The 138,743-nt window shown below is 46.3% G+C and overlaps 5 protein-coding genes across 14 annotated transcripts in view; 1 reads left to right on the top strand and 4 right to left on the bottom strand.

The window, feature by feature from the left end:
- The window catches only part of slc35f3b (solute carrier family 35 member F3b), a 201,723-nt gene extending 187,439 nt beyond the window's left edge, over positions 1-14,284 (top strand). For 2 of the 4 annotated variants that reach the window (XR_010464811.1, XR_010464813.1), the window contains 5 exons: positions 456-581; positions 5,098-5,290; positions 8,217-8,306; positions 8,835-9,985; positions 11,388-14,284. Coding sequence is in view for 1 of the 4 variants with exons in the window: in XM_065023052.1 (XP_064879124.1) it covers positions 456-581; positions 5,098-5,290; positions 8,217-8,306; positions 8,835-9,073 (648 nt within the window). In the remaining 3 variants the exon portion in view is untranslated. Of the gene's footprint in view, positions 1-455; positions 582-5,097; positions 5,291-8,216; positions 8,307-8,834; positions 10,929-11,387 lie in introns of those variants that run through there. The other 2 variants (XR_010464812.1, XM_065023052.1) reach the window with 2 other exon arrangements.
- A 2,958-nt stretch (positions 14,285-17,242) lies between these two features.
- LOC135573553 (octopamine receptor 1) lies at positions 17,243-29,910 on the bottom strand. The gene is made up of 5 exons (XM_065022813.1): positions 29,569-29,910; positions 26,534-26,694; positions 24,593-24,708; positions 19,811-19,933; positions 17,243-19,348 (listed from the first exon to the last, which is right to left on the bottom strand). The coding sequence occupies exons 1-5, from the start codon at positions 29,738-29,740 to the stop codon at positions 18,112-18,114; spliced, it is 1,809 nt and encodes a 602-aa protein (XP_064878885.1). The 5' UTR covers positions 29,741-29,910; the 3' UTR covers positions 17,243-18,111.
- A 1,791-nt stretch (positions 29,911-31,701) lies between these two features.
- tarbp1 (TAR (HIV-1) RNA binding protein 1) lies at positions 31,702-68,703 on the bottom strand. 2 transcript variants are annotated; one of them, XM_065023051.1, is made up of 29 exons: positions 67,622-68,703; positions 67,370-67,473; positions 67,196-67,265; positions 66,955-67,103; positions 65,623-65,675; positions 65,379-65,476; positions 64,248-64,383; positions 62,624-62,720; positions 62,389-62,478; positions 60,873-61,029; positions 60,087-60,413; positions 59,727-59,824; positions 58,503-58,655; positions 58,048-58,277; positions 55,201-55,426; positions 54,679-54,867; positions 53,529-53,734; positions 53,303-53,374; positions 50,658-50,778; positions 50,214-50,324; positions 49,931-50,080; positions 49,537-49,623; positions 48,917-49,137; positions 47,463-47,544; positions 47,095-47,266; positions 46,623-46,808; positions 36,539-36,663; positions 36,010-36,146; positions 31,702-32,883 (listed from the first exon to the last, which is right to left on the bottom strand). In XM_065023051.1, the coding sequence occupies exons 1-29, from the start codon at positions 68,631-68,633 to the stop codon at positions 32,715-32,717; spliced, it is 5,028 nt and encodes a 1,675-aa protein (XP_064879123.1). In that variant the 5' UTR covers positions 68,634-68,703; the 3' UTR covers positions 31,702-32,714. The 2 variants fall into 2 exon arrangements, 1 of the variants encoding a protein (XP_064879123.1); XR_010464810.1 differs by lacking the exon at positions 31,702-32,883 and adding an exon at positions 36,310-36,383 and having other exon boundaries at positions 36,060-36,146.
- A 1,953-nt stretch (positions 68,704-70,656) lies between these two features.
- zgc:172136 (uncharacterized protein LOC566376 homolog) lies at positions 70,657-103,625 on the bottom strand. 2 transcript variants are annotated; one of them, XM_065023049.1, is made up of 15 exons: positions 103,439-103,625; positions 94,954-95,178; positions 93,768-93,858; positions 87,994-88,073; positions 82,266-82,342; positions 81,971-82,049; positions 81,745-81,861; positions 80,211-80,366; positions 78,118-78,183; positions 75,990-76,058; positions 74,529-74,703; positions 74,006-74,314; positions 72,626-72,760; positions 72,204-72,274; positions 70,657-72,093 (listed from the first exon to the last, which is right to left on the bottom strand). In XM_065023049.1, the coding sequence occupies exons 2-15, from the start codon at positions 95,032-95,034 to the stop codon at positions 71,791-71,793; spliced, it is 1,809 nt and encodes a 602-aa protein (XP_064879121.1). In that variant the 5' UTR covers positions 95,035-95,178; positions 103,439-103,625; the 3' UTR covers positions 70,657-71,790. The 2 variants fall into 2 exon arrangements, with proteins under 2 accessions (XP_064879121.1, XP_064879122.1); XM_065023050.1 differs by lacking the exon at positions 103,439-103,625 and adding an exon at positions 95,792-95,995.
- A 3,063-nt stretch (positions 103,626-106,688) lies between these two features.
- fam135a (family with sequence similarity 135 member A) overlaps positions 106,689-138,743 on the bottom strand; it is a 64,854-nt gene continuing 32,799 nt past the window's right edge. The window contains exons 5-22 of one of the 5 annotated variants that reach the window (XM_065023047.1): positions 136,970-137,040; positions 136,313-136,486; positions 135,270-135,396; positions 131,773-131,926; positions 128,044-128,121; positions 126,786-126,835; positions 126,316-126,474; positions 125,391-125,464; positions 124,071-124,225; positions 123,374-123,565; positions 118,036-120,184; positions 115,562-115,722; positions 115,158-115,249; positions 114,040-114,137; positions 111,571-111,722; positions 109,430-109,540; positions 109,166-109,279; positions 106,689-108,714 (exon numbers count right to left, since the gene is read on the bottom strand). In XM_065023047.1, coding sequence (XP_064879119.1) covers positions 108,509-108,714; positions 109,166-109,279; positions 109,430-109,540; positions 111,571-111,722; positions 114,040-114,137; positions 115,158-115,249; positions 115,562-115,722; positions 118,036-120,184; positions 123,374-123,565; positions 124,071-124,225; positions 125,391-125,464; positions 126,316-126,474; positions 126,786-126,835; positions 128,044-128,121; positions 131,773-131,926; positions 135,270-135,396; positions 136,313-136,486; positions 136,970-137,040 — 4,317 coding nt within the window. In that variant the 3' untranslated portion in view covers positions 106,689-108,508. The other 4 variants (XM_065023043.1, XM_065023044.1, XM_065023045.1 and 1 more) reach the window with 4 other exon arrangements.

Genomic DNA, 138,743 nt, shown 5'->3' with positions numbered 1-138,743 from the left:
TAGGCTGTGTCCCAAATTACACCATATTCCCTTTATAGTGCACTACTTGTGACCAGGGCCCAGAGGAATAGGGTGCCATTTGGGACACATTCAGTACTTACTGTTTGATGATCTGATCTCAGACCAGTGTAAAAGTGCATCAGAAGTGGATCCTGGTGTGTCAAGTCAACAGTGACTCTTCTTTCTAAGCAGTAAAATGTATTTATGGTAGATTGAACTGCAGTTGAGATACTTGTACTTTCACACTATGAATAAATCCAGCTTGAATTCAAAGTGAAAGAATTCAACCTTTACCCTGACCATACAGTAGCTTCATGTCCACATCCCGGTTCAACCCTCCCCTTCCTCCTTCTACACTATCCTATCCAATAAAATGTAAGCAGTGCCCCACTCCTTAAAAAAACCTGCTAAGTGGTATATATTGTAATATGTCCTCTCCACCTTTCCCTGTGCAGATCGTGGCGGCCATCTTTGCCATCGCTGGCATCGTGATGATGACCTACGCTGACGGTTTCCACAGCCACTCTGTCATGGGGATCACCTTCGTTGTGGCCTCCGCTTCTATGTCTGCACTTTACAAGGTACTTCTCTACTCTATGAACAAACACACAAACACACACACATTCTCACACACAGGACACATTTGTTTGCTTAACTGTGAGACATGGTACAGTCTTCTCTAAAAAGACAGAATCAAAGGAACACCTCATTCTTTGTGGTTGAAAGGAATGAATACATGGTTATTCTTTGTGATTGAAAGGAATGAATAAATGGTTATTCTTTGTGATTGAAAGGAATGAATACATGGTTATTTTAGTGATTGAAAGGAATGAATACATGGTTATTCTTTGTGGTTGAAATGAATAAATACATGGTTATTCTTTGTGATTGAAATGAATGAATACATGGTTATTCTTTGTGGTTGAAAGGAATGAATACATGGTTATTCTTTGTGATTGAAAGGAATGAATACATGGTTATTCTAGTGATTGAAAGGAATGAATACATGGTTATTCTAGTGATTGAAAGGAATGAATACATGGTTATTCTTTGTGATTGAAAGGAATGAATACATGGTTATTCTAGTGATTGAAAGGAATGAATACATGGTTATTCTAGTGATTGAAAGGAATGAATACATGGTTATTCTTTGTGATTGAAAGGAATGAATACATGGTTATTCTTTGTGATTGAAAGGAATGAATACATGGTTATTCTTTGTGATTGAAAGGAATGAATACATGGTTATTCTTTGTGATTGAAAGGAATGAATACATGGTTATTCTAGTGATTGAAAGGAATGAATACATGGTTATTCTTTGTGATTGAAAGGAATGAATACATGGTTATTCTAGTGATTGAAAGGAATGAATACATGGTTATTCTTTGTGATTGAAAGGAATGAATACATGGTTATTCTTTGTGATTGAAAGGAATGAATACATGGTTATTCTAGTGATTGAAAGGAATGAATACATGGTTATTCTTTGTGATTGAAAGGAATGAATACATGGTTATTCTTTGTGGTTGAAAGGAATGAATACATGGTTATTCTTTGTGGTTGAAAGGAATGAATACATGGTTATTCTTTGTGGTTGAAAGGAATGAATACATGGTTATTCTTTGTGATTGAAAGGAATGAATACATGGTTATTCTTTGTGGTTGAAAGGAATGAATACATGGTTATTCTTTGTGGTTGAAAGGAATGAATACATGGTTATTCTTTGTGATTGAAAGGAATGAATACATGGTTATTCTTTGTGATTGAAAGGAATGAATACATGGTTATTCTTTGTGATTGAAAGGGGGTGTGTCATCTGAGACCTTTTATGTGTCTCCATTTTTCTTTCCTCCTTCGGTGAGATGAAGATGTCCTCAAAACGTTTCAAAGAAAAAATCATGCCAACATCCTCCTTTATGAAATACAGATTAGGAGCAATGTTATGTCTCATGTAAGGAGTTTTTGTGCATACAGGGACACGCTCGTGAGTCTCCTTAGATGTGTTCCTTATATAATCAGGTAACAGGAGACTAGATTAGATATTATGAAATACTATGAAGCATTCTAAAACATCTGGGCTGGGCTAAACAGGCCGTAATTTGGTGTTTCATTTGATAGACCTTTTGTTTTTACCTTTATTTAACTAGGCAAGTCAGTTAAGAACAAATTCTTATTTTCAATGATGGCCTAGGAACAGTGGGTTAACTGCCTGTTCAGGGGCAGAACGACAGATTTGTACTTCGTCGGCTCGGGGATTTGAACTTGCAGCCTTTCAGTTACTAGTCCAACGCTCTAACCACTAGGCTACCCTGCCGCCCCCTGCAGATGTTCAGACTGTGACAGGCAGATCCTTATAGATTCTGAATGGACAGATGGATGGATGTGTGGGGTATGTAGTTTGGTGTTTGTGCATTGATAGGCCTCCAGAACCTGACGTTCAGTGTCAGTATGATGCCCAAATATATAGCCAAGTTGGACAGACAGACATACATACAGACAGACAGACAGACGTGCACCCCTTAGGGTCCCCAGTACCCAGTTTAGGAAACACTGGTGACTGCCCGTGGAGGCCAGACAGACACAAAGAGGGGTTGATGGGTATATAATATGGCTGTTCTGTGGTGTCTCCTGTTCTATAATATAGCTGTTCTGTGGTGTCTTCTGTTCTATAATATGGCTGCTCTGTGGTGTCTTCTGTTCTATAATATGGCTGTTCTGTGGTGTCTCCTGTTCTATAATATAGCTGTTCTGTGGTGTCTTCTGTTCTATAATATGGCTGCTCTGTGGTGTCTTCTGTTCTATAATATGGCTGTTCTGTGGTCATCTCCTGTTCTATAATATGGCTGTTCTGTGGTGTCTCCTGTTCTATAATATGGCTGCTCTGTGGTGTCTTCTGTTCTATAATATGGCTGTTCTGTGGTGTCTCCTGTTCTATAATATGCTGTTCTGTTCTGTGCTGTTCTGTCTCCTGTTCTATAATATGGCTGTTCTGTGGTGTCTTCTGTTCTATAATATGGCTGTTCTGTGGTGTCTCCTGTTCTATATTATGGCTGTTCTGTGGTGTCTCCTGTTCTATAATATAGCTGTTCTGTGGTTCTATATTATGGCTGTTCTGTGGTGTCTCCTGTTCTATAATATAGCTGTTCTGTGGTGTCTTCTGTTCTATAATATGGCTGTTCTGTGGTGTCTCCTGTTCTATAATATAGCTGTTCTGTGGTGTCTCCTGTTCTATAATATGGTTCTGTGTCATCTCCTGTTCTATAATATCTGTGGTGTCTCCTGTTCTATAATATAGCTGTGCTGTTCTGTGGTGTCTCCTGTTCTATAATATGGCTGTTCTGTGGTGTCTCCTGTTCTATAATATGGCTGTTCTGTGGTGTCTCCTGTTCTATAATATGGCTGTTCTGTGGTGTCTCCTGTTCTATATTATGGCTGTTCTGTGGTGTCTCCTGTTCTATAATATAGCTGTTCTGTTGTGTCTCCTGTTCTATAATATGGCTGCTCTGTGGTGTCTCCTGTTCTATATTATGGCTGTTCTGTGGTGTCTCCTGTTCTATAATATGGCTGTTCTGTGGTGTCTCCTGTTCTATAATATGGCTGTTCTGTGGTGTCTCCTGTTCTATAATATGGCTGTTCTGTGGTGTCTCCTGTTCTATATTATGGCTGTTCTGTGGTGTCTCCTGTTCTATAATATAGCTGTTCTGTGGCATCCCCTGTTCTATAATATAGCTGTTCTGTGGTGTCTCTGTTCTATAATATGGCTGTTCTGTGGTGTCTCCTGTTCTATATTATGGCTGTTCTGTGGTGTCTCCTGTTCTATAATATAGCTGTTCTGTGGCATCCCCTGTTCTATAATATAGCTGTTCTGTGGTGTCTCCTGTTCTATAATATAGCTGTTCTGTGTCATCTCCTGTTCTATAATATAGCTGTTCTGTGGCATCCCCTGTTCTATAATATAGCTGTTCTGTGGTGTCCCCTGTTCTATAATATAGCTGTTCTGTGGTGTCTCCTGTTCTATAATATAGCTGTTCTGTGGTGTCTCCTGTTCTATAATATAGCTGTTCTGTGGTGTCTCCTGTTCTATAATATAGCTGTTCTGTGGTGTCTCCTGTTCTATAATATGGCTGTTCTGTGGTGTCTCCTGTTCTATAATATAGCTGTTCTGTGGTGTCTCCTGTTCTATATTATGGCTGTTCTGTGGTGTCTCCTGTTCTATAATATGGCTGTTCTGTGGTGTCTCCTGTTCTATAAAATAGCTGTTCTGTGGTGTCTCCTGTTCTATAATATGGCTGCTCTGTGGTGTCTCCTGTTCTATAATATAGCTGTTCTGTGGTGTCTCCTGTTCTATAATATGGCTGTTCTGTGGTGTCTCCTGTTCTATAATATAGCTGTTCTGTGGTGTCTCCTGTTCTATAATATAGCTATTCTGTGGTGTCTCCTGTTCTATAATATAGCTGTTCTGTGGTGTCTCCTGTTCTATAATATAGCTGTTCTGTGGTGTCTCCTGTTCTATAATATAGCTGCTCTGGCATCTCCTGCCCCTCTGTCACAATGGCCTAATGTGGTCAACAGACAGCGGTGGCAGAGTGCCAGGCCAGGGAGACGGTTGGCAGGTACTCCCTCTCTCTTTGGTCTGCCCGCATGTTCTCGTTAAGGGGGCGGAAAAGGGGGTGAATGTATGAGGTACCTACAATACCTGATAAATCAACTCCCTCTCTCCTATCACTTTCCTCTATCCCTTTCCCTCTCCCCCTGGATCACGATCCTCTCTTTGTTTTTACACTGCTGCTACTCGCTGTTTATTATCTATGCATAGTCACTTTACAAATGACCTCGACTAACCTGTACCCCCTGTATATACCTTCCTTGTTGTTATGTAATTTTCTTGTGTTACTTTTTGATTTAATATTTTTTTTTAACTTTAGTTTATTTAGTAAATGTTTTCGTAACTCTATTTCTTCAACTGCATTGTTGGTTAAGGGCTTGTAAGTAAGCATTTAACGGTAGGTTCTACACCTGTTGTAATTGGCGCATGTGACAAATACAATTTGATTTGATCCTATTTGTCTCTCTCTTTCTCTCTCTCTCTCCACAGGTGCTCTTTAAAATGGTCCTGGGCAGTGCCAAGTTTGGGGAGGCAGCGCTCTTTCTGACCATCGTCGGCGGGGCTAATTTTGTGTTCATCAGCTTTGTGCCAGTCATCCTGTACTTCACCCATGTGGAATACTTTGGTTCTCTTGAGGACATCCCCTGGTTATACCTCTGTGGGGTAGCAGGCCTGCTCTTTGGTAAGCACTGACTTCTGGAGATTACTTTCAGTGTGGAGGCTGATGCAAACCTCAACCAGTGTGGAGACTGATGCAAACCTCAACCAGTGTAGAAACTGATGCAAACTTGCAACCAATGTAGAGACTGATGCAAACCTCAACCAGTGTGGAGGATGATGCAAACCTCAACCAGTGTGGAGGCTGATGCAAACCTCAACCAGTGTGGAGACTGATGCAAACCTCAACCAGTGTAGAAACTGATGCAAACTTGCAACCAGTGTAGAGACTGATACAAACCTCAACCAGTGTGGAGGCTGATGCAAACCTCAACCAGTGTGGAGGCTGATGCAAACCTCAACCAGTGTGGAGGCTGATGCAAACCTCAACCAGTGTGGAGGCTGATGCAAACCTGCAACCAGTGTAGAGACTGATACAACCCTCAACCAGTGTAGAGACTGATGCAAACCAAAACCAGTGTGGAGACTGATGCAAACCTCAACCAGTGTAGAGACTGATACAAACCTCTACCAGTGTAGAGACTAATGCAAACCTCAACCAGTGTAGAGACTGATGATAACCTCAACCAGTGTGGAGACTGATACAAACCTCAACCAGTGTGGAGACTGATGCAAACCTGCAACCAGTGTAGAGACTGATACCATCCTCAACCAGTGTAGAGACTGATACAAACCTCAACCAGTGTGGAGACTGATGCAAACCTGCAACCAGTATAGAGACGGATACAAACCTCAACCAGTGTAGAGACTGATGCAAACCTCAACCAGTATAGAGACTGATACAAACCTCAACCAGTGTGGAGACTGATGCAAACCTGCAACCAGTGTAGAGACTGATGCAAACCTGCAACCAGTGTAGAGACTGATACAAACCTCAACCAGTGTAGAGACTGATACAAACCTCAACCAGTGTGGAGGCTGATGCAAACCTGCAACCAGTATAGAGACGGATACAAACCTCAACCAGTGTAGAGACTGATGCAAACCTCAACCAGTATAGAGACTGATACAAACCTCAACCAGTGTGGAGACTGATGCAAACCTGCAACCAGTGTAGAGACTGATGCAAACCTGCAACCAGTGTAGAGACTGATGCAAACCTCAACCAGTATAGAGACTGATGCAAACCTGCAACCAGTGTAGAGACTGATACCATCCTCAACCAGTGTAGAGACTGATACAAACTTGCAACCAGTGTGGAGACTAATGCAAACATGCAACCAGTGTGGAGACTAATGCAAACATGCAACCAGTGTGGAGACTGATGCAAACCTCAACCAGTGTGGAGACTGATGCAAACCTCAACCAGTGTAGAGACTAATGCAAACCTCAACCAGTGTGGAGGCTGATGCAAACCTGTAACCAGTGTAGAGACTGATGCAAACCTCAACCAGTGTAGAGACTGATGCAAACCTCAACCAGTGTAGAGACTGATACAACCCTCAACCAGTGTAGAGACTGATGCAAACCTCAACCAGTGTGGAGACTGATGCAAACCTCAACCAGTGTAGAGACTGATACAAACCTCTACCAGTGTAGAGACTGATGCAAACCTCAACCAGTGTAGAGACTGATGCAAACCTCAACCAGTGTAGAGACTGATACAAACCTCAACCAACCAGTGTAGAGACATGCAAACCTGTAGAGACTGATGCAAACCTCAACCAGTGTGATGCAAAGCAACCTAGAGACTGATGCAAACCTGCAACCAGTGTAGAGACTGATGCAAACCTCAACCAGTGTGGAGACTGATGCAAACCTGCAACCAGTGTAGAGACTGATGCAAACCTGCAACCAGTGTAGAGACTGATGCAAACTTGCAACCAGTGTGGAGACTAATGCAAACATGCAACCAATGCAAACATGCAACCAGTGTGGAGACTGATGCAAACATGCAACCAGTGTGGAGACTGCAAACCTCAACCAGTGTGGAGACTGATGCAAACCTCAAAACCTAGAGACTGATGCAAACCTCAACCAACCAGTGTAGAGACTGTAGAGACTGATGCAAACCTCAACCAGTGTAGAGACTGATGCAAACCTCAACCAGTGTAGAGACTGATACAAACCTCTACCAGTGTAGAGACTGATACAAACCTCAACCAGTGTGGAGACTGATGCAAACCTGCAACCAGTATAGAGACTGATACAAACCTCAACCAGTGTGGAGGCTGATGCAAACCTGCAACCAGTATAGAGACTGATACAAACCTCAACCAGTGTGGAGACTGATGCGAACCTGCAACCAGTGTAGAGACTGATGCAAACCTGCAACCAGTGTAGAGACTGATGCAAACCTGCAACCAGTGTAGAGACTGATGCAAACCTGCAACCAGTGTAGAGACTGATACCATCCTCAACCAGTGTAGAGACTGATACAAACCTCAACCAGTGTAGAGACTGATGCAAACCTGCAACCAGTGTGGAGACTAATGCAAACATGCAACCAGTGTGGAGACTAATGCAAACCTGCAACCAGTGTAGAGACTGATGCAAACCTGCAACCAGTGTGGAGACTGATGCAAACCTCAACCAGTGTAGAGACTGATGCAAACCTGCAACCAGTGTAGAGACTGATGCAAACCTGCAACCAGTGTAGAGACTGATGCAAAATGCAACCAGTGTGTAGACTGATGCAAACCTCAACCAGTGTAGAGACTGATGCAAACCTGCAACCAGTGTAGAGACTGATGCAAAATGCAACCAGTGTGGAGACTGATGCAAACCTCAACCCGTGTGGAGACTGATACAAACCTCAACCAGTGTAGAGACTGATACAACCCTCTACCAGTGTGGAGACTGATACAAACCCCCTCCCGCCCACCCAATGAATTGAGCTCTATTGAAAAGTTGCTGACTAGTTTGTCTTTTTGACTGTGAGTGAAATAGTTGTAGTAAATAAGTAAAGTTTAACTTTTTCTCCTCCACAGCTTTCAATATCCTGGTGAACTTTGGCATTGCCATCACATACCCCACATTAATCTCTCTGGGCATCGTCCTGAGTGTCCCTGTCAATGCCAGTAAGTCTCTGCTCCTTCTCCTCCAACTCTACTGTGTCCTTGTCCTTTTCTCCAGATATTTATCCCATCCAATGGAACAACCTTAACTCAGGCCGGGATTCAATTCTAGGAGTTGTGGTTTTTAAAGGTAATGTTACCGCATTCACAGAGATCCCATTCACGGTAAACGCTGCCGGTTCAATCGGGAAATTGCTTTTAAAAGCCACAATGCCTATAATCCGCGATGAAATTGAATCCCGGCCTTCCTGGTTAACTTTCCTATTTCTCTGGAAAAACATTACAGTTTTGAAAACATAGCTTGTCCATCTCTTGGCACAACTCACCCCGAGTGAAACAAGGGTGTCTCAACTTCCCCCTTTGACTCCCTTTGACTCAACTTCCCCCCTCTCCCCTAGTGTTGATTCAGATTGATGTGTTGTGTTGGGGACCTGTTTGTGTTAATGTTATGCCACTTCTGTCAGCGTTACGTTATGAAGACCTGATCATTAAGTTCTAGGTAATATAAGCCCTTGTTATGTTGTGTTCCAGTGGTTGACCTGTACACATGTGAGATCCACTTCAACGCAGTGCGTCTGATCGCCGTGTTGATCATCTGCCTGGGCTTCCTGATGTTGCTGCTTCCAGAGGACTGGGACCAGTGCTTCATCCAGCTCCATGCTAAGCTGCAGAGTAAACGGGAGGAACCAGCCGAGGAGGAGGCAGGGCCCGGCTCCAGCCTCAACTGGAGCAGGAGAGCAAGGCCCTCCATGTCTACCTTTACACACTGACCACCGTTTAATGTGGAGGGACGGACGGACACACTGAAACAGACAGGCAGAGGCAAACACGCACACGAATGGATGAATGGACAGATACAGACACACATACAGTGTACAGAAACACATACCGATACACACACACACACACCTTGGACACTTGATTGCCATGATGACCTGTATGGTCGACCTCTGCCCTCCGCCCTCCCTCTCTCTTTCCCCTTCCCTCTCACTAGTTTCTGCCTGGAAACCTTTCTGTTGGTCTGTCAGTCCGTCTGGGTCTGTTCAAGACCTTTTCATTTCACTGCAAAAAGCATTTCACAATCAACAAACAATTATTTCCTACTTGACCTCCACCATTTTAGAAGTCATCAGAGTTGGTGCATGGGCTCACGTCATTTAGCAATACCTCAAGGTCATTCCATTGGACTGATACATGTATTTACATCATGCCTGGGAAGACTTGCGAACTTGCCTTTGCTTTTCAAAAGACAAGGATAGATTGACAGACTAATAATAGTTACATGTTTTTGTCAGTTTTTGTCAGACTGATGATGGACTTTCTGGCTTTAACATCATGATCCCATCAACCTCCAAGGTCCAGAGAAGAAGAGAACCAGGAGAGACAGAGTTCGGGTGGGCATGTCCCTGTTGTCCCTCAGGTGTCAACATCATGTTCCCATCAACCTCCAAGATCCAGAGAAGAAGAGAACCAGGAGAGACAGAGTTATGATGGGCATGTCCCTGTTGTCCCTCAGGTGTCAACATCATGTTCCCATCAACCTCCAAGGTCCAGAGAAGAAGAGAACCAGGAGAGACGGAGTTCTGGTGGGCATGTCCCTGTTGTCCCTCAGGTGTCAACATCATGTTCCCATCAACCTCCAAGATCCAGAGAAGAAGAGAACCAGGAGAGACAGAGTTCTGGTGGGCATGTCCCTGTTGTCCCTCAGGTGTCAACATCATGGCAAAGACCTGCCTTTAGTGCACTATAGATCTCCACAGCCCAATTCCAAACAGACGCTAGCCCCTAAACCCTAGCCCCTAAACCGTAGCCCCTACTACTTTGGCAGTTCATGTAGATCTGAAAAGATTAGGTAGGTATAATCAGTAAGGTAATGAGTCCATATTGTCCTCTATTAGATAGGTATAATCAGTAAGATAATGGGTCCATATTGTCCTCTATTAGATAGGTATAATCAGTAAGGTAATGGGTCCATATTGTCCTCTATTAGATAGGTATAATCAGTAAGGTAATGAGTCCATATTGTCCTCTATTAGATAGGTATAATCAGTAAGGTAATGAGTCCATATTGTCCTCTATTAGATAGGTATAATCAGTAAGGTAATGAGTCCATATTGTCCTCTATTAGATAGGTATAATCAGTAAGGTAATGGGTCCATATTGTCCTCTATTAGATAGGTATAATCAGTAAGGTAATGAGTCCATATTGTCCTCTATTAGATAGGTATAATCAGTAAGGTAATGAGTCCATATTGTCCTCTATTAGATAGGTATAATCAGTAAGGTAATGAGTCCATATTGTCCTCTATTAGATAGGTATAATCAGTAAGGTAATGAGTCCATATTGTCCTCTATTAGATAGGTATAATCAGTAAGGTAATGGGTCCATATTGTCCTCTATTAGATAGGTATAATCAGTAAGGTAATGAGTCCATATTGTCCTCTATTAGATAGGTATAATCAGTAAGGTAATGAGTCCATATTGTCCTCTATTAGATAGGTATAATCAGTAAGGTAATGAGTCCATATTGTCCTCTATTAGATAGGTATAATCAGTAAGGTAATGAGTCCATATTGTCCTCTATTAGATAGGTATAATCAGTAAGGTAATGAGTCCATATTGTCCTCTATTAGATAGGTATAATCAATGTAATGGGTCCATATTGTCCTCTATTAGATAGGTATAATCAGTAAGGTAATGAGTCCATATTGTCCTCTATTAGATAGGTATAATCAGTAAGGTAATGAGTCCATATTGTCCTCTATTAGATAGGTATAATCAGTAAGGTAATGAGTCCATATTGTCCTCTATTAGATAGGTATAATCAGTAAGGTAATGAGTCCATATTGTCCTCTATTAGATAGGTATAATCAGTATGGTAATGGGTCCATATTGTCCTCAGAATTTCCACCGTATTAGATCTTCACAACTGCATAGGGGGTAGGGGGCGATTTGGGATTTGACGTTAATTCACATTTTGGTTGCCCTCCACCTTAGGAGCCTATAGATGTTAGGGTGTGAAGGAATCTGTCTGGGCGTTTCACTATCAATCTGAGCCATGGAATGTCTCACTGTGCCTCTAGCAAATGAGAAGAGCCAGAGCCATCTACAGCCACACTGATTGGCCACCTGCTGTGATACACTTCCCCCTTAGATCAGATCCAGAGCTCCAGCTGGTTCCAGGCTGACACCCTCAGATCCAGAGCTCCAGCTGGTTCCAGGCTGACACCCTCAGATCCAGAGCTCCTACTGGTTCCAGGCTGACACCCTCAGATCCAGAGCTCCAGCTGGTTCCAGGCTGACACCCTCAGATCCAGAGCTCCAGCTGGTTCCAGGCTGACACCCTCAGATCCAGAGCTCCAGCTGGTTCCAGGCTGACACCCTCAGATCCAGAGCTCCAGCTGGTTCCAGGCTGACACCCTCAGATCCAGAGCTCCAGCTGGTTCCAGGCTGACACCCTCAGATCCAGAGCTCCAGCTGGTTCCAGGCTGACACCCTCAGATCCAGAGCTCCAGCTGGTTCCAGGCTGACACCCTCAGATCCAGAGCTCCTGCTGGTTCCAGGCTGATACCCTCAGATCCAGAGCTCCAGCTGGTTCCAGGCTGACACCCTCAGATCCAGAGCTCCAGCTGGTTCCAGGCTGACACCCTCAGATCCAGAGCTCCTGCTGGTTCCAGGCTGATACCCTCAGATCCAGAGCTCCTGCTGGTTCCAGGCTGACACCCTCAGATCCAGAGCTCCTGCTGGTTCCAGGCTGACACCCTCAGATCCAGAGCTCCAGCTGGTTCCAGGCTGACACCCTCAGATCCAGAGCTCCAGCTGGTTCCAGGCTGACACCCTCAGATCCAGAGCTCCATCTGGTTCCAGGCTGACACCCTCAGATCCAGAGCTCCAGCTGGTTCCAGGCTGACACCCTCAGATCCAGAGCTCCTACTGGTTCCAGGCTGACACCCTCAGATCCAGAGCTCCAGCTGGTTCCAGGCTGACACCCTCAGATCCAGAGCTCCAGCTGGTTCCAGGCTGACACCCTCAGATCCAGAGCTCCAGCTGGTTCCAGGCTGACACCCTCAGATCCAGAGCTCCAGCTGGTTCCAGGCTGACACCCTCAGATCCAGAGCTCCAGCTGGTTCCAGGCTGACACCCTCAGATCCAGAGCTCCAGCTGGTTCCAGGCTGACACCCTCAGATCCAGAGCTCCTGCTGGTTCCAGGGCGAAACCCGCTGCTCAGTCCCATGGCTTCAATCACAACACTCCAGACCAGCCAAACTTAACCAAGCAGCTACATTTGCATTATTTCAACATCATTTCAACCTCCTTAGCTACCACTCAGCTTCTGCTTTGATACCTGTCGGTAGATTTCCCACCTTTAAAGTCACCTTATCATGAGGCAGACGTACTATAGTGGTGTACTCTGTCAGTTAGCCAGTGATGCAGCAACACTAGCCTAGGTTCCAGTCTGTTTATGCCCTCTTACCAACTCCTTATAGAATTGTCATGGCTTGGGAGTTGGAAAGAGCACAACCAGATCTGCGATCAGGCTAATGACACACAGGGACAAATCTAACTACAAGTGATGATCTGTAAGGGTGTTGTCTCCTGTGCAAACCGTATCCCAAGATGCACAGCCAGGGGTGGGTAGAAATGATTACTCTGTCTGTGGCATTTTGGTGGAGGAGCCATTAAGGAAGTCCCATTGAAGTCATAGTGAGATCGGCTACGTCATGTTCTGGCTGTGGTGGGATCCAGCTTTGTCTTTAAGATACTGTTTTTATTTATTCCATTGATTATGATTCTAAGGCAAGTTAACCACTGTGAGGACTCTTCAGGGTTACTGATGAGGTAACAAACCGAGCAAAACACAGACCACAATGTAGGCGCGGCTTCAAACAGGAAGTGGGCAGAACCTCTGCCTTGTTGTGAATGTATACATGACCACTGCTCAACACTCACCATGTGCTATCTATCTTTTCTATTTCTTCAGAGGGAGGCACCATTAGACTGGTTATGCCACAGCCTCACACTACAACCATTCTTATTGCACTCATCCATCTTGAATGAACTCTGAGATGCATCTTAGTAAATGGACATGTTTTTCTATTTCTGCATTTAGTTTGACCACTGATGTGAAGGGACAGCGAGTGACTGACATGACATCTACAGAACAAGCATGCAGAGATGACCAGATATAACTGAGCAGTCATTCACTTCACTGCCTATTCTTTTTGTTCTGCAATAGAGTACAGGGTTGGGCTCAGTTCCATTTCAATTCAGGCAATTCTGGAAATAAACTGAAATTCCAATTCTCCTCATTGAAAAGTATTGAGGAACATTTGAATTGAAGTTTGGAATTGGTATTTCAGTCCTAAATTGTCTGAATTGTAATTGTACTGAGCCCAACCCTGAATAGAAGTACTACATCAGCACTGTAATCTCTCATTGTCATTCTTCGTAATGACAATATAATCATGATATTGTATTCCTCTGGAATTATTGCTAGACATAACTGTAAACCTTTGTAAGGAATGAAGCTGACTTTTACACTGAAATAATAAATGCAACATATGATTATCACATCTGAAGAAGAACACAGTGTGGTTGGATTACATGATGACACCGTGTGTTAGATCAGTTAGTTCTTCAACATATGATTATCACATCTGAAGAAGAACACAGAGTGGTAGTTCTTCAACAAGTGTAATCACATGTACTATTTCAAAATATTATTTATTAGTTTACTGGATTAGTATAAAATATATAGCTCACACTGAAGTTTAAAAAAAAATGTTTATGGGATTTGCAATGTGCGTTTTAGAATGTGTTGAATTGTCCCTATATGTCGAACATGTGAAAAGGAAATAACTAAACAAAGGAACTAGACAATATAACAGATTTAATTTACAAAGGAACTAGACAGTATAACAGATGTAATTTACAAAGGAACTAGACAGTATAACAGATGTAATTTACAAAGGAACTAGACAGTATAACAGATGTAATTTACAAAGGAACTAGACAGTATAACATATGTAATTTACAAAGGAACTAGACAGTATAACAGATGTAATTTACAAAGGAACTAGACAGTATAACAGATGTAATTTACAAAGGAACTAGACAGTATAACAGATGTAATTTACAAAGGAACTAGACAGTATAACAGATGTAATTTACAAAGGAACTAGACAATATAACAGATTTAATTTACAAAGGAACTAGACAGTATAACAGATGTAATTTACAAAGGAACTAGACAGTATAACAGATGTAATTTACAAAGGAACTAGACAGTATAACAGATGTAATTTACAAAGGAACTAGACAGTATAACAGATGTAATTTACAAAGGAACTAGACAGTATAACAGATGTAATTTACAAAGGAACTAGACAGTATAACAGATGTAATTTACAAAGGAACTAGACAGTATAACAGATGTCATTTACAAAGGAACTAGACAGTAGTAGGCGAGAGCCAAATCGGCATATTCAGAGGGGATGCGCATGGTGGAGACCTGGTCTGGACTTTCCACCGTAGTAGCACCGATGGAAACCCCTAAACACCTCCCCGAGCACTTTCATGACCACCCCGTGAGAGCCCTCTGTTGCCACAAAATAGTGGGGTCATGACAGGCCAACCAGGGTAGACCCAGCACCACGGGAAGCACAGGAGAATCAATAAGGAAGAGGCTGATTCTCTCCTTGTGACCCTCCTGCATAACCATGTCAAGGGGAGCGGTGGCCTCCCTAATCAGCCCTGACCCTAGTGGTCGACTATCTAGCGAAGGGCATGTCCACAGGAACAATGGGAATCCCTAAACTATGGGCAAATGATCTGTCAATAAAATTCCCAGCTGCGCCTGAATCTACGAGTGCCTTATGCTTGGAATGCGGGGGGGGGGGATCAGGAAAATGAATCAACAAAAACATGCGAGCAACAGGGGGCTCTGGGTGAGCAGGGTACCGACTCACCTGGGGTGACACGATAGTGCCCTGCCTGCTGCCTCGACTCCTAGAGGAACCTCCCCAGCACCGACCGGCAGTGTGCCCTCTGCGGCCACAGATGGTGCTTGGAACGGCCCCTCCTCCGGTCTTCACAAGGTAGAAGGGCCCTGCCGTTCCATCCCGTGCTGGCGGCCAGGGTCAGAAAGTCCAACGCAAACTCCTGTGCGCTCCTTGTCTCCTGCCTAAGGAGAAAAAGCCGTTCACCCTCCGCTTCACAAGGTTTTCACACACTGTTGCTGGTATTTTGGCCCATTCCTCCATGCAGATCTCCTCTAGAGCAGTGATGTTTTGGGGCTGTTGCTGGGCAACACAGACTTTCAACCCCCTCCAAAGATTTTCTATGGGGTTGAGATCTGGATACTGGCTAGGCCACTCCAGGACCTTGAAATGCTTCTTACGAAGCCACTCCTTCGTTGCCCGGGCGGTGTGTTTGGGATCATTGTCATGCTGAAAGACCCAGCCACGTTTCATCTTCAATGCCCTTGCTGATGGAAGGAGGTTTTCACTCAAAATCTCACGATACATGACCCCATTCATTCTTTCCTTTACACGGATCAGTCGTCCTGGTCCCTTTGCAGAAAAACAGCCCTAAAGCATGATGTTTCCACCCCCATGCTTCACAGTAGGTATGGTGTTCTTTGGATGCAACTCAGCATTCTTTATCCTCCAAACACGACGAGTTGAGTTTTTACCAAAAAGTTATATTTTGGTTTCATCTGACCATATGACATTCTCCCAATCTTCTTCTGGATCATCCAAATGCTCTCTAGCAAACTTCAGACGGGCCTGGACATGTACTGGCTTAAGCAGGGGGACACGTCTGGCACTGCAGGATTTGAGTCCCTGGCGGCGTAGTGTGTTACTGATGGTAGGCTTTGTTACTTTGGTCCCAGCTCTCTGCAGGTCATTCTCTAGGTCCCCCCGTGTGGTTCTGGGATTTTTGCTCACCGTTCTTGTGATAATTTTGACCCCACGGGTGAGATCTTGCACGGAGCCCCAGATCGAGGGAAATTATCAGTGGTCTAGTATGTCTTCCATTTCCTTATAATTGCTCCCACAGATGATTTCTTCAAACCAAGCTGCTTACCTATTGCAGATTCAGTCTTCCCAGCCTGGTACAGGTCTACAATTTTGTTTCTGGTGTCCTTTGACAGCTCTTTGGTCTTGGCCATAGTGGAGTTTGGAGTGTGACTGTTTGAGGTTGTGGACAAGTGTCTTTTATACTGATAACAAGTTCAAACAGGTGCCATTAATACAGGTAACGAGTGGAGGACAGAGGAGCCTCTTAAAGAAGTTACAGGTCTGTAAGAGCCAGAAATCTTGCTTGTTTGTAGGTGACCAAATACTTATTTTCCACCATAATTTGCAAATAAATTCATAAAAAATCCTACAATGTGATTTTCTGGATTTTTTTTCTCATTTTGTCTGTCATAGTTGAAGTGTACCTATGATGAAAATTACAGGCCTCTTTCATCTTTTTAAGTGGGAGAACTTGCACAATTGGTGGCTGACTAAATACTTTTTTGCCCCACTGTACATGAACAATAATTAGGGGAATGAAAAACAGGTGTGTAGAAACAAAGACAAAACAAACGGAAAATGAAAAGTGGATCGGCGATGGCTAGTAGACCGGCGACGCCTACCGAACAAGGAGAGGAACCCACTTCGGCTGAAGACGTGCGACGCCTACCTCCGAGCACCGCCCGAACAAGGAGAGGAACCCACTTTGGATGAAGTCGTGACATAGACAGTATAACAGATGTAATTTACAAAGGAACTAGACAGTATAACAGATGTCATTTACAAAGGAACTAGACAGTATAACGGATTTAATTTACAAAGGAACTAGACAGTATAACAGATGTAATTTACAAAGGAACTAGACAGTATAACAGATGTAATTTACAAAGGAACTAGACAGTATAACAGATGTAATTTACAAAGGAACTAGACAGTATAACAGATGTAATTTACAAAGGAACTAGACAGTATAACAGATGTAATTTACAAAGGAACTAGACAGTATAACAGATGTAATTTACAAAGGGGAGCGCAGCTGCTTGTCAAGAAGCCACACTCATGTTAGAAGTTCAGCTCCCTGAAACAATTATTTTCAAATAAAAAACTAATTTAACCAAAAAAAGGGGAATTTCTATCATCCTAATGGAGGTGTAGATTACATCTCACATTCCAGTGTTCCTAATGGAGGTGTAGATTACATCTCACATTCCAGTGTTTCTAATGGAGGTGTAGATTACATCTCACATTCCAGTGTTTCTAATGGAGGTGTAGATTACATCTCACATTCCAGTGTTTCTAATGGAGGTGTAGAATACATCTCACATTCCAGTGTTTCTAATGGAGGTGTAGATTACATCTCACATTCCAGTGTTCCTAATGGAGGTGTAGATTACATCTCACATTCCAGTGTTTCTAATGGAGGTGTAGATTACATCTCACATTCCACTATTCAAACTTGTAAACAAGACTGTATAGGATTTCTGTTAATCAGACTCTGTGCAGCCAATCGCAATGTCTGCTATAGGTATAATGTCGGGAGCCACTTGTGGATTTGACAGCTCTAACGCAGTTCTGCCTCTGACACCATCAAAACAACTGCTATGCTGATGTCGGCTAAAGCGGATCTGATTGGATAGAGCCGTTAGTCTTCTGTTTTACCCCACTTCCACTTAGGTTGGAGCGCAGGGTAAGTCATAGTACAGCACTCCTGGAGACGTTTCATTCGGGGTTAAGTGCCTTGATCAATGACAGATGGATGGTTCATAAAGATCTTAATCCGCTCCGACTAGCATACATCATGCTCTACCCTCACTGTGATCTGTCCATAGAAGAAGGTTGCCTGTCTGTCTCTGGTGGCTGCAGAGAACGGCAGACTGCTGCCCTCTGCTGTCCTGGTGGGGACCTGCAGGCACTCCAACCTCCTGTTTGAACTCCTCTCCCCACCTCCTCCAACTGAGTCCTGCCACAGGGGGCAGGAGGAGGTGGAGGAAGAGGCGGAGCTACCGGGGCCGAACACACCACACACACGCTCCCTGGAGCTGTCCGAGAAGTTTGAGTCGACTGTGAAGATGGAAGAGCAGTAGGCCCGTCTCAGCCCCTCTCCTACAGGTGGGTTGAGGATGTTAGACCCAGGTCCAGAACATACTAGGCCAGGATGGGGGCGGGGCCACTGGGGGCGGGGATGGACGGAAGTCAGAGTACATGGGTCACATGGTTCACTGCTCCTCCCCTCCTCCCTGGTCTCACCTCCCCCACTCCCCACCACGTTCCCCCCAAGACGCACTCTGATCTTCTGCTTCAGGCACCGCAGAGCCCCCTGGAACCTCTGACTGAGCAGAGCATACAGCAGAGGATTGATATCTGAGTTCAACAGAACCAACCAATAAGAGAAGGTAACCGCTGAGGGCGGGACTAAGGAGGACTTACACGATAGGGCTGTCTCCGTGGCCTGGACTAGTGCAACGCCTATATATGGAGTCCAACACAGGAAGAAGGCGGCGATAACCAGGAAGAGACGTACAACCCCGTGGTGGTGGAGGTGATTGGAGTTGGAGTTCTGGTGGGGCGGATGGGGGTGGCCATGGGGGGCGTGTTGGGCCAGGAAGGAGAACAGTCTCCGGGATGCAGCATTGGAGCTGGAGGTAGAGTCTGGGTGGTTGGAGGTCTGTGGAGCTCCAGCAGTATGATCTGACCCTGAAGGAACCTCGTCCCCAACCTCTCCATGGGTCTCCGATACAAACCGCCCACTCAGATGATACACCAGCCTGGAGGTGGAAGGACCGTGGGCACCTAGACACCTCGGACTAGTCCGCTCAGAAGTACTCTCGGTCGGGAAGGAGGAGCTCGGCATTCCAGTGTTTCTCTGGAGCTGGTCCTCCAGGTTGTGGATCCTCCTGGCGTGGCTCCGGGCTACACGGACGATGATGACGTAACAGAAGAGGATTACTGCAGCAGGCATGAGGAAGGACAGGGCAGCCATGAAGGCTGTGTAGCTGGGACTGCTCTTCCAGTTCACCGCACAGCTGAAATAATAGTACATGGTGATAGTTTACATTAGGGACCTTATTACTGTAACATTTCCTGGAAGTACTGCACAGTGTAACAAGTATTGGAAGTACTGCACAGTGTAACAAGTATTGGAAGTACTGCACAGTGTAACAAGTATTGGAAGTACTGCACAGTGTAACAAGTATTGGAAGTACTGCACAGTGTAACAAGTATTGGAAGTACTGCACAGTGTAACAAGTATTGGAAGTACTGCACAGTGTAACAAGTATTGGAAATGATCACTGTTACGCAACACTGTAAGAATGAGTAATAGCAATTATTGATACATTGTACTCACGGAAAATATTACACATTAATAAGGGCAATGCAGGCTTTTATCTAAAGCAAACGTACATTTTAGTGCTGACATTCCATACATTTTGAGATCATACATTGTTAGTATATTTGACCCCAGTGGGAATGGAACCTACACCAACCTGTACATGGGAGCCATGTAGGACACAGTGCTCCAGCCCAGCAGAGGAGGACAGCTGGTGACCAGGGCCTGGAGCCAGATCCACAGCACCACAGCACACTTCCTCCATAGGGTACAGTGGGAACTGGAATAATAATCAAAATAACTAGAAAAGTTCCATTTTCTGAAGGAAATGTCTGTGCTTGATTTAACTGTTTCTAATCTAGATCTATAGTCTAATGAGATGTCCTAGGTTTAGATCTGATTGGTCTATAGTCTAATGAGATGTCCTAGGTTTAGATAGGATTGGTCTATAGTCTAATGAGATGTCCTAGGTTTGGATCAGATTGGTCTATAGTCTAATGAGATGTCCTAGGTTTAGATCGGATTGGTCTTTAGAATGAGATGTCCTAGGTTTAGATCCTAGGTTTAGATTGGTCTATAGTCTAATGAGATGTCCTAGGTTTAGATCTGATTGGTCTATGGTCTAATGAGATGTCCTAGGTTTAGATCTGATTGGTCTATAGTCTAATGAGATGTCCTAGGTTTAGATCGGATTGGTCTATAGTCTAATGAGATGTCCTAGGTTTGAGATTGGTCCTAATGGATTCCTAGATCGGATTGGTCTATAGTCTAATGAGATGTCCTAGGTTTAGATCGGATTGGTCTATAGTCTAATGAGATGTCCTAGGTTTAGATCGGATTGGTCTATAGTCTAATGAGATGTCCTAGGTTTGGATCGGATTGGTCTATAGTCTAATGAGATGTCCTAGGTTTAGATCGGATTGGTCTATAGTCTAATGAGATGTCCTAGGTTTGGATCGGATTGGTCTATAGTCTAATGAGATGTCCTAGGTTTAGATCGGATTGGTCTATAGTCTAATGAGATGTCCTAGGTTTAGATCGGATTGGTCTATAGTCTAATGAGATGTCCTAGGTTTTAGATCTAATGAGATTGGTCTATAGTCTAATGAGATGTCCTAGGTTTGGATCGGATTGGTCTATAGTCTAATGAGATGTCCTAGGTTTAGATCGGATTGGTCTATAGTCTAATGAGATGTCCTAGGTTTAGATCTAGGTTTGGGATTGGTCTATAGTCTAATGAGATGTCCTAGGTTTGGATCGGATTGGTCTATAGTCTAATGAGATGTCCTAGGTTTGGATCGGATTGGTCTATAGTCTAATGAGATGTCCTAGGTTTAGATCGGATTGGTCTATAGTCTAATGAGATGTCCTAGGTTTAGATCGGATTGGTCTATAGTCTAATGAGATGTCCTAGGTTTAGATCGGATTGGTCTATAGTCTAATGAGATGTCCTAGGTTTAGATCGGATTGGTCTATAGTCTAATGAGATGTCCTAGGTTTGGATCGGATTGGTCTATAGTCTAATGAGATGTCCTAGGTTTAGATCGGATTGGTCTATAGTCTAATGAGATGTCGGATTGGTCTAGGTTTAGATGTCCTAGGTTTAGGATTGGTCTATAGTCTAATGAGATGTCCTAGGTTTAGATCGGATTGGTCTATAGTCTAATGAGATGTCCTAGGTTTGGATCGGATTGGTCTATAGTCTAATGAGATGTCCTAGGTTTAGATCTGATTGGTCTATGGTCTAATGAGATGTCCTAGGTTTAGATCGGATTGGTCTATAGTCTAATGAGATGTCCTAGGTTTAGATCGGATTGGTCTATAGTCTAATGAGATGTCCTAGGTTTAGATCGGATTGGTCTATAGTCTAATGAGATGTCCTAGGTTTAGATCGGATTGGTCTATAGTCTAATGAGATGTCCTAGGTTTAGATCGGATTGGTCTATAGTCTAATGAGATGTCCTAGGTTTAGATCGGATTGGTCTATAGTCTAATGAGATGTCCTAGGTTTAGATCGGATTGGTCTATAGTCTAATGAGATGTCCTAGGTTTGGATCGGATTGGTCTATAGTCTAATGAGATGTCCTAGGTTTAGATCTAGGGATTGGTCTATAGTCTAATGAGATGTCCTAGGTTTAGATCGGATTGGTCTATAGTCTAATGAGATGTCCTAGGTTTAGATCGGATTGGTCTATAGTCTAATGAGATGTCCTAGGTTTAGATCGGATTGGTCTATAGTCTAATGAGATGTCCTAGGTTTAGATCGGATTGGTCTATAGTCTAATGAGATGTCCTAGGTTTAGATTGGATTGGTCTATAGTCTAATGAGATGTCCTAGGTTTAGATCGGATTGGTCTATAGTCTAATGAGATGTCCTAGGTTTGGATCGGATTGGTCTATAGTCTAATGAGATGTCCTAGGTTTAGATCGGATTGGTCTATAGTCTAATGAGATGTCCTAGGTTTAGATCGGATTGGTCTATAGTCTAATGAGATGTCCTAGGTTTAGATCGGATTGGTCTATAGTCTAATGAGATGTCCTAGGTTTAGATCGGATTGGTCTATAGTCTAATGAGATGTCCTAGGTTTAGATCGGATTGGTCTATAGTCTAATGAGATGTCCTAGGTTTAGATCGGATTGGTCTATAGTCTAATGAGATGTCCTAGGTTTAGATCGGATTGGTCTATAGTCTAATGAGATGTCCTAGGTTTAGATCGGATTGGTCTATAGTCTAATGAGATGTCCTAGGTTTGGATCGGATTGGTCTATAGTCTAATGAGATGTCCTAGGTTTAGATCGGATTGGTCTATAGTCTAATGAGATGTCCTAGGTTTAGATCGGATTGGTCTATAGTCTAATGAGATGTCCTAGGTTAATGAGATGATCGGATTGGTCTATAGTCTAATGAGATGTCCTAGGTTTAGATCGGATTGGTCTATAGTCTAATGAGATGTCCTAGGTTTAGATCGGATTGGTCTATAGTCTAATGAGATGTCCTAGGTTTAGATCTGATTGGTCTATGGTCTAATGAGATGTCCTAGGTTTAGATCTGATTGGTCTATAGTCTAATGAGATGTCCTAGGTTTAGATCGGATTGGTCTATAGTCTAATGAGATGTCCTAGGTTTAGATCGGATTGGTCTATAGTCTAATGAGATGTCCTAGGTTTAGATCGGATTGGTCTATAGTCTAATGAGATGTCCTAGGTTTAGATCGGATTGGTCTATAGTCTAATGAGATGTCCTAGGTTTAGATCGGATTGGTCTATAGTCTAATGAGATGTCCTAGGTTTAGATCGGATTGGTCTATGGTCTAATGAGATGTCCTAGGTTTAGATCGGATTGGTCTATGGTCTAATGAGATGTCCTAGGTTTAGATCGGATTGGTCTATGGTCTAATGAGATGTCCTAGGTTTGGATCGGATTGGTCTATAGTCTAATGAGATGTCCTAGGTTTAGATCTGATTGGTCTATAGTCTAATGAGATGTCCTAGGTTTAGATCGGATTGGTCTATAGTCTAATGAGATGTCCTAGGTTTAGATCGGATTGGTCTATAGTCTAATGAGATGTCCTAGGTTTAGATCGGATTGGTCTATAGTCTAATGAGATGTCCTAGGTTTAGATCGGATTGGTCTATGAGAGTCTAATGAGATGTCCTAGGTTTAGATCGGATTGGTCTATAGTCTAATGAGATGTCCTAGGTTTAGATTGGATTGGTCTATAGTCTAATGAGATGTCCTAGGTTTGGATCGGATTGGTCTATAGTCTAATGAGATGTCCTAGGTTTGGATCGGATTGGTCTATAGTCTAATGAGATGTCCTAGGTTTAGATCGGATTGGTCTATAGTCTAATGAGATGTCCTAGGTTTAGATCGGATTGGTCTATAGTCTAATGAGATGTCCTAGGTTTAGATCTGATTGGTCTATGGTCTAATGAGATGTCCTAGGTTTAGATCGGATTGGTCTATAGTCTAATGAGATGTCCTAGGTTTAGATCGGATTGGTCTATGGTCTAATGAGATGTCCTAGGTTTGGATCGGATTGGTCTATAGTCTAATGAGATGTCCTAGGTTTGGATCGGATTGGTCTATAGTCTAATGAGATGTCCTAGGTTTAGATCGGATTGGTCTATAGTCTAATGAGATGTCCTAGGTTTGGATCGGATTGGTCTATAGTCTAATGAGATGTCCTAGGTTTAGATCGGATTGGTCTATAGTCTAATGAGATGTCCTAGGTTTAGATCGGATTGGTCTATGGTCTAATGAGATGTCCTAGGTTTAGATCGGATTGGTCTATGGTCTAATGAGAGGTCCTAGGTTTGGATCGGATTGGTCTATGGTCTAATGAGATGTCCTAGGTTTGGATCGGATTGGTCTATAGTCTAATGAGATGTCCTAGGTTTAGATCGAATTGGTCTATGGTCTAATGAGATGTCCTAGGTTTAGATCGGATTGGTCTATGGTCTAATGAGATGTCCTAGGTTTGGATCGGATTGGTCTATAGTCTAATGAGATGTCCTAGGTTTAGATCTGATTGGTCTATAGTCTAATGAGATGTTCTAGGTTTAGATCGGATTGGTCTATGGTCTAATGAGATGTCCTAGGTTTAAATCTGATTGGTCTAGATCTATAGTCTAATGAGATGTCCTAGGTTAAAATCTGATTGGTCTAGATCTATAGTCTAATGAGATGTCCTAGGTTAAAAACTGATTGGTCTTGATGTATAGTCTAATGAGATGTCCTAGGTTAAAAACTGATTGGTCTTGATGTATAGTCTAATGAGATGTCCTAGGTTAAAAATCCTAAGATAGTAGTACAGTGCCTTCAGAAAGTATTCACACCCCCTGGGAATACTTTCTGAAGGCACTATATAATTTGTCTAGATCTATTTTAGTTGGTTCGAATGTATAGTCTTGTAGTTGGTCAGGATCATTGAATTACCTGTAGCGCAGACAGTCCATGATAGAGTGGTAGCGGTCCAGGGCGATGGCTGCCAGGGTCAGGACTGAGGCTGTACAGTAGACTGAGGAGGTGTACCCCACATACAGACACAGGTCCTAGCAGACAGAAGGTAGGGAGAAACAGATGAACCAGTCCAGTCACTGTTATGGGGCACATTTCTCACACACAGACGATCAAATAAACTTTTGAAAGACTCACTAGTGTTATGGAAGGGGCTGCTACTGACAACCCTACTCCAGGAGAGCGACCCGCCTGACAACCCTGCTTCTGGAGAGTTACCTGCCTGACAACCCTGCTCCAGGAGAGTTACCCGCCTGACAACCCTGCTCCAGGAGAGTTACCTGCCTGACAACCCTGCTCCAGGAGAGTTACCTGCCTGACAACCCTGCTCCAGGAGAGTTACCCGCCTGACAACCCTGCTTCTGGAGAGTTACCTGCCTGACAACCCTGCTCCAGGAGAGTTACCCGCCTGACAACCCTGCTCCAGGAGAGTTACCCGCCTGACAACCCTGCTCCAGGAGAGTTACCTGCCTGACAACCCTGCTTCTGGAGAGTTACCCACCTGACAACCCTGCTCCAGGAGAGTTACCCACCTGACAACCCTGCTCCAGGAGAGTTTACCCGCCTGACAACCCTGCTCCAGGAGAGTTACCCGCCTGACAACCCTGCTCCAGGAGAGTTACCTGCCTGACAACCCTGCTTCTGGAGAGTTACCCACCTGACAACCCTGCTCCAGGAGAGTTACCCACCTGACAACCCTGCTCCAGGAGAGTTACCCGCCTGACAACCCCTGACAACCCTGCTCCAGGAGAGTTACCTGCCTGACAACCCTGCTCCAGGAGAGTTACCCGCCTGACAACCCTGCTCCAGGAGAGTTACCCGCCTGACAACCCTGCTCCAGGAGAGTTACCCGCCTGACAACCCTGCTCCAGGAGAGTTACCCGCCTGACAACCCTGCTCCAGGAGAGTTACCCGCCTGACAACCCTGCTCCAGGAGAGTTACCCGCCTGACAACCCTGCTCCAGGAGAGTTACCTGACAACCCTGCTCCAGGAGAGTTGACAACCCTGCTCCAGGAGAGTTACCCGCCTGACAACCCTGCTCCAGGAGAGTTACCCGCCTGACAACCCTGCTCCAGGAGAGTTACCCGCCTGACAACCCTGCTCCAGGAGAGTTACCCGCCTGACAACCCTGCTCCAGGAGAGTTACCCGCCTGACAACCCTGCTCCAGGAGTGTTACCCGCCTGACAACCCAGTAGCTCTCCATTAGGAGGGTTGGCCTCCCCTGGGTTATGGTACACCCCTGGGTTATGGTCCACACCTGGGTTTTGGTACACTCCTGGGTTATGGTACACTCCTGGGTTATGGTACACCCCTGGGTTATGGTACACCCCTGGGTTATGGTACACTCCTGGGTTATGGTCCACCCCTGGGTTGTGGTACACCCCTGGGTTGTGGTCCACCCCTGGGTTATGGTACACCCCTGGGTTATGATACACCCTGGGTTATGGTCCACCCCTGGGTTATGGTCCACCCCTGGGTTATGGTACACCCCTGGGTTATGGTACACCCCTGGGTTATGGTACACTCCTGGATTGTGGTACACCCCTGGGTTATGGTACACTCCTGGGTTATGGTACACCCTGGGTTATGGTATACTCCTGGGTTATGGTCCACCCCTGGGTTATGGTACACTCCTGGGTTATGGTACACCCCTGGGTTATGGTACACCCCTGGGTTATGATACACCCCTGGGTTAAGGTACACCCCTGGGTTATGGTACACTCCTGGGTTATGGTACACCCCTGGGTTATGGTACCTACAGATGAACTATATGACTGCTTAGAGGCACTATAACATCAATAACACTCACACACACTCTCACACACACAGATGAATAGAAGCCCCAGATCAGCCTTACAGTACAGTCGACCCATCCGTTGTTCATGATGGAGAGAGCTATGAAGGGCATGACTCCAACCCCGACCAACAGGTCACTGATGGCCAGGTTCATAATGAGCACTGATGTCACGCAGTGGAAGGTCTTGGTGGCCGCCACTATCACAATCACCAGGATGTTACCTACAGACACACACACATAATATGACAGCATTAGAGTCACATGGATCTTTACCTTCCATTAAAGGGGCCTATCTGCAGTTGCTATAGTCATTTTTGGATGATGCTATGTTGATATTATCTATATACAGCTCAGAAATCTGTTAGAGAGGATCTTTGCCAGAACAACAGGCTACCAGGCAATTTCATTCGAACATTTTCATATTTCAGTGAGGCCTAGTTTGGGTGAGTTAATTAGGCTACAGTACCTCAGTTCTACGTATTGGCTATATGTCATAAGATAGCTGTAACATCACACTGCCTTCAATACTTATGGGATGAAGATGTTTGTGAGGAAGAGAAGGGCTACAGACAGACCCTGCTTTCCGACCTCCACTGCCTACAGCGAATGCTGAACCTCCGCTGCATACAGTAGAGTGGCTTCCAGCCCTGTAACGCTTAGAACACACCCACAGACAGATTGTATTTTGGAACACCAGAATTACATCCATTTCCAATGAAACGCTGCGTTTGCTTTGCAGCATTGCGTTGCCGATGTAGTTGCAGTGCGTTCGGTGTAGTGCATAAATTGGATTTTTCGAACATATGTGTCAAAATGTATGCGTTAATTGCTCGACAGAAATGGTAGCAGAAGGTGAATGTTGAACTGCTGTTGCCTACATATCCAGATGAGGCCTCATGCCATTTGCGCCAAAACACTGTCGGTGTGTTCGAAGCGTTATGATGCTGCTTGCTCTGGACTCTAGAGAAGTGACACGATATCCCTAATTGATATTGACATGAATGACTTTCAGTTCAAAATGCAGATGGAAAACGCAGTTTATTTCTGTATCTTGTGTTTTGTAAATACATAACCGTTTATGGCTGTATGAATTCTTATTTCTATGGCAATGACAGGCTACATCTGCTCAGATTGTGTTCGCGTGTGCATGTGCGTGCGCGGGAGTTCGCGAGCGTTGAACACTCCGGTCAAAACGTTTAGGAAACAATGATCTAGCGAACAGATGGTTGATTTGCTGTACAACTATAGGATCGGGTGCCGGCAAACGTCAAATTGTAGAGCGAGAGGATTAACATAAATACATATTTACAGCTCCAAAATAATATTAACTGTTTACTTTACAAGCTCCCCAGCAAAATGGGCATCAAGCAACACAATCACTAGCATAAGCCTGCTGGTCTTTTGCTATGTCGAAATGGATTCAAATGGATCATTTACTTATGAAGCTTGCATTTAGAATATGTTGTTCAAATTCATTATTACATCATCAAAAATGTGTTGTAGACAAAATAATGAAAAGAGCTGTCAGGTAGCCTCAATAAATAGACACATATTTGTAGTTGAAGTCATTGTATCGATGTTTTATTTTACTTGACTTGAGACTTGACTTGCTCTTACAATGCACGACTTGGACTTGACTCCAGACTCGACCAGTTCTATTTGTGACTGGACTTGAGACATGGACCTCATGACTTGAGACTTGCTTGTGACTCGAATAATAGTGATTCAGTCCCACCTCTGTAAATGAAAGATACCGGTAACTGCCAAAATAAAGGAAACCAACATAAAGCATCTTCATAGGGCGCTGGGCCACCACGCGCCGTCAGAACAGCTTGACATACATTCTACAATTGTTTGGAACTTTATTGAAGGGTTGAAACACCACTCTTCCACGAGAAATGCCATAATGTGGTGTTTTGTTGTTGATGATGGTGGAAAACTCCAGAATCTCACATAATTGTTCAGTTGGGTTGGGATTTGGTGACTGACTGGCTGACTGACTGACACACCCACAACTGAGATCTCTTCTAGCCATGGTAGCCCAAAAATTGGGCAACTGGGCATTTTATATACATGACCCTAAGCATGATGGGATGATAATTGCTTAATGAACTCAGGAACCACTGGGTTGAAGCACCTGCATTCAATATACACTTTGTATCCCCTCATTTACTTAAGTGTTTCCTTTATTTTGGCAGTTATCTGTATGTATCCATTGATTCTTGAAGAATATAACTTATGCCTCGTGAGCTTAGTTCAACTGTCGTACCTCATCAGAACCCAAAATATAAACTTGTTTTACACCAATGTTTGTAAACAAAGTAAATGTAAAGACACTATATAGCCTCAACATGGTTAAAACTATATTTTTGATCTCCTAGATGGTCAGTCCTTGCATCCATATCTACGTCTATGAATTTTAGAGTGGTTATATTTCTTCAGCCCCAACTGTCAGCTTTGTAGAGGAACGGGGGAAGGGAAAACGCTTGGTTGTTGTTTCAACTGCTGATTGCCGCTTTAATTTATACAGCAAGTTTCAGAGTAGGCCTCCTGTAGAGGTCTCAAAGCATTCTTCTAAGAAAAGCCATTGCTACAAATTCCATTGAAAGAATAAGGCAACATCAAAAACAATATTTCGATGCTTGTGGTGCTTTAATCACAAACATGGCCAGTGTCTTTCTAAAAGAAAGCACATCACACAGAGAGACATCTGCCACCAATGTATAGCAGCACCCAGCGGGGATTGGTACAGCATTCATCACGTCAGCGTTTCCCCTTGATTATTTTACACCGGCATAAAGGGCTCTCCAAATCAGTGTTCAGAGCATCTTTAATCAGTGTTCAGAGTATTTTTAATCAGGGTTTAGGACCTCTTAACCCCCACATTTTAATGAAAACCATTATAGGAGCCCAATGTATTGAAGGAAGAGGGGAACATAGTGGGCGTCTAATGCTACAATGAAGATAACGCATATAAACTGGAAGTCAGTGAAAACTGATTCACTTTTTCGAAATGATTAAGTATATTTTCCTGAGCTTTATGAAAATAAAAGGTTTTCCTTGTAGTTGCGCATCTGCGTTATGATGACACACACCTGTGACTGCGCCGAGACACATCAACACCATCAGGACCTCCAGAATCAGTTTAGTTCGGGGGGACAAGTTGAGCCGAGCCTCCGCCATCGATGTCGCATTCCGGACTGAAATCCGCATCTCATCCGGGAAAGGGGCACTTGTATCCAGCCAAGCGCCACCTAGCTGCTCCATAGCCTACTCTCCTTTTTTGATGCTATTTAGCCTAGTTTAAACTTTTTGTTGTTACTGGTTGGAAATAGTTTTGGCCGCCAAATATCCATAGGCTATTAATTCTACACAGGGTAAACGACATACATTTTAGTCATCTTGTAAATACGTTTCCTTCTCATTATCCATTGTTGCTATCCTCTACCAGTCTAATGTCTCCGCCGCACCGCTCAGTGGTTCGTTCACCTGCACAACGTTATTCTTGGTCAGAGTTGGGCGTGGCGCACGGCACCTTTCCATTAACTACTGTGAGCTTATGTTCTTTCTGCGCTATGAACGGCTCCGTGAGAAATAACATGGTTTGTAAAGAAAAACATAAATCAACCAAATGTGTGTGATAAGAAAAACAGAGTTCTTACGAAATAGTTGTTTTATTTGTTTAAAAAGATGCATTTACTTTCCAACAATTTCTCCACTCCAAAAAAAGCATTGTTCAATATTTAATACCACACAGAAAAAAAACAGAGACTCGGGGAAAATCAAGTGTCTGCTGCTTTACTGGGAAAGCACTTGGAAACATGACCCTGTCCAAACGACAAACGCATTGGAATATTCTAATGTAATATCGAGCCACGGCTAAAGCAGAATAATGGATCTGAGATGGGTTCTAGGTCTAATAACAAGTCACTACTTGTAAGACTAACATCAATTCTCTAGATCTATGGCCCATTGGAGGGTTAAGGCTGCATTTTAAAATGGGTTAAAAAAAATGATCAAATTATTTTTTTAAATATGGAAGAGGTAAGTAATGGTTTCTCCTTTGATGACTGACACCTGCCTGAGGTGGGACTTTGACAATAACAAGAAACTCTCTGGTTTGAACAGCATATCAATAGTATTGAGGTTGATTCCTCTCCTAGTCTCATTGTCTCCTTTCCTTCATGGCAAGATCTCAGAGGGCTGAAGTAGGGTGAGGTTGACACTGTTTATGTTGGGTCAGTGGCACGTTTTCCCCTCCAATGGTTAAGGTTAGGACTTGGGGAGGGCATTCAAGCTGATCTTAGATCTGTGGGGGGGGGTAGCCCCACACCAGCAGGGTTAGGGCGTTACAGAGAGGGGTCAGTCACCACAGCCACAGGGCCAGTAGGGGGGGTAATGGTGGGTGTAGCCCCACACCAGCAGGGTTAGGGCGTTACAGAGAGGGGTCAGTCACCACAGCCACAGGGCCAGTAGGGGGGGTAATGGTGGGTGTAGCCCCACACCAGCAGGGTTAGGTCGTTACAGAGAGGGGTCAGTCACCACAGCCACAGGGCCAGTAGGGGGGGTAATGGTGGGTGTAGCCCCACACCAGCAGGGTTAGGTCGTTACAGAGAGGGGTCAGTCACCACAGCCACAGGGCCAGTAGGGGGGGTAATGGTGGGTGTAGCCCCACACCAGCAGGGTTAGGGCGTTACAAAGAGAGGGGTCAGTCACCACAGCCACAGGGCCAGTAGGGGGTAATGGTGGGTGTAGCCCCACACCAGCAGGGTTAGGTCGTTACAGAGAGGGGTCAGTCACCACAGCCACAGGGCCAGTAGGGGGGGTAATGGTGGGTGTAGCCCCACACCAGCAGGGTTAGGTCGTTACAGAGAGGGGTCAGTCACCACAGCCACAGGGCCAGTAGGGGGGGTAATGGTGGGTGTAGCCCCACACCAGCAGGGTTAGGGCGTTACAAAGAGAGGGGTCAGTCACCACAGCCACAGGGCCAGTAGGGGGGGTAATGGTGGGTGTAGCCCCACACCAGCAGGGTTAGGGCGTTACAGAGAGGGGTCAGTCACCACAGCCACAGGGCCAGTAGGGGGTAATGGTGGGTGTAGCCCCACACCAGCAGGGTTAGGGCGTTACAGAGAGGGGTCAGTCACCACAGCCACAGGGCCAGTAGGGGGTAATGGTGGGTGTAGCCCAACACCAGCAGGGTTAGGGCGTTACAGAGAGGGGTCAGTCACCACAGCCACAGGGCCAGTAGGGGGTAATGGTGGGTGTAGCCCCACACCAGCAGGGTTAGGGCGTTACAGAGAGGGGTCAGTCACCACAGCCACAGGGCCAGTAGGGGGGGTAATGGTGGGTGTAGCCCCACACCAGCAGGGTTAGGGCGTTACAGAGAGGGGTCAGTCACCACAGCCACAGGGCCAGTAGGGGGGGTAATGGTGGGTGTAGCCCCACACCAGCAGGGTTAGGTCGTTACAGAGAGGGGTCAGTCACCACAGCCACAGGGCCAGTAGGGGGGGTAATGGTGGGTGTAGCCCCACACCAGCAGGGTTAGGTCGTTACAGAGAGGGGTCAGTCACCACAGCCACAGGGCCAGTAGGGGGGGTAATGGTGGGTGTAGCCCCACACCAGCAGGGTTAGGGCGTTACAGAGAGGGGTCAGTCACCACAGCCACAGGGCCAGTAGGGGGGGTAATGGTGGGTGTAGCCCCACACCAGCAGGGTTAGGGCGTTACAGAGAGGGGTCAGTCACCACAGCCACAGGGCCAGTAGGGGGGGTAATGGTGGGTGTAGCCCCACACCAGCAGGGTTAGGGCGTTACAGAGAGGGGTCAGTCACCACAGCAGATTCAATAGGTCTGGGGTGGAGTTGTCTGTAGGTCCAGATATAGGATCAGCATCCCCTTCTAACCTTAACCATTAGTGGGGAAAGGCCCCATGTAGCTCAGTTGGTAGAGTGTGGTGCATGCAACACCAGAGTTGTGGGTTTGATTCCCACTGGGGACTAGTATGAACATGCATGTACTCACTACTGTAAGTTTCTCTGATTAAGAGCATCTGCTTAATGACTACAATGTAAAGGGGCAACTTAACCCTACTCTGCAGCGGGGGCAGTAGGGGGTAGGTACTGGTGGGTTTACCCCCACACTAGGGCCATGTTCATTAGTGCACGCAATGGAAAACATTTTAAAAAACGTTTTACAACAGAGTGAAAACGTTTGTTTCTTATCATCCAGGTCATCTCTCCCTATTTCAGTCTGACTTCACTCCAGTAGAGGGCAGGTACTGGCGGGTGTACTCCCACACCAGCAGGGCGGCGCTCACGTGTACGTTGAGGGAACGGATGACACCTTGCTGAGGGATCTCCACACACACATCCAGCAGCTGGAGCAGGTTAGCTGGGATACCCTCACGCTCATTACTAAAGTAGGGAGGAGGGAGGGGGGGGAGAAAGTATGAATAAAAAGGAGAATAACTAGACAGGTGAAATATGGAACACAGTGCTAGGAGACGAGATAGGATGTTGGTCCATAGAAATTTAAAGGACTGGAACACTGGACATTCCCATTCAAGTCAATGTCATTCTATTTCTATAGCGTAAGGTCAAAGTTCATTTAGATCCGTGTTAGATCCAGATATATATAGATCCACACGACTGAAATTTAAAGGTAATTTCCAATTGAGCCGACAATGTGGTCTCCGCAAATGCGGGAGCAATGCCTTTAATAGGTGCATAGCCGAAAAGGGGAGATGGGGTTGAATCCCGGCCTTAGTCACTGATCTACAGAACATTCACCCTGGCCTGATGTGAACAATATGACAGAGACAGGTACAGATATGGTTGTAATGGGTTACATTAGACAAACACCATGCTGTGCTGGAACAGAGCAGACCACAGGTGGAGTGTTCCCTGACTAATGGCTGTGTGTGTGTGTGTGTTGACAGAGTGCGAGATACACTTTGCCTTGTTGTGTTCATTACAAATTGCAGCTCTCCTCGGCCCTCTCAGCTTAAACAAACCCTGTATGTTTGACTGAGCTCAACCATCCCACCCAGGAATGATCAACCTCCAATAACTAACCAATAACAGACGCCGTTTGGAGACGGTACACACAGTAGAGAAAAAAACGTGTATTACTGACCGATGTGTCTATTGATCAAACATCATTCTGTAGCTTGTGTGTGTGTGTGTGTGATTATATATATATATATATATATACACACACACACAGTTGAAGTCGGAAGTTTACAAATACTTATTTTCCACCATAATTTGCAAATAAATTCATTAAAAATCCTACAATGTGATTTTCTGGATCATTTTTTCTCATTTTGTCTGTCATAGTTGAAGTGTACCTATGATGAACATTACAGGCCTCATCTTTTTAAGTGGGAGAACTTGCACAATTGGTGGCTGACTAAATACTTTTTTGCCCCACTGTATGTATGTATGTATGTATGTATATATATACAGACGGGAGAACAAGTATTTGATAACCTGCAAATTTTGCAGTGTTTTCCTACTTACAAAGCATGTAGAGGTCTGTCATTTTTATCATAGGTACACTTCAACTGTGAGAGACGGAATCTAAAACAACAATCCAGAAAATCACATTGTATGATTTTTAAGTAATTAATTTGCATTTTATTGCATGACATAAGTATTTGATACATCAGAAAAGCAGAACTTAATATTTGGTACAGAAACCTTTGTTTGCAATTACAGAGATCATACGTTTCCTGTAGTTCTTGACCAGGTTTGCACACACTGCAGCAGGGATTTTGGCCCACTCCTTCATACAGACCTTCTCCAGATCATTCAGGTTTCGGGGCTGTCGCTGGGCAATACGGACTTTCAGCTCCCTCCAAAGATTTTCTATTGCGTTCAGGTCTGGAGACTGGCTAGGCCACTCCAGGACCTTGAAATGTTTCTTACGGAGCCACTCCTTAGTTGCCCTGGCTGTGTGTTTCGGTTCGTTGTCATGCTGGAAGACCCAGCCACGACCCATCTTCAATGCTCTTACTGAGGGAAGGAGGTTGTTGGCCAAGATATCGCGATATATGGCCCCATACATCCTCCCCTCAATACGGTGCAGTCGTCCTGACCCCTTTGCAGAAAAGCATCCCCAAAGAATGATGATTCCACCTCCATGCTTCACGGTTGGGATGGTGTTCTTGGGGTTGTACTCATCCTTCTTCTTCCTCCAAACACGGCGAGTGGAGTTTAGACCAAAAAGCTCTATTTTTGTCTCATCAGACCACATGACCTTCTCCCATTGCTCCTCTGGATCATCCAGATGGTCATTGGCAAACTTCAGACGGGCCTGGACATGCGCTGGCTTGAGCAGGGGGACCTTGCGTGCGCTGCAGGATTTTAATCCATGACGGCGTAGTGTCTTACTAATGGTTTTCTTTGAGACTGTGGTCCCAGCTCTCTTCAGGTCATTGACCAGGTCCTGCTGTGTAGTTCTGGGCTGATCCCTCACCTTCCTCATGATCATTGATGCCCCACGAGGTGAGATCTTGCATGGAGCCCCAGACCGAGGATGATTGACCGTCATCTTGAACTTCTTCCATTTTCTAATAATTGCGCCAACAGTTGTTGCCGTCTCACCAAGCTACTTGCCTATTGTCCTGTAGCCCATCCCTGCCTTGTTTTGGTCTACAATTTTATCCCTGATGTACTTACACAGCTCTCTGGTATTGGCCATTGTGGAGAGGTTGGAGTCTGTTTGATTGAGTGTGTGGACAGGTGTCTTTTATACAGGTACCGAGTTCAAACAGGTGCAGTTAATACAGGTAATGAGTGGAGAACAGGAGGGCTTCTTAAAGAAAAACTAACAGGTCTGTGAGAGTCGGAATTCTTACTGTTTGGTAGGTGATCAAATACTTATGTAATGCAATAAAATGCAAATTAATTACTTAAAAATCCTACAATGTGATTTTCTGGATTGTTGTTTTAGATTCCGTCTCTCACAGTTGAAGTGTACCTATGATAAAAATTACAGACCTCTACATGCTTTGTAAGTAGGAAAACCTGCAAAATCAGCAGTGTATCAAATACTTGTTCTCCCCACTGTATATACATACATACATACATTTGTGCATGTGATGCATGGCTGGAGCGTGTGTTCCCTGTTCTTCCCTCCACAGAGCACCCATTAGAGACCAGCATGCCTGGGCACGTCTCCTCACTGCAGCAGGAAGCAGGGCTGTGTGTGTGTCTGCCTGATCGGGGCCCAGGGGAACACTCACTCCATTACTGAGATTCCATTAAAGAGCTTTGTCAGCTTCCTCCCTGACCCGTGAGACAGTCCCGGCCATGGCTGTGTATGTACATGTGTGTTTATACAGTCAAGTCAATGAATTGATGTGCAATAATTATGTCATGCATTGATTGTTCATTTGTGTGGTTTGTCTGTTAGTGAATAATTGCATTTCATGTCATGGCTTTTGTTGAAGCAGAAAGTACTTCCAATATGACACAAAGTTATATACAACTGGACATGACAATGTGCTCTGCTGTCCTACAGGAGAGTGGTTTTACCCCAGCAGTAACAGAGTCTTCTCAGGGAACTTGTAGTCCTTTAGACTCTGACTATTGGCTGTCTGCTCCACTCCCACAATGCAGTAGCCTTCCCTCTTCTTCAGCTGCAAGAAGTCAGCTAGTTCTACGGGCTTCACCTGGTAGAGACACAAATATATGATGTTAACATAACCCTTTTTTAACTGGCTAAAAAGTCAGCTGAACACAGTAGAGTGAATGAACTTGGTGAACATCTCAATATCCTAGAGTGTTCAGCTGTCCTCCTTCCTCTACATCTGCACTGAAAAAAGGTGCATTTACCCTCCACTACAGCACTGGAGACTTTAGGTCAATGGTGTCCAAATCATTCCATGGAGGGCCAGGTTTTAGTTTTCCTGTCAATTAAAACAGGGGAGGGGAGTTCCTTACTAATTAGTGATCTTACTTCATCAATCAAGTACAAGGGAGGAGCGAAAACCTGCAGACACTCAACCCTCTGTGGAATGAGCTTGACACCTGTGGTTTAGGCTACTAAAGTGTTGTTACCTACCTCCAGTAGGGGGAGCCATAGCTCAGAGGAGACACTCAGGGCCTGGAAGTGTTTATCACTGACGTGGCGAAGACTGTCCAACACCAGAGCACTGGCCCCAAAGATCTCACACGTCCTACACAGACCTACACACAGACACACACAGACACACAGACAGAGAGATCGAGAGAGACAAAGAGAGAAAGACAATGAGAGAGACAAAGAGAGAGCGCAAGAGAGAGGAGAGAGTGAGACAGAGAGAGAGAGAGGGAGAGCGAAAGTGTTTATCACTGACTTGTCAAAGGCTGTCCAACACATATTACACTGAACAAAATAATAAGTGTTGGTCCCATGTTTCACGAGCTGTAAGATGCCAGACATTTTCCATGCGCACAAATAACTTATTTGTCTCAAATTTTGAGTACAAATATGTTTACATCCCTGTTAGTGAGCATTTCTCCTTTACCAAGATAATCCATCCAACTGACAGGTGTGGTTAAGAAGCTGGTTAAACAGCATGATCATTACACAAGTGCATCTTGTGCTGGGGACAACAAAAGGCCACTCTAAAATGTGCAGTTTTGTCACACAATGCCACAGATGTCTCAAGTTTTGAGAGAGCGTGCAATTGGTATACTGACTGCAGGAATGTCCAGCAGAACTGTTGCCTGATAATTTAATGTGCATTTCACTACCATAAGCCACCTCCAACATAATTTTGGAGAGTTTGGCAGTACATCCAACTGGCCTCACAACCGCAGACCACGTGTAACCAAGCCAACCCAGGACCTCCTATATCCGGCTTCTTCACCTGCGGAATCGTCTGAGAATAGCCACCCGGACAGCTGATGAAACTGTCGGTTTACACAACAAAATAATTGCTGCACAAACTGTCAGAAACCGCCTCAGGGAAGCTCATCTGCATGCTCGTCATCCTCATCATGGTCTTGATCTGATTGCAGTTTGTGATCGAAGCCGTTTTTGGGGTTTTCTTTTCAGGTATTTGTGACCAATAGATGCATATCTATATTCCCAGCCATGTGAAATACATAGAATAGGGCCTAATTCATTTATTTCAATTGACTAATTTCCTTATACGAACTGTAATTCAGTTCAATCTTTGAAATTGTTGCATGTTGCGTTTCTATTTTAGTTCAGTGTTTAATGGTCGACATGGTATATCTACAGGCCACTGGCCCCAAAGAGCTCACATGTCCTACACACACATGTATGTACACATTAACAAACAATTACACGACCACTATTTACATGTTTCAGATATTTGTATGCTACAGGTCTAAGGTGATATTTTCTTCAGACAGAGCATGGAACATGTTTTTATTTTATTTAAAGGCCCAGTGCAGTCACAGTTTTTCCTATGTTTTGTATCACCTGATAAAACTAACACTGTAAAAGTGTGAAAACATTTGCTGTTTGAAAATACAATCTACAAAGGACTTTCTAATCAGCAGGTTTTGCATTGGTCGAGCTTAAGCTTAATTAGTTAATAGACCAATAACAAACCTCTGTCAATAACAACTAGTTTTTAGTTTTCCCCTCCCCATTCCCAGTCCTATAACAATTATTGCTTGAGATTTTTTTGTTGCTAAAAAGCTATTTTTGTCAATTTTAATGGAAAACTATTTTATAAGGTACTTAATTGTTCCCCAGAAATGATTTGACTGATATAAAAATGGCTGCATTAAAGCCTTTAAACTACTACACAGACAGACAGACAGACAGACAGACACACACACAGACAGACAGACAGACACACACACACACAGCCAGACAGACAGACAGACACACACACACACAGCCCGACAGACAGACAGACACACAGCCCGACAGACACACACACACACAGCCAGACAGACAGACACACACACAGCCCGACAGACAGACAGACACACACAGCCCGACAGACAGACACAGCCCGACAGACACACACACGACAGCACGACAGACAGACACACACACGACAGACAGACACACACACAGACAGACAGACACACACACAGCCCGACACACACACAGCCCGACAGACAGACAGACAGACAGACACACACACACAGACAGACACACACACAGCCCGACAGACAGACACACACACAGCCCGACAGACAGACAGACACACAGCCCGACAGACAGACACACACACAGACAGACAGACACACAGCCCGACAGACAGACACACAGACAGACAGACACACACACAGCCCCAGACAGACACACACACAGCCCGACAGACAGACACACACACACACAGACAGACACACACACAGCCCGACAGACAGACACACACACAGCCCGACAGACAGACACACACACAGCCCGACAGACAGACACACACACAGCCCGACAGACAGACACACACACAGCCCGACAGACAGACACACACACAGCCCGACAGACAGACACACAGCCCGACAGACACACACAGCCCAGACAGACAGACACAGCCCGACAGACAGACACACAGCCCACAGACAGACAGACACACACACAGCCCGACAGACAGACACACACAGCCCACAGACACGACAGCCCGACAGACAGACAGACACACAGCCCGACCAGACAGACAGACAGACACACACAGCCCGACAGACAGACAGACAGACAGACAGACACACACACAGCCCGACAGACAGACAGACACACACACACAGCCCCGACAGACAGACAGACACACACACAGACAGACCAGCCCGACACACACACACACAGCCCGACAGACAGACAGACAGACACACACACAGCCCCAGACAGACAGACACACAGCCCGACACACACACAGACAGACAGACACACACACAGCCCGACAGACAGACAGACAGACACACACACAGCCCGACAGACAGACACACACACAGCCCGACAGACAGACAGACACACACACACACAGCCCGACAGACAGACAGACACACACACAGCCCGACAGACAGACAGACAGACAGACACACACACAGCCCACACACACAGACAGACAGACACACAGCCCGACAGACACACACAGACAGACACACACACAGCCCAGACAGACAGACAGACACACACAGCCCGACAGACAGACAGACACACACACAGCCCGACAGACAGACAGACAGACACACACACAGCCCGACAGACAGACACACACACACAGCCCGACAGACAGACACACACACACACAGCCCGACAGACAGACACACACACAGCCCGACAGACAGACAGACACACACACAGCCCGACAGACAGACAGACACACACACAGCCCGACAGACAGACAGACACACACACAGCCCGACAGACAGACAGACACACACACACAGACAGCCCGACAGCCCGACAGACAGACACACACACAGCCCGACAGACAGACAGACACACACACACAGCCCGACAGACAGACAGCCCGACAGACAGACACACACACAGCCCGACAGACAGACAGACACACAGCCCGACAGACAGACAGACAGACACACAGACAGACACACACACAGCCCGACAGACAGACAGACACACAGCCCGACAGACAGACAGACAGACAGACACACAGCCCGACAGACAGACAGACAGACAGACACACAGCCCGACAGACAGACAGACAGACACACACACAGCCCGACAGACAGACAGACACACAGCCCGACAGACAGACAGACAGACAGACACACAGCCCGACAGACAGACAGACATGGACACAGACAGACACACACACAGCCCGACAGACAGACAGACATGCACACACACACACACACACACACACACAGAAATATAAATCAAACAAAAACACAATGATTTACACAATCATTATTTAAATGTTTCAATTATTCTGAATGCTACAGGTATAGAGCGATATTTTCTTTATGCAAAATAGCCCAGATCAGCACATAAAATACTGTAAAAGTCATATTTTGCAGGGTGGTTTAATGATGTGTGTAATAAGGATGTGATTATTTAACCAGATACTAGTCAGCTTTTTGATTCTGTGGGATGCACAAGTTGCAGCCTTAGGAACTCACATTTAAATCTAACACTGTGATAGCCACCCTGTATAAAATATAATATTGTTGAAAATCCACCTTAAAAATATCCACCTTTACTCAAAGACCATGTGACTGCATTAAAGCCAATCACAGTCCACAGATCACACCCATTTTAAGACTGAAAGTAACTCTTACAGCGGGAAAGGCTACTTCACAGCAGTTCTCTCATGTCTTTCTTTTGTTGATTTGGACATCCATTAATTGTCTGTTAGGTGTGGAACTAACTGAGACTGGGAGAGGAACGCAAATTGTCCAAAGGTGACGTTTGGACAATAAAAAGGGAAACTGGCTAGACATTTCCTGTAGTAAATGGATTACACCTGACAACACATACCAGAGGATATTATTTTTTTCACGTTTTGAGGCTATACCGTGTTTTTTTAACAATTACGATGTTAACAAATGTTGCCATAAAGCAAGATTATATTCTGGGTTCTGATGGGGTACGACAGTTGAACTAAGCTCATTAGGTATTTTTCAATTATATTCTTCTAGAATCAATGGCTTAGCAAGAACATTACTGCTTTATAAGTCCAAAAGTGGATGTAGCCACTGCAGATTGCGCCTTTGGAGTGAAAATGGCCACATCAAAAGATCAAGATGTCGATAACTGTGAAACTAGCACTCCTGAACAGTCAAATCCTCTGCTACCCCAGTTGTCACAACTTGATGAGCTCTCAAACGTAATTGAAAGGGCAGAACCTAGTGAACAGGAATTAAAGACTTTAGTTTCACTTCTTCTGTCTCTTGGTGATAATATGGAACGCGATTTAAAACAACAGAACTTAATGATAGATAGGCTTAAAGTCATACATACAAACATCATGGACAAACTCAGTCCTGGTGAAAAGGATGGTAGTAGTTTCTTCACTGGAACAATAAAACAGTTCTACAAAAAGGCACTGGATTCAGTAGGAACAATCATCACTAAACTGGCCAAAGAGATTGGAGTCAACTATTCAGAGTCAAATATGTGTCTCCAAAAAGACTTTGGCCTTAAAACCGATTGTCCAAAGGAATGTTTGAATTGCAACCATATAAAGAGCTCAATGTCCTGGATTCAGGTTGAACCCTCCGTGTCTACAGAGGATGAGACCACCGTCTACACACTCGACTCTTCTGCAGCAGGGCATTACGAGTGCATCTTATCAGGGCTGCGGTGGGTATGTGAGAGCAAAGTCAGTCTGCGATACCAGTTCAGCTCCTGGGAGCCTCACAGGGCCACTCTGAACAACATGCGGTTTGAAGAAGGAGGTCCATTACTGGACATCACAATGATTTCTGGCAAACTAGAGGAAATTAGTCTGCCACACTTTGTCTGTATAGATCCAGACTACCCACAATCCTCCTTGAGAGAAGACATGAAGGTTCTACATGTGAAAGACAACAGAGTGCTTGTGGAAGAAGTGGATGAGGTGACGGGGTTCCACGCCAAACTGCTTCGTCCCTCCTTCTCTGGCAGGGGTTTGGTACTGAGACGTGGGTTGCATTGGAGAGTGCACTGTGACCTTCTGATCTTTAGGTCCACCAGAGCACTCCTCACCTTACACACATATCTGATCCGATGTGATCCTTCTCTAGCACGGGAGGTGGAGGCACAGGAGAAGTCCTATGGATTCTTAAGACTTCCAAAGCCAAAGCCGGAGAAGTCCCTTCGGAAGGGGAGTCGCTTCACCCTCAAGACCTCGTGTCAATCCTCGATTACGCCAGAAAAGATCAAGCTAAGAAGCACCAGGCCAAACTACTTTGAAGTGTACATAAAGGACCCTGCGATGGACTTTGAGATGGAGTTGATAAGTGAGATGGGAGAATCTGCATGGAAAGCTGAAATACGAACAGAGGAATACAGAGATGATTCATCCACAAGAGACATTGAGTTTGTTGATGAATTCAGACCACAGATCATTCAAAGAGTCAATAATGTGTTTGCCATAGCAGATATTCTCTTCACAAAGGGCATGATCGGTGAAGAGATCAGTGCAAATATCAGCGCTGCACCGACCCGCCAGGCCAAGATGAGAGTGATATACGAGGCACTGAATTCAGGTGGACCACACGTCAAAGCTGCATTCTTTACTGCACTCAAAGAAAAGGAACCCTTTCTAGTCAAAGACTTGGCTCAATAATACCTTATCGCTCAATCTCTAACACACCTCTACGAGACCATTATGCCTAGAAACTTTATTGAGCATGTTCTCCTTCAGTCCAGCAGGACAGAGGCAAGAGGAGGAGTGATGAGGAGAACTATGAAAGAAGAGACTTTTCATGTGTCAAGAATAGCAGTCCAAGGCCCAGTTCTCTGTGACATTTTAGTGACAGAGGGCATGGGTAGGAAGGCCCCACCAGCATTTATTAAAGACAATAAGACAATAAGACCCATTTGAAATGAACTGGGACTGGAATTCTTTAAAATAATAATGAAAGGGTATAGATGTGAAAAGGTTGAAAACATTGGGAAATATACAGTGGAAGATATTAAAGGGTGATTAAATAAATGCAGTAAAATGGTAAAGAATGTTATAATGATGGTTGTTTTTAAGGTACAGTATATCTGGAACATGTTTAAGAGTCTTGGAGGAGGTTGATATTGACATGGTGTAATGATGAAATGTTCTGTTTAAATGATGAAATGTTTAAAATTTTGGACATTTAAGATGTAATGGGAGTAATAAAATATGTTGGAGTAAGATTAGAATTGAGTGGAATGAGAAAGGTTCATGTCTAGAAAGGAATGTTTTAAAAGTGAATGATAATGTAGTATCCTAAGGGTGCTAGCTGGACTAGCTCCCCAGGTCAGAACAGCCAGGAGGAGGCAGGAAGAGGTACGTGTGTGGTTGAGGCAGGACATCCTGTCTAGGCAAGAGAAAAAAACCCTTCTGAGAAATGGCCACATTACAGTGTGTGTCATCGGGGCAGATCTATAACCACCGTGAGTTAGCAGAATACGAGGAGTGAAAGAGGCAGGATTTTTGGGAGAGGTACGACTCTCTTTGAGCTTGCTAGAAGAACCTGTTCAGCTGGAGGAAGATTTTGCTTAAAATGTATCGATATTTATTCTTAGTGTTTAAGTAAAAATCTAGGGGGAACACATAAGGTTACCTCATTGATAGGAGTGTTAAAGTAGTTCAAGTAGTTAAACACCGACTGAAGGACTGATCATCCCAAGGGGGGAAGACAAACGGTTTATAAATTGTAAGAGATGTTTTTTCTTGTTATTAAATACTGTGCTTCTCATAAAATTGTAAAAAGGACAAACAATATATTACTGGCACCCTAATAATGGTTTAGTTAAGGGCGCTGGAGGCATCTATAAATCTAATCCAGGATTCATTTTCACTTATGGATTTGTGATATTTATTTGTGATTGATTGATCTGGGATTTTTTATGTATTTTTCTAGAATTTTGAATAAACTTGCTTTATTGTTCTGAAACCCTGTGTTATCAAAGAGTCATACAAATGCATGTCGTTTTACTCTAGGTTTCTGAAATTGACTTGATTAATCAAGGAACTCTAGCAAATCTTCTTGGCTAACTAGTCCATTGGGAACCCGAGACCCGAACTATAGGTACGGAGTGCATTGATAGGAGTCGTAAAATGGGTGTCTGGGCTAAACCAACCCAGAGGAGTGCGTCATAGTGTGCTGAAGTTGAAGCTCTGGCCTGGACGATCCTGAGAAGGCGCCGGGGGTTTATAAATTAGGAGTGAGGGAGCATAGGCACTCGTCTTCTAGGATAGCCCACTTTACTCTAAGGCCTTTACTGTTGAGGAACAGTGCCTAGCTGTATACTAGCTCAGTGGTAAAGCAGAGCGGCATCTATCAGATCTGTAGGGATCAATGAGGAGGAATAATTGACCTGCCATTGGGTAGGCAGGGGCGAGTTGAATTGTTAATCCTGCAGAGGTGGTATTCTAGCTTTGACACAGGGTTAGAAACCTAGAACATAAAACAGTGTTTGTATGGGCCTAAAATGGTTCTCACGTTAAACGTCAACTTTGGCCACGAAAATTCTCAATTTTCAAACAGAAATGGGGTATGCCTTTGGTGGTTCATCGATGACGATGACACATTACTCCCACTCGCCAGAAAAAGTAACTATTGACTCCCGAGTTTAAAAAAATCTTAACTAGACACTGTAGCTAGCCAGTTTGCTAGCATCATTTAATAGCCTAATGGTAGTAGCTAGTAGCTAGGCCATCATTGAAAATAAGAATTTGTTCTTAACTGACTTGCCTAGTTAAATGAAGATAAAAAAAATAGGTCTTCTCCTGTATAAACTCATTTAAATCAACATAAGGCTTACATAAACAGACAGCAGGCAGCGCAGCAATACGGCAGCCCAGTAATACGGCAGCCCAGCGATACGGCAGCCCAGCGATACGGCAGCCCAGCGATACGGCAGCCCAGCGATACGGCAGCCCAGCGATACGGCAGCCCAGTGATACGGCAGCCCAGTGATACGGCAGCCCAGTGATACGGCAGCCCAGTGATACGGCAGCCCAGTGATACGGCAGCCCAGTGATACGGCAGCCCAGCGATACGGCAGCCCAGCGATACGGCAGCCCAGCGATACGGCAGCCCAGCGATACGGCAGCCCAGTAATACGGCAGCCCAGCAATACGGCAGCCCAGCGATACGGCAGCCCCAGTAATACGGCAGCCCAGTGATACGCCCAGCAGCCCAGTGATACGGCAGCCCAGTGATACGGCAGCCCAGTGATACGGCAGCCCAGCGATACGGCAGCCCAGCGATACGGCAGCCCAGCGATACGGCAGCCCAGCGATACGGCAGCCCAGCGATACGGCAGCCCAGTAGCCCAGTAATACGGCAGCCCAGTAATACGGCAGCCCAGTAATACGGCAGCCCAGTGATACGGCAGCCCAGTAATACGGCAGCCCAGTGATACGGCAGCCCAGTAATACGGCAGCCCAGTAGCCCAGTAATACGGCAGCCCAGCAATACGGCAGCCCAGTAATACGGCAGCCCAGTAATACGGCAGCGCAGTAATACGGCAGCCCAGTAAGCGGCAGCCCAGCAATACGGCAGCCCAGCAATACGGCAGCCCAGTAATACGGCAGCAGCCAGCCCAGTAATACGGCAGCCCAGCGATACGGCAGCCCAGCGATACGGCAGCCCAGCGATACGGCAGCCCAGCGATACGGCAGCCCAGCGATACGGCAGCCCAGCGATACGGCAGCCCAGCGATACGGCAGCCCAGCAATACGGCAGCCCAGTAATACGGCAGCCCAGTAATACGGCAGCCCAGTAATACGGCAGCCCAGCAATACGGCAGCCCAGCAATACGGCAGCCCAGTAATACGGCAGCCCAGTAATACGGCAGCCCAGTAATACGGCAGCCCAGTAATACGGCAGCCCAGTAATACGGCAGCCCAGTAATACGGCAGCCCAGCGATACGGCAGCCCAGCGATACGGCAGCCCAGCGATACGGCAGCCCAGCGATACGGCAGCCCAGCGATACGGCAGCCCAGCGATACGGCAGCCCAATACGGCAGCCCAGTAATACGGCAGCCCAGTAATACGGCAGCCCAGTGATACGGCAGCCCAGTAATACGGCAGCCCAGTAATACAACAGCCCAGTAATACAACAGCCCAGTAATACGACAGCCCAGTAATACGGCAGCCCAGTAATACGGAACATGAGTCTGTTATGATGCAGTGCTAGTGCTCCTTAGACAAACTCTGATTAGGACTGATTCGTTTATGTAGTGCTGCCTGCTGCTGTCTGTTTGCATGGCAACGCTTAGCAACACCAAGTATATTGGGTAGCTAATGGAAAATAATACAATACAATATAGCTAGATAGAAATGGCTGTGAGTTCATATGTGACCGATTGGATTCCAACCAGGGTCTCCTGAACACTACATGACTGTGTTAGCTCCTTGAGCTCAAGCCTGGGAGCTAACACAAGTCTTCAGGTCTCAAGCAAGGTTACTCATCATGTGAACAGAGAGATCAGCAGATGAAGGTTAAAACATTCATCCTGTACCAAGTTGTTCAGCATTGACTGACCTGTATAAATAGAGGTTAAATAGAAAATAAATAACTAACCTCCCAGGTTGGTGGGCTTGTCTATGAGCGAGGCAACCACCAGGAGGGCACTGTGCAGCTTGCCCAGGCGTGCTGCTCTCTGCTGGGGCACCAGACCCAGCTCTGGCTCCTGTTCCTGGATCCCCAACCTCCAGGGGGTCATCTTCTTCTGGACCTCGGCCCAGCGCTCCTCACCATCCTGATCCCCTAACAAACAACAACACTGAGGCATCTACACCAGGGTTTTTAAACTGAAGTCCTGGAGGGCCAGAACACTTATAAAGTCAGGGACCTGGCCCATCAATTTCATTAATTGCTCATTTAACTACCAGGTAGAAAGGAGAACCAGCAGTACTTCAGACCAATAGTTGAATAGCTGTGATCTCCACTTTAACCAGAGTAGCTGTCTGTTGAGTACAGTCTCTGCTGCCATCTAGTGGTGATACCCTTTTCAGTTCAATACAACTTCCTTTATCCCCTCAGGGGAATGTACCTTTATCCTGCTGGATCCAGTCTCCAGGCTGAATCTGGCTCAGGTCAGGGACAGAGTTCCTCAACGGGAGAGATGCACTCTGGCAGAAGTCCACCAACTTCTCAAATTTCCAGGGTGGAATCCACTCGTCCTCAAACACCTCTGATAGGCTGGGGAATGTGTAGAATATGGTCTGGTAGGGAGAGACGGGAGGAAAAAGGACAGTTTACACACGTCGTCTCTCCTCAATCAACACTCAGTACATTCCTTTTTAGAGACCCAACACAATTAGGTCAAATTACAATGAATTAAGAGATTTTAAAAGATTCACATTCAAAAACATTTGATACTTCAAATTCACACAATCAATCAACAATACAGTGTCTTACTTCCACACTATAGTCTCTAACAGGATGAAAGACACCAAAGAAGAAGTGGTCCTGAATCCTGGTCCAGTTCTTACTGGCATTTCTGTAAAGAGATATACAGTAGTTATAGGAGTCCAATAATGTATTTATTTAACTAGGCAAGTTAGTTAAGAACAAATTCTTATTTATAATGACGGTCTACACCGGCCAAACCCAGACGACGCTGGGCCAATTGTGCACCGCCCTATGGGACTCCCAATCACAACCGGATGTGATGCAGCCTGGATTCGAACCATGTACTGCAGTGACGCCTCTTGCACTGAGATACAGTGTCTTAGACCACTGCACCTCTCGGGAGCCCTATTTCCACAGTTTCCAATGGAGCTAAGATAACCAAGTGTGGTTCCTCCTTCACTAATAACAACAGGTAGCCTAGTGGTTAGAGCGTTGGACTAGTAACCAAAAGGTTGTTCCTCCTTCACTAATAACAACAGGTAGTCTAGTGGTTAGAGCGTTGGACTAGTAACCAAAAGGTTGTTCCTCCTTCACTAATAACAACAGGTAGCCTAGTAACCAAAAGGTTGTTCCTCCTTCACTAATAACAACAGGTAGCCTAGTGGTTAGAGCGTTGGACTAGTAACCAAAAGGTTGTTCCTCCTTCACTAATTAGAGCGTTGGACTAGTAACCAAAAGGTTGTTCCTCCTTCACTAATAACAACAGGTAGCCTAGTGGTTCCTCCTTCACTAATAACAACAGGTAGTCTAGTGGTTAGAGCGTTGGACTAGTAACCAAAAGGTTGTTCCTCCTTCACTAATAACAACAGGTAGTCTAGTGGTTAGAGCGTTGGACTAGTAACCAAAAGGTTGTTCCTCCTTCACTAATAACAACAGGTAGCCTAGTGGTTAGAGCGTTGGACTAGTAACCAAAAGGTTGTTCCTCCTTCACTAATAACAACAGGTAGCCTAGTGGTTAGAGCGTTGGACTAGTAACCAAAAGGTTGTTCCTCCTTCACTAATAACAACAGGTAGTCTAGTGGTTAGAGCGTTGGACTAGTAACCAAAAGGTTGTTCCTCCTTCACTAATAACAACAGGTAGTCTAGTGGTTAGAGCGTTGGACTAGTAACCAAAAGGTTGCTAGATCGAATCAATGAGTTGACAAGGTAAAAACATGCGGTTCTGCCCCAGAACAAGGCAGTTAACCCACTGTTCCTAGGCTGTCATTGAAAATAAGAATTTGTTCTTAACTGACTTGCCTAGTTAAATAAATAAAAACATAGAAGACACCTTTACACAAAGCGACTTACAGTAATATATGCCATTTAGCAGTTACTTTTATCCAAAGAGACTTACAGTCATGCGTGTATACATGTTATGAATAGTGTACAGATGTACAGTGACTGTATGAATTTTAGAATGTGATTCCTGCGGCAACCTTGGCAACATAATAATCCTAGTTCATATGTAACTCACTCACCCAGTACTCTGCATAGCCTCAGCCTGGTGCAGACAGGCCTTAACGACGGTGGCCAGCCCCCCGAGCCCATCCGCCCCCCCGGCCCCCTCCTCGGCCTCGGCCCTCGCCCCCTCCAGACCCCACACCCTCTTCAGGGCCAGCAGGGCGTACAGACGAACACTGAAGTTATGGCTGAAACACCACTGGAGAATAACATCCAGGGCCTTACGCCACTGTACTGCCTGGTGTGGGGGGGCAGACAGAGAGATGGAGAGAGAGAGAGACGGAGAGAGAGAGAGAGAGAGAGAGAGAGAGAGAGAGAGAGAGAGAGAGAAGGGAGAGACAGAGAGAAGGGAGAGACAGAGAGAAGGGAGAGACAGAGAGAGAGAGACGGAGAGAGAGAGAGAGAGAGAGAGAAAGACGGAGAGAGAGAGATACAGAGAGAAGGGAGAGAAGTGTGAACACTGAAGTTATGGCTGAAACACACTGAAACACAACTGGAGGATCGTGTCCATGGCCTTAAGCCACTGTACTGCCTGGTGGGGAGGGACACAGAGGAGGAGGAGAGGGGCTCAGGAGAGGAGGAAGAGTCCCCTGTGCTTTGAAGGTTTTACTTTATGATGGTGACATGTGGATCTTACCTTCTCCTTGAGTTGAGGCATGATGATGTTGAGGTGGACCAACACAGACAGGAAGGTACAGACACTGGTCTTGGTCTTCTCTTGATCCTGTTCAGACACAAACCACATCAATTAGACACATTGGCTATAGATCAATATTGACTATTACAAGTTCTTTAAGCCAGTGAAAATAGAAGCCACTTTTCATTCAGTGACAATACAATAGATGCCAGTTGTGGTATTATGTGGCACAGTGGGTAAGAGCATGGCACTAGCAAAACCAAGGTTGAGGGTTCAATTCCTGCAGTGGTCACATACACAGCCGAAAAGGGTAAGCACTCACCACCCTGAAGCAGGCCCAGAGTCAGTCTGTATTCAGGGTACTGGACTAAGATTAAAACCATCTGCCACTCACCACACTGAAGCAGGCCCAGAGTCGGTCTATGTGTTCAGGATACTGGACTAGGATTAGAACCATCTTCCACTCTATCAGGTACTTGACTGAGGCCTGGTTACTGACGAAACCTGCCTCAAACACACGACCCAGAACAGTACCTACAAACTCCTGGATGAACACAAACACAGGGTTAATAGAGGTTTCATTCAGGTGTGTTTGTATGTATGTATGTGTGTATGTATGTGTGTGTATGTATGTGTGTGTGTGTATGTGTGTGTGTATGTGTGTGTATGTGTCTCACCCCTCTCAGTTTGGGCAGCAGCATCAGTAGTGTCTGCCACACCCTGTTCTTGACACGATGCTGCAGGGAGTTGCTATAGTAACGCTGTTTTGACTTCGATATGGCCTCATCCTGAAAGAGAAAAAGACTTAAAACTACACATTAACTAATAACTACTGTGTTGGAGCTAAGGGAGATGGACAGTGGTCTTTAATATATTACTGCAGTATGAACTGGTTTAATGTGTGTGATGCTATGAACACACACACTGAATGAGTAGACATCCAGCTGTGTCAGTCTTTCCTTGATTCCTACGATCCTCTCTGGTCACCTCCTCCTCAAAAGGAATTGGAGGATAAGATCTGGGAGGAGGAACCTAGGATGTTCTCCTCTAATGTATTTTGAGAAGGAGGTAAGGAGAGAGGACGTGAGGAAAGACTAATTGAGGAAGAGCCCTGGTCTTACCTTTTTCAGCAAGCAGAGAACCAGTTCTTCCATCAGTCTCTCATGCAGCTGATTGGAGGGCTGGAGGCGGCTGAGGAACGCCACGACACACACACGTGGGAACTGGTCATCCCGGTTATCACTGCCAGAGAGAAAGAGAAAGCTCAGAGATAAATGTATCTCTGCAGAGAAATAGGGACTACATTCACTGTTGACTATAGTACAAAGAAGGTCCACTATTGTCAGTGATGTGGTCGACTCCATGTTTTTATAGCCTGAATACACTACAGTGAGGGGTCAGATAATATGTTCCAGTCCCACTACAGTGAGGGGTCAGGTTATATGTTCCAGTCCCACTACAGTGAGGGGTCAGGTGATATGTTCCAATCCCACTACAGTGAGGGGTCAGATAATATGTTCCAGTCCCACTACAGTGAGGGGTCAGGTTATACGTTCCAGTCCCACTACAGTGAGGGGTCAGGTGATATGTTCCAATCCCACTACAGTGAGGGTCAGGTAATATGTTCCAGTCCCACTACAGTGAGGGGCTAGGTTATAGGTCACAGTCCCACTACAGTGAGGGCAAAGGTGAATGTTTAAATCCCACTACAGTGAGGTGTCAGGTGATATGTTCCAATCCCACTACAGTGAGGGGTTAGGTTATAGGTTCCAGTCCCACTACAGTGAGGGGTCAGGTTATACGTTCCAGTCCCACTACAGTGAGCAGAGAACCAATCCCACTACAGTGAGGGGTTAGGTTATAGGTTCCAGTCCCACTACAGTAATAAATAATACTAATATATACTATTTAACAGACACATTTATCCAAAGCAACGTACAGTCATGGGTGCATACATTTTATGTATGGGTGGTCCCGGGAATCAAACCCACTATCCTGGCATCGCAAGCCCCATGCTCTACCAACTGAGATAAAATGTAGAGTAGAGTAGAGAGTAGACTACATAACAGTACAGTAGACTGCAGAACAGTAAAGTAGACTACAGAACAGTAGAGTAGACGACAGAACAGTAGAGTAGACGACAGAACAGTAGACTACAGAACAGTAGAGTAGACTACAGAACAGTAGAGTAGACGACAGAACAGTAGACTACAGAACAGTAGAGTAGACTACAGAACAGTAGAGTAGACGACAGAACAGTAGACTACAGAACAGTAGCGTAGACGACAGAACAGTAGCGTAGAGTAGACGACAGAACAGTAGCGTAGAGTAGACGACAGAACAGTAGCGTAGACGACAGAACAGTAGCGTAGACGACAGAACAGTAGACGACAGAACAGTAGACGACAGAACAGTAGACGACAGAACAGTAGAGTAGACGCAGAACAGTAGCGTAGACGCAGAACAGTAGAGTAGACGACAGAACAGAACAGTAGACGCAGAACAGTAGAGTAGACGACAGAACAGTAGAGTAGACGACAGAACAGTAGAGTAGACTACAGAACAGTAGACGACAGAACAGTAGAGTAGACGACAGAACAGTAGAGTAGACGACAGAACAGTAGACGACAGAACAGTAGAGTAGACGACAGAACAGTAGCGTAGACGACAGAACAGTAGCGTAGACGACAGAACAGTAGAGTAGACGACAGAACAGTAGACGACAGAACAGTAGAGTAGACGACAGAACAGTAGAGTAGACGACAGAACAGTAGAGTAGACGACAGAACAGTGGTGTAGACTACAGAACAGTAGAGTAGACGACAGAACAGTAGCGTAGACGACAGAACAGTAGACGACAGAACAGTAGAGTAGACGCAGAACATTAGAGTAGACGCAGAACATTAGAGTAGACAGAACAGTAGAGTAGACGACAGAACAGTACAGTAGACGACAGAACAGTAGAGTAGACGACAGAACAGTAGCGTAGACGACAGAACAGTAGATGACAGAACATTAGAGTAGACGACAGAACAGTACAGTAGACGACAGAACAGTACAGTAGACGACAGAACAGTACAGTAGACGCAGAACATTAGAGTAGACGACAGAACAGTAGAGTAGACGACAGAACAGTAGAGTAGACGACAGAACAGTAGAGTAGACGACAGAACAGTAGCGTAGACGACAGAACAGTAGACAACAGAACAGTAGACGACAGAACACTAGAGTAGACGCAGAACATTAGAGTAGACGACAGAACAGTAGAGTAGACGACAGAACAGTAGAGTAGACGACAGAACAGTAGACTACAGAACAGTACAGTAGACGACAGAACAGTAGACGACAGAACAGTACAGTAGACGACAGCACAGTACAGTAGAGTAGACGACAGCACAGTACAGTAGACGACAGAACAGTACAGTCGACGACAGAACAGTAAAGTAGATGACAGAACAGTAGAGTAGACAGAACCGTAGACTACAGAACAGTAGAGTAGACAGAACAGTAGACTACAGAACAGTAGACAGAACAGTAGAGTAGACAACAGAACAGTAGACGACAGAAAAGTAGACGACAGAACAGTAGAGTAGATGACAGAACAGTAGAGTAGACGACAGAACAGTAGAGTAGACAGCAGAACAGTAGAGTAGACAGCAGAACAGTAGACTACAGAACAGTACAGTAGACTACAGAACAGTAGACGACAGAACAGTAGAGTAGACTACAGTATTGTACAGTAGATGAAGTGAGTTCAGCAGCTGACCTGGGGACTGCAGTGTTAGCAGCACACTCCTCTCCAAGCCTCTCCACATAGACCTGAACCTCCTGGATCAGCCTATGGAGAAGACAATCCATTATCCAGACCCTCAGTCCACAACAACCACTCCAATAACACACTCTCTCACATTCTCTGTCTCTCTCTCACACCTCTCACATTGTATCTCACATTCTCATTCTCTCACTCACATTCTCTCACACTCCACACCCACCTCTGGTCCCTCCTGAACACAGGTCCATACACACATGCCTCAGCCAGGATGTCAAGGTGCAGAAGGGCACTGGAGAACATGGCATCTGATTGGCTCTGGCCTTCACTTCCTGGGTCAGAGGGCAGCCAGGTGTGGCAGCAGTGTTGGATCAGAACGTTGAATACACCGGTCTTGGCCTGGGAGAGTTCCATCAACTCAACGGCTATCTAGAGATTGAGAGGAGTCAGTAGTGGATTAATTACACATCAGTTGTGTCCACATCAACACTGTGTTTAAATACTCATAATAACCACAACATATTCTGTTAAACACTTGAAACTAATTGCCAAGCCACATTTCTTCAAGTAGTGAATATGTAGCACGTTGCCTGCCACAACATAGATCTGTCCATACAGACCTGGGTTCAATTAGGATGTATTTTCTTTAAAATACTTTAGCTGCTCTTGATTGAGCTAGCCTGGCGAAATGGAACCAATAGAATAGTCTGTCCATCTGTGAGCTCAGAAAACAGCTCAAAGTAATTGAAAGATTTTAAACACCATTTGAACCCAGGTGTTGATACCCCATGCCTCCCTCTAGTTACCTGTTGTAGAGTAACAGTGAACCCAGGTGTTGATACCCCATGCCTCCCTCTAGTTACCTGTTGTAGAGTAACAGTGAACCCAGGTGTTGATACCCCATGCCTCCCTCTAGTTACCTGTTGTAGAGTACCTGTTGTAGAGTACACAGTGAACCCAGGTGTTGATACCCCATGCCTCCCTCTAGTTACCTGTTGTAGAGTAACAGTGACCCAGGTGTTGATACCCCATGCCCCTCTAGTTACCTGTTGTAGAGTAACAGTGAGCCCAGTACCCCATGCCTCCCTCTAGTTACCAGTAACAGTGAACCCAGGTGTTGATACCCCATGCCTCCCTCTAGTTGCCTGTTGTAGAGTAACAGTGAACCCAGGTGTTGATACCCCATGCCTCCCTCTAGTTACCTGTTGTAGAGTAACAGTGAACCCAGGTGTTGATACCCCATGCCTCCCTCTAGTTACCTGTTGTAGAGTAACAGTGAACCCAGGTGTTGATACCCCATGCCTCCCTCTAGTTACCTGTTGTAGAGTAACAGTGAGCCCAGGTGTTGATACCCCATGCCTCCCTCTAGTTACCTGTTGTAGAGTAACAGTGAGCCCAGGTGTCTGCTCCTCTGTTAATTCCAGCAGGCTGTGGTGAAAGGCCATGGTCACAAAGCCCTGCAGGGTGGGCCAGAAGTCATGAGGGTTACTGCTCAGTCCCAGCACCAGCTTCCAGGAGACAGTCACAGCCTCTACACACAGGGCCTCCTCAGACAGCGCCACCTGGTGGGGGGAGGGGAGAAACACAGGTTCACTATTTCATATTGCCTTATCAGAAGCCATATAAAGCAGGACATAAATGACTTGGCCACATGACCACTGAAACACTGTTGCAGTCTAAATCAGCTGTTAAACAAAACCAAGGCTTGGATTTAACTGTCTTTCCCCATAGACTGCTTACAAGGTAAGGAAACATGTTGTTTTGTAATTTGGGTGAACTATTCCTTTAAACATGGTTATTGGTGTGGACAAGCCTGTAGAGAGCTGGGTGAGATAGAATGTCTCAGCCAGGTAGTGGACATGACAATATCAGCTGTAGTCAATGCTAAGACTCACCTGTGGCAACATGGAGGCCATGAAGTCCAGTACAGGCAGTACCAGGCCACTGGGTAGCAGAGACAGAGCCTCTATAGCAGCCTGGAGGGACCCTGACGCCCTGGGGAGCTCCAGGGGCCCGGGTGGTCCTGCTCTCCTCCCGTATCCCAGGCACGTCCACTGGTCCCGGATGAAATGAGCTGCCATACGGCCCCAGTCCTTGAGGAGAGGACCCTGCTCTGAAACACTGTGACAGATGACAAACTCTTAATATTTCAGAGATATTGGCAAGGCCCACTGATTACTACTATCTCCCAGACAACACATCTACTAGGGACCTCTGATTACTACTATCTCCCAGACAACACATCTACCAGGGACCTCTGATTACTACAATCTCCCAGACAACACATCTACCAGGGACCTCTGATTACTACAATCTCCCAGACAACACATCTACCAGGGACCTCTGATTACTACAATCTCCCAGACAACACATCTACCAGGGACCTCTGATTACTACAATCTCCCAGACAACACATCTACCAGGGACCTCTGATTACTACTATCTCCCAGACAACACATCTACCAGGGACCTCTGATTACTACTATCTCCCAGACAACACATCTACCAGGGACCTCTGATTACTACTATCTCCCAGACAACACATCTACCAGGGACCTCTGATTACTACTATCTCCCAGACAACACATCTACCAGGGACCTCTGATTACTACTATCTCCCAGACAACACATCTACCAGGGACCTCTGATTACTACAATCTCCCAGACAACACATCTACCAGGGACCTCTGATTATCAAAATTAGAGCTGTGCAAAATAGCTTTTAGTTTTAGGGAAAGGAGAAAAAAAAACTAACTTGCCAAATAGTTGTGTTAAGATGTCTTAAAACGACTAGAGTGGGTCTAAGAGGTTTATTGTAATATGTTCTGTTGTATTTAAATTCATATGTGCACGTGAGTTATAGGTCCTGTGGCTCAGTTGTAAAGCATAGCATTTGGAACACCAGGGTTGTGGGTTCTATTCCCACGGGGATCAGTATGAAAATAATAAAACATATGAAAAGGTATGTACTCACTGCTGTAAGTCCCTTTGGAAAAGAGTGTCTGCTAATTCATTTCAAACGTTTTAAAAAACAAGAGGTATGTGGGTGGAGGAGGGTTAGGCTGGGTGGTGTAATATGTATAGGTAACAGGAATGTGGATGTTGTGTTTTTACTTTTCTATGTTTAACATTTCTTAAGGACTCTTGGAAGACTAGCCCTTGGGCTAAAAGAGATCCTAATAAAATCTATGAATTTCTATTGGACACCAAATAATCTGCAACACAACCAAAACAAACAGCAAATACTGGCTTGATGTAGTCATTGTGTGCTGGGAATATGGGACCAAATACTGGCTTGATGTAGTCATTGTGTGCTGGGAATATGGGACCAAATACTGGCTTGATGTAGTCATTGTGTGCTGGGAATATGGGACCAAATACTGGCTTGATGTAGTCATTGTGTGCTGGGAATATGGGACCAAATACTGGCTTGATGTAGTCATTGTGTGCTGGGAATATGGGACCAAATACTGGCTTGATGTAGTCATTGTGTGCTGGGAATATGGGACCAAATACTGGCTTGATGTAGTCATTGTGTGCTGGGAATATGGGACCAAATACTAAACTTGACTACTTTAATACACATAAGTTGATTTGACCTGATACTTTTGGTCCCATTAAAAGGGGGGACTATGTACCTTTCATTTCTATACGGTTCACCCTATATGGAGGACAATACCCTCAAATTAAAGCTGTCAGTCTGAACTTTAACCTCATGGTCATTGTATCAATCCAAAGTGCTGTAGTACAGAGACAAAACAACAACAAATGTGTCACTGTCCCAATACATTAGCAGCTCACTGTATGTAGATGTGCATATCCTTGACACAATCTCCATTTGACCTGTAACCTCTGGGTTTTCTCCCACATGTAAATTCCAGGTTGAACAGCAAATTATTGAAAAGCATGTGACCAAAACAGTCACAATTTAGAGCCGTGACTGGCAGAGAAACGAGGGTCATATAGTGTTTATACTAGTGGTTTACTATACAACACCTTGTCCTGATGATACAGTACATTGACTGGCAGAGAAACGAGGGTCATATAGTGTTTATACTAGTGGTTTACTATACAACACCTTGTCCTGATGATACAGTACATTGACTGGCACCTTGTCCTGATGATACAGTACATTGAGAAACGAGGGTCATATAGTGTTTATACTAGTGGTTTACTATACAACACCTTGTCCTGATGATACAGTACATTGACTGGCAGAGAAACGAGGGTCATATAGTGTTTATACTAGTGGTTTACTATACAACACCTTGTCCTGATGATACAGTACATTGACTGGCAGAGAAACGAGGGTCATATAGTGTTTATACTAGTGGTTTACTATACAACACCTTGTCCTGATGATACAGTACATTGACTGGCAGAGAAACGAGGGTCATATAGTGTTTATACTAGTGGTTTACTATACAACACCTTGTCCTGATGATACAGTACATTGACTGGCAGAGAAACGAGGGTCATATAGTGTTTATACTAGTGGTTTACTATACAACACCTTGTCCTGATGATACAGTACATTGACTGGCAGAGAAACGAGGGTCATATAGTGTTTATACTAGTGGTTTACTATACAACACCTTGTCCTGATGATACAGTACATTGACTTGCAGAGAAACGAGGGTCATATAGTGTTTATACTAGTGGTTTACTATACAACACCTTGTCCTGATGATACAGTACATCTGCATTTCAACAATATACTACACAACGTGTTCTGTACTGACCCTGCTGACTGAGCTGCAGTTGGAGGTTTCAGCAGGGTCTGGTTGAAGTTGACCAGAGAGAGAGGAGGGGCTGGGGGTGGAGCAGGGGAGTAGAAGTAGCTAGACAGATGGACCAGTAGAATCGTGGTCTCTGATTGGAGGTTGAACACTCCCAACGCTGCAACCTCACAAGTCATGGCCAACGACGCCATGGCAACCGCCCTGGACACCTGACCCGCCACAGAGGGGATCTAAGAGAAACACACACAAGTCCCTTCCAGTTTTATAGTGAAAACCATGGTGAATATAAACATGACATGACAAATAGCAGTTCAACTAGTCTTTTTGAAATCAGAGTCTAACTGCTAAAGAAAATATCCCATTATTCAAATTGACACATGAATCCAATGATGTATGAAGTGACTAGCGAAGGAGAGCAGCCTGAGAGAGGGGAGGTCGATCCTGGAATACTGTACCTGGTCAGCTTCTAGGGTCCTCAGGACGTATCTGAGGAGTCTGGGGAAATAGGCCTCCTGTACCTTGGAGTGGTTCCACTCTAACACACTGTACATCAGCACCACCTCCTTCAGCACTGACAGGTAGAGCTCAGCACGCTCTACATCACATAGCTGGAGAGGACAGACAAACAAAACACAGGCGGAGGAGAAATGCAGGTACATGATCAATGTTGTAGGATGTGAGATTGAGTGAGTGACAGTGAGTGAGTGAGAGAGAGAGTGAGTGACTGAGTGACAGTGACAGTGAGAGCGAGTGACAGAAAGCGAGAGAGAGTGACAGTGAGTAAGTGAGTGAGTGAGTAAGTGAGTGAGTGAGTGAGTGAGTGAGTGAGTGAAAACGAGAGTGAGTGACAGTGAGTGAGTGAGTGACAGTGAGTGAGTGACAGTGAGTGAGTGAGTGAGTGTTATTGATTTTATGAATAATGACTAAATGATGTATACATTTAACATAGAACTATAACTAACAGAATTACTACCCTGTCACTGTATGACACTTATTAGAATCATAAAACTAAATCTAATGTGTGTAGTTTTAGTCAAAAATTAGAACAAGGACTTTCTGTTCCTTTTTAGTATGTAAGCAGGGTGTAAGTGAGAAACAAAATGGAGCTATCGTCAGAGAGGCTGGAATACTGTGTTCCTTACAGGACATCCTGTCCCCACCCAGGGAGGGGAGAGACCTGGGGCTTGTAGTAGATGGAATACTGTGTTCCTTACAGGACATTCTGTCCCCACCCAGGGAGGGGAGAGACCTGGGGCTTGTAGTAGATGGAATACTGTGTTCCTTACAGGACATTCTGTCCCTACCCAGGGAGGGGAGAGACCTTGGGCTTGTAGTCGATTGTTTAACAGGTGGCAGACTATTTATGAGTAGAAGAAGACTTGTGAACTATGTTGCCATTGTATCTGAGAGGAGGAGGGACATTTATGACAAAATGTGAGGTATATAGACCAATGTACCGGAAATCATAGGCAGAGCTCTCATAAATAAACATTCCTGACCATTGTAGCTGGGCCTCCGTCTGATTCATTCCAACCAGTTTCCTACAAATTCTGGGTACCAGGCTGAGTAATCAATTCAATTGGGTTTATGAACACTGAGAACATAATTATCTTGACAGTGAGTGAGTGAGTGAGTGAGTGAGTGAGTGAGTGAGTGAGAGAGCGAGAGTGTGTGTTCACCTCCTGTAGTTCTCCACTCAGTCTTCGGAGGATAAACTCCTGAATGGGCTCCACCACGCCCAGAACCAGCGTTTCCATGGAGACCGTCACACTGTCTTCTGTATGAGACAGAAGACAAAAAAACATATTATTTTTAAACAATGAATGACATCTTATTTTGCATGTTTCCAGTGTTATGAATCAATGTGGATCATTACTAAGAATCCATTTGAATCACTGCTATGTATCACTACTTGAGTCAAGTTGAGAAGAGTTGAGTCGAGAAGGGTACAGTAGAGTACAGTAGAACACAGCACAGTAGAGCACAGTAGAGTAGAACACAGTACAGTACATTAGAATACAGTAGAGTGCAGTAGATACCTTGTTCTTTCTCTACTGCAGCAGGGGTTTGTCTGGCTGGTGTGAGCTGCAGTACTGCAGCAGGGGTGTGTCTGGCTGGTGTGAGCTGCAGTAGTCGTAGCAGCAGCTGCAGGCTCTTGTCAGTCTTGCGTAGCGGCAGGTAGACATTAGTGTGGAGCCTGCTCAGTGTGTCCAGTAGGGGGCGTAAGAGCGAGTCCATCCCACCGCTGACACCAGTAGTCTGCTCTCCTCCAGACCTCTGAGTCCTCCCCTCTATGTCAACACACAGTAGGATGGCCTTGGCTAGCAGCTCCGCCTCTCCTGGGTCTGGGACACTGTCTGTCTGGTCTGTTGGACGGCACAACAAAGTTAATCAGTACAGTCATCTATTCTGTATACTAGAGGTGAGTCCATCTACACATACTCGTATCTGTACCTGTTGATATTCTTGATCGGATAATACTCAGAATTGGAAAAACTGATTCACTGGTGCCAGCCGGGACTCACCTGTGCCAGCCGGGACTCACCTGTGCCAGCAGGGACTCACCTGTGCCAGCAGGGACTCACCTGTGCCAGCAGGGACTCACCTGTGCCAGCAGGGACTCACCTGTGCCAGCAGGGACTCACCTGTGCCAGCCGGGACTCACCTGTGCTAGCCGGGACTCACCTGTGCTAGCCGGGACTCACCTGTGCCAGCCGGGACTCACCTGTGCCAGCCGGGACTCACCTGTGCTAGCCGGGACTCACCTGTGCTAGCCGGGACTCACCTGTGCCAGCCGGGACTCACCTGTGCTAGCCGGGACTCACCTGTGCTAGCCGGGACTCTGAGGAAGAGCTCCATCTGGTGTTGGACGTAGCCTCTCACAGTCTCTCTCTCTGGAGAAGTACTGGTACTGGTACCATCTGCTGATTCTCTGACACAGGGCCTGAAGCTGCCTTCACTGTCAGCCAGCCAGTCACACAGCTAGTGAGGAGACACAGAAACACAAAGGACAACTGATGGAAATACAATAAATATTTTAAAAACTGTTTGAAAAGATCAGAGCTCTTCCCTCATTCGACCCCCACACATTACCTGATTCCAGAGAACAGAGCTCTTCCTCATTCCACCCCCACACAGTACCTGATTCCAGAGGACAGAGCTCTTCCTCATTCCACCCCCACACAGTACCTGATTCCAGAGAACAGAGCTCTTCCTCATTCCACCCCCCCCACACATTCCACCCCCACATTCCTGATTCCAGAGGACAGAGCTCTTCCTCATTCCACCCCCACACAGTACCACAGTACCTGATTCCAGTACCTGACAGAGAGCTCTTCCTCATTCCACCCCCACACAGTACCTGATTCCAGAGAACAGAGCTCTTCCTCATTCCACCCCACACAGTACCTGATTCCAGAGGACAGAGCTCTTCCTCATTCCACCCCCACACAGTACCTGATTCCAGAGGACAGAGCTCTTCCTCATTCCACCCCACACAGTACCTGATTCCAGAGAACAGAGCTCTTCCTCATTCCACCCCCACACAGTACCTGATTCCAGAGAACAGAGCTCTTCCTCATTCCACCCCCACACAGTACCTGATTCCAGAGAACAGAGCTCTTCCTCATTCCACCCCCACACAGTACCTGATTCCAGAGAACAGAGCTCTTCCTCATTCCACCCCCACACAGTACCTGATTCCAGAGAACAGAGCTCTTCCTCATTCCACCCCCACACAGTACCTGATTCCAGAGAACAGAGCTCTTCCTCATTCCACCCCCACACAGTACCTGATTCCAGAGAACAGAGCTCTTCCTCATTCCACCCCCACACAGTACCTGATTCCAGAGAACAGAGCTCTTCCTCATTCCACCCCCACACAGTACCTGATTCCACCCCCACACAGTACCTGATTCCAGAGGACAGAGCTCTTCCTCATTCCACCCCCACACAGTACCTGATTCCAGAGGACAGAGCTCTTCCTCATTCCACCCCCACACAGTACCTGATTCCAGAGGACAGAGCTCTTCCTCATTCCACCCCCACACAGTACCTGATTCCAGCTCTTCCTCATTCCACCCCCACACAGGACAGAGCTCTTCCTCATTCCACCCCCACACAGTACCTGATTCCAGAGAACAGAGCTCTTCCTCATTCCACCCCCACACAGTACCTGATTCCAGAGAACAGAGCTCTTCCTCATTCCACCCCCACACAGTACCTGATTCCAGAGGACAGAGCTCTTCATCATTCCACCCCCACACAGTACCTCATTCCACCCCCACACAGTATCTGATTCCAGAGGACAGAGCTCTTCCTCATTCCACCCCCACACAGTACCTGATTCCAGAGCGGTGTTCCTCTACGTAGAGACTCGTCTGCTCTGAAATGCACCAGCAAACTAAACACATCATCCAATGTCACTAAGGTCTGCAAAAGATGGAACAAAGACAATCAAAATGGCAGTTGCTAAACAGATGTTGTCATTTGTACGCTGACAGCTATAATCTCTTCTTCAACACTCTATTTGGGTGCAAAATGTCATCACAGCCTCAAACACATCATCGTGTCTTACCACATCTGTCAGGGAGAGGGCACTGTTCAGCAGGAAACACTGGGCAGCTCCTCTCAGTAGCACCTGGTGGGTGATCATTGTGCAGCGGAGCACCTCCCTGAGATACAACACAGAAATCATTAGGGACAGTTTCCCAGACACAGATTGCCCCAAGCCATCGACTTGAACAGTCTGTTCAACGGAGAGTCATAGAATCCACACTTACACACCAAGAAATAATTAACCTTATGTCAAGTGACAGTCTTAGAGACAATGTCTGCATCTGGAATGGTACCCTATTCCCTATGCAGGCAGCCAGGGCCCAGGAGAGGGCAGGGAGGAAGATGGGACAGGGCCCAGGAGAGGGCAGGGAGGAAGATGGGACAGGGCCCAGGAGAGGGCAAGGAGGAAGGTGGGACAGGGCCCAGGAGAGGGCAGGGAGGAAGATGGGACAGGGCCCAGGAGAGGGCAGGGAGGAAGATGGGACAGGGCCCAGGAGAGGGCAGGGAGGAAGATGGGACAGGGCCCAGGAGAGGGCAGGAAGGTGGGACAGGGCCCAGGAGAGGGCAGGGCCCAGGAGAGGGCAGGGAGGAAGGTGGGACAGGGCCCAGGAGAGGGCAGGGAGGAAGGTGGGACAGGGCCCAGGAGAGGGCAGGGAGGAAGGTGGGACAGGGCCCAGGAGAGAGCAGGGAGGAAGGTGGGACAGGGCCCAGGAGAGGGCAGGGAGGAAGGTGGGACAGGGCCTGAGAGAGGGCAGGGAGGAAGGTGGGACAGGGCCTGAGAGAGGGCAGGAAGGAAGATGGGACAGGCTACCTGAGAGAGGGCAGGGAGGAAGGTAGGACAGGCTACCTGAGAGAGGACAGGGAGAAAGATGGGACAGGGTCTGAGAGAGGGCAGGAAGGAAGATGGGACAGGCTACCTGAGAGAGGGCAGGGAGAAAGATGGGACAGGGTCTGAGAGAGGGCAGGAAGGAAGATGGGACAGGCTACCTGAGAGAGGGCAGGGAGAAAGATGGGACAGGGTCTGAGAGAGGGCAGGAAGGAAGATGGGACAGGCTACCTGAGAGAGGGCAGGGGGGAAGGTGGGACAGGCTACCTGAGAGAGGGCAGGAAGGAAGGTGGGACAGGGCCTGAGAGAGGGCAGGGAGGAAGGTGGGACAGGCTTCCTGAGAGAGGGCAGGGAGGAAGGTGGGACAGGGCCTGAGAGAGGGCAGGAAGGAAGGTGGAACAGGGCCTGAGAGAGGGCAGGGAGGAAGATGGGACAGGGCCTGAGAGAGGGCAGGAAGGAAGGTGGAACAGGGCCTGAGAGAGGGCAGGAAGGAAGATGGGACAGGGCCTGAGAGAGGGCAGGAAGGAAGATGGGACAGGGCCTGAGAGAGGGCAGGAAGGAAGATAGGACAGGGCCTGAGAGAGGGCAGGAAGGAAGATGGGACAGGGCCTGAGAGAGGGCAGGAAGGAAGATGGGACAGGGCCTGAGAGAGGGCAGGGAGGAAGATGGGACAGGGCCTGAGAGAGGGCAGGGAGGAAGATGGGACAGGCTACCTGAGAGAGGGCAGGAAGGAAGGTGGGACAGGGCTTGAGAGAGGGAAGGAAGGAAGATGGGACAGGGCCTGAGAGAGGGCAGGAAGGAAGATGGGACAGGCTACCTGAGAGCTTGCAGGCCGTCGGGACCCAGGAGAGGGCAGGGAGGAAGGTGGGACAGGGCCCGAGAGAGGAAGAGGATGGGGACAGCACACCAGTGTTGAGAACCTAGCCGCTGGACAAGCTGCAGCAACACAGGACCTGAGGAGACAGAGGATCAACATTAGACCCTCTCTGATGAACAGTCATTACTGTTACAACAAGCTGCAGCAACACAGGACCTGGGGAGACAGAGGATCAACATTAGACCCTCTCTGATGAACAGTCATTACTGTTACAACAAGCTGCAGCAACACAGGACCTGGGGAGACAGAGGATCAACATTAGACCCTCTCTGATGAACAGTCATTACTGTTACAACAATTGCAAAACAAGCTGCAGCAACACAGGACCTGGGGAGACAGAGGATCAACATTAGACCCTCTCTGATGAACAGTCATTACTGTTACAACAAGCTGCAGCAACACAGGACCTGGGGAGACAGAGAATCAACATTAGACCCTCTCTGATGAACAGTCATTACTGTTACAACAAGCTGCAGCAACACAGGACCTGGGGAGACAGAGGATCAACATTAGACCCTCTCTGATGAACAGTCATTACTGTTACAACAAGCTGCAGCAACACAGGACCTGGGGAGACAGAGGATCAACATTAGACCCTCTCTGATGAACAGTCATTACTGTTACAACAAGCTGCAGCAACACATGACCTGGGGAGACAGAGGATCAACATTAGACCCTCTCTGATGAACAGTCATTACTGTTACAACAAGCTGCAGCAACACAGGACCTGGGGAGACAGAGAATCAACATTAGACCCTCTCTGATGAACAGTCATTACTGTTACAACAAGCTGCAGCAACACAGGACCTGAGGAGACAGAGGATCAACATTAGACCCTCTCTGATGAACAGTCATTACTGTTACAACAAGCTGCAGCAACACAGGACCTGGGGAGACAGAGGATCAACATTAGACCCTCTCTGATGAACAGTCATTACTGTTACAACAAGCTGCAGGACAAACATCTGGCTTTTTGAACTGTACATGAATTTGTCCAATAATAAGACGGTGTATCCTACTGAACATGGCCCAGGTTATTCAGTGCCCTGTGATGAAGCTCTGTTACAGTACCTCTGTTCTCCTGTGGCAGGCTGCTGAAGAACGTGACCATGAAGACCTGCAGCTTGACTCCCAGCTCAGGACACTCTCCTACACTCTGTCCTGCAGTCCTGGAGATGAAGAGACATAACCTTCCTCAACAGTCACTCTAAATAGGCCTAACTCACTACTTCATCACTAGCAGAAACAGCATCATCTGTGGGTCTATAAATCAATATTGTGTTTTGCTGTTGTGCTGCTTTGATCACTGGCTCACCTGTGAAAGAGGGAGCTTTCAGACATCACATCCATGAAAGGACCCAGAATGAACTGAGGAAGAAAGGATAAGAGGTCAATCTCTCATACACTAACCACCTACTGTCCCTCATCATCTCACCCACCAAGACAACAAACTAAACAACGACCGCGAATACACCACTACTGAAAAGGAAGTTGCTGACTATTGTACATTCCCAATCTGTCCTTCATGCCATCACAGTCACCTAATCGTCCCCAGCTTACAATCAGCTCATTCATCCCCCCTCCTCTCCCCTGTAACTATTCCCCAGGTCACTGCTGTAGATGAGAACGTGTTCTCATTCAACTTCCCTGGTAAAATAAGGGTTAAATAAATAAAATAAACAAACTAATAACATAGAAAAGGGAAAAATAGAATTAGGTCAGTCTGGGTTAATGTTCTAACACTGACTGACAACTGTACCAGGTACCTGTGAGAAGGCCGGGGCGAAGGCCCACCTGGAGTCTGGGTTAATGTTCTAACACTGACTGACAACTGTACCAGGTACCTGTGAGAAGGCCAGGGCGAAGGCCCACCTGGAGTCTAGGTTGATGTTCTAACACTGACTGACAACTGTACCAGGTATCTGTGAGAAGGCCGGGGCGAAGGCAGGGCGAAGGCCCACCTGGAGTCTGGGTTGATGTTCTAACACTGACTGACAACTGTACCAGGTACCTGTGAGAAGGCCGGGGCGAAGGCAGGGCGAAGGTCCACCTGGAGTCTGGGTTGATGTTCTATCACTGACTGACAACTGTACCAGGTACCTGTGAGAAGGCCAGGGCAAAGGCCCACCTGGAGTCTGGGTTGATGTTTTAACACTGACTGAGGTACCTGTGAGAAGGCCAGGGCGAAGGCAGGGCGTCAGACCACCTGGAGTCTGGGTTGATGTTTTAACACTGACTGAGGTACCTGTGAGAAGGCCAGGGCGAAGGCCCACCTGGAGTCTGGGTTGATGTTTTAACACTGACTGAGGTACCTGTGAGAAGGCCAGGGCGAAGACCCACCTGGAGTCTGGGTTGATGTTTTAACACTGACTGAGGTACCTGTGAGAAGGCCAGGGCGAAGGCCCACCTGGAGTCTGGGTTGATGTTTTAACACTGACTGAGGTACCTGTGAGAAGGCCGGGGCGAAGGCCCACCTGGAGTCTGGGTTGATGTTTTAACACTGACTGAGGTACCTGTGAGAAGGCCGGGGCGAAGGCCCACCTGGAGTCTGGGTTGATGTTTTAACACTGACTGAGGTACCTGTGAGAAGGCCAGGGCGAAGGCCCACCTGGAGTCTGGGTTGATGTTTTAACACTGACTGAGGTACCTGTGAGAAGGCCAGGGCGAAGGCAGGGCGTCGGAGCACCTGGAGTTCCAGTAGGTGATCCACTCCCTCTCTCATGACGGACTTGTTCTCACTGTGGAACATACGCTGGTACACTCCCAGCAGCCATGACGGGTGGAACAGACTGACGCCTGAGAGAAGACAGATGGACGATTGGTAGGCAGTATTTAGCAGGATATAAAAGGTTTGGGTTGTCACCTTATGGTTGAGAGACACACATCACCTTGACTATCATTGGCTGCTGTTTGGATCAACGTATGGATTCTGTTGAGCACAGGGCGGACCACGTGAATCTACACAACACAGAGGAACGGTAATAGTTTTTTACGACATCATAATGGTGATATAAATGTATAATGCATTAGGAAGAGGGGTTTCATAGCAAGTGTTATCTCACCTGGTTCTCCTCCAGTGTCTCCATAACCAAGGCATAGTCCTCCCAGAACTCTCTGAGCAGCTTGCATCTGTCTGGGGCCCATCTGAATATGATCTCCTCATTATCTGCAAAGGACTCGCATAGTTACAATTAGGTTAAACTATACAGCTTTAGAGACTTGAGTATTATTCTGTATAGTGAAGAACATATGGGTAATATTATATTATAATCAAGCTTGTCTGTCAATGTCAGTCGCATGTATCAGCATCTTACCTTCACTTGACACTGAACTGCTTGGAAACTCAACCGCCTCATCCTCTGACATAGCGACACACCTTTTCAGCAGGTACAACGCCCGCTTCCGGGACACGTTGTCTTTGTGCGTCAGTCCATCTTGTAGAATCCTCCAGAACTGCAGAGAACGACGAGGGTCAGGTCGAGTATAGCTCAGACTTTGAGGAAGGGTGTGTTGCTGTAGTTTAGCCGGAGAGAAGAGATAGTCCGAGAGAGTTGTTAAACACAACAAGGCGCGTTCTGTCACCACAGGTGAGTCCGTGTTTGAGCTGTCACTCTTGTGCCAACTACACAAATCCTCTAAAATGAACCGGAGTTTACTCGCTATCCCATCCTCGCTGTAGCAGTTGAGGAGAGTGAAAATAAGCCGAACGGTGATTTTGGAGACCAGAGCATCCGGCAACGTCTTGATACAGGACATGGCAGATGAGAGGATCGACGTGGTCAATTCTTCGTTGGATGAGAGAGCGGGTAGGATGACTGACATGGCTTCGATAGCCACGTCCATACCCAGCCGCCCCTCACCCTGACCGGGAAGCTCTTCCTCTGTCTCCCCGTCTGGCAGCTGGAAGGATGGCAGGACAGCGCGGGCGACTCGCACCGAAACTACCGTGTCACCCAGTGTGTTGATGCAGACAGAAAGAAGCCTGCACACAGCGATGGTGATTTCAGCCCTTCCTTCTGGCACACGTTTACCTTTGCACGCCCCGTCTCCGTTAGAGACTTTCAACAGAAGTGGTAAACATTGTGTCCAAATGATCGATTCAACTTTTCGTAGAAAGATGTCTCTTTTTGCAATTGAAAAGGCAACTTTGTCTCCATCGTCAGATGTGTCAGACTGGGGTAGTTTACCAATTCCATCAATAAACGTTGTCAGTGCCTCTACTCTTTCTGTGTCCGGCCACGAGTCAGTTGGCCAGCACAACGTGTTAAACAAAGTATCCGGATCTTGGCAACTTGATAAAAGGGCATTGATTAAAATAGAAGACATTTCAAAAGCCGACTTCAATGTGTTCACAGAGATTCATACATGACCTCGTGTTTCTTGTCGGTATGTAAACTTCCTGATACGTCACTCACCGTTGCCAAACGCAACTCTCGCGAGAGAAATAAATTTACAGCAACCCAAAGCTTCAAATTAGCCCTACTGCACCATATTTGCAAATATGTATATAAATACATGTGGCTCACTTAACCTGAGGAATTGTTGTACTCTATACAACTCTATTACCTGCAAGTGGAAAAAGTTGTTTATTTTATTTCAACATCCCTAATCTGAGACAGACCCGCACCACTGACATGTAACCTTTATTTACCTAGGCAAGTCAGTTAAGAACAACAACTTATTTACAATGACGGCCTACCCAGGCCAAACCCGGACGACACTGGGCCAATTGTGCGCCACCCAATCACGGCCAGATGTGATACAGCCTGGATTCAAACAAGGAACTGTAGTGACACCTCTTGTACTGAGTTGCAGTGACTTCGACCGCTGCACCACTCTGGAGCCCCAAATCATTCCTGTCAGATACAAAATCTCCCCCCTCTTTCTCTCACTCTCTTAATAGCAGGTGCACTTGGTGCAACATGCAGGACAGTCAGACTGATTATGTTGGGTGGTTGAGGCAGGACAGTCAGACTGATTGTGTTGGGTGGTTGAGGCAGGACATCAGACTGATTGTGTTGAGGCAGGACATCAGACTGATTGTGTTGGGTGGTTGAGGCAGGACATCAGACTGATTGTGTTGAGGCAGGACAGTCATACTTATTGTGTTGGGTGGTTGAGGCAGGACATCAGACTGATTGTGTTGGGTGGTTGAGGCAGGACATCAGACTGATTGTGTTGGGTGGTTGAGGCAGGACATCAGACTGATTGTGTTGGGTGGTTGAGGCAGGACATCAGACTGATGGTGTTGGGTGGTTGAGGCAGGACATCAGACTGATTGTGTTGGGTGGTTGAGGCAGGACATCAGACTGATTATGTTGGGTGGTTGAGAGGAAGGGCAATTTCAGGAGTAGCAGTAAATGCATGGGTCACATATGAAGCTCATGTGATCTGTTGAGATTCAGTGGATCAGGAGATACTTTTCAGCATCAATGCATATAACAATATACACCAATATAACACATAATGCACCAATAGAAGCCAATAGAACACACACCAATAGACACCACTATAACTCACCTGTTGTATTTGTTTCTACTATCAGTCACTACAATAGTTATGCCTTTCATTGGAAGGAGTGTTCTTGAGTAAATCTACAAAAACATTCAATAACTGGCAAATAAACTGGAAAAATGTCAATATTTCCTTGGATTCGTATTAAGATCATTCCATAGACCAGTGGCGTTGGAACATCACCCCATGCCAAATATCATTGCAAACTCATGATCTTAAAAATCGCTACATTCCATTTTTACATCAAATAATCTGACTGTCCTATTCATAACATTTCTCTTATCAAAATTAAAAGAAACCAATAAATACATTTTTCTAAATGTCTTTCTCAAAAAACGTATATTGTCCCATTCAATAATCCATACTCTTAAATGTTTGTTTGGCGACACCAGTGCAGTTCCCCCTCAACCCCACTAGGGGTCGCAGACTTTGAATAACACTGCCATTGACTGTATTGTATCAAAAAAGAGATCAGTATTTAGGCTTATTGTATCTAATCCAAAGTGCACCAATTACACACTATAGTAACAGAGGTAATGGACCAATATAAAAGAACTGATGTGTGTATTGTTAGCTATTACTGCACTGTTGGAACTAGGAACACAAGCATTTCACTACACCCGCAATAACATCTGCTAAATATGTGTAGGTGACCAATAACATCTGCTAAACATGTGTAGGTGACCAATAACATCTGCTAAACATGTGTAGGTGACCAATAACATCTGCTAAACATGTGTAGGTGACCAATAACATCTGCTAAACATGTGTAGGTGACCAATCAAATTTGATTTGATTTGACCCCAATATGTGCTTTGAGCAACGTACAGAGAGATTCTTAGTCATTGTTTTTATTATTTAATCATTCCAGTGTATGCATGAAGACACAAAAATAGTTCATAATGTGCTTCTCTACTTAGAGAGAAAGTAAAAACATTAGTATAGAAAGATTTAGAAATATAATAGAAAGGTAGTTTGACACAGGAGTGAATGTAATATTGACAAGCAGTACAAGCATGAACTGTTTTTTACAATTTCATTTGAGTTTTGTATAAAAAAAAAAGGACAATACATTGTTGCAGCTATGGCAGACTTGTAATATCATCAAATATTATCGCGACAAAATACAATCTTGTATATGTGATGTTCATTTCAGAGCATTCTTTTTTTATAGACAAACTATCGTTGTCTAATATCTTTTCACTTTTGTTTTGAATGTTCTTAATTGGAAAATGCAAAAATATATATATATATTTTTAAACTGACATACAAGGGAAACAAAAGCAAAACATAAGATTAAAAATGCTGTTGGTTATTTTGAATAATGTAATGATACATTTACACAGGATGTCAACGTGCAGTAAAGTCCTTTGCTCTTCACAATAGACCATAAAGTACTTCTAGAGATACTCCTGGTTCAAACTATGTCACGATTCACACAAACTGAAGAAATTCAATGTTCACCCCTATATTTACAGTTATTGATATGGTTACAATGTGTTAGTACCTCAAAGTAAAAAAAATATAGTAAAATAGTTGAAAATATAAGACAATTATGTACAAAGTATCTACAAAAGGTAAAACAAAAATAGTGTCAAACATGTTCAATAAATATGTAGAGTCTGGTCTGTATTGGGATGGTTATTGAAGGTGATGGCCTCATTCCGTTTCACAATGAATGCTACCAATAGCAATCAATCCTCTTAAAGGTCCATAAAGTCCTCCAACATCTCTGTGCAGCCTCTCCCCTGTATCTGAGTCATACAGTAGAGCACAGGCATGAAGAGGGCCCTCCATGGTCCTTGATGTGACCAGGCCAGTACAGTTCGGCCCGGGAGTGTAGAAACATGACGTTCTACAGTTAGAACTCTAGCTGCATGCAGCCACTCCCCTGTATCCTACAGGTTCATTGGAGGGGGATGTGGGTAGAGAATAGGCTGGAAGAAGGACATTGGTCCTCTGTGTTGTTCTACAGTATGAACTCCAACAGCTGTTCGTCTCCCAGTAGATCCAGAGACAGGCAGTTCATAGACCTGTGTCCATAGAAGGTGCCCTTAGCCGGGCAGTGGAGGGGGAGGTAGTAGCCTCCGTTGTTACACCCTGGGGGGCTCTTAGCGTCACTCTGGGAGTCCGGGAGGGGCAGGCCAAAGGTGTAGCTGTGGGAGGAGTCAGGGGGTAGAGTCGTGCCGAGGGGGGCGGGAGGGGGGAAGAGGCGAACGTCATCCAGGCTCTGGCTGTGGCGGTCCACGCAATGGGATCTTGACTTCAGGATCTGCAATACAAAGAGAGAGTGAGTTTATGAAAGTAATAAGAGCTGGAAGGAGAGGAAACATGGAGTATCCTGAGAAAGGAGGAGGAGGAAGAAGAGGATAGGGGTCTTACCTGTCCCAGGGTATCTTTGCTGCGTAGTGTCACCAGGTCTTCATCTCCGTCTACCTGATCCCCCTTGAATCCTGTTAAAATGACATCACTGTAGTCAGCTAGAGGCAGGTATTTGGACTCCATTTTACACTCACATTTCAGGATGCAAGAATCTGAAATAATATCATATCATTCCCAGGCCACTAGGTGGCATATGAGACTCAATTGTAATGTTCTTTATGAACAAAATGTAAATCTCTGCTAAAGTTTCATTACAACTAGTTAAACTAGTAGCAGTAGTACTTTCCCCCAGATATATATGGAACAAATGAGCACGGGACAATCAACCTCACCTTCACAATGAGTCTCTGAGGTGAGCACGGGACAATCAACCTCACCTTCACAATGAGTCTCTGAGGTGAACACACAACAATCTACCTCACCTTCACAGTGAGTCTCTGAGGTGAGCACGGGACAATCAACCGACACGCCCTCGATCAGCTCAGCCAATCTCAGCATTTCCTCTGGGTCGTCCACAGAAACCTCTCCTGGACTGTCCACACTGGCCTGCTGGGTCTCTGGAGAGGAGAAGCAGAATACTTAGTGGAATTACTACTTTTGAATGAACGATCGATGTCTCCAGTAGTATTCCACTTAGAATGAAGCGATATACACAACAGGTGACATCAATAAGGGATCCTAGTTTTCACTGTGATTCATCTGGTCAGTCTGTCATGGAAAGTGTATCTGGAACAGAGGAATGAATCCATAAATAAAACTGTCTTTGTTCTAATAACCACACTAACATACCATGTAGAATTAAGCAAAGTATTTGGCAAGCATTGTAAGTGGTATTCTAGTGTGGATATTGGAGCGCAGCCACAGTTAACTGAACATGGAGTATTTATTCTAAACCGCAGGTATGTGTGTGTGTATGTATGTGTGTGTGTATGTATGTATATGTGTGTGTGTATGTGTGTGTATGTATGTGTGTATGTATGTATATGTATGTGTGTGTGTATGTGTGTATGTATGTGTGTGTATGTGTGTATGTATATGTGTGTGTGTATATGTACAGTGCCTTGCGAAAGTATTCGGCCCCCTTGAACTTTGCGACCTTTTGCCACATTTCAGGCTTCAAACATAAAGATATAAAACTGTATTTATTTGTGAAGAATCAACAACAAGTGGGACACAATCATGAAGTGGAACGACATTTATTGGATATTTCAAACTTTTTTAACAAATCAAAAACTGAAAAGAAAAATTGGGCGTGCAAAATTATTCAGCCCCCTTAAGTTAATACTTTGTAGCGCCACCTTTTGCTGCGATTACAGCTGTAAGTCGCTTGGGGTATGTCAGCTCATGGTGTTAATTTAGCTTTTCGTGACCTGCGCAGACAACCACCACAACATGTAAAATCCTCAAAGTCGCAGCTGAGAAAGCTGCACCGCTCTGCCAACGCTCTGCCAACGCTCTGCTTATTTTCGGATATATTAGGTCACGAAATCCAACTGGTTGGGTATAATGTTAATAATATGAATGATACGTTAGAAAGACCCAACTGAACGATTCAGAACCCGAAGAATCATATTTGTCTTGGTCAAATGTATTTCATAACACAAGGAAGGTCAATTTCATCGCAAAAGCTTGTTTTCACCCACTCTATGTAGAGTGGATGGACACCATACATAGTGGGAGTAATGTCACCTGACCTAAGATATTGGATCAAGCTGCATCACATACACACTATCAGACTGCCACGTTCTGTCTGACACACACACGCTTCGATTGATACCTTACACTCTAACCTCCTCCCTCACCTTCCTCCTGCCACTCCTCTTCATCAGTGCGTGCTTTGTCGCCCGTGTCCACGCCCGAAGTGTGAGAACTCCCGTGACTCGCCGCCGAACTGAAACACTTCTCCATCCTCTTCCTCAGCTCAGTCTCCTCCTCCATGGACGCCATCTCCATGGAGATGCTGCTGTGTTGCAGTGTCGCATCGCGGTCTGCCTCAATGCCCGAGCTGGAGGTAGAGTGTCGGGACAGGCCGGGGCTGCCCCCCTCGCTGCCCCCTGGATGGTCTAGATCCAGGTCATCACTGATGTACGACTCCCTGTAGCGCTTCTTCTCTGGAGGGGGACAAAGAGGGAAGGAGGATGTTCAAATTAAGCTATTAATTCACAGAGGAGAGGAGAGGAGAGGAGAGAAACACTGGAAATTTGGCTTCAAACAGATTAAAATGCAAATGCAATCAAGAACATTAGTTATGTTACTCCATAGATAACCATTAGACCTCATCTCTAATCACTCTGAAACATATTACCCTCCTCTCTCCCCACTCACCCTCGCTGTCCTCCAGCTGTCGGAGGTGTTTGAGGGCAGGCTGGAGACTGAGGTAGAGTCGGTGGCTGTTGCTGAGGTGCAGGAGGAGGTGGCGCGAGCGAAACGGAGACCCAGTGTAGTAGACCAGCTTCCTGGCCGACGGCAGACCATCTGGCTGGATCTCAAATTTCTTTCCCTGAAGGAACAGGAGAAGGGAGGGCAACATGATGACATCATTATTTATTTATTTGACCAGGTAGATTGAGTAAGAACACTAGGCTGCAGGTAGCCTAGCGGTTAAGAACAGGTAGCCTAGCGGTTAAGAGCAGGTAGCCTAGCGGTTAAGAGCAGGTAGCCTAGCGGTTAAGAACAGGTAGCCTAGCGGTTAAGAGCAGGTAGCCTAGCGGTTAAGAGCAGGTAGCCGAGCGGTTAAGAACAGGTAGCCGAGCGGTTAAGAGCAGGTAGCCGAGCGGTTAAGAGCAGGTAGCCGAGCGGTTAAGAACAGGTAGCCTAGCGGTTAATAGCAGGTAGCCGAGCGGTTAAGAGCAGGTAGCCGAGCGGTTAAGAGCAGGTAGCCGAGCGGTTAAGAGCAGGTAGCCGAGCGGTTAAGAGCAGGTAGCCGAGCGGTTAAGAGCAGGTAGCCGAGCGGTTAAGAGCAGGTAGCCGAGCGGTTAAGAGCAGGTAGCCGAGCGGGTAAGAGCAGGTAGCCTAGCGGGTAAGAGCAGGTAGCCTAGCGGGTAAGAGCAGGTAGCCTAGCGGGTAAGAGCAGGTAGCCTAGCGGTTAAGAGCATTGGGCCAGTGACCGAAAGGTTGCTGGTTCGATTCCCCAAGCTGACTAGGTGAAAAATCTGTCTGCCCTTGAGCAAGGGACTTAACCCTAGTTGCTCTGGATAAGAGTGTCTACTAAATGACTAAAATGTCCATGTGAAATGTAACAGGAGGACATGGTGGAATCCTACACAGCTCAGTGTAATTAAAACCCTCATTAAATAATCATTCTAATACCACTTCATTTAAAAGATAATGGGAAGATAAGAGCATGGCTTTAGTAAGGCTGTGGGTTCAATTCCCACCGGGATCACCTCCACTAACAATGCATGCACTCAGTGGACGTCACTTTACATATGCTAATATAGAGTGGAGGGTACCAGGAAGGTGAGTCGTCACTTTACATATGCTAATATAGAGTGGAGGGTACCAGGAAGGTGAGTCGTCACTTTACATATGCTAATATAGAGTGGTGGGTACCAGGAAGGTGAGTCGTCACTTTACATATGCTAATATAGAGTGGAGGGTACCAGGAAGGTGGTCACTTTACAGGAGTGGAGGTACCAGGAAGGTGAGTCGTCACTTTACATATGCTAATATAGAGTGGAGGGTACCAGGAAGGTGAGTCGTCACTTTACATATGCTAATATAGAGTGGAGGGTACCAGGAAGGTGAGTCGTCACTTTACATATGCTAATATAGAGTGGAGGGTACCAGGAAGGTGAGTCGTCCCACATTGGACCAGGGGAAATCATAGAGAAGCTGGCGGATGTTGTCCGCCTCCTGGGGAAATCACACACACATTACAAAGACAAAAGACATTGATTACACTTCCATTGAAGGGTTTATTAGAAGCTTATATGGACAGGGAATCATTAGTTCATATGTAGTAAATCATTAATAAACAGTTTTAAAGTATGAACCAAACTCATTGGGTCAAAATCATAGTTTTGGTGTTTTGCCAAATAGTGAGCTTCTGTGGTGTCAAAGGGCTGGTCTTTGTGAGCCTTTTGAGAGATTCATACTTTATTCAAATCAAATCAAATTTATTTATATAGCCCTTCGTACATCAGCTGATATCTCAAAGTGCTGTACAGAAACCCAGCCTAAAACCCCAAACAGCAAACAATGCAGGTGTAAAAGCACCTCCAGATTGTATCATGTAATTCAGTTTTAAAGAAAACATTACAGGTTTGGCTTGACAGGAAGATGTACAATCCAACATGTGTTTCTCTCATTTTTCAGTGGGCCATCTGGACCTTGCTTAGACCAAGAGGCCTGATAGGTCCTCACAGTCTCTCACCTCACACCACCTCACCTCACCTCCTCCCCACCACCTCCTCCTCCTCCTCCTCCTCCCACCACCTCCTCCTCCTCCTCCTCCTCCCACCACCCGACCTCCCCCACCCCACCACCACCTCCTCCTCCCACCACCCACCTCCCACCACCCACCACCACCACCTCCCACCACCACCACCTCCTCCTCCCACCACCACCTCCTCCTCCCACCACCACCTCCTCCTCCCACCACCACCTCCTCCTCCCACCACCACCTCCTCCTACCACCACCTCCTCCTCTCCACCACCACCTCCTCCTACCACCACCTCCTCCTCCTCCTCCTACCACCACCACCTCCTCCTCCTCCCACCACCACCTCCTCCTCCACCACCACCTCCTCCTCCTACCACCACCTCCTCCCACCACCTCCTCCTCCCACCACCTCCCACCACCACCACCACCTCCTCCTCCTCCTCCTCCTCCCCTCCACCACCACCACCACCACCTCCTCCTACCACCACCACCTCCTCCTACCACCACCACCTCCTCCTACCACCACCACCTCCTCCTACCACCACCACCTCCTCCTACCACCACCACCTCCTCCTACCACCACCACCTCCTCCTACCACCACCTCCTCCTACCACCACCTCCTCACACCACCACCTCCTCACACCACCTCGCCTCACACCACCTCGCCTCACACCACCACGGTCTATTGGGTATGTAATCACCTCAACCCCCATAAATCACAACAAACCCCAGACCCCTAACTAATTCTCCCAGAGTGTGTGTGTGCGTGTGTCTAATCCTCCCAGATGGCCTCTGACGGACAAATCAAAAGGCTGAGGTGGGATGGCCCCCAGACCATGGTTTTGTCCTAAATGGCACCCTATTCCCTACATAATGCACTACTACCTATAAGGCTCTGGTCAAAAGTAGTGCACTATATAGGGAATAGGGTGCCATTTGAACTCAACCCATGCAATGTTTTACTGCCGTTTCTGGTTAACCTACACATTCCTCACATGGTTGATGTAGAGGGCATAGTAGGAGGAGGGTGGATGATTTGAGAGGAGGCAGGTTCACTCTGACGCACACATTGACATCCGTAGACAGATGGGACACATATCCTCAAATACAGCAACATTAAACCCCCCCACATACACACACACATTGACAGATGGAACACATATCCTCAAACACAGCAACATTAAATGCCCCCCCCACACACACACACACACACAGACAGATGGAACACATATCCTCAAACACAGCAACATTAAATGCCCCCACACACACACACACACACACACAGACAGATGGGACACATATCCTCAAACACAGCAACATTAACCCCCCCCCACACACACACACACACACACTGTCAGATGGGACACATATCCTCAAACACAGCAACATTAACCCCCCCCCACACACACACACACATTGACAGATGGGACACATATCCTCAAACACAGCAACATTAACCCCCACACACACACTGTCAGATGGGACACATATCCTCAAACACAGCAACATTAACCCCCCCACACACACACCTGATAAAGCTGCATTCCTCTGAGGGTCAGCCCCAGCAGAGCTGTGCCTCTCTCTTCTTTCTTGTCCTGAGAGACAGAAGGATTGAAGAAGGAGAATGAAGGATGAGGTGTCAGTCAAGCATCTGAGCCCCCCAAGATAACAAGATAACAGGCAATCCCACAGCCATACAACCCCAACCCACAGCCATATAACCCCAACCCACAGCCATATATCCCCAACCCACAGCCATACAACCCCAACCCACAGCCATACAACCCCAACCCACAGCCATACAACCCACACAACCCCAACCCACAGCCATACAACCCACAGCCATACATCCCCAACCCACAGCCATATATCCCCAACCCACAGCCATATATCCCCAACCCACAGCCATATATCCCCAACCCACAGCCATACATCCCCAACCCACAGCCATACATCCCCAACCCACAGCCATACATCCCCAACCCACAGCCATACATCCCCAACCCACAGCCATACATCCAACCCACAGCCATATAACCCCAACACACAGCCATATAACCCCAACCCACAGCCATATATCCCCAACCCACAGCCATATATCCCCAACCCACAGCCATATATCCCCAACCCACAGCCATATATCCCCAACCCAGCCATATCCCAAACCCACAGCCATACATCCCCAACCCACAGCCATATATCCCAAACCCACAGCCATATATCCCAAACCCACAGCCATATATCCCAAACCCACAGCCATATATCCCCAACCCACAGCCATATATCCCCAACCCACAGCCATATATCCCCAACCCACAGCCATATATCCCCAACCCACAGCCATACATCCCCAACCCACAGCCATACATCCCCAACCCACAGCCATACATCCCCAACCCACAGCCATACATCCCCAACCCACAGCCATACATCCCCAACCCACAGCCATACATCCCCAACCCACAGCCATACATCCCCAACCCACAGCCATACATCCCCAACCCACAGCCATACATCCCCAACCCACAGCCATACATCCCCAACCCACAGCCATACATCCCCAACCCACAGCCATATATCCCCAACCCACAGCCTAACCCCTCCACTGGGAACATTTGATGAATCCCAAATGTAACAATTCAAATATCTCTGTTTAGACATCTGTCTGCAGTGGCTCTGTGCCATACATGTTGAAACTCCATATCTCTGTTTAGATGTCTGTCTGCAGTGGCTCTGTGCCATACATGTTGAAACTCCATATCTCTGTTTAGACGTCTGTCTGCAGTGGCTCTGTGCCATACATGTTGAAACTCCATATCTCTGTTTAGACGTCTGTCTGCAGTGGCTCTGTGCCATACATGTTGAAACTCCATATCTCTGTTTAGACATCTGTCTGCAGTGGCTCTGTGCCATACATGTTGAAACTCCATATCTCTGTTTAGACGTCTGTCTGCAGTGGCTCTGTGCCATACATGTTGAAACTCCATATCTCTGTTTAGACATCTGTCTGCAGTGGCTCTGTGCCATACATGTTGAAACTCCATATCTCCGTTTACACGTCTGTCTGCAGTGGCTCTGTGCCATACATGTTGAAACTCCATATCTCCGTTTAGACGTCTGTCTGCAGTGGCTCTGTGCCATACATGTTGAAACTCCATATCTCTGTTTAGACGTCTGTCTGCAGTGGCTCTGTGCCATACATGTTGAAACTCCATATCTCTGTTTACACGTCTGTCTGCAGTGGCTCTGTGCCATACATGTTGAAACTCCATATCTCTGTTTAGACGTCTGTCTGCAGTGGCTCTGTGCCATACATGTTGAAACTCCATATCTCTGTTTAGACGTCTGTCTGCAGTGGCTCTGTGCCATACATGTTGAAACTCCATATCTCTGTTTACACGTCTGTCTGTCCTTGCTTCAGCCTAAAAAATGTGGGCTGTAGACAAGGATTATCCAGTACAGCAAGAAGAGGATATTACCTCCCTCCTGAGTCTGGTTCATCTCTAGGTATCTTCCTTTTTGGGAAATGTTCCTGGCCACTGAGCTCCTGTCTCTGTTTGGTCTTTGGGGTCTTAAGACATTTGAATGATTGCTTCACTCTGCTATGAGATCTCTGACTGACCTTCTGTAGCCTGTAGAAGGTGACGGGGACGTCCTCGAGACGACAGGCCTCTTTGATGAAGTGGAGTACCGCATCACGTGGCGTCATGCCCCATAGCTCCTTGTGTACCTTGGGACCGTGACAGAGCAGGTAGTCCACCCCACGCTTCGCCACAATCTGAAGATGGAGAGAGAAAACAACACACATTGGTTCAATATTACTGTAGAACAGCGGTCTACAACCTGTTCTATCGTGAGAGCTACTTTAAAAATAAAAAAAAAGTTGCGAGCTACTCTTTTTTTCTAGCTTTCAAAATATACACATTCTTCTCCTCTCCTCTACCCTGCAACTCTTCCCAGGGTCCGTGATGTGCAAGAGATGTGTTTTCTGCCAATATACCTAGTAAAATAATGGTTCATAAAATTATATTTAGTATTTTCTAGAATTTGGTTCTCTCCCGTTTTAGAAGAAAGTTATTTGTTTCTGGCCATTTTGAGCCTGTAATCGAACCCAAAAAATGCTGATGCTCCAGATACTCAACTAGCCTAAAGAAGGACAGTTTTCTTGCTTCTTTAAATCAACACAACAGTTTTCAGCTGTGCTAACATAATTGCAAAAGAGTTTTCTAATGATCAATTAGCCTTTTAAAATGATAAACTTGGATTAGCTAACACAACGTGCCATTGGAACACAGGAGTGATGGTTGCTGGTAATAGGCCTCTGTACGACTATGTACAGCCACAATAGTAATTTACAACATTAACAATGTCTACACTGTATTTCTGATCAATTTGATGTTATTTTAAATTAACTTTTTTTTGGGCTTTTCTTTCAAAAACAAGGACATTTCTAAGTGACCCCAAACTTTAGAACGGTAGTGTAGATCTGTCAGGTAAACCAACAAGACAGTGATTATTAGCATCTCTTACTTGCTACATACTGAGTTTTCACCAAACAGACAGATGGGGGCAATATTGCTGGAAATTATTTGGCAGATATTGTGTTACGTTTGGCTTTTCAAACCAATAGTATCTAACCAGGGATGGGATCATGTCAAAGTGGCTTTGAATGGATAGTAGCCAGGAGCTTTATGTTTATGACAGTATGCATGGAACACGTGAAAAAACACATTGCTTTCAGAATTGATTGGCGAGCTACTCACAGGTGGGCTGCACGCTACTGGCAGCTTGCCATCAGCAGTGGAGAAAGTACCCAATTGTCCTACTTGAGTAAAAGTTACACTAATAGAAAATGACTCAAGTAAAAGTGAGTCACCAAGTAAAATACTACTTGAGTAAAAGTATTTGGTTTTAAAAATAATTAAGTATGAAAAGTAAATTAAACGAATAATTTCAAATTCCTTATATTAAGCAAATCAGACACAACTGACTTGAGAAAGAGAGAGAAAGAGAGAGATTTTCTTGATAGAGAAAGACAGAGAGACCACATTCAGACAATATCGCTGTAGAACCATTTACTGAGAATGGCAGTGGCCACATGTAAGAAACTGTACGGTATCTCATCACGTAGACTTCCCAAGGCCCCACACACTTACCCAGGGAGGGAAGTACTCTTTGGGTTGGAAGTAGCGGGTGCCTCCCTGGTTCTTCCCAGGCAGGGGATGGTCCTCCAGGTCAGATTGAAGAGCATACCCAGCCAGCTGGAAGTACACCTGGAAAATGGGATTTCATTGTGTTATTGTGTACTTTTTGAATGTTTGTGATTGTCTTACGATGAAGAAATCTAAAATAAAATGTTTGAAAGAAAGAACACAAGTCCACCTCCTCCTGCTGACGACACTCTGAACGCAACACCCTCTCCCTCAGGTCAGAGAAGTACAGACGCCTCGCCTTCCGCTCACTGGGGGAAGAGTTAGAGAGAGGCAGGGTCACTAGATTTAATAACAACGGAGTTGGAGGAGGTAAAGGGAGTTCATGAGATACAGAGCAGGGTATATTAAATCCACATTTTTGGAGGGAGACCTCGAGTGCATTGTTATTCGGTTCCAGCAATGGGTCTGAAGTATGATGGTATGTTTAGAGTATTAGGAAATAAGCATGTTGTTTGGAGCCTCACCAGATGAGCCTGCCGTTCTCCACATAGTACTGCACCTTGAGGCAGAGTACCAGGGGGAGGGATCTCTTCTGTAACCCCTGAGGAAACAACACAACCATGGTGAAACACCCCACCCCACAACCATGGTGAAACACCCCACCCCACAACCATGGTGAAACACCCCACCCCACAACCATGGTGAAACACCCCACCCCACAACCATGGTGAAACACCCCACCCCACAACCATGGTGAAACACCCCACCCCACAACCATGGTGAAACACCCCACCCCACAACCATGGTGAAACACCCCACCCCACAACCATGGTGAAACACCACTCCCCACAACCATGGTGAAACACCCCACCCCACAACCATGGTGAAACACCCCACCCCACAACCATGGTGAAACACCCCACCCCACAACCATGGTGAAACACCCCACCCCACAACCATGGTGAAACACCCCACCCCACAACCATGGTGAAACACACCCCACAACCATGGTGAAACACCCCACCCCACCCCACAACCATGGTGAAACACCCCACCCCACCCCACAACCATGGTGAAACACCACTCCCCACAACCATGGTGAAACACCACTCCCCACAACCATGGTGAAACACCACTCCTCACAACCATGGTGAAACACCCCACCCCACAACCATGGTGAAACACCACTCCCCACAACCATGGTGAAACACCACTCCTCACAACCATGGTGAAACACCCCACCCCACAACCATGGTGAAACACCCCACCCCACAACCATGGTGAAACACCACTCCCCACAACCATGGTGAAACACCCCACCCCACAACCATGGTGAAACACCCCACCCCACAACCATGGTGAAACACCCCACCCCACAACCATGGTGAAACACCCCACCCAACAACCATGGTGAAACACCCCACCCCACAACCATGGTGAAACACCACTCCCCACAACCATGGTGAAACACCCCCCCACAACCATGGTGAAACACCCCACCCCACAACCATGGTGAAACACCCCACCCCACAACCATGGTGAACACCCCACCCACAACCATGGTGAAACACCCCACCCCACAACCATGGTGAAACACCCCACCCCACAACCATGGTGAAACACCCCACCCCACAACCATGGTGAAACACCCCACCCCACAACCATGGTGAAACACCACATAACCATGGTGAAACACCCCACCCCACAACCATGGTGAAACACCACATAACCATGGTGAAACACCCCACCCCACAACCATGGTGAAACACCCCACCCCACAACCATGGTGAAACACCACATAACCATGGTGAAACACCCCACCCCACAACCATGGTGAAACACCACATAACCATGGTGAAACACCCCACCCCACAACCATGGTGAAACACCCCACCCCACAACCATGGTGAAACACCACATAACCATGGTGAAACACCCCACCCCACAACCATGGTGAAACACCCCACCCCACAACCACGGTGAAACACCACACCCCAACCCACAACCACGGTGAAACAACACAACCACGGTGAAACAACACACCCCAACCCACAACCACGGTGAAACAACACAACCATGGTGAAACAACACAACCACAGTGAAACAACACAACCACAGTGAAACAACACACCCCAACCCACAACCACGGTGAAACAACACAACCACAGTGAAACAACACAACCACAGTGAAACAACACAACCACGCTGAAACAACACAACCACGCTGAAACAACACAACCACGCTGAAACAACACAACCACGCTGAAACAACACAACCACGCTGAAACAACACAACCACGCTGAAACAACACAACCACGGTGAAACAACACAACCACGGTGAAACAACACAACCATGGTGAAACAACACACCCCACCCCACAACCATGGTGAAACACCCCACCCCACAACCATGGTGAAACACCCCACCCCACAACCATGGTGAAACACCCCACCCCACAACCATGGTGAAACACCCCACCCAACAACCATGGTGAAACACCCCACCCCACAACCATGGTGAAACACCCCACCCCACAACCATGGTGAAACACCACTCCCCACAACCATGGTGAAACACCCCACCCCACAACCATGGTGAAACACCCCACCCCACAACCATGGTGAAACACCCCACCCCACAACCATGGTGAAACACCCCACCCCACAACCATGGTGAAACACCCCACCCCACAACCATGGTGAAACACCACATAACCATGGTGAAACACCCCACCCCACAACCATGGTGAAACACCACATAACCATGGTGAAACACCCCACCCCACAACCACGGTGAAACACCCCACCCCACAACCATGGTGAAACACCACATAACCATGGTGAAACACCCCACCCCACAACCATGGTGAAACACCACATAACCATGGTGAAACACCCCACCCCACAACCATGGTGAAACACCCCACCCCACAACCATGGTGAAACACCACATAACCATGGTGAAACACCCCACCCCACAACCATGGTGAAACACCCCACCCCACAACCACGGTGAAACACCACACCCCAACCCACAACCACGGTGAAACAACACAACCACGGTGAAACAACACACCCCAACCCACAACCACGGTGAAACAACACAACCATGGTGAAACAACACAACCACAGTGAAACACAACCACAGTGAAACAACACAACCACAGTGAAACAACACACCCCAACCCACAACCACGGTGAAACAACACAACCACAGTGAAACAACACAACCACAGTGAAACAACACAACCACGCTGAAACAACACAACCACGCTGAAACAACACAACCACGCTGAAACAACACAACCACGCTGAAACAACACAACCACGCTGAAACAACACAACCACGGTGAAACAACACAACCACGGTGAAACAACACATGGTGAAACAACACACCCCAACCCACAACCATGGTGAAACAACACAACCACGGTGAAACAACACAACCACGGTGAAACACAACCATTGTGAAACACAACCATGGTGAAACACAACCATGGTGAAACACAACCATGGTGAAACACAACCATGGTGAAACAACACAACCATGGTGAAACACACCCCAACCCACAACCACAGTGAAACACAACCACGGTGAAACAACACAACCACGGTGAAACAACACAACCACAGTGAAACACAACCACTGTGAAACAACACAACCACAGTGAAACACACCCCAACCCACAACCACGGTGAAACAACACAACCACGGTGAAACAACACAACCACGGTGAAACAACACAACCACAGTGAAACAACACAACCACAGTGAAACAACACAACCACGGTGAAACACACCCCAACCCACAACCACGGTGAAACAACACAACCACGGTGAAACAACACAACCACAGTGAAACAACACAACCACAGTGAAACAACACAACCACAGTGAAACAACACAACCACGCTGAAACAACACAACCACGCTGAAACAACACACCCCAACCCACAACCATGGTGAAACACCCCACCCCACAACCATGGTGAAACACCCCACCCCACAACCATGGTGAAACACCACATAACCATGGTGAAACACCCCACCCCACAACCATGGTGAAACACCCCACCCCACAACCACGGTGAAACACCACACCCCAACCCACAACCACGGTGAAACAACACAACCACGGTGAAACAACACACCCCAACCCACAACCACGGTGAAACAACACAACCATGGTGAAACAACACAACCACAGTGAAACACAACCACAGTGAAACAACACAACCACAGTGAAACAACACACCCCAACCCACAACCACGGTGAAACAACACAACCACAGTGAAACAACACAACCACAGTGAAACAACACAACCACGCTGAAACAACACAACCACGCTGAAACAACACAACCACGCTGAAACAACACAACCACGCTGAAACAACACAACCACGGTGAAACAACACAACCACGGTGAAACAACACAACCACGGTGAAACAACACAACCATGGTGAAACAACACACCCCAACCCACAACCATGGTGAAACAACACAACCACGGTGAAACAACACAACCACGGTGAAACACAACCATGGTGAAACACAACCATGGTGAAACACAACCATGGTGAAACAACACAACCATGGTGAAACACACCCCAACCCACAACCACAGTGAAACACAACCACGGTGAAACAACACAACCATGGTGAAACAACACAACCACAGTGAAACACAACCACTGTGAAACAACACAACCACAGTGAAACACACCCCAACCCACAACCACGGTGAAACAACACAACCACGGTGAAACAACACAACCACAGTGAAACAACACAACCACAGTGAAACAACACAACCACAGTGAAACAACACAACCACGGTGAAACACACCCCAACCCACAACCACGGTGAAACAACACAACCACGGTGAAACAACACAACCACAGTGAAACAACACAACCACAGTGAAACAACACAACCACAGTGAAACAACACAACCATTGTGAAACACAACCACGGTGAAACAACACAACCACGGTGAAACAACACAACCACGGTGAAACAACACAACCATTGTGAAACAACACAACCATTGTGAAACAACACAACCATTGTGAAACAACACACCCCACAACCATGGTGAAACAACACACCCCACAACCATGGTGAAACAACACAACCATGGTGAAACAACACAACCATGGTGAAACAACACACCCCACAACCATGGTGAAACAACACACCCCACAACCATGGTGAAACAACACACCCCACAACCATGGTGAAACAACACAACCATGGTGAAACAACACAACCATGGTGAAACAACACAACCATGGTGAAACAACACAACCATGGTGAAACAACACACCCCACAACCATGGTGAAACAACACAACCATGGTGAAACAACACAACCACGGTGAAACAACACAACCACGGTGAAACAACACAACCACGGTGAAACAACACAACCACGGTGAAACAACACAACCACGGTGAAACAACACAACCACGGTGAAACAACACAACCACAGTGAAACAACACAACCACAGTGAAACAACACAACCACGGTGAAACACACCCCAACCCACAACCACGGTGAAACAACACAACCACGGTGAAACAACACAACCATGGTGAAACAACACACCCCACAACCATGGTGAAACAACACACCCCACAACCATGGTGAAACAACACAACCATGGTGAAACAACACAACCATGGTGAAACAACACAACCATGGTGAAACAACACAACCATGGTGAAACAACACACCCCACAACCATGGTGAAACAACACACAACACAACCATGGTGAAACAACACACAACCATGGTGAAACAACACAACCATGGTGAAACAACACACCCCGCAACCATGGTGAAACAACACAACCATGGTGAAACAACACAACCATGGTGAAACAACACACCCCAACCCACAACCATGGTGAAATAACACACCCCACAACCATGGTGAAACAACACAACCATTGTGAAACAACACAACCATGGTGAAACAACACAGTGATGCAAGTGCTGGACATCTTTATAAAGAAGTCGGGACACAACACAACCATGGGTGAACGAATGGGCCTGGCAATACAATGTAAAGGCATAGCATGAACTATGTGTCATGTTAAGAACAATACACAGCTAGACACTATGTAGGGCAGTGGGCTGCAGTGAGCTGGTTGGTTAACGAGGGAGGTGTGTGTTCTGAGACACGAATAAAACCCATCTATTTTAGAATACATCAATGAGTAGATTATTGGAGCACTCTTACCTTCCCTGAATCTTGCTTCCATTCCTTAGGGAAATACTTGGTCAGCTTATCTTCCATGTCCAGAAAGATGTGCTCATTGTCTGAGGTAAAACAGGAAACAGGACACCCTCAGTCAAACAAAATAATAATTAACTCATGCGTAAAACTGCCTAACAATGACATTAATTAGAGTAAAGAAAGAAAGAAAAACACTTGTTCTTCCATTGGTGTGGTCAATGCAACCAGCAGGCAAACAAAACAACTGTTGTGTTGACAGCTATGCTAATACGCCTGTTGACAGCTATGCTGATACTAATATTCCTGTTTGCTTATAGGCTCTGCTAGCATACCGGGCTCAGGAAGAAAGTAACAATATTGACTGTTGGCTCGCTAGGCCTGCAGAGTAAAAAGGACTACAAAAACCAAGAACATTTATGAAACGCTTATGTCCTTCTTATGAATGTGTTATGTCCTGCTTATGAATGTGTTATGTATGCTTAGGAATGCATTATGTATGCTTAGGAATGTGTTATGTATGCTTAGGAATGTGTTATGTATGCTTAGGAATGTGTTATGTATGCTTAGGAATGTGTTATGTATGCTTAGGAATGTGTTATGTCCTTATGAATGTGTTATGTATGCTTAGGAATGTGTTATGTCCTTCTTAGGAATGCGTTATGTATGCTTAGGAATGTGTTATGTCCTTCTTATGAATGCGTTATGTATGCTTAGGAATGTGTTATGTCCTTCTTAGGAATGCGTTATGTATGCTTACGAATGTGTTATGTATGCTTAGGAATGCGATATGTATGCTTAGGAATGCGTTATGTATGCTTAGGAATGCGTTATGTATGCTTAGGAATGTGTTATGAAGTACTTATTTACGTACCCTTCAAATGGAGTGTTAAAAATGAATAATCTTGTATGTTTAATCCTCATTCTAATAGCTCTTTGTTCTTAAGGAAGACAAACAAAACTAAATCATGAAGTTTCTCCTTTCATCACAAATGATCTCAATGTGTTTTCTTTCAACAGTTGGGCTGATAAGATGGTTGCAGCTGTGAGGAAAGTGATGAGGGGGGGGTTGTATCAATGTGTTAGATACAAATCACCAGTCAAATATCCACTGGGGTTATATCATCCTGTCTCTAGTACACCCCTACTCCAACCTAACATGTTCCACTGGGGTTATATCATCCTGTCTCTGGTACACCCCTACTCCAACCTAACATGTTCCACTGGGGTTATATCATCCTGTCTCTGGTACACCCCTACTCCAACCTAACATGTTCCACTGGGGTTATATCATCCTGTCTCTGGTACACCCCTACTCCAACCTAACATGTTCCACTGGGGTTATATCATCCTGTCTCTGGTACACCCCTACTCCAACCTAACATGTTCCACTGGGGTTATATCATCCTGTCTCTGGTACACCCCTACTCCAACCTAACATGTTGCACTGGGGTTATATCATCCTGTCTCTAGTACACCCCTACTCCAACCTAACATGTTCCACTGGGGTTATATCATCCTGTCTCTGGTACACCCCTACTCCAACCTAACATGTTCCACTGGGGTTATATCATCCTGTCTCTGGTACACCCCTACTCCAACCTAACATGTTCCACTGGGGTTATATCATCCTGTCTCTAGTACACCCCTACTCCAACCTAACATGTTCCACTGGGGTTATATCATCCTGTCTCTGGTACACCCCTGCTCCAACCTAACATGTTGCACTGGGGTTATATCATCCTGTCTCTAGTACACCCCTACTCCAACCTAACATGTTCCACTGGGGTTATATCATCCTGTCTCTGGTACACCCCTGCTCCAACCTAACATGTTGCACTGGGGTTATATCATCCTGTCTCTAGTACACCCCTACTCCAACCTAACATGTTCCACTGGGGTTATATCATCCTGTCTCTAGTACACCTCTACTCCAACCTAACATGTTCCACTGGGGTTATATCATCCTGTCTCTGGTACACCCCTACTCCAACCTAACATGTTCCACTGGGGTTATATCATCCTGTCTCTGGTACACCCCTGCTCCAACCTAACATGTTGCACTGGGGTTATATCATCCTGTCTCTGGTACACCCCTACTCCAACCTAACATGTTCCACTGGGGTTATATCATCCTGTCTCTAGTACACCCCTGCTCCAACCTAACATGTTCCACTGGGGTTATATCATCCTGTCTCTGGTACACCCCTACTCCAACCTAACATGTTCCACTGGGGTTATATCATCCTGTCTCTGGTACACCCCTACTCCAACCTAACATGTTCCACTGGGGTTATAACATCCTGTCTCTAGTACACCTCTACTCCAACCTAACATGTTCCACTGGGGTTATATCATCCTGTCTCAAGTACACCCCTACTCCAACCTAACATGTTCCACTGGGGTTATATCATCCTGTCTCTGGTACACCCCTACTCCAACCTAACATGTTCCACTGGGGTTATAACATCCTGTCTCTAGTACACCTCTACTCCAACCTAACATGTTCCACTGGGGTTATATCATCCTGTCTCTAGTACACCCCTACTCCAACCTAACATGTTCCACTGGGGTTATATCATCCTGTCTCTAGTACACCTCTACTCCAACCTAACATGTTCCATTACATCCATCTTATTCACTTCTGTCTTCACCTCATCCATAATGCCTATATTTTTTTATACGATAAGCATTTCATTTCAGGCTCATCTCTTTCTGACCTCACCACATTCAGGCCACATGACTCACTCACTCCTCCATCCATCCATCCATCTTCCTTTTCATTAAAATTACCATCTCATTCTCTGACTCACCACCTCAATCACCATCTCATTCTCTGAGTTTCTTTCACCTCTGCTCTCCTCCCTTTCACTGGTTTTGTTTTAACGAGACTCCCTGGCCAGTCACCACTCCTCACCCCTACCTCTTCTTCTTCACCCGCCCTTATCCTCCCTTTATCTCCATCTATCCCTCCCTCCATCTATCCCTTCATCCCTCCCTCCAGTGAAGAGGTGGAATGCAGGGCCACATTCCTGGCTTAATGAAGTTAATATTGTTGGAATCGCGGCCAGACCCAGACCAGAGAGGTGGAAGGCCCCCACACACCACCGCAGGCACTCACACAAAAACAAAAGAGCTCTTGTTCAAGAGGTGAGCCACACAAGATTACCAAGAGGTGAGCCACACAAGATTACCAAGAGGTGAGCCACACAAGATTACCAAGAGGTGAGCCACACAAGATGACCAAGAGGTGAGCCACACAAGATTACCAAGAGGTGAGCCACACAAGATTACCAAGAGGTGAGCCACACAAGATTACCAAGAGGTGAGCCACACAAGATTACCAAGAGGTGAGCCACACAAGATTACCAAGACATTTCAACAAGGCAGAACAAAGAGAGAAAGACAGAAAACAGGAAGGAGAGTGAGAAAGAAAGAGACTGACAAAACATTTGAATTGAACTTGTCCAAAGGTCAAAGAAGATTCGACATCTCAGTCTCAGCAATGCAGAAACACACACCAACATTCCCTTCTGATCTCATTCTGCCGTTACCCCGTTTCTGGCAACTAACCCAGTTGTTCAGTTCTATTATGTAAACAGTCTGCTAGTAGAAGGACTCAAGGACTGGGGTGTTTGTGACTGTGTTGTCTGTGGTGTGTAATGTGTGTGTACTACAGTGTGTGTGTGTAATGTGTGTGTACTACAGTGTGTGTGTACTACAATGTATGTAATGTGTGTGTACTACAGTGTGTGTGTGTACTACAGTGTAGTGTGTGTGTGTGTGTAAGGGTGTACTACAGTGTAGTGTGTGTAAGGGTGTACTACAGTGTAGTGTGTGTGTACTACTGTGTGTATAGGTGTACTACAGGGTGCGTGTGTGTGTGTGTGTACTACAGTGTGCGTGTATGGGTGTACTACAGTGTGTGTACTACAGTGTGTAATAGGTGTACTACAGTGTGTGTGTGTACTACAGTGTGCGTGTATGGGTGTACTACAGTGTGTGTACTAGTGTGTAATAGGTGTACTACAGTGTGTGTGTGTACTACAGTGTGCATGCATGTGTACTACAGTGTACTACAGTGTGCATGTGTGTGCGTGTACTACAGTGTGCGTGTGTACTACAGTGTGCATGTGTGTGTGTACTACAGTGTGCGTGTGTGTGTGTGTGCGTGTACTACAGTGTGCGTGTATACTACAGTGTGCGTGTGTGTGTACTACAGTGTGCATGTGTGCGTGTGTACTACAGTGTGTGTGTTCTACAGTGTGTATGTGTACTAGTGTATGTGTATGTACTACAGTGTGGTGTATGTACATACTGGATTATGAATACAGTGAGTATTACATCAGCTCGTTGAAGTCTACTGTAACTGTGTAATCAGAATATATTGTGACCCCAGAATGGTTGTTGTCTAATGCAGCAGAAACATTTATTTCAGGTTCAAAGACTCTGGAGTGGATTGGTGGGTGGGTGGGCAGGGTAAGGGGTGGGTGGGTGGGCAGGGTAAGGGGCGGTTGGGCAGGGTAGGGGCGGTTGGGCAGGGTAAGGGGCGGTTGGGCAGGGTAAGGGGCGGTTGGGCAGGGTAGGGGGCGGTTGGGCAGGGTAGGGGGGCGGTTGGGCAGGGTAAGGGGTGCGAGGTTGGGTAGTGTATGGGGCGGTTGGGCAGGATAAGGGGCGGTTGGGCAGGGTAAGGGGCGGTTGGGCAGGGTAAGGGGCGGTTGGGCAGGGTAAGGGGTGGTTGGGCAGGGTAAGGGGTGCGAGGTTGGGTAGTGTAGGGGTGGTTGGGCAGGGTAAGGGGCGGTTGGGCAGGGTAAGGGGCGGTTGGGCAGGGTAAGGGGCGGTTGGGCAGGGTAAGGGGCGGTTGGGCAGGGTAAGGGGTGCGTGGTTGGGTAGTGTAGGGGCGGTTGGGCAGGGTAAGGGGTGGTTGGGCAGGGTAAGGGGCGCTTGGGCAGGGTAAGAGGTGCGAGGTTGGGTAGTGTAGGGGGCGGTTGGGCAGGGTAAGGGGTGCGAGATGGGTAGTGTAGGGGGCGGTTGGGCAGGGTAAGGGGTGGTTGGGTAGTGTAGGGGCGGTTGGGCAGGGTAAGGGGTGCGAGATGGGTAGTGTAGGGGGCGGTTGGGCAGGGTAAGGGGTGGTTGGGTAGTGTAGGGGCGGTTGGGCAGGGTAAGGGGTGCGAGGTTGGGTAGTGTAGGGGCGGTTGGGCAGGGTAAGGGGTGGTTGGGCAGGGTAAGGGGCGGTTGGGCAGGGTAAGGGGCGGTTGGGCAGGGTAAGGGGCGGTTGGGCAGGGGGGGTGCGTGGTTGGGTAGTGTAGGGGGCGGTTGGGCAGGGTAAGGGGTGCGTGGTTGGGCAGGGTAAGGGGTGCGTGGTTGGGCAGGGTAAGGGGTGCGTGGTTGGGCAGGGTAAGGGGCGGTTGGGCAGGGTAAGGGGCGGTTGGGCAGGTTGGGCAGGGTAAGGGGCGGTTGGGCAGGGTAAGGGGCGCTTGGGCAGGGTAAGGGGTGCGAGGTTGGGTAGTGTAGGGGGCGGTTGGGCAGGGTAAGGGGCGGTTGGGCAGGGTAAGGGGCGGTTGGGCAGGGTAGGGGGCGGTTGGGCAGGGTAGGGGGCGGTTGGGCAGGGTAAGGGGCGGTTGGACATGGTAAGGGGTGTGTGGTTGGGCAGGGTAGGTCTCAGAGGCCTGGGTCCACATTCATAAAGCGTCTCAGGAGGAGTGCTGATCTAGGATCAGCCCCCCCCCCCCCCTCCTGGGTTAGGGCTGGTTTTGGCCTGTGTAGAAGCTCCAACTTACCCTTCACCACTGTCAGGCCAAAGAAGTGCAGCTCTTTTATTCCAAGGAGCTCAGACACCTGATTGAACACATCCTGCCCTGTGGACTTGACCTGAGAGAGAATGAGGAGAGAGAAGACTGTTATAAACAGGGTGACTAACAGGCCCTGTGGACTTGACCTGAGAGAGAGTGAGGAGAGAGAAGACTGTTATAAACAGGGTGACTAACAGGCCCTGTGGACTTGACCTGAGAGAGAATGAGGAGAGAGAAGACTGTTATAAACAGGGTGACTAACAGGCCCTGTGGACTTGACCTGAGAGAGAATGAGGAGAGAGAAGACTGTTATAAACAGGGTGACTAACAGGCCCTGTGGACTTGACCTGAGAGAGAATGAGGAGAGAGAAGACTGTTATAAACAGGGTGACTAACAGGCCCTGTGGACTTGACCTGAGAGAGAAGACTGTTATAAACAGGGTGACTAACAGGCCCTGTGGACTTGACCTGAGAGAGAAGACTGTTATAAACAGGGTGACTAACAGGCCCTGTGGACTTGACCTGAGAGAGAGTGAGGAGAGAGAAGACTGTTATAAACAGGGTGACTAACAGGCCCTGTGGACTTGACCTGAGAGAGAAGACTGTTATAAACAGGGTGACTAACAGGCCCTGTGGACTTGACCTGAGAGAGAGTGAGGAGAGAGAAGACTGTTATAAACAGGGTGACTAACAGGCCCTGTGGACTTGACCTGAGAGAGAATGAGGAGAGAGAAGACTGTTATAGACAGGGTGACTAACAGGCCCTGTGGACTTGACCTGAGAGAGAATGAGGAGAGAGAAGACTGTTATAAACAGGGTGACTAACAGGCCCTGTGGACTTGACCTGAGAGAGAATGAGGAGAGAGAAGACTGTTATAAACAGGGTGACTAACAGGCCCTGTGGACTTGACCTGAGAGAGAATGAGGAGAGAGAAGACTGTTATAAACAGGGTGACTAACAGGCTGACTGTTATAAACAGGGTAACACAGAAAAAGTGAAGTGACCTCCCAGACATGGATCTCATGTACAACTCCATACATTTTATAGTACGGGACTAGAAATACTCTTGATACATTACTGGCCCAGGACTAAAACCTTCCATTGAAACTCCCCTGGCTGACTCATGGAATACCTACAGAATCAACAGGAGGAGTCATAATGGGACGTGCTCACCCCCACAGTGATGTCCAGCTGTTCTTTATTAGGGAGCAGAACACACAGGGTTCTCTCCTGTTTGGTGGTGGAGACAGACATGGTGTCTGCAATAAGGATCCTCTCTGGTCACTCCTTCAGTTTAAACCCTCTTCAGTCTCTCTCTCTCTCTTCTCTCCAATGATCTCCCCACTCCTTCACTTCTTCTTTCTGGTTAGGGGGAATGTGTTGTTCATTTTCTGCTGTCTAAAAAGACAAATAGAGACCGAGAGACGTTTTTGAGTCATAAAAGCTTTAAAGACGTTGTAGATGTAACACCAGGCATAGCATGGTTATAAGAGTGCATAGCATGGTTATAAACACACAAAGCATTAAACATTGGACACAGAGTAGCACTAAAGAAAACAGATTTATTGATTTCCTTTTTCAACAGGATCACATTTTGGGCTCCTGAGTGACGCAGTGGTCTAAGGCACTGCATCTCAGTGCTAGAAGCGTCTCTACAGATTCTGGTTCGATTCCAGGCTGTATCACAACCGGCTGTGATTGGTATTCCCATAGGGCGACCCACAATTGGCCCAGCGTCGTCCGGGTTAGGCCGTCATTGTAAATAATAATTTGTTCTTAACTGACTTGCCTAGTTAAATTAAGGTTATATAAATATATAAAGTGTTTGATCCCTTTCAGACATCAGTCTAACCACAAAGACCACTTGTATTTCCATCTACTTTGTTGTTGATATTTTTTGGGATTGACTCACAAAAGGTATTCATTCAATCAGTCTAAAAAGAAAAGGCCAATCCGCTATCCGGACAAGAATAAACAGCATGGTGAGACTGGTGCATTCCTCCTCCATTACCATTATCTGGTCAAGTCCACACGGCTGGTCCCTGCTCTCTGGTCCCTGCTCTCTGGTCCCTGCTCGATGGAGCTATCAACTGGAACGGGCCTCAAGAGAGTCTTGGTGCCTGGAGCCGGTCGTGTAGTTAAAGCAGCCGGTCATGTAGTTAAAGCAGCCGGCCTCAGCAGCTGGTTGTGTAGTTAAAGCAGCCGGCCACAGCAGCCGGTTGTGTAGTTAAAGCAGCCGGCCTCAGCAGCCGGTTGTGTAGTTAAGGCAGCCGGCCTCAGCAGCTGGTTGTGTAGTTAAAGCAGCCGGTCGTGTAGTTAAAGCAGCCGGCCTCAGCAGCTGGTTGTGTAGTTAAAGCAGCCGGTCGTGTAGTTAAAGCAGCCGGCCTCAGCAGCTGGTCGTGTAGTTAAAGCAGCCGGCCACAGCGGCCGGTCGTGTAGTTAAAGCAGCCGGCCACAGCGGCCGGTCGTGTAGTTAAAGCAGCCGGCCACAGCGGCCGGTCGTGTAGTTAAAGCAGCCGGCCACAGCGGCCGGTCGTGTAGTTAAAGCAGCCGGCCACAGCGGCCGGTCGTGTAGTTAAAGCAGCCGGCCACAGCCGGTAAAGCAGCCGGCCACAGCGGCCGGTCGTGTAGTTAAAGCAGCCGGCCACAGCGGCTGGTCGTGTAGTTAAAGCAGCCGGCCACAGCAGCTGGTTGTGTAGTTAAAGCAGCCGGCCTCAGCAGCTGGTTGTGTAGTTAAAGCAGCCGGTCGTGTAGTTAAAGCAGCCGGCCTCAGCAGCTGGTTGTGTAGTTAAAGCAGCCGGCCTCAGCAGCTGGTTGTGTAGTTAAAGCAGCCGGTCGTGTAGTTAAAGCAGCCGGCCTCAGCGGCCGGTCGTGTAGTTAAAGCAGCCGGCCTCAGCGGCCGGTCGTGTAGTTAAAGCAGCCGGCCTCAGCGGCCGGTCGTGTAGTTAAAGCAGCCGGCCTCAGCGGCCGGTCGTGTAGTTAAAGCAGCCGGCCTCAGCGGCCGGTCGTGTAGTTAAAGCAGCGGTCGTGTAGTTAAAGCAGCCGGCCTCAGCGGCCGGTCGTGTAGTTAAAGCAGCCGGCCTCAGCAGCTGGTTGTGTAGTTAAAGCAGCCGGTCGTGTAGTTAAAGCAGCCGGCCTCAGCAGCTGGTTGTGTAGTTAAAGCAGCCGGCCTCAGCAGCTGGTTGTGTAGTTAAAGCAGCCGGCCTCAGCAGCTGGTTGTGTAGTTAAAGCAGCCGGCCTCAGCAGCTGGTTGTGTAGTTAAAGCAGCAGGCCTCAGCAGCTGGTTGCTGGTTAGTTAAAGCAGCCGGCCTCAGCAGCTGGTTGTGTAGTTAAAGCAGCCGGCCTCAGCAGCTGGTTGTGTAGTTAAAGCAGCCGGCCTCAGCAGCTGGTTGTGTAGTTAAAGCAGCCGGCCTCAGCAGCTGGTTGTGTAGTTAAAGCAGCCGGCCTCAGCAGCTGGTTGTGTAGTTAAAGCAGCTGGTTGTGTAGTTAAAGCAGCCAGCCACAGCAGCTGGTTGTGTAGTTAAAGCAGCCGGCCTCAGCAGCTGGTTGTGTAGTTAAAGCAGCTGGTTGTGTAGTTAAAGCAGCCAGCCACAGCAGCTGGTTGTGTAGTTAAAGCAGCCGGCCTCAGCAGCTGGTTGTGTAGTTAAAGCAGCCGGCCTCAGCAGCTGGTTGTGTAGTTAAAGCAGCTGGTTGTGTAGTTAAAGCAGCCAGCCACAGCAGCTGGTTGTGTAGTTAAAGGAGCCGGCCACAGCAGCTGGTTGTGTAGTTAAAGCAGCCGGCCTCAGCAGCTGGTTGGATGCCTAGGCCTAGGTCATACTATTAAATCCCAGTCCCACTGTTCTTCTATAGCCTATACTAAACCATATCTACAGCCCCTCAATCTGCCTCCCATTCATTCACGTCAATCCCTTTTGATAAGCACACACAAATACGAAAGGAGTGAAAATTCCCATGTGAAACCACACAGGCCCTTTCCTCCCCAGGTCTGGCCCAGAGCCGGACTCTGCAGGGCTCACATCATTAATCTGATTCATTGATTTGGCCAGATCAGGCTCTTTGTTAATCAGCGGTGGATTGTACCAGTCAGGGATTTGGGTCGGTCGGGGGCAGAGGGGCAACCCCAAAACACGGCCTTCCCAGTGATAATGTTCTGTTGCCAAGATGCTCGAGGAAAGACAAATGAAACCTGAAAACATTTTATAGCTGTTCACAGAAAACAAGTGGCTACTAAACTAACAATCCAAAAAACAACAACTTCCTCTGTGATCCTAAAAGGGCAAGCCTCTGCTGTGGTCTGTTCTGTTCAAACACGTTACCCACCTCCTACATTTAGAAAAGTGTCTTGATGTCAAACCCACACCCGTCATGACATGATTAAACATGTTTTTTATGTGCATCACACCTGTTATGATATTCACTCTGTTATTATTCCCACTAACTGACACGCCCATGGGGACATGAGATTTTGATCAGACTTCAAGTAGTATTGGTTCCATTCTGCCAGTCTAATGTACCTGAAGTATTTGAAAGAAAACACATGAGGTACTTTACTAGGTGTGTTTACGTCCTCCAAGGAGGAGGAACAATAAAAACAGTCTTTATAAACGTTATTGCTCTTAATCACCCCCAAGAATTAAAGTCCAATCTGAAGTGTGTGTGTGTGTGTGTGTAAGAGATAACTCCTGAGAGGTACTCTGTACAGCATGTTCAAACAAAGTCTCACACCTGCCACTCAGAAGAACAGCACACAACACGCAGCAAAGCCAAACCTGAAAAGCCAGCCTTGTTCTGAGACATTTGACTGTGAAGTCATACTATCCCCAGGGCCCAGGCAAACCTCTCTACGGTCCTAGGCTATACAGGAACCTGTGTTCAGGAAGCCCCCAGGCAAACCTCTCTACGGTCCTAGGCTATACAGGAACCTGTGTTCAGGAAGCCCCCAGGCAAACCTCTCTACGGTCCTAGGCTATACAGGAACCTGTGTTCAGGAAGCCCCCACTACTGTGTGAACATCCCTTGTTTGGAACTTCCTTGTGATTTGTTTTTGTTGTCATTTTGCTTCTAGTTGTTTTGAATAATCATGTACTGCCTAACCTTTTCAAAGGCCACTTTTCATCTCTCTGTAAACCCCTGAGGAAGGTAATGTCCACAGTCCAAAACATTGGTGTGAAAACCATTCAATTGTGTGGAGCCTCCAAGCATCCGAGAGAATGTTGTGTCTCAACCGGTGACAAGCACAACAAACACCTAAGACAATGTCAGATAAGGTCTAAGCTACAACATACGTGAAAACGAGACATCTGAGATTATCTAAAAACGATCTGCCTCTTATTCATGGGAGATGATCTTAACCACATTTTATTTTTTAAATAATCAAATAGTTTTACAACCCTCCCTGTTTGTAAGCCTTCAATTGATATCAAACTCAACCGTTTATCCTTTTCATTGTAGTTTTGGATGTCTCATGGTAGGGCGGGATATGCAAAATGGGTCACGTTTGAGCACCTCTATCTCCTGAATGTTTCCGGCACTTTCTGACCACTTCTACCACGGGTAAACCTGTTTGGAAGGATTTTTTCAAATCTAAAAAGGAGTGTAGTCAAACAGTGAGTGAATTCATATGGAATGACCCAGTGACAAAAGGTCTGAAAAGCCAATGACAAACACAAGAGCACACCTTCAGAGACAGTAGATGACCATCTTACTCACGCTGCAAAACAGTGTGGCAGAGGTGAGTTGAAAAGCCTGACTGGCGTTGAGTACAGCGTTGGTTTTACAAGGCGTCCAGGAATGTGAGTTGTGCATAAGACAGACGTGAGTTAATTCCTTAGACTAGACGGTTCAATCCTTCCTCACAGTTTCTGTTGACAAAGGGAACTTTGACCCAATGGTTTTGAATAGATGAGTAGATGAAGGATGCAACGAATGGAATGTGGCGATTCCTTGCACCTGAGTCCTTGCATTCATAGCTCTGTCCATGCATTGTTGAGTGGTTACATTTCTCCAGCCCCATCCCACAGCTGTACCAAAAAAGTGGTGGTGGAATCGCAGATTTCCCCTTTAAAATGTGAAGCAGTAAGATTGGAACTGACTGGTGTCAAGAAGACTTAAAGTAGATATGACATAGTGTGTCTGATAGGCTTGACAACACACAGAAAGTATTCATACCCCTTGTCTTATTCCACATTTTGTTGTGTTACAGCCTGAATTCAAAATTGATTAAATCTAATGTTTTCCCCTCACAATACTCTATAATAAAAATGAAATACAGAAATATCTCATTTAAGTCAATACTTTGTAGTAGCAACTATGGGGGCAATTACAGCTGAGTCTTTTGGGGTATGTCTCTATAAGCTTGGCACAAGTCTCGAAGAGATTTCTAAGTTAATTTCTTTGCCACATTTTTTGCAGTTTTACTTTAGTGCCTTATTGACTGATGTTGAGCACATTTAGGTTAGTATTAGAATTGTATTGTGAAGTAACTACAATGTTATTGATCCATCTTCAGTTCTCATATCACAACCATTAAAACTCTCTGAGCAGTTTCCTTCCTCTCCCCCAACTGAGTTAGGAAGGACTGTATCTTTGTAGTGACTGGGTGTATTGATACACCACTCAAAGTGTAATGAATAACTTCACCATGTTCAAAGGGATATTCAATGTCTGCTTTTTACACATCTACTAAAGAGGTGCCCTTCTTTGCAAAGCATTGGAAAACCGCCCTGGTCTTTGTGGTTGAATCTGTACTTGAAATTCACTACTCGATTCAGGGACCTTACAGATAATTGTATGTGTGGGTTACCAAGATCATTTTAACCACTATAATTGAACAATGAATGAGTCCATGCAACTTATGAGATTTCTTAAGCACGTTTTTACTCCTGAACTTATTTGGGTTTACAAGGGTTGAATCCTTATTGACTCAAGACATTTCAGCTTCTCATTTTGTATTCCTTTCTAAAGTTTTATACAAATACAATTTCACTTTGACATTATGGGATATTGTGTGTAAATCAGTGACACAAAATCTCATTTGAATATTCAGGCTGTAACACAACAAATATGTAAAAAGTAAAGGGGTGTGAATACTTCCTGAAGGCACTGTACCCCCCACCTAGTCTTATCACTTAATATCCCCATCAAGTATTAATCAGAACAGTTACAGTCAGAGCCAGTTTAAGTATGAGCCTCATCTAACACTCACAAACAAGTCTGCAGACAGGGCAGGCTGACGTGTGAAATGACCTCACTCGTCCTCCCCTCCGACATCCCCTTAGTCTAACCAGAGTGACCTCACTCGTCCTCCCCTCCGACATCCCCTTAGTCTAACCAGAGTGACCTCACTCGTCCTCCCCTTAGTCTAACCAGAGTGACCTCACTCGTCCTCCCCTCCGACATCCCCTTAGTCTAACCAGAGTGACCCCACTCGTCCTCCCCTCCGACATCCCCTTAGTCTAACCAGAGTGACCCCACTCGTCCTCCCCTCCGACATCCCCTTAGTCTAACCAGAGTGACCCCACTCGTCCTCCCCTCCCTCCCCTTAGTCTAACCAGAGTGACCTCACTCGTCCTCCCCTCCGACTCCCCTTAGTCTAACCAGTGACCTCACTCGTCCTCCCCTCCCATCCCCTTAGTCTAACCAGAGTGACCTCACTCGCCCCTCCCCTTAGTCTAACCAGAGTGAACTCACTCCGACATCCCCTTAGTCTAACCAGAGTGACCTCACTCGTCCTCCCCTTAGTCTAACCAGAGTGACCTCACTCGTCCTCCCCTTAGTCTAACCAGAGTGACCACTCGTCCTCCCCTTAGTCTAACCAGAGTGACCTCACTCGTCCTCCCCTTAGTCTAACCAGAGTGACCTCACTCGTCCTCCCCTTAGTCTAACCAGAGTGACCTCACTCGTCCTCCCCTTAGTCTAACCAGAGTGACCTCACTCGTCCTCCCCTTAGTCTAACCAGAGTGACCTCACTCATCCTCCCCTCCGACATCCCCTTAGTCTAACCAGAGTGACCTCACTCGTCCTCCCCTCCGACATCCCCTTAGTCTAACCAGAGTGACCTCACTCGTCCTCCCCTCCGACATCCCCTTAGTCTAACCAGAGTGACCTCACTCGTCCTCCCCTCCGACATCCCCTTAGTCTAACCAGAGTGACCTCAGAATTGGCATCCAGACCTAGTTTCAACTACTATTTGAAATGGTATAAATAATGTAGTTGTTTTGCTTTACCCTGTATGGGATGCTAGGTGGGCGGGGTTCGCACTTCCGTTTTACCACTATTCTATCAGTTCCATTGCAACAGGTTCAATCAAGCACAGCTAAAGTATTTGAACGAATTAAAATAGTATTTGAAGCCATGTTTTCCTCAGACCTGGCATCACATGAGAGCAGTCAGCCCAGACATCTGCAGGGCCTTAAATCCCCTTCAAGACTATTATAACCCCTTGTTCTTAGTACGCTCTTAATGTGCAAAAACAATACTGCAGACCGCTGCAGCCAGACCGCTGCACTCTACATGCCATCTGCATCTCAAAAGGCACCCTATTCCCTACATTAGACCAAGGCCCATTGGGCTCTGGCCAAAATTAGTGCACTATATAGGGAATAGGGTGCCATTTGAGGTGCACTTTAGACTACTGCACTGTAGTGTTCAAGCCCTTTAAGGTGCAAAGAGCTGCCAACGGACTGCTCTGTTAAACACTTTGAACAGTGAAGTGAACACTTCAGTGTACCGGTAGAATCTCGATGAGGGGACTGGGGAAGCACACACACACACACACACACACAACACAACCACCAGACTGAAACTAATCACCTCATAACCATCCAGCATTCCAATCTCAGATGAGCAAGGCATCCATTTCATGGTGCAGAGACTAGAAACCTTTGATAGAAACATTGAGAGCGATCCAACACTAAAATCTGTGGGTTTCCAGGGAATGAGAGTAACATTCAATTATTACACAAGGAGCAGAGAGAGAGGGTCAGAGAGAGACAGACTGAGAGAAAGAGAGTTTCAGAGTGAGGGACAGAGTTAGGGAGAAATATGTATGGAAGGCTGAGGACGTGGAAACGTGGATATATTCTGTGGAGGCTTGGGGTAACAATAACCTTTTTTTTTTTTTTTTTTGAACTAATCATGAAGAAAGCAAAACAGAAAACTAACAGCCCTCTGTAATATAGTGTACAACACTTCTTCAGAACACAGACAACGGTTTGAGAGGAATATGTCATTGAAGGAACCTGGGAGTTTAGAGAAACATTTCATAAAGCATCTCCAAGTAGCCTCGGAGCAATAGAGGCTATGAGCGCACCTGCTTACAAAATAATCATATTCATACTTTCCTTGCTGAATGCAAATGTACATCCAACCTAGTTAAAAGTGTGATGTGATGTAATTCAATTCGGAGCAGGTGTATACTTATCAAAATGTATTCGATTCATAAAAATGTATTTATTAGGCAACGTTAGAGCATACTAAGTAGCCTACAAAAATAAAATAGTAGCCGAAAGAATGCAATACTGTATTGAATGAATAATGGAGACGTTAAACGCATCATGAACACACATAAACAAAAACATTAACGCGGAATAGAAGAGCAACATGCTTGCTTGCATGTTATGCCAATCTCCGCCCTAAATAGTTGAAAAGTAACACTTACCGACAGATGAAACCAGCAAACACCTGAATATCTTAAACAAAACGAGGTTGTTGAGGTTATCCAGACATAGAAATGAGACAAATTATCCCTAAAATAACAGAACGTAGTTTGAGAGTTCTGGAGGACAGTGAAAAAGTAACAACATTGGCGTGATGTTGAAAAACTTTCAAGATGCTCCTCCGCTGAGCCAGACGCTGCAGCCTGGACTAGACCAACTGCAATGAGTCGAAGGGGTGTTTTAGCATAGTTTAGTATGACATTTCGTCTTCTAACTGAGAACTATATTGTCTATATTTTGCAATTAATAGAACGAATTCGTATTTACAATGACGGCCTATATACTTGTAACAATGTACTTTCCCACACTGACATAACGTCCATGTTAATCAACTAGGTTTGATATTCAATATTAGAATCAAATCCAACTTTATTTGTCACATGCACCGAATACAACAACCGTGAAATGCTTACTTACAAGCCCTTAACCAACAGTGCAGTTCAAGAAGAGTTAAGAAAATATTTAACAAATAAACTAAAGTAAAAAAATAATATAAAGTAACACAATAAAACAACAAAAACGAGGCTATATACAGGAGGTACAGGTTAGTTGAGGTAATTTGTACATGTAGGTAGGGGTGAAGTGACTATTACAATTACATTTGTGTTTGGTTCAATAGGTGAGTTGAGTGTGAAACCAGGATATCCCAAAGTACACTCGCTATAATTTATTGGCCACGTTTTTATTGCATGGTAACCTGGATGATTCAGCATGATTGACAGCATGCTAATTTCATTACTCACCACTATTATATGCTAATATAGCCCACAACGTGTGAAAGATAATATTTTTTGACATATTTAATGAAAATTATAAATCATTCTTCGAATCCAATTAATCAAATTGAAATTTAAAACAAGTCTAAAATTTGCCTCCATAATTTAAATTATATGATCATGTATTTTCTAATTTGATGTTGAAACATTAAGGAAGTCTAACCTTCCCTAAACTAAAAACACAACATTGTATCTCCACCATGTCCTATGAGTTAGCCATGATGCATTCAGTTTCAAGCCTCATTAATTGTCTGGGGAAATAATCCAGGGAATGCAACAATAATGAATGTTTGAGCCAGTCTGGCAGGGTTTACCCCAATAAGAGGCAGATTACACAGATTAGCATTAGTTCATATGAGATTACAGCTAATTAGGTCCACAGTCCGAGACCATACTGCTGTCTCCATATCAACCTGTTGATTTCTATTGTTATCTCGTTTAGCTAATGGTTGTGATGAGATTTTCTAACAGATGCTTTAATGGTATAGGAGGGTTTCGAGGACACAGATTAAGGCTAGTCATGAACTAATAGGTCATTTCAAGGGATATTCTCCAGAGTTAGATGACATGTTTAAGCAGTTGCTACTTTCCTGACAATCATCTGCCACATATATACTACATAACACCTGTCTGTGAGAAAGAAATCAGCCCCAGTCCTCTTATCAAGCCTTAATTAAACTGTGTGAGATGTTTAACAACGTTGCAGTCTGCTGGTGGACAGGATGTGTAAAAGAGGGTTTGTAAGGCCATGGATGGATGAACTGCCCCCAGGACTGTGATCTCTGGACAATACTGTTGACAGACTCACACCTGGTGTTGTTGTATTTTGTTTCCCTGGCCCTGTTGACCTTTTCTTCAAGTCAAGAAAAGATGGCCATCCATTGTCTACTTCCCGTCATCTTAGGGGGGAGATGAGCCTAATAACACCCCCCCCCTCCCCAAACCTCACCACCCGTCACCCCTCATCTACCGCCCTCTGACCCCTACACCCCCACTCTTTCTTGCAGTCAGCTCAACCTAGTTTAGTCCCTTTGAAGGACTGTCTCATTTAGGAACACATTACGTCATCCCACAATGCCCCTCTGCTCTCTGAAAGGGGGCGTCGAGAGGAGAGACTGGGGTAAAAGGGGAGGCGTTTGTGTAGTGAGTGTGTGTGTGTGCGTGGAGATGGAGGTCAATTGGGACTCCATTGTGTTACCATGGGCGACAACATTCCTAAAATCAGCTGGTTGCAACAGGCTTTTATGATTTACTCCAAACAGGGGCAAGGGAGCGAGGGGTAAACTAGGCTTGTAGACACTGAATAAATGGCATAGCCTACTAATAAATGTCCATTCACACATTCCTAGGATGGTTGACTGTCGTTTGTTTTTACACAACCTCAAATAATGAGGAACATTCATCCCAAATCCATCAAACATTAAAACCAGAGACACTTTATTTGATGGCGGAATAAAATAGCCTCATTTGTTTTTAGCCTACTCCATTGCCATTTCATTGTCAGCCATCTTGCAGTTGGCATGACAGTTCCATAAGGAGTTGGCATGACAGTTCCATAAGGAGTTGGCATGACAGTTCCATAAGGAGTTGGCATGACAGTTCCATAAGGAGTTGGCATGACAGTTCCATAAGGAGTTAGCATCCAGGCAAGTCCTCTTCAAGTCTAGATAACCTTTTCATCTAGGCTAGTCCCCTTCAAGTCTAGATAACCTTTTCATCCAGGCTAGTCCTCTTCAAGTCTAGATAACCTTTTCATCCAGGCTCCTCCTCTTCAAGTCTAGATAACATTTTCATCCAGGCTAGTCCTCTTCAAGTCTAGATAACCTTTTCATCCAGGCTCCTCCTCTTCAAGTCTAGATAATCTTTTCATCCAGGCTAGTCCTCTTCAAGTCTAGATAATCTTTTCATCAAGGCTCGTCCCCTTCAAGTCTAGATAACCTTTTCATCCAGGCTCGTCCCCTTCAAGTCTAGATAACCTTTTCATCAAGGCTCGTCCCCTTCAAGTCTAGATAACCTTTTCATCCAGGCTCGTCCCCTTCAAGTCTAGATAACCTTTTCATCAAGGCTCGTCCCCTTCAAGTCTAGATAACCTTTTCATCCAGGCTCGTCCCCTTCAAGTCTAGATAACCTTTTCATCCAGGCTCCTCGTCTTCAAGTCTAGATAACCTTTTCATCAAGGCTCGTCCCCTTCAAGTCTAGATAACCTTTTCATCCAGGCTCCTCGTCTTCAAGTCTAGATAACCTTTTCTGGAGATGGAATAGATTGAAAACCATACTATTGCCAATTGTTTTTTTCTCTGGCAGGGAAAGGTGATTATCTTGCAGTGGAATCCACATACACTACCATCTAGTCAAACATTTGAGTTCTTAACTTTCAACCAAATTGCATAAATGAGCAAAAAAAAAGACCAACAAATATTTATAATACATTTATTTAATGGTAAAGAGTGCAATGATTACAAACCATTTTCACAAAGAAATGAGAAGTTGATTTTATATCTAAAAACAATACTCATGTTAAAAAGCATAAATAATACACCCACCCATCTATGACAGCAAAACATAAATACTCTCCATGAACCAAGATATGTGCTATTCATAAGTACTGACCCTTAGCTACACCCCACCTTTACATTTGGGTCGTATTCATTTGGCACCAAGCGGAAGAAAACAGAATCAAACAGGGTTCTTCCCTACATGAATTTGTCCAATAAGCAAGGCTTTCTTTGCTTTCTGTTAGAAAACGTTTTGCTACGGTGAGCCCTAATGAACACGACCCTTCTGGCTATAACAGTTGAACGAGTTTATTTAAAACCTCTTGTAATAAAATGTTCTCATGCTTTAATCAAGCAAGGCTCGTATAATGTTCCCAACACCAGGTTGGGTTTAGTGTTGTGCACGATGCTGTAATGGCAAAGTAACAGCATACAGTATAAAACCTAGCTCTGGTCCAGTGCGCAACGAGTTGTCTCTTCCCCTGTTCAGGAAGGCTCAGCGCCAACAACCTGCACCGAACGCCCTGGTCCAGAGCTATAGAAAACCGCAAAGCCTTATAAGTCCCAGGCTGCATTGTCCGAGTTACAATCAAATTGATTCCGTTAAGTTAGTTCGACTAGACTGGAAGCCTTTACCTTTGTAAAATGAAAAAATAACACAAATTAAAATTCTGATAGTAAAATATGTACTTAGTAAAAATGACCATCCTCAGTAGAAAAATCAGTTTTTTTTTATACAGCTGTGGTGCAAATGAATGCAAGAGTATAATAGTTTGACTTTACGACTAATTTGTTGTTGTTGAAGAAAATGCACCTTTTAAATAAAGGTGAGGACAATATGAGAAGATGAGTCAGCTCACCATTTTTAGCAGCTACATTTCCAGATCGGTATTGCAATCGTCTTAATAACTGAATGAATGGTTTGAACAAAACCATGTGAAAATATAACCATTTCATAGATAAATAACACTGAAAAGATTACAATATGAGAAGGAAAACCATCCCCCCACCACAAGTACATTCAGAAAATCAACTTGCAATCATCCTTTGAAAAGTAGAACAATAAAAATGAGGAACATTCACTAACAAACCGATAAAAAAAAGAGCTAAAAAAACCTCAAAATAAACAATGATATTAGAATTTTGATCTTCCATATGGAAGCAGATGCATCTATAAAACCGTACGCCTCAACCAGATACAATATTGAGAATTGGGGTTTGGATGCAGTGAGGTAATATAAGCTACACATGATAGAAATAGCATCACTAGATTGATGGTCTAGTAATTATATTCTATGTATGCTCCACGTTCTCCTCTCTTCCCCTCTCCCTCCAGCCACAGGTTTTATTTGCTAGCCTGGTCCCAGATCAGTTTGTGCAGTCTTGCCAACTTCTCTGGTCATTGGATGGAGATGGGCAGAGATCTCACTTCAGCATCACTGACATGGTCTTAAATGTGTAAACTCCTTCCACCCGGTGACCTCCACAGGATACAATGCATACATTTCTTTTGGCATGTCAATGACTATAGGAGTTGACCAAAACAGTCAAAACAGATATGGGACCAGGTTATTGATTGGGAGGCCCCCATTCTCCCTCCTCCAGTCATTGATTTGATTGGGTGGCCACTCCTACTTCCTACTGAAAAAACGTCCCTCCGCTCCAGCCATTGGTTAGATTGGTAAAGCCCCCTCCCATCCCCCCTTCCAGCCATTAGTTGGATTCATAGACCCCTCCCCTCCTACTGAAAGAACTTCAGGCCTGCGACCAGGAAGAACTTCTCCAGAAAGATTTCCGAGTCGAGGACGGCGATGTGTGCTGCTCGGCCAATCAGGGAGTTGGCGGTGTTGGGCAGAGCATGGATGACATCGTAACGCACCAGGTTACAGTCTCTGTTCTGGAGAACCGGCAGCAACAGGTTCTCTATCATCTCTACATATACTGAACCTGGGAGAGGGAAAGTGCGAGAGAGGGAAAGTGAGAGAGAGGGGGAGTGAGAGAGAGGGGGAGTGAGAGAGAGGGGAGAGAGGGGGGGGAGGGGGGAGAGGAAGTGAGAAGATTAAAGGGAAAAAAGGGAGTGACAGAGAGAATAAGAAGAAGAATAAACTCCATTTAGAAGCATGTGCATACATTTTACATCTGGGTGGCCCGGGAATCAAACCCACAAACCTAATGTTGCAAGGGCCATGCTCTAACCAACTGAGCCATACATGACAACAATCAATCGAATGTATTCATGAAGCCATTTCAACATCAACAGTTGTCACAAAGTGCTTAACTGTAACCCGGCCTAGCAAAGCCCCAACAGCAAGCAGCAGCGAGAGGAACCAGGTTATTGGTCCAGTAGCTTGTCTACACTGTGAATAAATGTCCTGTGGGACACACGTTTAGGGCCCACCTGTTTGTTTGTCCTTCAGGGCTGTCTTACACATCTCTATCCTGGCTGAGTGATATGGGACGTAACGATCCTGCAGAGAGCCCACTAACACCACGTTCCTGAAGTGATGAAGACCTGCCACAATACATTGACACAGCACACCTGTTATTCATGTAACAATAGACAACAAGCTTAATTTAAATGCCCAGGAGAACAGATCGATACCAGGCGTTAACAATGTAACAAATTGCACAACAACAATGATCTTTTCTCTGCTCAACTCACCAGATTTCTTGCTAAGCTTGTAGAGGAAGGTCTGTCTGGGATCAGAGTGGTCTCTGCAGGTCAGCTGGAGCAGGGAGCCAGACTTCTTCCACTTCTGCATGAACCACAGGCCTGGGAGGGAGGAAGGAGGAGGAACACAGGGGTTAAAGACTGACTAAATCAACTAGGGAGCGGAAGACAATGACTTGTTTCCTTGACTGAGCGTAGCACAGTGTCGTAGTTAAAGGGAAATAAACATTCAACATTTTCACAGTACACTTTCCTGGAATAGTATACATAAAAATAAAATAAAAATTCTAAGCTAGAAGCTTTTTAAATTGAATGTTGTATCCTGTGTTTTTAAAGATAAAATTCTCCTTAATGCAACTGCTGTGTCAGATTTCAAAAAAGCTTTACAGCGAAAGCACAATAATCTGAGTACAGCGCTCAGCCACCAAAACAAGCCAATACAGATATCCGCCATGTTGTGGAGTCCACAAAAGTCTGAAATAGCGTTATAAATATTCACCTTTGATGATCTTCGTCGGAATGCAGTCACAGGAATCCCAGTTCCACAATAAATGTTTGTTTTGTTCAATAAAGTTCATCTTTATGTCCAAATACCTCCTTTTGTTTGCGCGTTTAGTTCACCAATCCAAATGCACAAGGCGCGGGAACTAAGTCCAGACGGAAAGTCCAAAAAGTTCCATTACAGTTCGTGGAAACATGTCAAACGATGTATATAATCAATCTTTAGGATGTTTTTATCATAAATCTTCAATAATGTTTCAACCGGACAATTCCTTTGTCTTTAGAAAGGAAAGGGAACAGAGCTCGTGCTCACAGCCGCGCACGATAAACAACTCATAGCTTTCAACTGAGCCACCTACTCTGACTCGTCTTATTCGCTCCCCTTTCACAATAGAAGCCTGAAACAATGTTCTAAAGACTGTTGACATCTAGTGGAAGCCTTAGGAAGTGCAATATGACCCAATTTACACTGTGTTTTCGATAGGGAATGAGTTGAAAAACTACAAACCTCAGATTTCCCACTTCCTGGTTGGATTTTTCTCAGGTTTTCACCTGCCATATGAGTTCTGTTATACTCACAGACATCATTCAAACAGTTTTAGAAACTTCAGAGTGTTTCCTATCCAAATCTACTAATAATATGCATATCTTAGCTTGTGGGCCTGAGTAGCAGGCAGTTTACTCTGGGCACGCTTTTCATCCGAATGTGAAAAACCAGCCCCCTAGCCCGAAGAGGTTTGAAAGTATTGTCTAAATGCCTCCTCTGCTTCCTCTTGCATGCATTGTAGCCTGCCTCAGCCTCACCACTGAGCGCCACATCACTGTCTGGCTCAGTAACCTACTCTCTGTAAACCACAGTTATTACAACTTAGTAGCCTATTTTTTTTTCTACTGCTGAGGTAGGATCTGTTTAAATGTTAGCTTGTTACATCATCTTTCTAACTGGCTAAGTACTACTAGCCAGAGCCCTTCATATTTTCTGAAATAGAAGTCTCTGCAGGCAGCTAGCCACCTGATTGACTGACAGTCACTTATAGATGGGCTATCAGTTGTCACACTCATTCTCATAGAGTCAGTTTTTGCTTGTTTAGTAGATGTCTGTAGACGCTGCAGGAGTCATGGGGCGGTTTTAAAACTGCCTTTTGTACGGCATCTCGCAAACACACTGCGAGCATGAACTATATAAATCTAATGAGGTAGGATATGTCAGATTCTTCAAAATCCCAACTGGTGGCCAGGGGTCCGATTTTGTCCCATGGATGGTTTTATTTCCCCCTCCCAAGTTTTCTGAGCAAAAATAAATAAATATAAATTGTGTGCTGAATTTTCATCGTTGGACATAAAAGATGCTAAAAACACCAGGAAATCAGCTCCAAATTAGGTGAATTTAAGAAATGTGTTCAAGTCTTCCCACGCATCAAACGCACACATCTTATACAAATATAAGCAAGGTTTGAAATAGTGATGTTTTAGTCAAACATATATATTTGGGCTTCTTGCGGTCAATTTGAATATTATTTATAATTGTTCCGGCCTCCCCAACCATCCGCTCCAGAAAATAAACAAATCGCTCCGCGGCTGAATCTAGGTGATGATCCCTGCTGTAGAGGGTATAGTGTAGAGAGACATACCTGTGTTGACCAGAGCAGAGCTGTTGTACAGGGTACCCAGGTGAGGTCCAGACAGAGAGAGGAAGGTGTGAAGTCTGCTCAGGTAACATTTAAACCTGGGTCTGGTCAGTACTGAACGAACTATCAGGTTCCCCAGGGAGTGGCCTACGAAGCTGAGAAACAGAGAATATAGATACAGGTCAGAGATCACGCAGGAGCTCAAATCAAACAAGGTAACAGTAAACATGTCGTCCCCCATGAATGACGCAGCCACCCTATAGCTTGGGCCAATCAGTGTAATTTTGTAAATGACGGATCTCTATGGCAAGATGCATCATTCACCCAAGTTTCCTCAGAATTGGGCCAGTGGTTTCTGAGATATCATGAGGTACTAACATATTAAAGGACCGAGACAGATCCCCTCCCCGATTTCATGGTGGGGGAGAATTAAATATGTCTGGATGTGGAGAGAACTGTTATACACCAGGGGGCATCTCAATAGTATTAAGTTGATTCAACTCTATGTCTTCTTTTCTCCATCTGCACTGATGGGAAAGGGGTGACTGACTGACTGGACAGTGGGAAAGGGGTGACTGACTGACTGGACAGTGGGAAAGGGGTGACTGACTGACTGGACAGTGGGAAAGGGGTGACTGACTGACTGGACAGTGGGAAAGGGGTGACTGACTGACTGGACAGTGGGAAAGGGGTGACTGACTGACTGGACAGTGGGAAAGGGGTGACTGACTGACTGGACAGTGGGAAAGGGGTGACTGACTGACTGGACAGTGGGAAAGGGGTGACTGACTGACTGGACAGTGGGAAAGGGGAGACTGACTGGACAGTGGGAAAGGGGTGACTGACTGACTGGACAGTGGGAAAGGGGTGACTGACTGACTGGACAGTGGGAAAGGGGTGACTGACTGACTGGACAGTGGGAAAGGGGAGACTGACTGACTGGACAGTGGGAAAGGGGAGACTGACTGACTGGACAGTGGGAAAGGGGAGACTGACTGACTGGACAGTGGGAAAGGGGTGACTGACTGACTGGACAGTGGGAAAGGGGTGACTGACTGACTGGACAGTGGGAAAGGGGTGACTGACTGACTGGACAGTGGGAAAGGGGTGACTGACTGACTGGACAGTGGGAAAGGGGTGACTGACTGACTGGACAGTGGGAAAGGGGTGACTGACTGACTGGACAGTGGGAAAGGGGTGACTGACTGACTGGACAGTGGGAAAGGGGTGACTGACTGACTGGACAGTGGGAAAGGGGTGACTCACTGGACAGTGGGAAAGGGGTGACTCACTGGACAGTGGGAAAGGGGTGACTGACTGGACAGTGGGAAAGGGGTGACTGACTGGACAGTGGGAAAGGGGTGACTGACTAGACAGTGGGAAAGGGGTGACTGACTGACTAGACAGTGGGAAAGGGGTGACTGACTGACTGGACAGTTGGAAAGGGGTGACTGACTGACTGGACAGTGGGAAAGGGGTGACTGACTGACTGGACAGTGGGAAAGGGGTGACTGACTGGACAGTGGGAAAGGGGTGACTCACTGGACAGTGGGAAAGGGGTGACTCACTGGACTGTGGGAAAGGGGTGACTCACTGGACAGTGGGAAAGGGGTGACTCACTGGACTGTGGGAAAGGGGTGACTCACTGGACAGTGGGAAAGGGGTGACTCACTGGACAGTGGGAAAGGGGTGACTCACTGGACAGTGGGAAAGGGGTGACTCACTGGACAGTGGGAAAGGGGTGACTCCTTGGACAGTGGGAAAACCAATTCATGGGTGCTAGAGATCCACTATGTTGCTTCTACCCATCCCATTATTACTTCTTTCCATCAGCGCAGATGAAGAAGAGGAGAGGGACACACTTCAGACTATAGCACCCATAGTAGGGGGACAATTAAAGAAGCAGAGACCGTGAGGTTGTAGACCTGACGAACCCATATGTACCTGGTCTTAGAGACGGTGAGGTTATAGACCTGAAGAACCCATATGTACCTGATCTTAGAGACGGTGAGGTTGTAGACCTGAAGAACCCATATGTACCTGATCTTAGAGACAGTGAGGTTGTAGACCTGACGAACCCATATGTACCTGATCTTAGTGACGGTGAGGTTATAGACCTGAAGAACCCATATGTACCTGATCTTAGAGACGGTGAGGTTGTAGACCTGAAGAACCCATATGTACCTGATCTTAGAGACCGTGAGGTTGTAGACCTGACGAACCCATATGTACCTGATCTTAGTGACGGTGAGGTTATAGACCTGAAGAACCCATATGTACCTGATCTTAGTGACGGTGAGGTTGTAGATCTGACGAACCCATATGTACCTGATCTTAGAGACGGTGAGGTTGTAGATCTGAAGAACCCATATGTACCTGATCTTAGAGACGGTGAGGTTGTAGACCTGAAGAACCCATATGTACCTGATCTTAGAGACCGTGAGGTTGTAGACCTGAAGAACCCATATGTACCTGATCTTAGAGACAGTGAGGTTGTAGATCTGAATGTACTGAACTATTTCATCCAACAGCCGGTCTGTCATCTGCTCAAAGTCAGCAAACGTGTCATTCTGTGGGGAAAACAACAAAAAGTCAGACCTAAAGTTCTACAGACTGACAAGGACAAGGCATTGTTTACTGCACTTGCATAAGAGGATACAGACGAAACTGCACTCCCGTGACAATACTGCACTCCCATGAGACGAAACTAGAAGAAATTCCTATTAACCATCCATTGTTGATTGTCATTCAAGTTTATTTATTTATTATTAACCTTTATTTAACCAGGCATGTCAGTTAAGAACAAATTCTAGTCCAACGCTCTAACCACTAGGCTACCCTGCCGCCATACGAATGTACTTGAAATACATAACGTCCCATAATAATGTGAAGTAAAGAGGCAGATGAGGTAGTGTCGGTTGGTTCAGGTGTACCATAATGAGGTAGTCGGTTGGTTCAGGTATCCCATAATGAGGTAGTGTCAGTTGGTTCAGGTGTACCATAATGAGGTAGTGTCGGTTGGTTCAGGTATCCCATAATGAGGTAGTGTCAGTTGGTTCAGGTATCCCATAATGAGGTAGTGTCAGTTGGTTCAGGTGTACCATAATGAGGTAGTGTCAGTTGGTTCAGGTATCCCATAATGAGGTAGTGTCAGTTGGTTCAGGTGTACCATAATGAGGTAGTGTCAGTTGGTTCAGGTGTACCATAATGAGGTAGTGTCAGTTGGTTCAGGTATCCCATAATGAGGTAGTGTCGGTTGGTTCAGGTGTACCATAATGAGGTAGTGTCGGTTGGTTCAGGTGTACCATAATGAGGTAGTGTCGGTTGGTTCAGGTGTACCATAATGAGGTAGCGTCGGTTGGTTCAGGTGTACCATAATGAGGTAGTGTCGGTTGGTTCAGGTGTACCATAATGAGGTAGTGTCGGTTGGTTCAGGTGTACCATAATGAGGTAGTGTCGGTTGGTTGGTTCATAATGAGGTAGTGTCGGTTGGTTCAGGTATCCCATAATGAGGTAGTGTCGGTTGGTTCAGGTGTACCATAATGAGGTAGTGTCGGTTGGTTCAGGTGTGGTACACTATGGTTAGTTACCTGGTTGCGTTCGGACATGAGGAAGTCTATCCTAGCTCCAGGTAGGCCCAGCTCCAGGTAGGTCTTCACCAGACGCAGGTCAGCACTGTTACCTGGAAGACACAGAATGAAGGAACACCCAAAATATTTCACATTAGACCTGGGTTCAAATACCGTTTGAAATCTTTCAAATACTATGAGCGATGCATTAACCTGTCTGGAACCACTACTGGGTCTTTCCTATTGGTTCCATTGCCAAGTCAAGCTTGATCAAGCCAAGGTAAAGGTTTTGAAATTATTTCAATAGTATTTAAACCCAGATTGGTTTTCAATATATTAGACCACAACATGTCCTGTTCCAAAAAGAACTGAAGCAGATAACAAGATGGGTTGATTATCTGACTAAATGGATAAAGTGTAGTTACCATCGAGGCCGTGGACACAGACGATGAGGTGGATGCCCTCGTCACAGTTGTCATCCTCCTCCAGGCTAAAGTAAGGGACACTGGAGGCCAGGTCTCCCACCTCACTGTACAGGAACCCTGGTAGTCTCAGCTGCTTCAACTCCTCTTTGGCCGCAACAAAACTACACCACGAGGATAAGGAAGACATGTTTATTATTTACCTGGCCAGTAATGTTGCTTAATAATATAAGCTATTATGATAATCATAATAATACTACTATTGTACACTGAGTGTACAAAACATTAAGAACACCTGCTCTTTCCATGACATAGACTGACCAGGTGAATCCAGGTGAAAGATACAATCCCTTATTGATGTCACTTGTTAAATCCACTTCAATCAGTGTAGATGAAGGGGAGGAGACAGGTTAAAGAAGGATTTTAAAGCATTAAGACAATTGAGACATGGATTGTGTATGTGTGTCATTCAGAGGGTGAATGGGCAAGACAAAAGATTGAAGTGCCTCTGAACAGGGTATGGTAGTAGGTTCCAGGTGCACCGGTTTGTGTGAAGAACTGAAGACAAAAAGGGGGGGATGCAATGCAATATTAGGAGGATGTTCCTAATGTTTTGTACACTCAGTGTATATGCCATATAGCAAATGCTTTAATCCAAATGGACTTACAGTCATGCATGCATACATTCTACATATGGGTGGTCCCAACAGGAATCGAACCTACGACCCTTGGCGTTGCAAGCGCCATTATCTACAGACTGAGCCACAAAGAACCACATTAATGTGCAAATGGTGCATCGTCCCTGTCAAATCAACCTAATACAGTAAAGTTAACGGAGCAACATTTCCCTAGCTAAGGCTTAAGACATAACCATCAAAGAAGCAGAAATGAAATTATGGAACTGTGGACTGTAGGACATGAGGTGACTAGACTGTGGACTGTAGGATATGAGGTGACTAGACTGTGGACCGTAGAACATGAGGTGACTAGACTGTGGACTGTAGGACCTGAGGTGACTAGACTGTGGACTGTAGGACATGAGATGACTAGACTGTGGACTGTAGGATATGAGGTGACTAGACTGTGGACTGTAGGACATGAGGTGACTAGACTGTGGACTGTAGGACATGAGGTGACTAGACTGTGGACTGTAGGACATGAGGTGACTAGACTGTGGACTGTAGGACATGAGGTGACTAGACTGTGGACTGTAGGATATGAGGTGACTAGACTGTGGACTGTAGGACATGAGGTGACTAGACTGTGGACTGTAGGATATGAGGTGACTAGACTGTGGACTGTAGGACATGAGGTGACTAGACTGTGGACTGTAGGACATGAGGTGACTAGACTGTGGACCGTAGAACATGAGGTGACTAGACTGTGGACTGTAGGACATGAGGTGACTAGACTGTGGACTGTAGGACATGAGGTGACTATTTTATTTATTTTTATTTTACCTTTTTTTAACCAGGCAAGTCAGTTAAGAACAAATTCTTATTTTCAATGACGGCCTAGGAACAGTGGGTTAACTGCCTGTTCAGGGGCAGAACGACAGATTTGTACCTTGTCAGCTTGGGGGTTTGAACTCGCAACCTTCCGGTTACTAGTCCAACGCTCTAACCACTAGGCTACCCTGCCGCCCCTAGACTGTGGACTGTAGGACATGAGGTGACTAGACTGTGGACTGTAGGACATGAGATGACTAGACTGTGGACTGTAGGACATGAGGTGACTAGACTGTGGACTGTAGGACATGAGGTGACTAGACTGTGGACTGTAGGACATGAGGTGACTAGACTGTGGACTGTAGGACATGAGGTGACTAGACTGTGGACTGTAGGACATGAGATGACTAGACTGTGGACTGTAGGACATGAGGTGACTAGACTGGACCGTAGGACATGGACTGGACTGTAGGACATGAGGAGGTGACTAGACTGTGGACTGTAGGACATGAGGTGACTAGACTGTGGACTGTAGGACATGAGGTGACTAGACTGTGGACTGTAGGACATGAGGTGACTAGACTGTGGACTGTAGGACATGAGGTGACTAGACTGGACCGTAGGACATGAGGTGACTAGACTGTGGACTGTAGGACATGAGGTGACTAGACTGTGGACTGTAGGACATGAGGTGACTAGACTGTGGACTGTAGGACATGAGGTGACTAGACTGTGGACTGTAGGACATGAGATGACTAGACTGTGGACTGACATGAGATGGACATGAGATGACTAGACTGTGGACTGTAGGACATGAGATGACTAGACTGTGGACTGTGAGGACATGAGATGACTGAGGTGACTAGACTGTGGACTGTAGGACATGAGATGACTAGACTGTGGACTGTAGGACATGAGATGACTAGACTGTGGACTGTAGGACATGAGATGACTAGACTGTGGACTGTAGGACATGAGATGACTAGACTGTGGACTGTAGGACATGAGATGACTAGACTGTGGACTCACGCTTTCATCTGTGGTGTGGGGGCGCTGTCATACCAGCGCAGGCTGTTGGAGGTAAGGGAGGTGGAAGGGGTAGGGACTAGAATTCTCCCCTGGGAAGAGCCCACTGAGCTGGGAGCCAGGGGGGAGCGGACAGGGGCACCATAGCCTGGAGGAAGACCCCTGGGCTCCTGAACATGGTCCAGTCCCAACTGTTCAAACATCAGACTCCTTCCTACTGCCCCTCCATCTCCTTCATCCTCCTCCTCCTCGTCAACAACACCGTTCACGAACGCCAAGCCGTCTCCTTCCTCGTAGAAGCCGTTCTCTATCATCTCGTTGTCCTCTTCCTCGTCTTCCTCTACAGGCGGCCCCGGCCCCGCTCCACACAGTATCCCCAGGGTGATAGCTGACGTCTCTACAGGGCTGATCTCTGAGACGTCTGTGCTGGAGCGAGAGCCAAAGTAGTTTTCTACCAGTCCCTTCTTGACCAGGTCACTGCTGCTGGCGGTGGAGTTAGAGGAGGGGTAGGAGGCTGTCTGGGGCTCACTACGGGGGGCACCTGGACCCCCTACGGCCCCCTCAGAGGAACATGTTAACAACCTGGGATCAGTGTTAAGTGTTGACTCAGAGGTTGAGGAAAAAGTCCTAGGAGGCAGATATTGAGATGCAGATCCCCCACTAGCAGTGGTGTTGAGGCCCAACCCAGCGTCGGGGTGCGTTTGGCTGGGTACAGAGCAGCGTGTTGGGACAGATGGTGGTGGTTCTCCAGAGAACACCAGGCTCTGTTGCTCCTGTACCAGAGCACTGGACTTCCTCATTCCCCCTGGGCCTGGTGGCCCCTCGGCCTCCCCTCCTCCTACACTGCTGGAGCCCCTGGACACAGACATACCCCCCTCCCCCTCGTCATCCGAGGGCAGCGAGTTGATGGAGGTGAGGGAAGACTGGACGCCGCTGACCGCGCTGACTGTGCTCTCCGGGTTGAGGCCCTCTCCAGTCCCCATGCTGCCCTTATGGACAGAGGTGGGCTGGACGGGCCGGGGAGCAGGGCTGAGTAGGGGTCGTTCGGCCTGCTGGGGGCCCAACTCAGTCTCAGGGGCCCCAACCAGCCCTACGGCCCCACCCTGGGTAGCCAGCTGGATAGCGAAGGAACTGGGCTCGCTCTCGATACCAGAGTCAGAGAGGCGGGAGGAGGCACTGGGGACAGCAGCACCTCCGTCTGGTGGCAGCCTGATACAATCACCTTTCACCTGCTGTAGATGCACCAGGCCTGGCCTCTGACTAACCTCTGTCATTACCTCTCTACCCCGAGGCCTGTCAGACACCTCAGAACTCCAGTCTCTCATAGCAAGGTGTTTAGAGTCGGACATACACAGGTCTGTCTGGGTGATTTCTGGGATATCTCTTTTGGAGGTCCCATCCCCATCTGTCCGACAGGGCAGGAGAACTGTCACTGTGTCTCCTTGGTACGGGTCCTTGTCACTGGGTTGGACCTCGATGTGCCGGAGTCCAGTGGCGGTAGAACCAGGCGTGTAGTGATCGGGCAGCTGCTGGCTGCAGTGGTCAACGGCAGCATTTTTGTTAATTACTTGGTTATTATCTGTGGTGGCTAATCCGGCTACAGCTCCAGGACCAGCCTGGGCCGGCTTGTTCTGTGTGTCCAAGCTCACTAAGGCTGTGAAGTAACCTTTCTGGCTAGCCACGCCACTAGCTACTAGGACGTCATCCTCAAGGAGAGAGTCAAAATTAAGAACAGCATTTGCCTGTCCAGTGGCGGTGGTAGCACCAGGCTCAGGAAAATATTTTGAGATCCTAGTCCTTAGGTCAGTGTTGGAGTCTCCCCCAGTTACCCCCAGCAAGGCATCCCTCTCCCCCTGCTCCCTCTCCTCCCTCTGCTGCTTCAGGTCAGCCTCTCCCTGGGCCTCTCTGTCATGGTCAGTTTCTCCATGTGTTAGCTGTGAAGGGTTAGCGGCCTTCCCCAGGTTCTTATAAGCCACCAGAACCACAGAGTCCTTGGATCCCTGTCTGATGAGCTTCTTGGCGTTCTCCCTCTCCGTCTTGGCGTTCTCCCTCTCCGTCTTGGCGTTCTCCCTCTCCGTCTTGGCGTTCTCCCTCTCCGTCTTGGCGTTCTCCCTCTCCGTCTTGGCGTTCTTCTTCAGTTTCACTGACTTGCCTTTAATACAAAGAAAAAGCATGTGTTTTATATTTAAGGAGTTTTATCACAAACCCAACGTGCTTCAGATGAACTGATAAAACATCATGGTTCCCACTCTATTCAAGGAAGCAGTGTCAAGGATTTGTCAGTGCCACATTTACCAAGACATATAGACTGAGACAGTACTCACTGGGGGCAGAACACACAATAACTATCATCTGAACGTCTGGCATACTGTAGTAACTATCACCTGAACGTCTAGCGTACTGTAGTAACTATCATCTGAACGTCTAGCGTAGTAACTATCACCTGAACGTCTAACGTACTGTAGTAACTATCATCTGAACGTCTAGCGTAGTAACTATCATCTGAACGTCTAGCGCAGTAACTATCATCTGAACGTCTAGCGTACTGTAGTAACTATCATCTGAACGTCTAGCGTACTGTAGTAACTATCATCTGAACGTCTAGCGTAGTAACTATCACCTGAACGTCTAGCGAAGCAACTATCACCTGTCTAGTAACTATCATCTGAACGTCTAGCGTAGTAACTATCACCTGAACGTCTAGCGAAGCAACTATCACCTGAACGTCTAGCGAAGCAACTATCACCTGAAGGTCTAGCGTACTGTAGTAACTATCACCTGAACGTCTAGCGTAGTAACTATCACCTGAACGTCTAGCGTACTGTAGTAACTATCACCTGAACGTCTAGCGTAGTAACTATCACCTGAACGTCTAGCGTGGCAACTATCACCTGAACGTCTAGCGTAGCAACTATCACCTGAACGTCTAGCGTTGCAACTATCACCTGAACGTCTAGCGTAGCAACTATCACCTGAACGTCTAGCGTAGCAACTATCACCTGAACGTCTAGCGTAGCAACTATCACCTGAACGTCTAGCGTAGTAACTATCATCTGAACGTCTGGCGTAGTAACTATCACCTGAACGTCTAGCGTAGCAACTATCACCTGAACGTCTAGCGTAGCAACTATCACCTAGCGTAGCAACTATCACCTGAAAGTCTAGCGTAGCAACTATCACCTGAACGTCTAGCGTACTGTAGTAACTATCACCTGAACGTCTGGCGTACTGTAGTAACTATCACCTGAACGTCTAGCGTAGCAACTATCACCTGAACGTCTAGCGTAGCAACTATCACCTGAACGTCTAGCGTAGCAACTATCACCTGAACGTCTAGCGTAGCAACTATCACCTGAACGTCTAGCGTAGCAACTATCACCTGAAAGTCTAGCGTAGCAACTATCACCTGAACGTCTAGTGTACTGTAGTAACTATCACCTGAACGTCTAGCGTACTGTAACTATCACCTGAACGTCTAGCGTACTGTAGTAACTATCACCTGAACGTCTAGCGTACTGTAGTAGCTATCACCTGAAGGTCTGGCGTACTGTAGTAGCTATCACCTGAACGTCTGGCGTACTGTAGTAACTATCACCTGAACGTCTAGCGTACTGTAGTAACTATCATCTGAACGTCTAGCGTAGTAACTATCACCTGAATGTCTAGCGTACTGTAGTAACTATCACCTGAACGTCTAGCGTACTGTAGTAACTATCACCTGAACATCTAGCGTAGTAACTATCACCTGAACGTCTAGCGTAGTAACTATCACCTGAACGTCTAGCGAAGCAACTATCACCTGAACGTCTGGCGAAGCAACTATCACCTGAACGTCTGGCGTACTGTAGTAACTATCACCTGAACGTCTAGCGCAACTATCACCTGAACGTCTAGCGAAGCAACTATCACCTGAACGTCTGAGCGTCTGTAGCAACTATCACCTGACTATCACCTGAACGTCTAGTAGTAACTATCACCTGAACGTCTAGTAACTATCACCTGAACGTCTAGCAACTATCACCTGAACGTCTAGCGAAGCAACTATCACCTGAACGTCTAGCTATCACCTGAACGTCTAGCGTAGTAACTATCACCTGAACGTCTATCACCTGAACGTCTAGTAACTATCACCTGAACGTCTAGCGAAGCAACTATCACCTGAACGTCTGGCGAAGCAACTATCACCTGAACGTCTAGCGTACTGTAGTAACTATCACCTGAACGTCTAGCGTAGTAACTATCACCTGAACGTCTAGCGTAGTAACTATCACCTGAACGTCTAGCGTAGTAACTATCACCTGAACGTCTAGCGTACTGTAGTAACTATCACCTGAACGTCTAGCGTGGCAACTATCACCTGAACGTCTAGCGTGGCAACTATCACCTGAACGTCTAGCGTAGCAACTATCACCTGAACGTCTAGCGTAGCAACTATCATTTGAACGTCCAGCGTAGTAACTATCATTTGAATGTCTAGCGTAGTAACTATCACCTGAACGTCTAGCGTAGCAACTATCACCTGAACGTCTAGCGTACTGTAGTAACTATCACCTGAACGTCTAGCGTACTGTAGTAACTATCATCTGAACGTCTAGCGTAGTAACTATCACCTGAACGTCTAGCGTAGTAACTATCACCTGAACGTCTAGCGTAGTAACTATCACCTGAACGTCTAGCGTAGTAACTATCACCTGAACGTCTAGCGTAGTAACTATCACCTGAACGTAACTATCACCTGAACGTCGTACTGTAGTAACTATCACCTGAACGTCTAACGTACTGTAGTAACTATCACCTGAACGTCTGGCGTACTGTAGTAACTATCACCTGAACGTCTAACGTACTGTAGTAACTATCATCTGAACGTCTAGCGTAGTAACTATCATCTGAACGTCTAGCGTACTGTAGTAACTATCATCTGAACGTCTAGCGTACTGTAGTAACTATCACCTGAACGTCTAGCGCAGTAACTATCATCTGAACGTCTAGCGTACTGTAGTAACTATCATCTGAACGTCTGGCGTACTGTAGTAACTATCACCTGAACGTCTAGCGTACTGTAGTAACTATCATCTGAACGTCTAGCGTGGTAACTATCATCTGAACGTCTAGCATACTGTAGTAACTATCATCTGAACGTCTAGCGTGGTAACTATCATCTGAACGTCTAGCGTACTGTAGTAACTATCATCTGAACGTCTAGCGTACTGTAGTAACTATCACCTGAACGTCTAGCGTACTGTAGTAACTATCACCTGAAAATCTAGCGCAGTAACTATCATCTGAACGTCTAGCGTAGTAATCATGATAGTAACTATTCCTATGAATAACAACAACACACCTTTGGACTTGGGCAGGTCTGGGCAGTCATCGGGCCAGGTTGTGTCCATCATGGTTGGGGGCCGAGGCTCCAGGATGGGGCTGGGGAAGGATGCTGTGGCAGCTGCAGTGGAAGAGGATGAGGCCTTAGAGTTACCGGAGGACGTGGAGCCACTCCGGGGGTTATGTACGCCCAGCCACGGCCCGTCCCGATCTGAAGCAGGGAAACCAGAGTACGGAGAAAATATCAATGACCTTTATCCACCAAGTAGATTTACATATACCCAGAATTACATTAGGTGAAATGGTGTTGTCATAGTAAACAATCAACAGACAGAAAAAATAGAGACGATACACAACAGACCAAATATATTCATAGAGAACGACAAAGAAACACTTCCATGTTGCCACTTTCCAGTCTCACTTCAAATGTTCAAGGCACTTAAATGAACAAGTTACTGTGATTGTAGGAATGATATTTTAAAGTAAAAGCGCGAATGTGATTTTCCCTGATTAATCACAAATTCCTGCTTATATGACATAACCCTCTATACGTATATCATAACCTAGCCCGAAAACAATATTTACTTTGCTGACTTTTCTAAATTGAAGTGATCACATCCCTGCTTTAAATAGCTGTCTCTCTAACGGTCTGCCATGTTACTCAAAGAAATATAGAAACATAATCTATTTCATTCTATTTCTATTGCGTCGCTGACCTTCCGTGATAGAGTCCAGGTATCTGTCCTCGAAGATGATTGGCAGGGAGCTGACGTCCCCGTCCAGGTCGGCACATGCAACAGGAAGTGGTGGTAGAGACAGGAAGTAGGAGGAACTCTTGATGGCTGTGGTCATCTGCTGGTGGCTGTGAGCACTGACGTGAGGAGGGGAGAGAGAGCGGGAGAAGACATGAGGAGGGGAGAGAGAGGGGAAAGGGGAGAGAGAGAAGGCGTGAGGAGGGGAGAGAGAGCGGGAGAAGACGTGAGGAGGGGAGAGAGAGGGGAAAGGGGAGAGAGAGAAGACGTGAGGAGGGGAGAGAGAGCGGGAGAAGACATGAGGAGGGGAGAGAGAGGGGAAAGGGGAGAGAGAGAAGACGTGAGGAGGGGAGAGAGATAAGGGAGAAGACGTGAGAGAGGGGGAGAGAGAGGGGAAAGGGGAGGGGAAGAGGGGAGAGAAAGGCGTGGGAGGGGAGAGAGCGGGAGAAGACGTGAGGAGGGGGAGAGAGGGAAAGGGGAGAGAGAGAAGCGGGAGGAGGAGAAGACGGGAGAAGACGTGAGAGGGGAGAGGGGAAAGGGGAGAGAGAAGACGTGAGGAGGGGGAAGAGGGAGAAGACGTGAGGAGGGGGAGAGAGGGGAAAGGGAGAGGAGGGGAGAGAGCGGGAGAGAAGACGGGAGGAGGAGGGGAGAGAGGGAAAGGGGAGAGAGAGAAGACGTGAGGAGGGGGAGAGAGCGGGAGAAGACGTGAGGAGGGGAGAGAGAGGGGAAAGGGGAGAGAGAGAAGACGTGAGGAGGGGGAGAGAGCGGGAGAAGACGGAGGAGGGAGAAAGGGAGGAGAGAGAGGGGAAAGGGGGAGAGAGAGAAGACGTGAGGAGGGGGAGAGAGCGGGAGAAGACGTGAGGAGGGGAGAGAGAGGGGAAAGGGGAGAGAGAGAAGACGTGAGGAGGGGGGAGAGAGCGGGAGAAGACGTGAGGAGGGGAGAGAGAGGGGAAAGGGGAGAGAGAGAAGACGTGAGGAGGGGAGGGGGGAGAGAGGGGAGAAGACGGAGGAGGGGAGAGAGAGGGGAAAGGGGAGAGGAGAAGACGTGAGGAGGGGGGAGAGAGGGGGAGAAGACGTGAGGAGGGGGGAGAGAGGGGAAAGGGGATAGAGGGAAGAGAAGACGTGAGGAGGGGAGAGAAGACGTGAGGAGGGGAGAGAAGACATGAGGAGGGAAAAATAAAACAGTACAAATCTTCATTTTCTGTTATTGTGAATTGGTGGTTAATTAATCATAAAAACAGAGACAGACAGGACACACACACACACGTTAGTAATTTGTCTTACTGTAGTTCCTGATAGGCCAGTGCCGTTTGTCTCGGGTGTTCCAGACAAAAGAAGGCCTCTGCAAATCTCCGCACCTGAAATAAGGAGAGAGAGCAAGAGACCAGAATGAGAACACATGAACAGAGTGAGGTACTCCATGGTCAGCAGGGTGAGTGAGGTGCTCCACAGTCAGCAGGGTTAGAGAGGTACTCCACGGTCAGCAGGGTTAGTGAGGTGCTCCACAGTCAGCAGGATTAGTGAGGTGCTCCACAGTCAGCAGGGTCAGCGAGGTGCACCACGGTAGGCAGGGTTAGTGAGGTGCTCCACGGTCAGCAGGGTTAGTGAGGTGCTCCACAGTCAGCAGGATTAGTGAGGTGCTCCACAGTCAGCAGGGTCAGCGAGGTGCACCACGGTAGGCAGGGTTAGTGAGGTGCTCCACGGTCAGCAGGGTTAGTGAGGTGCTCCACGGTCAGCAGGGTTAGTGAGGTGCTCCACGGTCAGCAGGGTTAGTGAGGTGCTCCACGGTCAGCAGGGTTAGTGAGGTGCTCCACGGTCAGCAGGGTTAGGAGGTGCTACGGTCAGCAGGTGAGGTGCTCCACGGTCAGCAGTGAGGTGCTCCACGGTCAGCAGGGTTAGTGAGGTGCTCCACGGTCAGCAGGGTTAGTGAGGTGCTCCACGGTCAGCAGGGTTAGTGAGGTGCTCCACGGTCAGCAGGGTTAGTGAGGTGCTCCATGGTCAGCAGGGTTAGTGAGGTGCTCCATGGTCAGCAGGGTTAGTGAGGTGCTCCATGGTCAGCAGGGTTAGTGAGGTGCACCATGGTCAGCAGGGTTAGTGAGGTGCACCATGGTCAGCAGGGTTAGTGAGGTGCATTCCGGTCAGCAGGGTTAGTGAGGTGCACCATGGTCAGTAGGGTTAGTGAGGTGCTAGGTGCTGCTAATCTACTCACTCTGAGTGTGTGATGCTCCACAGCCAGCAGGGCAGCAACATTCTCCTGCAGTGAGACCACCTCCAGGAACTGACCCCACAGGGCCATGAGGAGGGAACACAGCTGGGCCAGGTTCATATTGACCAGCTCTGCCAGCTCGTCCGGGCTCTCCGCTCTCTGCTGTTGGAGAGAGGGGGACATGGATTAGCCCAGTATAGACACCAGGGGGCGCCACAAAGACAAGCTAAAACACAAACACAGGCCCTGTTCCAATTCCTCCATGTTTCCTTGAGGTCAGCACATCTCTATTTGATTTCAAATCCAATCATACTCAATGAAGAACTTTGTCCAGGAGTTTAAGTCCAGGACTTTAATCTGGGTCAGGGAGACCTGCCATAGTGCTGGAAGTGATTAGTCCACTAAGTAGACCTATCGACTTGACTATGAAAAGGGCTCAGACAGTGAGCTGATGGCAGAAACTAATATCGTACCTTGACTTGATCACAGAGCTCAGTGAGACGGTTCTCAACGTCTAGTTCCTCTGGAGAACAAAACAAAGAGCATTAAAAAGAGGTCATTTTTTGTTGTCAATTCCACAATCATATACATATCTGTCAAGTCTGACAGACAGGCTGGAAAATCAACAGTATCATTAGACATAAGAGCCAATCAGATGGATGAAGAGAAGACAAGAAGAGAGTCAGAGAGAGAGAGAGAGACCTATCCCCCAGAGATATGACTGTGACAGAAAAGGACAAGAAGAAGAAGAGAGCCAGAGAGAGAGAGAGAGAGAGAGAGAGACCTGGACCCCAGAGATATGACTGACAGAAAAGGACAAGAAGAAGAAGAGAGCCAGAGAGAGAGAGAGACCTGGACCCCAGAGATATGACTGTGACAGAAAAGGACAAGAAGAAGAAGAGAGCCAGAAAGAGAGAGAGACCTGGACCCCAGAGATATGACTGTGACAGAAAAGGACAAGAAGAAGAGAGAGAGAGAGAGAGAGAGAGAGAGACCTGGCCCCCAGAGATATGACTGTGACAGAAAAGGACAAGAAGAAGAAGAGAGCCAGAGAGAGAGAGAGAGAGAGAGAGAGAGAGAGAGAGACCTGGCCCCCAGAGATATGACTGGGGCAGAAAAGGACTAGAAGAAGAAGAGAGCCAGAGAGAGAGACAGAGACAGAGACAGAGAGAGAGAGAGAGAGAGAGAGAGAGAGAGAGAGAGAGACCTGTCCCCCAGAGATATGACTGTGACAGAAAAGGACAAGAAGAAGAAGAGAGCCAGAGAGAGAGAGAGAGAGAGAGAGAGAGACCTGGCCCCCAGAGATATGACTGTGGCAGAAAAGGACTAGAAGAAGAAGAGAGCCAGAGAGAGAGAGAGAGACCTGGCCCCCAGAGATATGACTGTGGCAGAAAAGGACTAGAAGAAGAAGAGAGCCAGAGAGAGAGAGAGACCTGGCCCCCAGAGATATGACTGTGACAGAAAAGGACTAGAAGAAGAAGGCCCACCTGTGGGGAGAAGGAAGTGTGTGAATAAATGACAGAGGACTATGACAGGCACTGACCTCTAGGAGTTATAGTGACTGAAAGACTGAGGCATTGAAGCACACAGAAAGATTACCAGGTGTGTGGGAAAAAAAAAAAACCAAGAGGAGAAAGCAAAGAAACCAAACGGAAAAAGAAAAGATATGAAGAAGCAGGTTGAACTGAGTGTAGAGGGAAGGAGGGTAGGGTTCAGGTAGGGGGGACATACCTATAAAGACGTGCCTTTGGTCTGGAGGGAAGGGTCTTCTGAGTACTCTCTCATAAAGGACTTGCATGCTGGGCTTGGCTAGTAGGAGTGATTGGCACATATATAAGGGCATGTTTAACCTTGCTTTTGTTGTTACTATGCCCTCTAAGGTTAGAATGGATTAATAAGTACTTGATCATGTTCAGGATGAAACATTTTTTGTGACTAACAGTCTGTGAAGCACCAGACCACAGCTAGTTGTAGGGAGGAGGGTTGATGTTGTGACTGTGACTAACAGTCTGTGAAGCACCAGACCACAGCTAGTTGTAGGGAGGAGGGTTGATGTTGTGACTGTGACTAACAGTCTGTGAAGAACCAGACCACAGCTAGTTGTAGGGAGGAGGGTTGATGTTGTGACTGTGACTAACAGTCTGTGAAGCACCAGACCACAGCTAGTTGTAGGGAGGAGGGAGGAGAGTTGATGTTGTGACTGTGACTAACAGTCTGTGAAGCACCAGACCACAGCTAGTTGTAGGGAGGAGGGTTGATGTTGTGACTAACAGTCTGTGACCACAGCTAGTTGTAGGGAAGGGTTGAGTCTGTGACAGTCACCAGACCACAGCTAGTTGTAGGGAGGAGGGTTGATGTTGTGACTGTGACTAACAGTCTGTGAAGCACCAGACCACAGCTAGTTGTAGGGACCACAGCTGATGTTGTGACTGTGACTAACAGTCTGTGAAGCACCAGACCACAGCTAGTTGTAGGGAGGAGAGTTGATGTTGTGACTGAGGAAGCACCAGACCACAGCTAGTTGTAGGGAGGAGGGTTGATGTTGTGACTGTGACTAACAGTCTGTGAAGCACCAGACCACAGCTAGTTGTAGGGAGGAGAGTTGATGTTGTGACTGTGACTAACAGTCTGTGAAGCACCAGACCACAGCTAGTTGTAGGGAGGGAGTTGGAAGTTGAGCTAGTTGTGTTGATGTTGTGACTGTGACTAACAGTCTGTGAAGCACCAGACCACAGCTAGTTGTAGGGAGGAGGGTTGATGTTGTGACTGTGACTAACAGTCTGTGAAGCACCAGACCACAGCTAGTTGTAGGGAGGAGAGTTGATGTTGTGACTGTGACTAACAGTCTGTGAAGCACCAGACCACAGCTAGTTGTAGGGAGGAGAGTTGATGTTGTGACTGTGACTAACAGTCTGTGAAGCACCAGACCACAGCTAGTTGTAGGGAGGAGAGTTGATGTTGTGACTGTGACTAACAGTCTGTGAGGGTTGAGCACAGTCCAGACCCAGCTAGTTGTAGGGAGGAGAGTTGATGTTGTGACAGTCTGTTGTGTGACTAACAGTCTGTGAAGCACCAGACCACAGCTAGTTGTAGGGAGGAGAGTTGATGTTGACTGTGACTAACAGTGAAGCACCAGACCACAGCTAGTTGTAGGGAGGAGAGTTGAGAAGCACCAGACCACAGCTAGTTGTAGGGAGGAGAGTTGATGTTGTGACTAACAGTCTGAAGCACCAGACCACAGCTAGTTGTAGGGAGGAGAGTTGATGTTGTTGTGACTAACAGTCTGTGAAGCACCAGACCACAGCTAGTTGTGAGTTGACAGTCTGTGACTAAGCACCAGACCACAGCTAGTTGTAGGGAGGAGAGTTGATGTTGTGACTAACAGTGAAGCACCAGACCACAGCTAGTTGTAGGGAGGAGGGTTGAGTCTAACAGTCTGAAGCACCAGACCACAGCTAGTTGTAGGGAGGAGAGTTGATGTTGTGACTGTGACTAACAGTCTGTGAAGCACCAGACCACAGCTAGTTGTAGGGGGAGTTGATGTTGTGACTAACAGTTGAAGCACCAGACCACAGCTAGTTGTAGGGAGGAGGGTTGATGTTGTGACTAACAGTCTGTGAAGCACCAGACCACAGCTAGTTGTAGGGAGGAGGGTTGATGTTGTGACTAACAGTCTGTGAAGCACCAGACCACAGCTAGTTGTAGGGAGGAGGGTTGATGTTGTGACTGTGACTAACAGTCTGTGAAGCACCAGACCACAGCTAGTTGTAGGGAGGAGGGTTGATGTTGTGACTAACAGTCTGTGAAGCACCAGACCACAGCTAGTTGTAGGGAGGAGAGTTGATGTGACTGTGACTAACAGTGAAGCACCAGACCACAGCTAGTTGTAGGGAGGAGAGTTGATGTTGTGACTAACAGTCTGAAGCACCAGACCACAGCTAGTTGTAGGGAGGAGGGTTGATGTTGTGACTAACAGTCTGTGAAGCACCAGACCACAGCTAGTTGTAGGGAGGAGAGTTGATGTTGTTGTGACTAACAGTCTGAAGCACCAGACCACAGCTAGTTGTAGGGAGGAGAGTTGATGTTGTGACTGTGACTAACAGTCTGTGAAGCACCAGACCACAGCTAGTTGTAGGGAGGAGAGTTGATGTTGTGACTAACAGTCTGAAGCACCAGACCACAGCTAGTTGTAGGGAGGAGGGTTGATGTTTGATGTTGTGAGCTAGTTGTAGGGAGGAGAGTTGATGTTGTGACTAACAGTCTGTGAAGCAACAGACCACAGCTAGTTGTAGGGAGGAGAGTTGATGTTGTGACTAACAGTCTGAAGCACCAGACCACAGCTAGTTGTAGGGAGGAGAGTTGATGTTGTGACTGTGACTAACAGTCTGTGAAGCACCAGACCACAGCTAGTTGTAGGGAGGAGAGTTGATGTTGTGACTAACAGTCTGAAGCACCAGACCACAGCTAGTTGTAGGGAGGAGAGTTGATGTTGTGACTGTGACTAACAGTCTGTGAAGCACCAGACCACAGCTAGTTGTAGGGAGGAGAGTTGATGTTGTGATTAACAGTCTGTGAAGAACCAGACCACAGCTAGTTGTAGGGAGGAGAGTTGATGTTGTGACTAACAGTCTGTGAAGCACCAGACCACAGCTAGTTGTAGGGAGGAGAGTTGATGTTGTGACTAACAGTCTGTGAAGCACCAGACCACAGCTAGTTGTAGGGAGGAGAGTTGATGTTGTGACTAACAGTCTGTGAAGCACCAGACCACAGCTAGTTGTAGGGAGGAGAGTTGATGTTGTGATTAACAGTCTGTGAAGGACCAGACCACAGCTAGTTGTAGGGAGGAGAGTTGATGTTGTGACTCCAAGGGTGAGCAAGTCAACTACTACCATCAACTTCCTTCTAGAACGGCTGAAAGGAATTATTTTTGTAGGAGGCAGGGAGCAAATGATGACATGCAAATACTATGATAAACAACACAGCCAGTTGATGAAGACAAATGTACAATACATCACTCATTCTAGATACAGACATTGGAAAAAGCAAGAGAGAGAAGAGCACAGCATTAAACAAGAGCGTTCTAACAGTAAAGTCTGGCAGCAGGCTAGAGGTGTGTGTTTCTGGATCATGTTGGGGTGTAATACACAGCTGAATGTCCTGTAATTCTCTCACTGGGTATCAGGGCTCTCTAAATCTAATTCTTCAACTCAAACCCTGCAGTCAAATCAAGCTGCAGGTCCAGTGTTGTAATGTCAACGCCAAAACTGAGGTAATAAATGGACTATGGGGGAATGACCCAGTCTGTCAGCGCCACAGATCCATTACATCTGTGGAGCATCAACATCCTGGAGATTCTTTCCATTTCAGTTGACACTGTTTTTCTCCATGCAGCCACCTGGCAATGTGATGGGTGTGTGACTGACTTGTTTCTAGTGTTACCATGGTGTAGTGTAGGTCTACCTAGCTCCATGCGGTGTGAGGAGGGCAGGTCCTTGCTGACGGAGGTGAAGTAACCAAACAGGCCCTGGTAGGCCAGCAGTAGGCTGGCACAGAGACTGTGGTGAAGACTAAATGCATGCTGCAGACATTGGTCTGACACCAGGAATGTCCTGCCCTGAAGGGAGGGAGACACACAGGGTGTTAATAACAGGTCATAAATAACAGGTCATAGCAGGCTATAACAAGTCACAGATGCTGTGACACACACAGAGTCAAGACAAGGTCACAGTGAAGAGAATGGATTCCTCATTGCACTCCTTTATGGTTTACTAAGTAATGGCTGCTTCCTTAACTTCAAATCGATTGTTCCCCTTTTATTCTATTGATACTATTATGCTGCTTTGCCTATGCCAAGATCTTTCTAATGGGCCAAGATCTTTCTAACGGGCCAAGATCTTTCTAATGGCCCAAGATCTTTCTAATGGGCCAAGATCTTTCTAATGGGCCAAGATCTTTGTAATGGGCCAAGATCTTTCTAATGGGCCAAGATCTTTCTAATGGCCCAAGATCTTTCTAATGGGCCAAGATCTTTCTTACACGCCAAGATCTTTCTTACACGCCAAGATCTTTCTTACACGCCAAGATCTTTCTAATGGGCCAAGATCTTTCTAATGGGCCAAGATGTTTCTTACACGCCAATATCTTTCTAATGGCCCTTTATCCCTTCCATTCACTGCCTGCAATTAATATGATGTGAAATAACCTGTATGGTACCACTGACTGGATAGCCATTACTAAGGAGGATGGCTGTTATGAAACTAGGAGAAGAGGTCGATGGATTTCACTGCTTTCTGAGCTGTGGTTGGTTTGTGTGTGTGTGTGTGTGTGTGTTCTGAGCTGCCCCATTAGGTCTGGCTGCATGTATCTTAAGAGTGACAAGGGGACTGAGCTTTGTCTCTAGCATTCCACTTCAGTGAGCATGTTGCATTCAGGCATCAACCCAATCTGTGTGTGTGTGTGGGGGGGGCCCTAGCTATTAGCTTCCCTTCTCCATGTCGGTGTTATTACAAACCAGTTACTCTTAGACCTCCAGCTAAATCCAACATCTCTCCCTAATGGCTTCTAGTAGAGCTTCTTCTTCCCCATCTCATCGGTCAATAACCTCTCCTACCACAACTTCTTTTCCTTCTGCCCTGTACCTCAGTCTTTATGAAGTACAGCTTGTCCCTGTCAGCAGAACACTCATTCTTATAGAAGTCATTACTAGCAGCAGAACACTCATTCTTATAGAAGTCATTACTAGCAGCAGAACACTCATTCTTATAGAATTCATTACTAGCAGCAGAACACTCATTCTTATAGAAGTCATTACTAGCAGCAGAACACTCATTCTTATAGAAGTCATTACTAGCAGCAGAACACTCATTCTTATAGAAGTCATTACTAGCAGCAGAACACTCATTCTTATAGAAGTCATTACTAGCAGCTTGTCCCTGTCAGCAGAACACTCATTCTTATAGAAGTCATTACTAGCAGACTGTCCCTGTAAGCAGAACACTCAGTCTTATAGAAGTCATTACTAGCAGCAGAACACTCATTCCTATAGAAGTCATTACTAGCAGCAGAACACTCGTTCCTATAGAAGTCATTACTAGCAGAATAAGGGTCACAAAACACAGATAACTTTCAGACATCACGGTTGGAAGATTCCCGGAATTAGGAGGGGAATAAGTATGAAATCTGTGAATCCTCCAACAGGATTTCTGGATGAAGGTGTACTAGACGGGTCGGTTATTTGGTTGATATGCTGTTGGTCGATTTCTTTAGATCTAGATATATTGTCATGGCACACGAGACAGCTGTCTGTTTCCTGCCTGTCTCAGTGGACTAATCCATTGCGGAGGCAGCAGGGATGGCACAGTCCATCACTAAGACAGGCTTCAGTTGAGAGGGTGTCTGATTCCTGCCTGTCTCAGTGGACTAATCTGTTGCGGAGGCAGCGGGGATGGCACAGTCCATCACTAAGACAGGCTTCAGTTGAGAGGGTGTCTGATTCCTGCCTGTCTCAGTGGACTAATCTGTTGCGGAGGCAGCGGGGATGGCACAGTCCATCACTAAGACAGGCTTCAGTTGAGAGGGTGTCTGATTCCTGCCTGTCTCAGTGGACTAATCTGTTGCGGAGGCAGCAGGGATGGCACAGTCCATCACTAAGACAGGCTTCAGTTGAGAGGGTGTCTGATTCCTGCCTGTCTCAGTGGACTAATCCGTTGCGGAGGCAGGGGGGATGGCACAGTCCATCACTAAGACAGGCTTCAGCCGAGAGGGTGTTTGCTTTGGTACCTCAAGCAATTTGATAGAATGGAGAAAATAAGTGAAATTGCATTGGTTTTTCCATAAATGTCTAGAGAGTATGAGAGTATTCCTTAGGCCTACAATACAGTATGTGTGAAGATAATGCTTTGGGTATAATTTAAAATGTTGGCGTTAAGAAGGTAAGTGTGGCTTAGATGCACAAGACTCATCTCTCTTCAGAATGCGTCTTCTCCAGCCAATTCATTGTTTCATATTAACTGTGTGAATGGTTTGCCCTTCGATTGTTAAATTCTATCAATTCACCATGACACATAACACCAGTAGTACCTTTCATTCTCATCTATCTATGTTTGTTTTGTTCCAGTCATTTCTGTTAATGGATTCAACATATTATTATTTGGCCTACAGTCAGGGAAGAAGAGGAGCTACTAGAAGCCATTAGTGAGAGATGACTGATTTATCTGGAGGTTGAGGACTAGTTGGTTTGTAATTACCATTCTCCATGTCAGAGTGAACACGTTGTTTGCAGAGCTCACAACCTATGCTACACTCGTGAGAGACACGTTTTGGTTTATTTCATTCCATTTAAGAGTTTGGTCCATTTATTCATTGTATTATGTTTGGAGCGCTCCTGTTAATATTGTTTAAGGACATGCACCTGATTATCCATAGATGTAGACCTAGGCTACCTGGCCTGTGTGCAAATGTAGAAATGTGCCTATTTGGGGAAGTCCGATAGTATCTGTGATTGTCTTAACTCACCACCACTAATGAGCTGTGGAGCTTCTCAAAGTGTTTATTTCTTTACCTCAAACAGCAGGTGAACAAAGTATATTTTTACATCCATTGAGAATGACAATAGTTCCTCAATGTATTTGACAAATCTTTCCATCTTTCTCCCATCGGTAAAAGGGAAACATGTCATGGTCTGATCCAGTGGAAACATCATAGCAGGAGCGGGAGGAGGAGGGTCAGGAATTTTTTTATTTATTTTGGTTATGTTGATCTCTGGCTCCGTCTTGAGTCATTTGTGCGTCTTAATTATTCAATCACAGTGCCCTTAAAGCATCAGACAAGCTCAGTACATATAGTTGATTTTATAGGGTGTGTCAATATATGGAAAAATACATGTTTTAGAACAGACAACTCAGACGAGAAACATTTTTTTTAGAGGAAGACAGCCCTGAGGCCTAAACTATACTTACATCAGCAGACAGATGTTTGACATAGCTGGTTCCAAACACCACATTCTCCAGGGCCGGGATGACAGAGTCTTTACTCTGCTGGGGGGCGGTGCGATTCAGCCATGTACTCTTCACTAGCCGGGGGAAACTACAACAGACAACAGCCATTAAGGAATCAGGCCTTACTGGTCAACACCTTTCAGTTATACTGCTCTGAAGACCAAGTCTGAACTGGAGGCTGGATAAATATAGTGTAGATTTACATCTTAGTCATTTAGCAGACGCTCTTATCCAGAGACTTATTTATTATTATGAATGTGATGATATATCCAAGTCAGTCCGAAGTCACACCCTATTCCCTATACAGTGTGTGTGTGTTACCTGATGAGGGGTTGGTGCAGGGAAGTCACACCCTATTCCCTATACAGTGTGTGTGTTACCTGATGAGGGGTTGGTGCAGGGCAACCAGGGATGCGTGGACGGCCATAGAGACGACAGACAGGTGGAAGTCACACCCTATTCCCTATACAGTGTGTGTGTGTTACCTGATGAGGGGTTGGTGCAGGGCAACCAGGGATGCGTGGACGGCCATAGAGACGACAGACAGGTGGAAGTCACACCCTATTCCCTATACAGTGTGTGTGTTACCTGATGAGGGGTTGGTGCAGGGCAACCAGGGATGCGTGGACGGCCATAGAGATGACAGACAGGTGGAAGTCACACCCTATTCCCTATACAGTGTGCGTGTGTTACCTGATGAGGGGTTGGTGCAGGGCAACCAGGGATGCGTGGACGGCCATAGAGACGACAGACAGGTGGAAGTCACACCCTATTCCCTATACAGTGTGTGTGTTACCTGATGAGGGGTTGGTGCAGGGCAACCAGGGATGCGTGGACGGCCATAGAGACGACAGACAGGTGGAAGTCACACCCTATTCCCTATACAGTGTGTGTGTTACCTGATGAGGGGTTGGTGCAGGGCAACCAGGGATGCGTGGACGGCCATAGAGACGACAGACAGGTGGAAGTCACACCCTATTCCCTATACAGTGTGTGTGTGTTACCTGATGAGGGGTTGGTGCAGGGCAACCAGGGATGCGTGGACGGCCATAGAGACGACAGACAGGTGGAAGTAGTCGAACATGATATTGATGTGTTGGTGGATGCCTCGGTTCAGGCTAAAGTGCAAGCGGAGCGAACGACTGCTGATGTTCTGCAGGGAGCTGAGCTCCTCGGGCCTAGTGGGAAAGAACGTAATTGCTGGAGAAACTCAAATCATACAATAGAAAAAACTTATTCATATAGATGCATAAAGAATATAAAAAACTGTGTGCAATGTTTCCATCTAAAGTATTGGGAAATATTCAACTTGAAATGCACTGCTGCACATTCCCTTGGTATAAACAGACCCCATAAGACGTGTCTAAAAAGTGCCGGAGACGGGTTTATTAAGGACACCATAGCAGAGATTCAAAAACACAATCTTCATCTAAAAATAGCCAGATCTGGGTTAAAATACTAGAAGAATTTAAAAAACTTTATCTGGGGTTGAATGAGCTTGCCGGGTGTTTTAGTTGCAAACCTGCAACCCCCATCCATCTGGCTTTCTGGGCAGGCTAAAGAAAACACTAAAAGTACAGTAACGAAGACTTCAAATGGTGTTTGAACACAGGTTTGGTAAGAGCATGAGAAGCACAGTGTTCGGCCATGATGAAACGTACGAGAAGTCTCCATCTGTGAAGTATAACTCCAGAGAGAGCTGGAAGTCCATGTCGTTGAGGGATTCTTCTACCTGAAGAGGGATAGAAACAGACAGGGGAAACAATCATTTCAGAGGGGGAAAAGAAACTGAGTGAGTGATCGTGAAAGTGAGCCTATTTCCCCATCGACAGAGGAACTGATTTCCACCATGACAACAACCCAAGAGCACCATTCACTAGCGTACTACTTAGCAATGTGGAGTAGTGGACATGCATTCTTAGTAGTACGTACTAGAGGTCGACCGATTATGATTTTTCAACGCTGATACCGATTATTGGAGGACCAAAAAAGCAGATACCGATTAATCGGCCGATTTTAAAAAACGAAATTGTATTTGTAATAATGACAATTACAACAATACTGAATTAACACTTATTTTAACTTAATATTATACATCAATAAAATCAATTTAGCTTCAAGTAGATAATGAAACATGTTCAATTTGGTTTAAATAATGCAAAAACAAAGTGTTGGAGAAGAACGTAAAAGTGCAATATGTGCCATGTAAGAAAGCTAATGTTTCAGTTCCTTGCTCAGAAAATGAGAACATATGAAAGCTGGTGGTTCCTTTTAACATGAGTCTTCAATATTCCCAGGTAAGAAGTTTAAGGTTGTAGTTATTATAGGACTATTTCCCTCTATACCATTTCCCTCTTTGTATTTCATTAACCTTTGACTATTGGATGTTCTTACAGGCACTTTAGTATTGCCAGTGTAACAGTATAGCTTCTGTCCCTCTCCTCGCTCCTCCCTGGGCTCGAACCAGCAACACAACGACAACAGCCACCACATTGAAGCAGCGTTACCCATGCAGAGCAAGGGAAACAACCACCCCAAGGCTCAGAGCGAGTGAAGTTTGAAACGCTATTAGCGCCCGCTAACCAGCCAGCCATTTCACTTCATTTACACCAGCCTCATCTCGGGAGTTGATAGGTTTGAAGTCATAAACAGCGCAATGCTTGACGCACAACGAAGAGCTGCTGGCAAAACGCACTAAAGTGCTGTTTGAATGAATGTTTACACGCCTGCTTCTGCCTACCATCGCTCAGTCAGATACTTAGATACTTGTATGCTCAGTCAGATTATATGAAACACAGGACACGCTAGATAATATCTAGTAATATCATCAACCATGTGTAGTTTAACTAGTGATTATGATTGATTGTTTTTTTTATAAGGTAAATTTAATGCTAGCTAGCAACCTCGGCTTACTGCATTTGCGTAACAGGCAGTCTCCTTGTGGAGTGCAACGAGAGAGAGGCAGGTCGTTATTGCGTTGGACAAGTTAACTGTAAGTTTGCCAGATTGGATCCACCGAGCTGACAAGGTGAAAATCTGTCTTTCTGCCCCTGAACGAGGCAGTTAACCCACCGTTCCTAGGCCGTCATTGAAAATAAGAATATGTTCTTAACTGACTTGCCTAGTTAAATAAAGATTAAATAAAATAATCGGTGCCCAAAAATACAGATTTCCAATTGTTATGAAAACATGAAAATCGGCCCCAATTAATCGGCCGAACTCTAGTACGTACTACGTAGTATGAAGCAATGTGCAGTACTGGACATGCATTCTTAGTAGTACGTACTACGTAGTATGAAGCAATGTGCACTACTGGGCATGCATTCTTAGTAGTACGTACTACGTAGTATGAAGCAATGTGCACTACTGGGCATGCATTCTTAGTAGTACGTACTACGTAGTATGAAGCAATGTGCACTACTGGGCATGCATTCT

The sequence above is a fragment of the Oncorhynchus nerka genome, linkage group LG10 (assembly GCF_034236695.1).
Source record: "Oncorhynchus nerka isolate Pitt River linkage group LG10, Oner_Uvic_2.0, whole genome shotgun sequence".
NCBI classification, from domain to species: domain Eukaryota; kingdom Metazoa; phylum Chordata; class Actinopteri; order Salmoniformes; family Salmonidae; genus Oncorhynchus; species Oncorhynchus nerka.
The sequence above is the reverse complement of the archived record's forward strand: the minus strand, read 5'-3'. Positions and strand labels throughout refer to the sequence as shown.

Coding starts and splice junctions, on each gene's coding strand:
- LOC135573553 (XM_065022813.1), bottom strand. CDS start 29,740: ATGGAGCAGCTAGGTGGCGCTTGGCTGGATACAAGTGCCCCTTTCCCG. Junction 26,695..29,568: donor GTGTCTCGGCGCAGTCACAG/GTGTGTGTCATC, acceptor GTGTGTCTGTAG/GTAACATCCTGGTGATTGTG. Junction 24,709..26,533: donor ACGGATGGGTCGACTGTACT/GTAAGGCTGATC, acceptor TCTGTCTGCTAG/GACCTGTGTCTGTATGTGGG.
- tarbp1 (XM_065023051.1), bottom strand. CDS start 68,633: ATGTCTTCTATTTTAATCAATGCCCTTTTATCAAGTTGCCAAGATCCG. Junction 50,325..50,657: donor TTCTCTGCTTGCTGAAAAAG/GTAAGACCAGGG, acceptor TTTCTCTTTCAG/GATGAGGCCATATCGAAGTC. Junction 47,545..48,916: donor GAGGCTATGCAGAGTACTGG/GTGAGTGAGTTA, acceptor ATCTCTTTACAG/AAATGCCAGTAAGAACTGGA.
- zgc:172136 (XM_065023049.1), bottom strand. CDS start 95,034: ATGTCTGTCTCCACCACCAAACAGGAGAGAACCCTGTGTGTTCTGCTC. Junction 76,059..78,117: donor GAGGAATGCAGCTTTATCAG/GTGTGTGTGTGG, acceptor TGATTTCCCCAG/GAGGCGGACAACATCCGCCA. Junction 74,315..74,528: donor ACAGCTGGAGGACAGCGAGG/GTGAGTGGGGAG, acceptor GTCCCCCTCCAG/AGAAGAAGCGCTACAGGGAG.